The 121,749-nt window shown below is 45.0% G+C and overlaps 1 protein-coding gene across 1 annotated transcript; it reads right to left on the bottom strand.

Moving 5' to 3' along the window:
- Window positions 1-8,027: 8,027 nt before the first annotated feature.
- On the bottom strand, window positions 8,028-87,431 carry LOXHD1 (lipoxygenase homology PLAT domains 1). The gene is made up of 25 exons (XM_066569354.1): window positions 87,414-87,431; window positions 86,892-87,084; window positions 85,908-86,068; window positions 82,871-83,168; window positions 82,166-82,320; window positions 80,666-80,799; window positions 79,611-79,759; window positions 78,323-78,427; window positions 77,472-77,600; window positions 71,997-72,178; window positions 66,564-66,680; window positions 62,020-62,182; window positions 59,066-59,220; window positions 58,076-58,285; window positions 55,931-56,054; window positions 52,142-52,350; window positions 47,360-47,545; window positions 43,879-44,006; window positions 39,850-39,967; window positions 31,564-31,741; window positions 25,996-26,181; window positions 14,375-14,545; window positions 13,082-13,220; window positions 11,421-11,582; window positions 8,028-8,508 (listed from the first exon to the last, which is right to left on the bottom strand). The coding sequence occupies exons 1-25, from the start codon at window positions 87,429-87,431 to the stop codon at window positions 8,028-8,030; spliced, it is 4,251 nt and encodes a 1,416-aa protein (XP_066425451.1).
- Window positions 87,432-121,749: the final 34,318 nt, after the last annotated feature.

Genomic DNA, 121,749 nt, shown 5'->3' with positions numbered 1-121,749 from the left:
GAGCTGTAACTGGAAAACACCAGTCTCAGAGGACCACAGAGATTTCTTTTTTTCCCTCAGTGAGAGAGGAGAGAGAAGAAGGGAAGCCCCATGTGAGGGTGCAGGAGCCTCTCTCATTGTGTGCCAAAGCAGGTGGGAGGGAGTGGAAGGGGACAAATGGTGACACATAGAGAAGACATAAGGCAGAAGTTCTTGGCTGTGAGGGTGGGGAGGCCCTGGCACAGGTTGTCCAGAGAACCCTGGAAGTGCTAAAGGCCAGGCAGGATGGTATCTGGAGTGACCTGGCCAAGTGGAAGGTGTCCCTGCCCATGGTAGGGGGTTTGGAACAAGATGAGCTTTGAGGTCCCTCCCAACCCAAGCCATTCCATGACTTTATGGCACATTTGCCACCCAGCTCAAGTGACAGCTTCTTGAGGAATGTGGTGGTCCCAGCCCTGATGTCCATGGGTCAAGGAGTGGCCCATGGATACCTATGGGTCTTGCTCCACCGGCACTGAAGCAGCATTACAAATAATACTAATAACACTAATACCATGACAAGCAAAGCAAGGTTTTGGTGGTAAAATACTCTGCGCAGGTTTGGTCTGCCCAGGTGTGACCTGTGGGGGAGAAGCAGGGAGAGCAACAGGGGGATTGATACCCCCACTGGGTGGGGAGGGAATGAGGAACACTTCTGGACCCTGTGTTTTATTTTAAAGCCTATGAGAAAGTGTAACTATTTGCCTAATAAACAAGCACAGTTTTTAAAAAAAAAAAAAAAAATTGATCAAACTGAAAAAAAAAAACCAAAACCAACCAAACAAAAAAAACAAGCAAACCTTTGATGAAGAAAAGCACCAAACTCCCATGGTCTCGTGTGAGTGACTGATCCCAAGGTGTGTGCGAATTTACAATGTCTGGAGTTGTATCAGTGTGTCAGGTTCCTTTGCGTTTAAATAATTTGTACAAGTAGGTTGCGAGTTAGGATTGTGAGTTTAAAAACAAAACAAAACAAAACAAACGTCAACAATAACAAAAAAATCTAGAAACAAAACATCAATAGTTTACAGGGTTTTGTGAGTTTAAATGCCTTATATTTAACAATCATAATTTATGACTAACTTGTAGATATTGTGGGTTCTAATTTAATTATTTTTATAGTTGTTTTTTGCATTTTTAATTATAATTTATTTATTTAGAAATTACTACTAATTTTTTTTATTACTCCTATTACCTCATTTTTGCATTGTTTCTGGGAATGGAATGCTTTGCATGCATCGGTACTTAAAATAAAATTAAACGGGGGATGTGGGGGGTAATGCTTATCTTGTCAAAAACAGTAAAAAAAAAAAAAGAGAAAAAAATCAGGGTGTGTGATTACAAACTGTATTACTGTGGTGCTGTTACCTTGGATACATTCCATAAAAATGCAAACCTTTGATTCTGTATGCTGTGACATAGTGGAAAACTGCAATATAGTGACTGTGTTTAGCACATATATATGAATATTATTTGCACTCATAATCAAACTCTGGTGATCCTTTCACTTGTGTCCTTGCGCATTGAAGGCGGTTAATGACGCTCTGCATAAACCAAAACGTTTTGGTTGTTTCTTGGTACTGCCCTGTCCCTGATGCCTCTGGTGATGCTGCTGCTGCTGCTGCTGCTGCTGCTTGTGTGACCCTGCAATAACACCCAGCAGGCCCCCAGTGCAAGGGGCAATGCATGCCTTTAGTGCAAGATTGTGTCAAAAGCCCAGGAAGGAAACCCAGGTTTGGTGGCTCTGTAATTTTTGGCATCTATCAGTGCTTGGTTTGGCTCTTTTCACCCTCTGTGTGTGCACCCAGCTGGGGTGAAGGAGGCAATAGGGTGAGCCTGAGCTTGGAGGCAACAGAACTGAGGGATTCAATGCAGTTTTTAGGGGTTGACTTCTTTACTCAGAGGCTAGGAATGCACTGGCACAGGTTTCCCAGAGAAGTTGTGGCTGCCCCATACCTGGATGTGTCCATGCCCAGGTTGGATGGGACTTGGAGCAGCCTGGGATAGTGGAAGCTGTCCCTGCCCATGGCAGGGAGTGGAATGAGATGAGCTTCAGGGTCCCTTCCAGCCCAAACAATTCTGTGACCCTGTGACACCACGTCTAGCTGAGAGTGGTTGGGAAGGACACGGGATCCATTCGCCATCTCCTTGCAGTGCCTGCCATGGGCACTGGCTGTAACCCAGCTCTGACACATGCATGGGGCAGAAGCACTTAACTCTGATCTTGACCAGTTTGCTTCACCCCTCCTGTACAGGAGGGAGCCTCAATTTGGAGCTTTTTAATCCAGTGTAGAGCTGGGACCTGCCCCAGAGCCCTCCTGCCCCCAAGGAGAGGGTCAGCCCCAAAGTGACATGGCCAAGCATCCCCATCCTGCTGCGGCTGCGCTGCTCTTGCAATGCATTGCCCTTTCCCCAAAGGCTCCTGAAGTATCACGAGTTCCAGCTTTGCCAGAAGGTTAGAGAACCTCTGATAACATTTTAAGCTTTAAGCCATAACCATGCTCGGTTAGTGCAGACATTTAGCTGTGTACAGGCAGAAGTGGGGTTTGATGCATGTGCTCAGTCAGTAGCCATCCTCCCCACAAAAAGGCTTTGGATGAAATTCTCAGTTGGGTTAGAAAGGCACAAAATCACAGTACCTTAATTCTTTTCTCTCTGTCCCTTCAGGGTGCTGCGCTGCTTTGTTGACTTTGCCTTACCCCAGGTTTTAAACCTGTCTGTGTTTTTTACCTTGCTGCTCTGTAACACTCCTCCCCTGTAGCCTGGAGCTGTGATTTTGAGCTGTGTGGGGACTGGGGGGTTGTTTGTCCTCCCCCCCAAAGTCACTGTAAGAGGGATAAGCAAAACAAGGAGCGAGTAAACAAAACCCCCTCTCCTTTAATGACCCAGGCAGGTGAAAGGATCACCCACATTTTTGTATTCCTACTGCTGTTCTGTTGTGCTGTGCAACATTTTGCTACATAGACTATTTTATAGAAGAAAGCTAGAAAAATATTTATTATTAATATTAAAGCAATAGTGCATTGAAGAAATGGAAAGACATTAGAAATTGTGTAAATGCTTAGATTCACTTTTGGTGGACTTTTTGTACTTTATTTATAACTAATAAAACAAACCGCATTGCTAACTATACACCTGTGCCACACAGAAGCCACCTGCCAGGGCGGTCGCTTGGTCTTTACTTATTGCTCATTTCTGGTTTCTTTGGGTTGGAATCAATTCTCCATCCGCTGCTTGTGTCTTTGGTGTGCAGGAGAAGCACTGCTGGGGTACAGAATGCTCTGCCCGTCTGGTTTGCAGAGGCTGCTGGTGGCTGGGCCCCATGGCAGAGGTGAGGTGAGGCTCTCCGCACTGGGCACATCGCTGTGTGTGATGGCCTGTGGCACCAGTTTGGTCATCAGGTACCAAAAGGCTTTCTAGAATTTCAGGAAATTGCCTGTTAAAGAGAGATTTCTCCTCGAAACACATCACACAGTGCCTGTAAGGTATTTCTAGCAAGTCCTGCAGAGGTATCAACAGATTGTCCCACCCTCTCTCCTGTTGGAGGATTCCCTTCTGCCTGGGTCTCCAGTTTAATAACTAAGGAAGGAGAAACCGACTGGAAGGAAAAAAAACCCACCCAAACCCTTCAAACTAATACAGGTACATTTGAGGGTGTTTTCAATCCTTTTTGCTACCCATTGTAGAATCCAATGGGTCATACAGCCAATTTTGCATCCTGCAAAATCCGTTCTGTAGGTCCTCCCGTGCTCTTATTTCCTCCTGCAACAAATGGTGCCACTCTCTGCTCCTGCCCACTCTTGATTCAGCTGCTCCTCCTGAAAAGCTGAGGCCAGTGCCCAGCTTGGACTGTGTGATTAGACTTTAATAAGCCTTGGAGACAAGTGGCTGCTGATCACGGAGATTTGGTTCCCGTAGCTGAAGGGAATTGCCAGCTCCCCCAGCATCCATCAAAAGCTGCATAAGGGATGAAGCATGTTCACACCACACAAAGCTCTTGTTACAGGAAGCATTTAGAAGCTCAGAAAACAGAAAACAGGTTAAAAGTGACCCGCTGGTCCAGCTGGGGAAAATCTCAGTTTCTCACTGAGATCCTGCTGATGTCCTTCAGAAGGGTGACGCCGCTGAGAGAGGTGCTGCAGATGGCAATCGGGTTTGTTTTGGAGCTGGAGCAGCAAAGGAGCTGCCACAATCTGATAACAGCCCTGCTGAGCACAGAGCCTGCCTGGGGAGAGAGAGGGGCTCTGCCCACCACGGCACTGCAGCACGGACCAAAATGCAACATCTTTATTCACTGCCAGCATCTGCTCTCACTGCAGCTGCCCAGGGTTGAGAAACTGAGCTCTTATCCAGTGTTATCCAATGTTTTGTGGTGCCTAAATCTGCAGCTGGCCCACAGGCTGCAACTCAGAGCTGTACAACCCCATTAATAAATTTCTTTTTTTTCTTTTTTCTTTTTTTTTCATTTTAGCTCTTTTCTACTTTAGAATTGGCCTCTAGACATAAGGAAGGGGCAAGGAAGATTATAAGGTATTTTCTACACACAGAATATAAGATACTTCACATCTCTCAGTCATTGCCCCTTCATGAGCCTAGGGTTCATGCAGGGATAGGATGATACCAAAAATGCTTAGCAACAATTTCAAAGAGATTTGCAAATAATTTTCTGTGTCCTGCACCAAGAGGCAACTAGTCCTTCAGCATGAAACACTGCTAAGTACTCCTTGTTTATGCTTGTTTTCACTGGCAGCACCCCAGTGCTTTGGTAAGCCTAAATTTGGTAAACACAGAACTTCATCAGAGTCCCAAAATGGTGGAGAACACAAATACAATGGGACAGCCAGGTTTGGAAGACTCACACTGAGTGCTACCAATCTTGTCCTTTGCTCTTGCTTCTTATTTACCTTGTTGTTTTAGGATGAAGGAATGTGCATTAAAATGCTACCAGTTAGGAAATAAAGTGAGAAAAAAAGAAGGTAGAGGTTGTTGGTGAGAGCAGGAGCTTTTTATCTGCCCGACATACCAGCCTTGGGCTGCTTGGCCTCCAGGAAAAGATTGACTAAGCCCTGCAAAAGGCACAGGACTAGGAAAATTTTGGCTTTTCTCCTCCCTAGATCTCCACTTGTCCAAGAAAGTGTTGAATCTAGCAGTTTAACGCAAATCCAGCCTCTGGAAAAACTCCACTCTTGCCTTATTAGTTCTGCAGCAGCTGTTGTAGCAACGGAGGGATTCCCCAGAGCCAGGGTGGAGCTGAGCTTTGCACTAAGGAGGGGCTTGTTTGAAGTGGAAAAAAGCAGAGTTCTTTCATGCTTTGCCAAGGTTGCCTTCCTGGAGTCAGTGTGGGTGCTGACCCTCTATCAGCAAACTCTCCTTGGCCCTTTTCAGCTCCTGGCAGCTTTGCCTGGAGCTTTGGTGCTGAATAAGCCTGTCCAGGGATGGCAGGAGGCCTTGATGACCCCAGGTACCTACAAACCCATCTCCCACCTGCACAGTGGTTTGGTCACCCTGAAGATATTAATTCCTGCTTCAGCTGTGCCTCAGCCCATGTTTCTTGCCACTTGCCACCTGTGATTCCCCCCAGATGTGAGCACATTTCACACGCAAGGTAAGAATTTATCTTTCCTCCTTCCCCCAGGGAGGGATGGTGTGTGGGTCAGGAGCTGCCTCACTGCTCCTCAGGGCTGGAATCGTAGAAGAATCATGGAACCATAGAATCCTCATGGGCACGCTGAATGGTTTGGGCTGGAAGGGACTTCAAAGATTTTGTTCCCACTCCCTGCCATGGGCAGGGGCACCTTCCACTAGAACAGGGGTTGCTTCCAACCCTGTCCAACCTGGCCATGGAAGCAAGTACCAGCACAGTGGGCTTGCCCAGGGGATGGCAGGGGTTAAATTGATGCTCTAAAAGCATCTTTCCCCCCACCCTGTACCAAGTAGGGGGTGACTGGAGCCGGCTGGAAATGCTGGGACTGCAGCACTGGACAGGGACAAACTCCTATTTCACAGCAGCACACATTTGTCTGAAAAGGGGTCAAACTTCTTGACAGGAGAGGATTTTTTTTTTTCCGCAGTGCTGGTTAAACTTGGGTGGGAGGGAATGCAGGGAGATCAAAAGCCTGACCCTTATTTTGCTTCAAACACCTACTGGAGAACTGCAATGACACTGCGCAAGAACAGCAAACCCAGATGCACCAGACTCCACTCATGGGACCCCCTGGGTATCCAGGGAATCTGAACTCTATCCCAGCAGGGTCCTAGGGATGCAATCAGACCCTAGCAATCACCTGCAGCCCTCCTAAGGCCTGTTCTGCTCCTCCTGTGAGCTCCCAGCTCCTTGCTAAGGGCTGGGCACACCAGTCTGCCATGAGGAGAGAGAACACAGCCATCAAAGGCTGCTATTATTATTCCTCTCAGTGAGTAGCTGATCCCTGATGAGGTTGATTACTGGGCTCATTTAAGCAACTTGCTCTGCTCCAGAACCATCAGTTACCATAAAGGTTTCTAAAATGAATTAGTCTGGGCTATTATTTGTGAGCTTTCACAGACAGCCGTGATATAAGGTCATGTCTCTTTGGTGGTGCCTGCTGTGGGAAACAGAAATCCAGAACTTCTCTGGAAGGGCTTTAGTGGGTTAGGAGCTTTCAAATACCTCTGAGCAATAGACAGCATTTCTAAGATGCTTCTGACTCCTGTCTCAGCATCACCAGGCTTTGCTGGGCCTCCTTTGCCCATGAGCAGTGAGGGACTGAGCAGTGGGACAGTCCTGCCTTGTGGCCTGGCACATCCAGGCACGGTCCCAGCAGAAGTAGAAGCATCATCCTCAACCCAGGAACTGGTGGGATGGGTGGGCTTGGTGGGTTGAGCCCACTCTTGACCCCTTTGATCCCTATTCTTGCAAAGTTCTTGTTTAAAACCAGCTTATGGCAGAGGGAATGTCCTCTCCAGGCTGGGCCAGGAGGAAGGCCCTCATGGCTCAAACACCTCCCTTTTTCCTCCTAAGGACGTGTCCTGCTGCTTTGCACCCGAGAGAGAGAGACAGGGCTCCAGAAGCAATGATTTATGAACAGATTTTCTTGTTGGTACCTGTAGAGATGTGAATGCCTGGGAAGGGCTCATTGACAGGAGCACTGGCCATTACTGCCTCCGGGAAACCCCTTCTCAGCCACAGAAAAAGACAAAACAGCAATCCTTATTAAAGGGAAAAAAAAAATTGAAATGAATGGCAGTTGCTCTGAAACAGAGCTGATATTCAGGCCATGTAGGGTATGATTATCCTGAGTCAGCTTTATATAGTTAGCACAGCTTCCTTGCTGCGGAATTCATTATCTGGAAGGTCTTTTGCACTGGCAGCTGTAACCACAGATCTCGGCTCTTGGCAGAGTTGTAGGAATTCAACCAGGGAGCAAAGTCTGCCCTGGGGGGGAAAAAGCTCACATGGCAGAAAACATCACCCAGATCCCACTGCTTGAGACCTGGCTGGGTGAATGCAGATGCTCCCCAAACTCCCCAAGGAACATCCTACTGTGCCTGCTGTTTTTTGATGTGGTGCCCTCTGGAAATGTCCATATGTGTGTATGGACATGCAGAGCTTGCAGTTGCCAGAAGTGGGAAAAAACTGGGATCTCAAAGCTCAATTTTCTTAAATAAAAGTGTCTCAATTAGCTTAACCTCTATGCCTATCTAAAAGTGGAGCCTATCAGTGGAGTAGGTCAGTGGGTGTTCTCAGCACTGTCAAGGCATAGCACTGAAAGCAGAAACATCTGAGCTGGTAGAGGAAAGTTTATATCTCTGCTGGTTTTAATCATAAATAACCAATAAATGCATTCATTTAATTAACAGTTTTATGTGCACTTTAAAAAAAAAGCAACATTACTTTTACAAAATGTTAACCCAGGAAGAACATCTTGCTACTAAAAATATCTCAATACAAAAGGCAGTGTATTAAAAAGGCAATATAAAACAGTATAATGAGAAAAAAAAAATGCATACAGAAGGGACCAAAACCCTCCTCAGTACCTAGGAAAAAGATCCCTACAGATTAACCCATCCCCTCGGTTTTCATCCAGCCACTTCCCACAGGGAAATATGGTGGTGACGCCAGTGGCCGAGTTGGTGATCTCCACCCTCTCCACCAGCCAGCCCGGAGCCAGCCCGCTGTTGTCGTGCTCAATCTTCACCTTCTTCAGCTCCCCCATGTCCAGCGTTTCCAGGTAAAACCTGTTGGTTTTGCCTCGCTCAAAGAGGTTCCTGAACTTCTGCCTCAGCGCGCGCCGCCCCGAGTCGCCGTTCAGGCCGTAGATGGTGATGAACACATTGGCGTCGGTGCCCGCGCCCTTCTCGAAGCCCGTGACCACGATGGTCTCGTATTTCACTGGCACCAGGCTCCGGGCTTTGCTGGCAAAGCTCTCGGTGACCTTGGCACACTCGAAGACTTTGTAGTCTCGCCGCTTGTAGCGCAGAGGGATCTTCGCGTTGCACCTGAAGTAGTACCTGGTGTGGGGAATAAGAGGCAGGTTAGTGGCACGGACTGCCGCTCTGTGGGGCAAATGTGAGAGAATTGTGGGATTGTTTGTATTGGAAAAGCCTTCTAGGATCATCGAGTCAAAGTGCTACCCAACCCCGGCACTGCCCCGTGTTCCCAAAGTGCCACATCCACACGGCCTTTAAACCCCTCCAGGGATGGCGACTCCACCACTGCCCTGGGCAGCTGTGCCCGGGCTGGACAGCTCCTTGGATGAAGAAATTTTCCATAATAGCCAATCTATCCTTCCCCTAGCACGTTTTGAGGCCGTTCCCTCTTCTCCTGTCCCTGTTCCCTGGGAGCACAGCCCAACCTCCCTGCCTGTCCCCTCCAGTCAGGAGCTGTGCAGAGCCACAAGGGCCCCCCTGAGCCTCCTTTGCTCCAGGCTCAGCCCCTTCCCAGCTCCCTCAGCCTCTCCTGGGGCTCCAGCCCCTGCCCAGCTCCGTTCCCTGCCCTGGACACGCTCCAGCCCCTCAGGGTCTCTCTTGTCCTGAGGGCCCAGAGCTGTCCCCAGCACTGGAGGTGCCTCAGCAGGGCCAGCACAGGGGACAGGCCCTGTCCCCCTCTACCACGTTGTTGGTACAAACATGGAGCCAGCAAGTTAGGGAGTGTGAATTCTTCTAAACTGCCCCATATTAATGCTGTTTTCAGCATTTTCCCTTCCATGTACCAGAACTTGAATATTTCTCTAGAAAGAGAGCCACGATGGAACTTTGCAACTGGAAAAATCTGAGCTCTCCCCACACAGCTGCAGACACACTGCACGTGGGAAGGATCTCTGTGGCTCTTGTCACCTCTTCAGCCTGTGCAATGTCGTGACCAGTTCCAGACACACCAAGGCAGGACAAGCAGTCAGGCCCAGAGCTAAAGCAGGAAAAAGGCATAAAAAAAAAGGAACGGGAAAGATGGAAGAGGTTTAAATCTCCCCTGTCCTTTCTAGATCACCCGTCTCAACCTCAGCAGGGAACAAAAAAAATGGAAACAGTGGAATGAGAGGTACCAGATGCCAACAGCCCCTGTTCCTGCAGTGCTGTCTCTGGTGATGTGCAGGTAACACCAAGCACATCCATAAATTGCCTCTTAGCTGGCACTCAGCCAGGGGCTGGAGCACTCTACTTTTAATGATGTATTTAATTTCCAGTGATGCAGATCAGTTCCAAATGAGCTTCTGCCTCTTCCCCCACCTTCACTGAAATGCAGCAGGTCCTCCTGTATGGAGCGTGGCTGGATTGCAGTGCGCGTGTAAAATAAACACCTGCAGGAAGGATCACTGTGAATCCAGCTGTATGGTGTTTCTTAAACACTTCCTATACTCTTGGCATTTTCTGCAGACAAAGTGAAGTGCTTATTCCCTGGGAAGAAGCTTTGTAGATGAGAAATTCCAGGAGGAACAAAATTTTAGGCACAGGGGCAGAAAAACTGCATGAGAGTGTGATGGAGAGGATGCCCAATGCTGCAGACTGATTTCCTCAGCTGTGTAATATCTCATGGTCTGGAAGTAAAATGGTGCATGCCAATCTTCACAAGGGGCAAAAAGAAAAAAAATACCTTTAAAGCCCTGAAATATGCAAGGAAAATCTTTAAATACTATCTTTTTATGTACTAAGAAAGGAAAAATCCTGGTATAATTCAAAACTATTGCTGCAACAATCTGGCAATTCTTTAAATTTGGTCTTTGGCTTGTCTGGGTAGGTTTTTTGATATCTGGGATGGGTAATACCTGAAGTGAGTACTTGTTCTCATGGTGCAAGCTCTCCGGTTGCTTGTGTGCACTGCAAACGCCACTGCAAAGTGCTGCCTCTGCAGAGCTGGAGCCCTGCTCCAGTGCAAGGACCGACTGCGGGCTTTACCCACACCTTCTGGCTGCCCTCTTTAATTTAAAACAATCTCTAAAAATGAGATTTTACGAGAAAACCTTTGGCCCCCTCACAGCACACTGTCCCAGCAGTTTCAGCATGCTCCCAATGAGTTCAGTGCACGGATCTGATTGCACAGCTGGACTTAGAGGGTTGCAGGCTTTTCCCCACCAGGAGAAAAGACCATGTTTTAGTATGCAATTGACTGAGTTTTCATTCAGCAAATATTATTAAGGCTCTTCAGCTGGCTGATTAATTTGCTAGGAGAGACTCTTAGCTTCTAAAAAAAAAAACCCCACCACTTCAAGGATTTCTTCTTAAACACTCAATTGTCTCAGCTGGAACAAACTCTTCGTAGTTAAATTCTTTAGCAGCAGTGGAAATATCGTGGAGAAGAGAAGAAATCCACAATTAATGTCATGGACTGTTTTACTGAAGTGCAGTGTGTTCTGCAGATGGGTGATCTCCTCTGCTCCCGTGGAATCTGCTCCCCTTCCAAAGATGGTACTCAGATCCAAGTGTGCATGACCTGACCATGCTCAGGGCTCTTCAGGCATGGTTGAGCTGCATGACTGCAGCCTTTCCAGTGATGTGTGGCCTTCTGGACCAGACCAGGAGGATCTCTTATCCAAACTAGTTGGAATCAGAGGCTCAGCCTTTTTCTTACTCTCGTTTCCAGGAGATCTTTCACAAGACTTACTTAAAGACCAGTCTGTGCAGAGTACCCTACAATTAAATTTCAGCCACTCTGGTTTTCCATGATGTGAGTCTCACATCCTGGCTGTGAGACTCACCCCAGCCAACTTGTTTATAAAGTTACCTGCAAGCACCCTCTCTAACAGCTCAGAAATTGTGCAGGAAAGTCAGACAAGGACGTTCTACACCTGATACACCAAACTACATAACAGAAAACAAGACTTTCTGTTATTTCCTAAGCCTGAAATGCTTCAGGAGGATGTGTGCAGAGCTGCTCAGCTCCCCTGTGTCCTCCCAGGGCAGCTCCTTGCAGGTGAGAAGGCACTTACTTGTTGCAAAGCTCCATCTCTGTCACAGTGATCTCCTGGACATGCCAGAAGACATCAGCTTTTGCAGACGACTTCTTCCCATCCTTTGGGCAGTGACCAACACAGATGGCTGCAATATCACCAACGTTCTTTGAAGAAAACTGGAATGTGTCAGTTGCTCCCCTGCAGGAAACAGGGAGCAGTTTCAGCATCCTGGAGGCTGCCAGAGACTTGCCTCATATGGACATTAAGTAATTTGCACATGGCTATGGAAGATCGAAGATAAGCCTTCATTTACAGTCATTTGATTTAACCTACAATCATCCAACACAAAGTATAATTTCCATATTTAAATTTAGTATTTTCTCTGATTAGGGGTGACACTTAAAATTGTTGCCACTAGGACTTTCTAGGATAAACTCGAGCTGTTCCACATACAAAATCAATTTGCCTCATTATAGATAAAGCTAAAGAATGACTAATTTCCCCTCCAGCACTTATTCATTCATTCTTGACAGATACTGTATCTGTTACACATCTACCCACCATAGCTGTTTTAAATTTGCTAGTTGAGCCACCCTTCCTGAAACTTGAGTTGGAAATAGCTCAGAGAAACAATTAAATCACAGAATCTCAGAATGGTTTGGGTTGGAAAGGACCCCAAAGATCATCTAATTCCGAAGCCCTGCCATGGGCAGGCCTGCTAGGTTTCTGACAAAAAGTGTTGGCTGGATTCCTGTTGTGTTCCTTGAGTATCTGTTGGGTTTGTTTCCTTGGACTGGCCCTTGGTCCCTCCAAGGACAGACTGTGCCTAATGAAGAGGGATGTCTAACTCCCTCATAGGCACCATCAGCTCAAGAAGTTCCTCCTGATCTTTCATATTTCATGTGGTGTCTCAGTCACTCGTTTTGTGTTCCACATGTGCCAGAATTTCACCTTCCTTTACCAGAAAAAGTGATTTGGTCATCCATCACTTTTCCTCCCTGCAAATGAGCAGAACACCAGCAGTGCCCGTGACTTTGGTGAGAACCCCATCTCAGGAGGGTGTGCCCTGTCCTCAAACAAGCAGAGAACCCTGCTCAGACCTGGAGCACTTTGGTCCCACGTGGGAGAAGGAATATGCCCCCTGTTCCATGGATGTGCCTCCAGCAGGAGGCTGATCCCTGCCTTTCCTCACACCACAGTGATCTCACAGCCTTAGCCCCCGGATCCGTCTGCAAAGTCAAATCTGAGCGGTTCTGACAACATCTAGCCTCCAACTATTATTACTTTCTCTCTGATTCCCACTCCCAGTGAGATGCTGTAAAAGGAACTAAAACCACCTCCAGCTTCCTCCTGCTCCTCCCAGCTCAAAATCCACACGGCCTCCCTGGGGCCTGGCCAGGAGCCTCTTTGTATGTACAGACACAAAAGGACACACACACACACACACACACACACACAGAGGCAACATCTGCATTTCCTTTTGCCAAATGCCTTTTTCTTGCTGTTTTAAAATCTACTCTGTGGCTGCCCACCAGAAACTCATTTGATATCTTCCCTGTAATCCAAGTAGGAAGGCATCAAGCTTTTTGGAAGCAGCATGGTACAAACACAGCTCCCCTATGGCAAGAAGAGGTGGCATTTGGGGAGGACACACAATGGGTGGGGGAGTTCCTCTGGCCCACCATCCTGCTTACTACCTTTCAAACCTCCTTTTCTTGGAAGAGTTTTCCATGAGGAATTCCTTCGAGCGGCCCATCTTCCCTTCCAGGATGATCCAGATGTTTTCCTTTGTATCTGCATCCTCTCTGTCGCTGGTAACTGTGACAATCTCATAGGCTTTAAAGCATAATTAACACACATGTTAAACAGAAAAGGAAGAGCAGATGGCCTGCAAGATCTCTTCATTTGGCTGTCACTTTGCTTAAAAACCCCTTTCCTAATATTTATCACAGCCCACAAGAGCAAGCATTTGCAAAATAAGGGTGGAAACACACTGAAATCTGTGGGACTTTTGACTTTTAAGTGGTTTGGGATAGAATACATGAAAAATATGTGTCCTGTTCAATTGGGTAGCAAGAATAGATGGAGTTATTCTTAGAATCATAGAATATTCTGTGTTGGAGGGACCTACAAGGATGATTGAGGTCCCTCTTGAACAATCTGTGTCCAGATCCATGCTGTGCTAAGCACTTCATCTGAAACACAGCCTGAATCCTCCATATTTTCTCTTCTTTCTTTCCCCCCCTTAATTTGTGGTACTGTTCCTATCAGAGAGAGGGTGTCCTTGCACCCAACAGGATGTGCTCAGATGCTGTGGTGGCCTGTAAGTACCCAGAATGGTACTCACAAGGCTGATTTTTTTTTCAGGGGCAGAGCACAATCACAGAAGTAATGTGATTATTGTCTCCCCAGTGCTCCTGAAGAAGAGCACTGCTGCAGTAGTTCTTGAGATGGACTCTGCATGTCCTCAGTGTGGTTAAGTAACTCTTGTTGGCTGAGTCACCCACCACATCAGACAGTAGTGTAATTGCCTTGGCCCCAGTGGGATTACCCAGAGCAGATCCAGGGCCATGGGCTGTTAAGCTCAGCTGTGATATTCAGCTGGGACTCTTAAGCTCATAGCCCAGAACCGGTTAAGGAGGAAGCTGGAGCAATGTTACTTACCAAGCTTTAAGGACTGAACTTATTTTCCACCTCAAAGGCTCAAGCACATTACTTCTAATGAGATCATATCCATGTGTTCTCATGGCTCACTGATGGACTGAACCACTGCAGATGGGCCCCTCTTTGCTTTCAGCCCAGAATGAGAACTTCTTCTTCCTCACAAATCCTGTTTTGTTTCTTTCTTATACTGGAACTGCACTGCTGAACTGAAGTGTATACACAAAATACCCCTAAAGCCTGCATGGGAGCCTCCAGCTTGCAGGACATGGGATCCTACGACCTCTGAGGTCCCTCAGGAAGTGGCACAAGAGGCACTCCAAACTCACCAGTCCGTTCCTTCAGTTCCAGGATGTCATTATTGGCACAGGCCAGCTCCCTGATGAGCTGCCCATCATCTTCACCCTTAGCCAGCCAGCGATCGCACTGGAACCGAAACGTCTTGTCCATGGCAGAGTCCATCACATCAATATACTCCAAGTGCCAGCCTGGGGCAATTCCTGGTAAAACAACAGAAATAATAAAGGTCTGAATGTTTGCACATAGTAGGGGACGTACCTCTCCTTGGTAGTTGCTATAAATCATGGAATCAAGGAATGGAAGGGAGCGTTGAAGGTCAGCTCTCCTGCCATGGGCCGGGACACCTTCCACTATCCCAGGTTGCTCCAAGCCCTGTCCAGCCTGGCCTTGGGCACTGCCAGGCATGGGGCAGCCAGAGCTGCTCTGGGCAATCTGTGCCAAACCTCCCCACCCTCACTGTAAAAAATTTTTCCCCTTCTATATCTAATCTAAATCAACTCTCTTCTAGTTTTCAACCACCCCCACTGCCCTGTTGCAGCAGGCCCTGCTAAAACATTTGTCCCCATCCTTTTTATAAGCACTAAGGTTGGGGTTCTCTGCTCTTTGGATTTGAAGTCAGAATGTAAAGCACAACTTCCTCCTTCAGCCCTGCCAGCCAGCACATGGAAGGAAACTTCCCATCCTTGCCAAGGAACAAGGGCAAATTAATGAGTGCTGGGACTGGATGTGAAAACAGGATGGAGTTAAGTGATGGATGCTCCAGCATGGATGACCAAATTACTTTACATTTCCCCTGGGGCCTTCTGAGGAGCCACAACACCTTTTTAGCTTGCTACTTTGTTTGTTCAGTTTGTTTTTTCCCCATAGGAATAGAAAACAGCATTTGAGAATATTTTCCTGATTTCTTTGTTAAAATCACAGGAACGCTCGTTGACCTCAGTGGGGACGGGAGGTTCTGACAGTTCTACTTTCAAGTCCTGCTATTAGTCAGACAAAAAATGTTATGTTCATGATGAGACATATCTGCTCACTTATTATGTACATCCTGGAGAGATTGAACAGCTCTTGCTCTTCCAGGAATTCACTGCCGTGTGCCTCTTTCCTACATTTGCAAAAATTAATCCTCATTATCCCTGAATAGAAAATGATGGTACATTTTTTGAGTTATGTCAACAAGTTGCCCTTCTCCTGTGTACTGTGAGCCTCCACACCATGTGCTGGCAGTTCTTCACCAGCCTCACAGCCATTGCTGTTTCGTGCTTTGGCTTCCTGAACCTTCTTCAAGTTAGGAAATTTAACTGTGTGCTATGCGGCACAGACCTCAACCAACACCACCATTCACCCCTTAAATTTCAGGGGCACAGAGCTGCAAAGTCATTGTGCCTGGAAGGTTCATCTGTAGAATATCTTGCTTAGGGCAAACTCAGCTAATTCAGGTTCCTCAGGGCCAGGTGTGGCCAGGTTTTTAATATCTCCAAGGATGGATATTCCACAGCCTCTCTGGATGGCCTGTGCCAGAGTCTGATTACCCATGCAGAGAAAAAAAAGCTTTCTTTTCTTGTTTTAAATGGAATTTCCTGTGTTTCAGTTTAAGCCCATTCCTTCTTGTGCTGTCACTGGACACTGGTGAGAAGAGTTTGGTTCCATCTGCTTTAATTGTACAGGGTGCCCAGAGCAGCTGTGGCTGCCCCTGGATCCCTGGCAGTGTCCAAGGCAAGGTTGGACAGGGCTTGGAGCAGCCTGGGACAGTGGAAGGTGTCCCTGCCCATGGCAAGAGTTGGAACACAATTGTCTTTAAGGTCTCTTTCAACCGAAACCATTCCGTGATTCTACAATTCTGTGAAGTTTTCCAGGGCTCCCACTGTGATTTAACTGGAGCAACTTGCTCTTTGGGGCTGTTTTGGAAATTTATTCTACGCATGTTGGCAGTGTCAGCTGTTAATCTTTTGTTAGGATCTTTTCCATTTAAGTTCAGTGAACATCTCTTTAGGATATTCAGGGGGCTGCTCCTGCTTCCATCAAAACTTTACATTGTGACAACAGTACAGCATGAAAGAAAGAAAACATGCCATCCTTCTGCAGTGAGAGATGTCAGTGCCTGCAGACCAGGATGGAATAAATTGTTGATCTCAGCCTGGCTGCCAGCAGCAAACAGGATGGTGGGGTCAGGATCAGTGCTAAGCAGCAGTGCCAGAAAAGAGACTGGGTGAGATGCACCTGCTGTCCTCCCGCTTCTCCAGCCTGGTGCCAGCAGCCACACTCTCCAAGAAGCTGCAACAAATTCCTGCTCTTTTATCAGAGGCAGAGATGGGACACACCTGGCTTTCTTGCAGATGTTGGAGCTGAGGACAAAGCCAGCTCCTCCCCACAAAAATGCTTTTATCAGCTCTGGGCTATTTAAAGAGCAAGTGCTGAGCTCTGTCAGGGATCAGTACTGAAAAGCAAATGCCAACAGGGTGTCCCTTACAGCACAGGGGTACATAAATTAAGGAGCTGATTAGACAGTCCTAGAAAAATGGTACAACTTCCCCTAAACATCCTCCTGTCTCCTTTAAAGAAAAAAACATTTCTCTTCTCTCTCACTAAAATCTGCCTTCTCTCATTTTCATTCCTGATTGTTAGTGACTTAAATTAGATTATGAGACCTGTATTTGGATCCCTAAATACTTTTCATTTCTAGGAGAAATAGCTCACCCCAGGTGAAAGCTGTACTGGATACATCCATAGCAGCATATCTCCCCACCCTGTCCATGTGCCACTGTGCCAGAAGTGGTGTCACATCAAGGGTTTCATTGCCACAGCATTAAACACCATTTAAAAGCTGATGTGGAAATGGAAGTGTTGGTTCGTGTCTGAAAAATGCACCCTGCTCTACTAGAAAAAATTATTGTTTTTCTTTTATTTCAGACTGGGAAAGTATTTATAAAATTCCTCTTTGCATTGGTATGGAAAGAAAATGGAAAGGCCAGTGATGCACAGAGTTTAAATCTGAGACTTTCCCACTGCTGGGCTGGCTCTGTGTGCTGGGCATCACGTCAGCAGAAGTAGAACAAGTCATGTTTGCAGAACTACTTTCCAGGTCATGAAATCCTGGTTTCAGGCTATTATCTTGTTTACCCCTTGTGTTCCTATGACTTTTGCAATGGGCTCAGAGACTCTACAGCACCTAAGCAATGATAGGAGAGGAAACTCCTACCCCAGAGTCACCAAATCCACAGCCCAAGCTGGGTTATAGAGCAGTATAGGCAAAAGAGGAAGAGGAGACAGAAAGGTCATGTGGATATAGGAGTGTGAAAGGACTTTCCCAAATCCTGAGCACTGCCCACACAGCCTGGCTGCAAGGAGAAACTGAAGGATCTCTGCAGCAATGGCCCATCAGCCTTTCCCTGGACACTGTCCCTGATTCTGATCCACCGAGCCAGAGCTGCTCCATCACTCAGTTTTGGATGATTGCAGAAAAAACCAGAGCAGACCTGACTGTGTCCTGTTGGCACTTCAAGCAGCAGTACCAGGAAAACAAGTGCTCAGGAAAACATCAGCTGCACAAATTTCTGCTGTGAGCCCAGTACAAACCAGGACCACTACATTTGCCTCCATTAATGCTTTGGGGCAGAAGAACACATCTGAGTAGTTCCTGCCCCATTATTCATCCCTTGGTCTTTAAAATAATTTGGCGAGCACTGTGCCTTTGTGAAAGGTCCCCTACCACCAAAACAAGTGTTCAACATTTGTAACAAAAGGTGTTTCACCCCAGGCCTCATTTTGCTGCCATTGAAATCCCCAGCAACAAACCTGCCTTAATAAAACCCAAGGCAGTGCCACGTAGGCTCCTTAATGGTCTGCAGCTGGAAGTGACATTTTCAATAGCATGCAAAACATTTCAAATGTAATTAGAGGAAGAGAAGAGCTTTGGGGAAAAAAGAATCACTTTGCTTGCTTGACTCTGTATAATTTAGTGTGATCTAGGGAAATGTATTCTGTTCCCCAAATGTCCTTATCCACAAGAACAGTTATTTATCTCATTTATCCTCTTTCCTAAAAGGATCCAAGCTGGCCGCTGGGGGATTCTGGGCTGGGACCACCTGAAAGGCCCTGACAGGACCTTCTTTCCTTTTCCCCAGGTGATGCTGGAAGTCTGTGCTTTCCTGACATTGGACAGGTTGGATTGTAAGCTCCTTGTCACCCATTTCTGCAGTGATTAGCACAATTGAGGCTGACTATAGAAGCACAGATGAAACACAGATAATGACATTACTGCTTCATTTAGCTAAAACCCCAGCCTGCAGCACCAGAAGCTTCTTTTGCCTCTCTCAGGAACAGCCATGACTTGCCTGCACTCACCCCTAGAATATTAAAGCATTCTGACACCTGCAGAAACATGGGAGGATGGGAGAAAAAAAGGGGGTGAAACAAGTGTGGTGGGTTCACTGCTCAGCAGGCACCTGGTCCCTGAGCTTGCTTTAGCGAATATTAACTATTCCTGGCAAACAAAGACCTGGTGGGATCTGCTGTCAGAGCCACATCCATGCTTGGATACACACACATCCATGGAAGTCTCCACTTTTTCCAGCCATATTAATTGACTATCTTCTCTATCCCTTAGCTTTCTGTAGCAACATCTCTTCAGGTTTGGTTTTGGAAGCAGCTGATGTCTGATCAAGGATAATAGTAGTCATAACTGGTGCTTATGTTTCCACAGGAGTAAAAAATCCCTCCTGCTAGGGACATTGACTGCTCAAGGGCCAGTGAAGAATTGCTGCTGCCAAGCCATTCACAGCCACCAACCAGCACTCCTCAGCCCCTTAAATGCATTTTTTATTTATTTATTTTTAAAATTTTTCACGTTTTCTGACGCATGAAGTAACGACCATAGCACAGACAGCTCATCATTGCATCCTCTGACATTTTTTTGTCCCCTGCCTGGTGAGGTGAGCATTCATCCCTAAACCCCACCTCACGAGGCATCACCCACGAATGGTGGGAGTTTTGATAGCAGCTTCAAACCACTAGAAATGGAGCATTAATTGTGAGGTGTTAAAATCATAGCATCTAGATGTGCACCAGTACGTCTCAAAACACTCTAGGAAGGTGAATAATTTTTATTGCTAATTTACATAATTGAAAATGAGGTACAGGGATGCGATTTACACAAGGTCATTCAGCAAGCCAGTGGCAGAATAAAAATAGATCCATTTTGTATATCCTTCCTTTAGGCTCATGTTGGTTCACACCACAACATTTCTCATCAGGGCAGACAGGCAATGCAAAAAAACCTCTCACAGTCTTTGAGAAAGCAGAAGATTAACACTTGGGATAGTTTTAGAAAGTAGGTGCCCTGCGCCCCCTCTCCTCTGTTGTCTCTGCAACTTGTTCAGAGCTCAGGATTTGACTCAGGTCAAAACCACCCATAAATTACCCTCAGACACACTCCACTCCTCCAGCCCTCTCATCTTACAGATGAACTACTCCTGTGCAAAAACACTTAACAACTCAGACTGGAGATGGAACAATTTCTCAGATTATGTTCTTGTGATTGAAGGAAATTTTGTATTTTATAGAGGGATACTTGAAGCAAAAGCTTTTAAAAGGGATGCAGGATAATTTGTCCCCAAGAGGAGCAAAAGAGGCATGTAGAAAAGAGAAGCTTTTACGGAAATGATAATTCTAAGGCTACATCTGTCCTTTTGGGCTCCTTCTGAAAGGTTCTGCAATTCACGAGATTGGAAAGGAATGAATGCACAAGGTCAACACCAAAGTCTTTGTGTTCTCTGTGGGTCTGCAATTTGAATTCCTTACATGGTTTTTCTGCTTCATGTCATTTCTGGACTGTGACACCTTGACAATATCTCTTGGTTAAGCTGTTAACACCTGTAGCACAGCTTTCACAGAAATATGGCATGGTTTGGGATGGATGGGAGATTAAAACTCGTCCCATTCCACCCCTGCTATGGGCAGGGACACCTTCCACCATCTAAGGCTGCTCCAGGCCCAGCCTGGCTTTTGACATTTCCAGGGGTGAGGCAGCCACAGTTCCTCTGTGCCAGGGCCTCATAATCCTCACTGGGTGAAATCCTTATCTTTGTGACAACACCTTCGGGTGAAAAACCTGGCCTTGAAAAGAGAAGAAGGTGCAGGGGATATGAGGGGGGGCTCTGTGGGTCAGTGCTAGGATCTCCCAAGGTGCTGAGGCTAAATTTGGACAATTTGAAGGACTAATCAGCCATGGCACATGCTGCAAGTCTGCAGATTGCACGCCCACTTGAGCCCGGTCTGAGTTGTAGAGTTGTTCCATGCACGCAGAAAGATGTGCAGGAGTTGCCATTGTCCTCCTCTGTACTGAGCCACCAGCAAAACTGAGAGTGTGATGGACTCTCCTCTCCTTGGGCAGTTTTACACATCTATTTCTCGTCCTCTCACTTTTTGTTTAAAGTAGAAACTCTTCAACAAATCTGCCCTGAGGATCAGCAGAGTTTATGAGGCAACAGTCCAGAGCTGAGAGGGAGGGCTTAGAAAAGCCCTTCTCGGGCCTGACAGCTGAGTAAATCCTTACAAAGGGCTAAAAAAAGACAGTTCTTTAGGTTTTTAAAAAAAATAATTTATGACCTACAAGTGCCCCAAAGGCTTGGAATCATGTCCATGAATTGCAGAACCAGACCTCTGGAATGGCTGTGTGCTGTGAGTTCAAGGCCTGGGCAATTTAACATCTGAATCAAGACACTGCTCCTGGAAAAGGTAATTCCTTCAAAGAAAGGAAAGGAAAACCAAGGTTATATAAACTGTTTTGACTTGAGTCCAACTGAAAAAGGGAATAAGATACTTTCTCTTTTGGAAGAGCCACCCAAAAGGAGTCACTGGGGCAGCTGGGCTATTTAAAACTCTGCTGGACAATGTCAGGGCAGTTGGTGAATTGAGAGAAAGGCCCTGTTAAGGCAAAGAAGTTTGGCTCCATAACCTTGGTATTTATTGTTGTCTTTGCTCCCACAACACAGAAAAGTCTGGTTTATCCATAATTAGACTCTTCCTGGCTCTCCTTGGTTGATGGCAACAGAGATAATCAAGAATCTGAAATTAATTACTTTAGACAGACTGCTTATCACCTGGGTTCAAATCTACTCAGGCAGATGAGGGAGCTAAGTCCAGATTTCCCATACTTCCTTGTTCCATGGAGAAAAAGGCATCCAAAACAGTCAAAAACAAACAAACAAACAAACACACAAAAAAACCACATAAAAAAGGAGGGAAACCAGCCTTTTTCTAGGTAAATAGTTCTGTTACCGAGATACTGAGAAACTTTCAGTCATTCTTCCAGAGTGGTGATTTAGTCCATATAGCAGACTAAAAAAAAAATTGAAAAAAAATTGAGGCCTACATTTAGAAAGCCAGCATTTCTACAGACCTACAGATACCGATCTTGCATAAATGTAGAAGTAAATGAACTGAGATATGAGAAAATACATAGTGCCTATCTGAGATCAGGAGATGGGGAGCCTGGAAGTGATTAAATTTGCTCAGGGAGTCTAAATATATTAGATTGAACATCAGTATCTCAAGGTAAACAGTGGCAAGATAAAAAGACATGGAGCAAAATTAAAACTAAATTTCATTCATATCACTTTGTTGTTACCAGAATCTCACTGGTGAGCTCTAAATATCTAAAAAAATCAGGAGCAAGTTCCTTGAAATTGCAGTTGTGAAGTCTTTAAACTGCCTGTTTTCAAATGAGCAACAACTTCCTCCCTAATCATTTTTAGTGAAGTTAGAGAAATTAGATGGGGGCTTCATTCCTCCTTTATGTCTCATACAGAGATGTCACTCAGCAGTTTTTGTGGGGAAAATGGCATTTAAAAGCATTAAAGTGGGACCATAAAACAGGCGTGCTTTTCCAGAGGATGAAAACATGGTGTTTGCAATTTAAAGACCTCCTGATAGGCTTGCCATGGCAATTACTGTCTCTTCAACTCTGAACACCCCACTGCAGTCAAATTTCAGTGAAAGGATAAACAAAAGATGAGAACTGGGAGCAAAGCCACTGCAGCAAGGCTGCACCAAGGGAGAAGCTGAGCTGTGGTGCATGGCACAGTGAACACAATGGGCAAGGCATTTAAATGAATTTTATCCTGAAATACAGGCGGGCAGTTGGCATCTTGATATGGCAAGGAAAAGGAAGACTTTTGATGGTTAGCATTTCCCCTAACTCACCTTGATGGGGCACCTCATGTGGTGTTGTCATTGACCCCAAATATGAGCACAAGGAGCTGGAGCTGCTGCAGCCAGCGCAGAGGAGGCCACGGAGCTGCTGCCAGGGCTGGAGCCCGTCTGCTCTGGAGCCAGCCTGGCACAGCTGGGGCTGTTGAGCTGCACAAGAGAAGCTCCAGGGACACCTCAGAGCCCCTGCCAGGGCCTCCAGGGGCTCCAGCAGAGCTGCACAGGGACTGGGGACAAGGCCTGCAGGGACAGCACCCAGGCAATGGCTCCCACTGCCAGAGGGCAGGCACAGATTTTGGGCTCTTGGCAATTAGGAATTGCTGGCTGGGAGGGTGGGCAGGCCCTGGCCCAGGGTGCCCAGAGCAGCTGTGGCTGCCCCTGGATCCCTGGCAGTGTCCCAGGCCAGGCTGGATGGGGCTTGGAGCAGCCTGGGATAGTGGAAGGTGTCCCTGCCCATGGCAGGGGTGGAATGAGATGTTCTTTAAGGTCTCTTCCATCTCAAACCATTCTGTGATTCTGTGATTCTGTGATTCTGTGATTCTGTGATTCTGTGATTCTGTGATTGAGACTGATAATTTTGAAGATCAGGAAAAGAACACCAAGCATGCTCCACATATTCAGGACGCGAGGAGCAATGGGGTGGGCCAGTGTGAGGCCAAGCCTTCCACAGGCCATTGGTAGAGAGCCATTTAGTCCAAAAAAGCCAGAAAAGAGGTAAAGAAAGAACGATCAACATCTGAAGCCCCAGAGTAGCGGTAAATACAAACACATTTTTATTTAATACCCAAAGTCCCTCACACATCTGACAAAAAACATACTTGACCCCTGACCCTACTACTCATTTAAAAGAAATAGAGCCAGGAATTTCTAGGCAGTGCCACAGCCAATTTATATAAATTATATATAGGGAGCAGGCATATATTCAAAGGATAGCTATATCCTGGATCTCAGCAGTAATAAATACTCTACCCACCCAACAAACTGTCATGCTGAATTGTGTGAAGTTTTAGATAGGAGATGCTTTTCACATGACTAATGCAAGAACAATGTAGACAACATATGTTATGATTTAAACAACAGTTTTCCTTCTTTCTGTGGGGAAAAGCAAGAACATTTTTGCTGAACAAAACCTGAGCATGATGTTTATCCAAGGCTTAAATTAAACTTGCTGTCAGACAGGTCTGGTAAGGACTAGTATTTATAAGTGGAAACCAGTGTTATGAGGAAATAAGGAAAGAGAATATGAGGCTGCCATGTGTATTTATATACATATTTTAGGTTCTAGACACCCAGCTTAGTATTTTAGCTGACTTGTGGTGGTTATCTGGGTACAAGTTCTTAGCCCAGAGCAAATTTAAACTAATTGAGCCTATTTACTGCTTAGCCTAAGGCTAAACTCTGTTACCACCCTTTGCCACCAAGCAGCTGCACACAGCCAGCAATTACCAACTTGTGTCAGCAGCATGATCAGTGGCACTGAGAAGGTGAACTGTGATCACTTGTGCAAGAAGGAAAAGGCAACAAAACCCTCCTGGATTAACAGGATTTGCTCGTCATGCAGCAGGCAGCAGACTCATGGGACTCACTGCCCAGGCTGTGTGGGTGCCAGTGTCTCCTGGAGGGCCTGGGCAAGACCTTGAATGAGAAATTCACTGGAAATTATTTAATGGACAAGAATGATATCCACTTCAGGAAATGCCCTGAGCTATTCATCATGCAAAATGAAGACGATTGTGAAAGGATTACACGTTCAGCCTGTCCCCTTCCTCAGGCAGCCAGGGATGCTGCTGCTGGAAAGAGCTGCTCAGACCCTTGATCTGATCCAGCTCCCACCTTCCTGCATCCCAGTCAGTCCATGTGCCTGAGCCCTAAGGATCAGCTCTGCTTGGTGAGTTTATTTCATCCTGTTAGCACAGCCAGTCACCAGGGAGCCATGATGCCACTTGGGAAAATGTTCTTTTAGCACACATTTCAGCTGGTAATAGGTTTAAAAGCAAATCTGCAAGTCCATGTTGATGTCTTGGTGCTATCAGAGGACGTCTTGGAACAGCCAAAAAGCCTGTTTATTAAGCTAAAACTCTCATTCAATAGCCCTTTCCATATCTACATCTAAACTGCAGATCTAAGGAATTAGGGTTTTGGCAAAGTAATCAGGTGAAAGCAGCTCCCTTACTGCATTCAGCACCAGCTATATAACATGATATTATGGAGTTTAATCAACTAAATTGTGCTGTGTTATGGGAGTGATAAATATGAGCTCAGAGCTTGCAGTGTCTGGGAGTAAACAATCATGTCAGGTGGATGTATCTCCCATATTTCACTGCAGACAGAGGCTACCGTTAGATGTGTTTTTTCTCCCTCTCAAAGACTTTCCAATGGGAAAGTCTAATCCAGAGATAGCATCTTTTATTACTAGAGCATGACATGCAGCCTTCATTATCTGCCACAACTTGGAGTAGTTGAGAGGAAGATGGCCAGGTCACATCAATACTGGCATGAAACCCATCCCAGCCATAAACCAGCTGCCTCAGTACAACCAGGTAATGACCAAGTGGTCCCTTTGCCATTTCTCCCCAGACTGTGATAAATATTGCTGCCAAACAGCATTGTTAAGAGTGGCTCAGGTGTGAGCCTGTGTGAGCTATGGAGCTTCACCTTTGGGCTGCAGCAAGGGCTGGCCACCAGTGAGCAAGCCATTGCTAATGCAGTATAATCTCTTTTGCATGAAGCTGGGATGGGATGGGATGTCACCACAGCAGTGCTAGTGGTGCATTTGTTACAAGATGCCATTCGGTGCCTGAATGACAACTCAAATGACTATGACAGTCCTGCTGAGCTCTGCTCTGCAGTTTGTGACACCAGTCAGGGTGTCCAGCAGCAGGGAAGTGTCAGAACCTCTCTGAGCAGCACGCTGCATGCTCACTGGCTGATGCAATGATCTTAATAAAGCCAGATACAGATCTTCATTTCTTTCTTCTGAGGCTCGCTGTGTTATGCCAGGCTGCATTTCCCCGCGTGTCAGTGTCAGGCTGAGAACATTAAAGTGCTCTGGGAGCACCATGCTGGCCCTGTGTGAGAGGTGAGGGTGGACTCAGTGTGTTGGGACAGCAGGCTGGGTGGCTTTTCTCTGGGGGAGGCATCCTCAGTGCTGCAGAGGTGGCTGTAAGCTCAGAGTGAAGCTGGGGACCTGCTGCAGCAGCAGCCAGGGAGAGGGGCACCCTGAAGGGGTGTGTCCAGACAGGGGAGCTGGGACACCAGCTCCCTGGATCTGGGTAAAATCCTGGTAAAAATTAAAGTTAAAAATCAATATCTGGGTAAAATTACCCAGGTAATTTTCCCAGCCTGAAGCAGAGCTAGGGACTCTGCCTTCAGCCTGCCCTGTGTCTGCGTGTTCCCTCAAGTGACAACAGCCCGAGCTCTCCCACCGCCCCATCGCTGCCCTGACCTTTGTTGTCATGCCAGATCCTCACTTTGCAGAGGTCTCCCAGGCTCAGCATTTCAGAGAAGCTGAATTCATCCATCTGGTTCCTCTCGAACTTGTTGGACTTGTTGGACTCCTTCAGAGGCAGGGTGCCACTGTCCCCATACTCCCCAAAGAGGATCAAGGACACGTTGGCGTCGGTGCCTGCTCCTGGAAGGAGAGAGCAGAGAAAAATGCCATGGGTTTCCCCGCCACCCTGGGCTGACTCCCGGCCCCCAGCTGCATGGAGAGGCAGCAAAGGCAGGCTGGAAGAGGCTGCAGGGGTGCTCATGTTTCTCTGGGCACCGCCAAGACATTTCAGTGGATTTGTGCAGGATTTGTGCAGGGAGGACAATCAGCTCTTCCAGTCCATCCCACAAATACAGCTGGATGCTTTGCCCTGGCTATTGAGGTGCTGTGACTGTGGTGGTGGCAGTGCACTGGGAAGCAGAAATTTCTGTTCCTGATGGAGGAGTGCCCGTCACAGCACTCTGCAGGGGATGTCAGGGTAGTAACTCACATTATTCCAAAGCAGCTGGGGAAGTAAAGTGACTTATCCAGCACAATCCACCAATCTACTGAGGAGTGTTAAAGAACATACTTTATAACTTTTGTAGCCACAAAGTGGTGTCCTGGGCTTCCCACAGAAGCAGTATTCCTTTTCAGCATTCAGTCATTCCCTCCTGCAGTCCCACAACCTTCTCCAAGCAATTGTGGTACTCAGGATCCTTCAGCTGGGGTCTGTCTCCTCCTGCTCTTGCTGTGTTTGATGGTACAGGGATTTCAGAGCTATGTACAGATCATCAACCAAGCCACTGTGGCATCTCATGGCCCACTTCTCTCAACACCCAACAGATCTTCCTTCTATATTGCTCTTTCTCAAAGTATTGACCATGCAGCAATCAATGGAAAAAGTCCCAGTTTCTCATGCAACAGTTTGCCCTACCACTTTCCACCTTCTTCTTGTGTATATGCTAGGAAATTAAAAAATTTCCAAGATGATCTTTATTACTTGATATTGAGCGTCATTTGTCCTCTACTGTCCGTAGTTTGCCAAAGAAAACAGCCATGCTGTTTTCCTGACTTTGGGAAGTTCCAGACCAAACCACCTGCAGTAACCTTACATTTTAGCTGCAAGTGTTACATTTTCATCTGGCACTATTTATAGTTCCACCAAAACGATTGCATTTTAATTTTGACACTGTAATATAAAAGCAGATTCACAGAGAGAAATAGGATTACACATGGGCAGACAGCCATTGCTGTGTCAAAACCATCGTGGAAAACCAGATCATCAAGCTCAAATCTGCCTTACAAAGAAACTCAGCATCTGCTGCCCTCGTTTGGATAGCCCAGCTTTGAAAGTCTAACCTCCTGCCAGGCCCTTTCTTGCACAGGAGTATCACAAATCCACTTTGAGCCACATAGGCAGTATTTCCCACAGGTCCATTCAAACACAATGCAGAGACAGAGTTAGGGGGACTGTAAACTTCTGGAGAAAGGTCCCATTTCCACATGATTATTGAATACAGAAGTTAGGAAGAAATCATGACTGTTCTTATGGAAGGACTGGGGAAAAAAAAATTGCTAGAAGAAAAAGAGGAGGAAAAGAGTCCTATAGAGGAAAGGCAAAGCAGCATGTGTCCATGCGAGAAGCTGCCCATGTTAAATTGGGGCTAATTTTCAACAGTTCCCTGGGAAGGGTTTAAGTAGGAGGAGAAAGCATCAGGGATCCAGGCAGTTCATCTGGCAGTACTTTTTATGACCCCAAAGCTTGCTGAGGTGAGGAACAAAGCAAACTGAAGTCCCTTTCCTTGCAAGGAGCAGGCTCCTAATTAATGCCAGGTCTCAAAAGGCACAGAACAAACTGTTTCTTAGCAAAACCGTCCCTGCAGGAAGAAGCTTATGAAGGTCTCATGCTGCGACATTTCCCTCACAAGCAATTAGCAGGAGATGGGAAAGTAAAAAACAGAAACGTTAAATCAATGTACATTTCACTTATTTGGGTCACCGATATTTTTTTGTTGTTGTTGTTGCTGCCAGTTCCAGGAAACTGCCAGCCACATTTAGGAACTGTAAAAAACCTGACAAATGAAGAGATGGAGGTACTGTGGTTGCACCAGCCCTAACTGGTGATGAGTGCAATGGCTCATGGATTGATTCTGGGGTCTGCAGAACTGAGCTGGACTTCATCATCAACACCCTAAACAGTGGCAGAGTGTTTCCTCAGCGGGTTTCCAGCCAAGGGTGGATTTGTGTGAGCGAGTGACATGCTGAAGGTCAGAATTCCAGCCCAGATGGACCTTGAGAAACTTGAGGGCTGGGAAAGAAGAAATCCCACGGAATCCGGCAAGGAGAAATGCAAACTCCTCTGTGTGGGTTGGAATGAACCTTGCACATGCTGGGAAGCTGAAGATGTCCCAAAGTTTGCAGCAGTACCCTTCATGTTCTGATTGGATCCGAGCTAGCAGGAGGTTTCCAGAGCTCAGTGCAATTCAAAGCACTGAGTTTGAATTCCTGGGTTGTGTCAAGACACTGAGAAGAGCTTGGAGGGTGGATACTAAGAGGAACAAGAGCTGGGACACACCGATGAGAGGAGAAGCCCTGGGGGGAGCTGGGGCAGAGCACAAGGGCCCCATTGCAGGCACAGGAGTCATGGTGCCAGGGCCATGCACTGCGTCACATCATTCCCCAAAAAACCAAAGCCACTGAGGTTGCTGGGGAGGCTCAGGCTGGGAATGAGGGAGAAACAAGTTTCTTAGGAATATGGTGCAGGTCTGGGTGCAGATGCATGAGGAGGTGGTGGCATCATCACTGTTCCTGGAGTTGTCCAGTGTTTGGCTGGGCAGTCTTAGCTGGCAACACTCCTTTGAGGAGGAAAATGGGTGACATAACCTCTAGAGGACCCTCTAAACAGAAATCTCTACGATTATACGATTCCTTATGATTATATGAGCAGATGCTTCATTTTTAAACAAACTCTGGGCTTGAGTCACAGCCTTCTGAGGCCAAAGAATGTCTTTCTTTTTACATGAAAAAAACTTATATAAGGCACTATCAGCTGACACCAACTGTCCTAAATTATTTAATTTGTAGGTTGGAACTGAGTTGACAACATCCTAATTAATCTTATAACAGCAGAGATAAGAACCTTCTGTTGCATTAATGCTTGGAAAATGAGAAAGCAGTATTTATTCACTCTCCATCTTTATTGCATTAGCATATATACAATGCCTGCATAGAGAAAGTAAAAATTAACCAGCCAAAGGACATTTTTGTGCCTCAGAAAGAGCCATCAGGTGGTCTGCCCCTATTGCATCTATGTCTGTGGGTCCTGCCTTGAAGAAAATCAGATTGTGCTTTACATCTGAGATCAAGACCCTGGTTTTAACCAAAGATTACCCATCTGCCTTGGTAGGTGTATGCCCTAACAACCTCCTCTTATCGCTGTGCAGCCTGAGAGTCATCTGAGGTACTGCTGGTGGTGGAAAAAAGGTGATTTGAGCCTTTCAGGAGCAGAGCTGTTCCCTGCTGCAAACTCTGTAGGTTAAATTTTCACTGGAGCAGAGTGACTTTGTGAAAGACAAAATGTAACTTAAAGGTTTCCTTGAGGAAAATGTAAAACAATGCTGCTGTTAAGCATGTTTGTGTGGTGGAGAGGAAATAGCTTATGCTTTCTAGTTTGATCCAGAATCTTCTTTGTGGGATTAATTTTCCCTAACTTTAGCCATCTAACCTAATGTAATAATGAAATCTCTGCCTGAATCTGATGAAGAAAAACTCAAAAGTAAGAGACCCTCAGGAGAGTTACCCAGACCACTGATGATGACTTCTATGACTTCTCTCCCAGAAGAATTGACCTGAGACAGTCTAGACTAGGAGGAACTAAAACCAGAAATACAATTTTTCAGAGAGTGGCAAATAGGTGAAATTATTTTGCCTGTGGTTTTTTTTTTTTTTGTTTTTTTTTTTTTTTGTGTTTTTTTTTTTTTTTTTTGTTTTTTTTTTTTTTTCTGTTTCAGTGACTCTTATGAGCTGGAAAGTTGAAATCCACTGCAAAGAAAAACTTCATAGCTAGAAATAAGCACATTTGATTCCAGCCCTTGTGCAGAATTGCTGCTCCTCAACAGTGCCAGTGTGGCAGGAGATGATATAACATGTTTAAACATCACCAAGGATAAAATGTCTTTCTTCCTGAATTGGTCCAACCAGGAGTAATTGTGGAATACATAATGATCAAAAGGGGGAGATGGTTCATGACTTGCACCTGCTTTAGATAAGCTGGATGAAGTTCAGCATTGTGTCAGTGAGCTGTGTGATCTAATCACAAACAGACTCTCTCAAACCACTCTGTAATCTGCTCTTTCCTACTGGTTGTCGCTGTTCATAATGAAATAAAATGTTTCTTCATTAATACCTGTCATCCTTCATTCAATGGGAAGGGCAGATCTGTCTGCTGCTGCTGTCATTTTCTGTTCTCTCCTCACTTCTATTTCCATCACCTTTGTGAGTGAGGGCTGGTTTTCACAAAAAAGGTCACAGAAAGATCTACCATTATATTAGATGGATGCCCAGATACATAAACAAATCTTTCTCTCTCTCTCTCTCTCTCTTTTGTTTTTTGTATTTCACTACACGTTTTTCAGACAAGCAACCGGCAGAGAAGATAGATAAGAAGTGGTGAGGTGGCACGAAGATGCTCTGCCAGAGAAATTTTGATATTCTTGGATCAAACTTTAGAAGCTGCATAAATTACCGCTGATAAAACCAGGGGGAAGGAAAAAAATAATAAAAAAAAGAAGCAACAAAGGGATAAAGAAAAGATCTTTAGAGGTCAGCAGTTGGTTATGTGCACTGGTGTGACAGAATCTCACTTGAGGAAGACACCTTTGAAACAAGACAATGTCTGGCTTGCCCCATCTTGGCACTATTCAGTTTGTATGTGGCAGCAGATTTCATCCAGCAGCCTGACAAAATTTCCCATGAAAAGAGGCAGTGATCCCAGGAAATTACATTGAAACCCCATTTCTTGGCTCTGGAAGCTCTTTCTGTATATTCTGTTCCATCTCTTCTGTCTGGTGTGCATTTAGGAATGTTTTTTTTTTTTTTTCACAGCCTGAGATAAATGGTCTCAAAACACTTTGGAAAGGTGGGTGAATTATTGCTGCCTGCTTTAGGCAAGGCAGACAGTGCTGACTGAAAACCTGATGCACACCAGCTCTGACCCTACATTTATGGACCTGACCAAAAAAGAAAAATGTGGCTGCTGACCTCTGCAGCTTGGTCTGGTAATAGTTTCTGTTAGGGTGTCTTCAGAGGAATCAAAGAGCAGTCAGACCTGGGCCTTGTGTCTAAATATGTTATTCCCAGAGCTCAGATGAGAATGAGTCTCTTAGACACTGCCCCAGTGAACAGCCAGCCAAAATGGTTGTATTCCGGCTAAACTATGTTTTTTCAAATGTAATTTCAAATGAAGCAGATGGAGGTTTTTTTTCGTTGTTCAAAAACAAACTTCACAGTAGAAAATTAATAAAATATCCAGCAAGGACCAACCTCCAATGTCACTGGTTTTAACCTGAAGAGTGTATGTGGTGTCCTCCATCATCTGCTCGTCGTTTATGACAGCTGGCATCTCACACTCCAGGCTTCCTGTGGCATTTTTCAGCTTGGACAGCCAATCCCCATAGGTAAATGTGGCCACTTCTTGGTTAGTAAGGTTCTTCAGGGTGATCTGTGAAGAGTCAAAATGGGGGGGAAAAACGTATCATTTGAATGAGGGCAAATGTTAAACTCATAAAGTGCATGATGTGGTAGGACATGGGAAGAGCTTGGCCATAGCTCCAAAGCCCACACTTCTGGGATAAATGGAGCTCTCTCCTATGGACGACATTTGCTGTGTTGGTTTGTCCTGAGAAATGATCTTCACAGTATTGTAATGCTTTTTCAACCACGTGGCAAAGCAAAGGGAGAAATTTGGACCTCTGACCAAATGGACAAAGCCCATCTCTAAGAGGTCAGACCTCTCCTGTGAGCCAGCATGGAATTCACTCCAAAGAAGGAACAGAGTTATTAAAAACTTCACTATCTCTCCTTGAAACACTCAGCATCTTTCTTTTGCCTGTCTCCCTTGCGTGAACAAGCAGAATTCATTGTAGAGAGACGCAAGCCCAAACAAGTTAAAACAAGGCACAAGATAAAATTAGGCCAGCAAAAACTTAATATTTCACACACTTCTCCCTCTGGGAAAAGGTGACAGAACAAACAGTATGCAACAGATATTAGTCACACTATCTAACGTGTCGTGGAAGCAGCTCAGATGCTGTGGTGATAAGAACAGAATGGGAATGAATTCAGAGCAGCTCAACAAGTTATTCCAACAAATGCCTAATAAAATACCCACCTTTATGTCTCTTGTTGTGTGTGGGCTCAGTGGAGCATCAGTCAAGTGGGAGGAAAGCATTACACCTGCCTGGAGCAAAAACCTAGCAGTAAGCTCTGACTAAACTGGGGGAGCTGAAGAGAAGGCAGGGGACAGTTGTGTAAATTGCCATTTGTGTCACCGTCTAACAGCAACAGAGGCTGTACCTGTGTGTAGCAGAGCATCAGAAAACACTGCCTCTGCAAAGGCCATGGAAACGTGAACCCAGAAGTGCCAGGGAAGTGTGGCACAGCATTAGGGAGGAGTGAACCAGGAGTGGTGGGAGATGTCACATTAAAAAGGATGCCTGGAGGTGCACAGCTCCACCCCTGCTCCAAGCGTGGCTGCATGCCGCGCAAAGCCCTGTCCAGCTGAGCTGTGAAAATCTCCAAGGGTGCAGATTCCCCAGGCACTCTCAGTCCTCATCCAGGGTTCACCACTCTCATTGGGAAGATTTTATTCTTTGTATCTGGCCAGGGTTTTCCTCAGTGCAGCTCATGTCCATTGCCTCATGACTTTTTGCTGTCTACCTCTGAGGAGAGTGTGGATCAGTGGTTTCTGAAATCTCCTTTCAGGCAGCAGAAGACTGTGACTAGATTCCCCCTCAGCCTTTTCTCGTCATGGCTTAAAAACTCCATTTTCCTCAGCCTTTCCTAGTGTGCCACGTGCTTCCTGTAGCCCCGTGACCACCTCAGTGCCCTTCCACTGTGTCTCATATATCAGCCTAAGGAAAAAAACATCAGTAAAACTTATCTTGAGATAAAATGTGCTCAGATTCTGTCTTCAAACTCCAGGTGTCCCAGTCCATGGCCTTCTACTGACCCCAACCAAGCCTTGCTGGAGTCTTCAGCAATTCAAAAGAAGACTACTGCTCCAGGTTATAAAAAAGTTGTTTTAAAAAGGGCAGTAGCTACACTGAAGATGATCAGCAAGCCATGCTGTTTGTGCATTGAATGGTTCTGTGGGTAGGACACTCATCTGGGGTTTTCAGTCTGCCTGATGCTAAAGAGGGATCTGTAACACAGCACCTTCACCCCCTGTCCCAGGGGCACAGGACATTTTTGGCTGTAGAAGATGTCCCACTTTTCTAAAAAGCTGCTTATTCATAGCCAGTGACACTATTACTTCGTGGTCAAAAAAACTGTTCTGTGAGTCAAGAGAGATTGAATCAGACCCTTGCTTTGAACCAAGCAGAAACCAGGTCTCCCCCAGCCCAGCGGGTGGCCTTTCTGCTGGGGCACACAAGTGTCCTCTCTCAAGGATGTGTGAATGATGCCGGCATCCTCTTAGGAGTCCAACCCAGAAAGTTTTCTTTGAAAAATTGAACTGTGAGCAATGTCAGATTGACTGAAAATCTATTTTCCGTAGTTATGAAAATCTGTGGTCTATTTTCCCCCCACCACAGGGCATAAACTCCATGCTGGCAGAGGTTCAGCCAGCAATACCCCTGCCCTGCTTGGGAATGACAGTGACACTGTTATAGCAAAATGTCCTGAGCAGATCTTTCAGGGAATTGTCAGGGAAGCAGTGGGGATAGAAGCAGATTAGAGTTGTCAGCTGGAGAGCACTCAGAGACACAGAGGTCAGGCCTCTCACAGATACCCAGCCCATGCTGAGCACTCCAGATGCTGTCTGAGAAAAAAAGTCTGGCTACTAAAGCTGCTGGAGCAAAATGCCAGATTTTCCCATCCTCAGCCCCTCACCCAGGATGTGTGATTGCATCTGTGTGCATCTTACTGTGAGGACAGAAACAGAGACCTGCCCTGGTATCCTGTTCGGGGCTGCTGATACGGGAGGAGCGGACAGGGGAAAGAAATTAATTTTATAAGTGCTTTTTGCCCAAGGGATGTCAGCCCAGAAATCCAACTCTGTCCTGAGCTGATCCCCCAGCAGAGGAGGGGATCCTGCCCCTGTGTCCCTGGGCTCAGGTGAGAGCCCACCTGCAGAGCTGCCCCAGCCCTGGCTCCAGCAGCACAAGGAGCTGGAGCTGCTGCAGCCAGTGCAGAGGAGGCCACGGAGCTGCTGCCAGGGCTGGAGCCCCTCTGCTCTGGAGCCAGCCTGGCACAGCTGGGGCTGTTGAGCTGCACAAGAGAAGCTCCAGGGACACCTCAGAGCCCCTGCCAGGGCCTCCAGGGGCTCCAGCAGAGCTGCCCAGGGACTGGGGACAAGGCCTGCAGGGACAGCACCCAGGCAATGGCTCCCACTGCCAGAGGGCAGGCACAGATTTTGGGCTCTTGGCAATTAGGAATTGCTGGCTGGGAGGGTGGGCAGGCCCTGGCCCAGGGTGCCCAGAGCAGCTGTGGCTGCCCCTGGATCCCTGGCAGTGTCCCAGGCCAGGCTGGATGGGGCTTGGAGCAACCTGGGACAGTCTAAGGTGTCCCTGCCCATGGCAGGGGGTGGAATGAGAGGATTTTTAAATGTAGTTTCCAACCCAAACTCTGATTCTGTGGTCACAGCAAGGGACACAGAAGCAGCGGCAGGGGCAGGCTGACCTCTGTGTCACAATGTGGGGACGTTGCCTCTCACTTACCCAGCATGGACCCACTAAATGCTGGTGATCCAGCCCAAGCACATCGTGTGGTAGGATCTGGGTATCCCCAGGGAAGCCCCAGATCCCACCTAAACTGGGGGCAGGTAAGGAATTCTTGAGGCATTGCCCCCTCTCTCAGGTCTGCCTGTCTCGTGACTACACAGGGGCCCTGAGCAGTTTGTTGGAAGGGATGAAAGCTGAATGTAGCCTTTTTCAGTGACTAAAATAGCAGAAGATGAATCCCATCCTGCAGGGAGATGTTTGTGGGTGTTCCACACACAGAGGATGATGCAGGATTTTGGTTTCAATCATGAGGGTCAACCAAGTCATCTCAGTGAGCTGAGCTGAGACTATATTTGATTTCTGCCTGTTCCTCTCAGTAAAACTAGCTCCTGCTTGGCAATGAGACCACTACTTTGCACTGCACCCAAGCTATTTTTTAGGATACCTAGAACGTGCTGTGGGCATCCAGTGTGCTTTTCAGCTCAAACTTCCTTGCTCATTATGCAAGGAGCTTAACTGGGCTGTAGAACACCAATAAGCCATGGAAAGAAAGTGGCAGAAGCGTGTATGAATAACACATTGATAATTTGCTTTGTAGCTGAGCAAATACAGTAGTTGACAGGAACATTAAACCAACAATTTGAAATTAATTGCCCACTGTCTCTGGCAATGGAAAGGTTTGACATGTCCGATTATTTGATTTACTCCTACCCAGCTTTTTTCCAGATGCCATGTAAAACATGCTCCACAGAGTCTCCCACTCTGCTGACACCAAAATACACAGCTCCTGGAATTCACCTTCAAAGGCTCAAACACAGGATTTCATGCTTCTGTTGCATGTCATTATTCTTCACTTAAACCTAGGAACTTCTGACTGTAAAACAAAAAGACTTCTCTCTTTTGCAAAGAATAAAAGTCAGCTTCAGCTATATAATTCTCAATTCTCAATAATAACTCTCAAATTCTCCTAATCTCCTTTATACAAAGGAGAAAGGACTGAATAAAGACCGAGTCCCACATGCAGGATTATTTGTGACGTTTGAATGCAATGCAATTAGTGCTTCATTAAGGCAGCTTCTTATCTGTCTGGCTTTGACAGCACAAAGTAACATTAAAATTCTGAGGGAAGCAACTCTGCAGAATTCAACAGTCTCATAATTCCTGCTATTTCACTGAGCTTTCATCCTTACTCGTTTCTAGATTTTCAACTTCAAAGCTAAGACACTGGGCAGCAGGTGAAATCATCACAGGGACTGAGAAAGCAGCTATCCCAGGAAGAGTTTTCCAAAGTATGCATTTAGATAAGTTTCCTAATTAGATTGAAAATTTTTTAATGCTGATGGTGGGGAGGCCCTGGCCCAGGGTGCCCAGAGCAGCTGTGGCTGCCCCTGGATCCCTGCAGTGTTCCAGGCCAGGCTGGACAGGGCTTGGAGCAGCCTGGGACAGTGGAAGGTGTCCTGCCCATGGCAGGGGGTGGAATGGGATGAACTTTATTGTCCCCTCCAACCCAAACCATTCTGTGATTCTATGATTTTGTTCCCTGGTTTTTCAGAAACACAGAGCAGTGTCATGGCAGCTTGGTGTGGAAGAACATGCGATTCAGCATCACATCAGTGGAAAAAATCCCCACTCTGTGTCCCTCCAGCAGTGGTTTGATCAGGAAGCATTGCTCAGCTTTGGAGAACATTCACGATGCCTGTTTGGGCATAGTAATGATCAATAATGTTCATTTTGTTGCAAAACATCACTAATCAAATTTTGTTCCCTGTAGAGGTCTAGGTACTAGCATTTAAAACATATTGTTACTTGTAGCAAGTTTGAATTTGCAGCACCAGGTTCATTACTTTGCTGAGATTCTGAATGAAATTTTAGTGCATTTTATATAGGCAGAAAAAAAATTATGACTACTTGCCTGCTTGTAAATTGAATCTTTTGGCTGTGTACAGAATCATTGATAATTCATGCATTTTAATTGGTATTTATTCATTTCTATATCTGCTAAACTAAAAGCAGTATAAATTATAGCTAGCAACAGTTTACCAAAAGACCAAAGAGAATTAAAAAGATCATTTATTGTTAGTTTAATAGAACAAGAAAACTGAGAATATAGTGTAGATAAATGGAGCAACAAATGGTTAATTACGGGGTTGATGGCTTAATCTAGCTTCTCATTTCACTGTGCTAGTTAGCACTAACTGTGAACCATCTGTCTGAGAGTTTAGCACTACCCCCACAAGTATTTCATTATGCAGTCTTAATATGCACTTTTGACAGAAATGGAAATGGGCTCCGATCAGTTTTCATGTCACACCAGGCTACGTAAGTTTTTAAGGCTGGAATACAAATCAGAGAACAAAAATCCTTCCTCCCCTCTTCCAGAACGCTTCTGTAAGCCACCCTCTGCCTGGGAATGCAAATGCTGTGTTTACCTTTGCAGGGAAGGTGGGAAAGAAAACCAATAAATACCATTATCTACGTAACACTGGAGTTAAAAAATCCTCTGTGATGTGTTTATCTAAAAAAAAAAAAAAAAGGAACTATAGGCATCATTTCCATAAGCTTATAAAATCATATAATTATAAAAGATGGTTTGGGTTGGAAGCAACCTTAAGGATTTTCCAGTTCAACTCCTTGCCACGGGCAGGACACCTTCCACTGTCCCAGGTTGCTCCAAGCCCCATCCAGCCTGGCCTTGGGCACTGCCAGGGATCCAGGGGCAGCCACAGCTGCTCTGGGCACCCTGTGCCGGGGCCTCAATACCCCCACAGCCAAGAGTTTCTTTCTAATGTCTAACCTAAATCTCTCCTCTTTTAGTGTAAAGCCCTTGCCCCTTGTTCCGTCACTATCTGCCCATGTAAAAAATTGCTCTTCCTCATTTTTACAAGCCCTCTGTTAAGTCTGTCTCAAGACCTGTTCTTGTTGCATGGTCCACCTGTGGCTTCTGTAGAGCTGGAAGGTGGCTGTATGTCTACTGGATGCGTACAAATGAGAGTCCTCTGAGCCCAATTCCATGGGAAATCTTTGCTTTTGGTAGGAAAGTCCAGCAGGATGAGGGCTTGGAATGCCTGGACAGACAAGGCAACAGGAAGGTGGGGAGGCACACCTAAAGATGCATCCATGCCTTGCCTTTGTGCTGCTGCTGATTCATGACTGCAAGACCTGGAATGTCTCTGGATGAATAAGCTTGATCTAATTTCATTTTATATGTATAAGATTTATAAAACTCGGGGGAAAGCATGTGAGAAATTACTAAGGGAGTTTGACCAAGACATCTGAATCAAATCAGACAACAGATTGAGTTATTCCTTAGGCACAGAGAGAAAAACTCTGCATCTGTGGCATAAGTTCTAAAGATATATGCTGGAGGCCTAATCCGTGGAGGAGCTGCAGAAGCATCATCAGAAAATCATGGAATGTTAAGGGTTGGTAGGGACTCTAAAACTCATCCAGCCCCACCCTCTGCCATGGGCAGGGACATCCTCCACTATCCCAGGGTGCTCCAAGCTCTGTTCAACCTGGCCTTGGACAATTCTAGGGATAGGGCAGCCACAATCTCCCTGGGCAACCTGTGCCAGTATTTCGCCACCCTCACAGTAAATAATTTATTCCTAATGTCCAGCCTTAATTCCTCCTCTTTCAGTTCCTCTCCTTCCCCAACTGCTGAGAAAAAATTTAGAAGTGAAAATATTGAAATAAAAATGGCACTGCAGCATGGAAATTCTTCTGACAATGAAGTCCATCACTTCACTGAAAACTGGTGGCTATGTAGGGTCAGTGTTTAGAAACACATTATCTATGTGAAAAAGACTGGAGTAAATTAGTCAAAAATGGAAAAAAGGACCCAATTAAAAAATCATGCAGTGTTCCCTCTGACCATGGTTAAGCTACTAGGTCTTAAACTGTTCTCATGAAAAGGTCAAGATATAGAAACCCAGCAGGATGTTGACTCCAGGAAAAGCATGGTAAGGAAAATGGCAGAGATGTGTTTCTCCATTAATGACATCTGATGGTCTGCAATCAGCACATCATTCCCCCTCTGTCTCAGAAATACAATTATAGGGACCCACAACAAGCAAACTACTTCTGACTGCCCAGACAGAGGTGACCCTTACAAAGAGCTGATGGTTTGACAGCAAAGATAAAGGCAAGCACTGTACTTTTGTGCAAGGTAGAACATCAGGGAGAAAGTACCATCAGTTTGCATGCTGCATTCAAAATGCAAGATAAAAAAGACACCTCATTTGTATGGACAAGAAAAGAAATAAATGTATGTGCTAGAGGAGAAGGAAAGAAGAAAAATGGGATGATCCAGCAGAATGGATGGATTTGGAAATGTCCCACCCAGCCCAGGGTGTCTCTGTCTGGCAGACAAACATCCACACTCCAAAGGATTCAGATTCCCACATGGCAGAGATCTGCAGGGGCCAAGGGCACAATCCAGGGACCAGAAAATATTACAGGAGTACAAGAGTACAAACCAAGGCTCGTGCAGAGGAGAGTGAGCAGAATCTGTGGTGAAACTATAGAATAATTTATGTTGGAAAAGTGTCCAGTATGATCACATCCACCCATTAACCCAGCACCACAGTGATCATTGTAAAACCATAGCCCACAAACATGCTACACCCACAAGCCTTTTGAACACTTCCAGACATGATGATTCCACCACAAAAAAAGCTCCAAAGCACAGCTTTTCCCTCTGCTCTCTTCTTTTGTGACTCAATTCCTGCCGGGAAAAACCGGCAGAAAAACCGTGAGACACCAAAGAGAAAAAAAATGTAGAAAATTAATGAAAATGAGTCCCTCAGTGCCTTTCTCCTCTTTGCCAGGGGTTGAGAGGCTCCAGGACAGGCAGGCTGTGAGAGACCTGTGATGCCAAGAGCGTTACCCTTTCCATGAACCAGTGCGGGCGCGTCCCCTTCCCGTCCGTCCGGATCCTCATCTTCCTGAGGGGCGCGATGTCGGCGATCTCCATGATGAAACTGTCCTCCTGGCCCCGCTCAAACCTGCAGGGATTGCAAGACCAAGGAGGTTTTCCTGCTGCTTTACAGCCTCTCACAGCATCTCTATCCCATGCTGCAGCCCTGGCCGTGCCAACAACCTCAAATCAAAAGTTTATGAGTGTTCTTTATCGGACTTGAGCTTTCCTGTGCTGCAATCACCAGCTACTCTGCTGTTGGCAAGACACCTCAGTGCAGATTTGACAGGGATTCCTCCTTCCCTGGAAAACACAGCCCACCTGGAGCTGCTCCAGGCAGCCTGTAGCATACATTACTGTTCTGTTTGTGGCAGGAACAATAGCAGCTCACAGTCAGGCTTCTGAACATCGCCTCCCTCCTGGCAGCTGCCCACTTGCCTGTCCTTGGCCAGTTCCAGCTAGAAGGCAAAATAATTTTGCCTCATCCCCTTCCCCCTGAGGCTCAGCACAAAACTTTGTGTTTTGTGGAGAGAGGCAGTTGCTGCAGCTCAGCTGAATGTGGCACTGGGATTGGAGCCTGATGCCCAAGTTTAGTAAGCACAGGCAAATTGTGTTAGAGTGGAGACAAAGCCAACCTGATGGAATTGGGGGATTTGGATTTGCAAACTGTCTCTGCCTCTGGTAAGAACCAGGGTGGGTTTGTGTAAGCTTGCGTGAAAGACCGTCTCCAGTGCGTGGCTGCTGTGTACAGGCACAGGGACGTGCAGGAGCTGCTCATCCATAACAATCAGCAGGAAGCAGGAGAAGGCAAAAAACAGCTAACATGTGCTTCCCAAAGAAGATTACATTGGCTAGGACTGCACCTTCCCTCCCTCCTGGCATCACTGGTGTTGATGGAAAGCCTTGCTTCAGTGGATGTGCTGCCTCAGGCTCAATATTACTCTGTTCTAAACAAGTGTATCTTTCTGTTTGCTCCCTCAAATACCTGGGGACCTGCTGTGGTCTTGGAGTTGGAAATCAAATCCTTTCTAAGGAGAATGGCAGCCAAATCCAGGAGGTCTACCAAGCACGTGGTGACCACTCTGCTGTTGAGGTTTCTCCTTCATGCAAACTTCTCCTTGTGGGGGGATTTCCTGAGTGTGCTGAGGGGTTTGGGAAGAGCCCTGCAAACTGTGGGCACTGCCAAAACAGAAACAATCCATAATGATGATATCTCATTCCTGGCAATGCACACAGCCTCGCAGTGCAGTGCCAGAATGTGGAGAAAAAACCCCAATTTTCTTTACCAACCTCTGTTCAGATTACCCCCTGCAGGATGAATGTGATTATACTCACACCATTATCTGAGCATGCATAGCTGCAGATGTTAGCAATAGGGGTTGGCTCGAGCCTCTCAGTTTTCATCCAGGCATTGCTTCCTCTGCACTCCCAGAAGCATTTGGACAGGGCATTTTGGTCCCAGTCCATTTCTAGTTATTAAGGGTTATGTTTGCTCTTTGAAAAACTCCTTTTTCTTCTTATTTGTCTTTCTGTGGTACCGGATACTGAGGCAGCCTGTCTCACTGTGAGAAATAGAATGTACTTTTGTCCCTGGACTGGATTGATTTCCACATCTATTTAACAAAAAGGTGTGACCCTTCCAGTCTGAATTGTCCTGTGATCCTATGATCAGTTTTTATTACAATCACTATTATCTACAAAGCTTCATAGAAATCTCTCACTCTGAGGCTTTCCAGGATGAGCAGCTCTAAGCTAAAATGTCTGCTAGCAAAATAAAACATTCTTTATCTTCAGCAAATGCCTTGTTTGAAGTTTGTAACACTGATACTCATCTGCTTCTTCCAAGAGGGAAGTACTAGAAGGAAGTGATTGCCAAAGTGACAAAATGGGTGACCCAGAAGCTCTTTGCTATTCCTAATTTATATGAAGATGAACATAAACCTGAAAAAAAAAATTGAGAAGGGAAGAAGTAGCCAGACAAGCTGACTGCTGCTATTCCCTTTTCAGGACACTGAACCATTTATCTACAGGGTTTCATTAAGGTTTCCTAGCTATGCCTGCCCTTATAAATATTTCCATTGCCCAGGGGTCTTGGCAATAAGTGTAATGTAGCGAAAATTGCCTTAAATCTGTGGCAGGTTAGACAGACGGCTCCTGGTAAGACACTAAGCTGCTGTGAGTGAATTGGCACTGGATGGCCCCAATAAAGATGAAGAGCCTTTTACCATTGGGTTGCAGCAGCTCTCACCCATCCCCTGCTCTGCTGGTGCAAGGGCTGGAGAGATTTCCACGTGGAAAAGAGCCAGGAGAGCCTGTGCTGTTAACAGCTGGATGAAGACTGGTGGCAGTGGTGCGGAAGCAGGCAGGATGTGAATTTGGGGACATGAATGTCCTCTGCAGAGGGTGCTAATGAGATGACAAGAGCTCTGTACAGCTGGAGGTGTGATACAGAGCACCTCCAGCTAGCAGAGATGTGCCAGCAGAATAGCACAGCATCCTGGGGATATTAACATAATAAGAGTTGTGCCTTACACTTCCTTTTCTTTACACAGCCCCAGTGACTTTTCAACATCTTTCACAGCTCCTCTACTGTCAGATGATAACCCAGGCAACTAATAACACAGAGACTTTTCTATTCTCCTGCATTGTATTTTCATACTCTTATATCAGAGATTGCCCATCCCACCCGTGTAGGCAAATGGGATGTGTTTTTAGAGGCCACAAAGTTTAGGGTATGGCTTGCCCCAGATGCAGCAAACCTACAGCCATGCTCCTGAGGGGCTGGAGATGCCTTGATCCCCTTTAGAGATTTTTTGGTTGACACACCCAGATGTGAAATCTGCTTCATTTCTGACTCCAAACATCAGTGGTCCATTTTCCTGCCTACCAGGACTGAGTGTTAGGATTAAATGAGTGGAAGACAGGCCAGTTTGGGCTTGCTCAGGGTCTGGTAAGAGGGGTGCCACTGAAGGCCACACTTGCTGGTAAGCCAGGGGCATTGCCCCACATGTTGGATGTTCCTCTGTGATGGGGAGCAGCAAGCCCCAAGAGCTGTGGTTTTCTGCATGACTCAGCTGTGTTTCTCACAGATATTTTAGTTAACAGCACCTTTGCTGCATTTTTTTCACAACAGACAAGGCTCGTGCTTGTTACTAACTAGACACAGGAAGCTCTCAATCTTAGCTATGTTTGTCCAGACACCCACTCTGCTACAACGGCTTCAAGTGAAACATTCCCTGAGCAAACACCTCTGTGCAAGGTGCACCTTATCCTCTCAGTTATCCAGCATTCCCTCAGCGAGCTGAGCTCAAACCGTGTGGCCAAAAGCTCCCACCCTTTGATGCTCTGTAGATGCCTTGCTGAATAAGATCAGAGCTAGTCAATTAATTAAATTTAAGCATGATGCCACTAAAAGATGGTTCATTCTTGAGCATGCCAAAGCTTTCTGTACTAGGGAAGGTGCTAGGAGGGAACAAAAAAACATTGGGAAGTGGATGAGTGGCGGCATGTGTGGGTTTTTTGGCTTATGGAAGTGCTGGCATCAGGCTAGGGTTATAGTGTTTGTTAGCTGTTTCTGATGAAGAAAACATGAGGTTTGTCATTTTTAGTAAAATTAGGGCATTCAGTGCAGCATTTTCTGCCACCACCCATCCATTTCCCAGTGCAATCCTGGGCAATGTTCGCAGTTCTTCCTGGGGACAATGCAGGACTTCATACTTTTGTTCAAGATGCTTATCTCTAAAGCCACTGAGGAACAGGTTAAACAAACTTGCACAAATAACAAAGGGTGTTTTCCCTGGCTATACAGTGCTCTCTTTTCCTTTGCCTTGTAAAAATCTGACAGAAATACTTACAAGGGGCCCAGGTCTGAATCTATAATGTCAATGGGAGTAAATGTGTTTCAGCGGCAGCATGATCAAAGCTCTGAGTGCTTCTTGACTCGACACTAAAATCTGCCATCACTCCACTTCTAACCCACAAAAATGACAGCTACTGTACCTGTCCCCGTTTTTTTCCAGCAGCAGCTCCTCAGTGTTCCCATTGGATCCGAAGACAGTCATGAAAATATTGGCATCGGTGCCGCCGCCTTCGATGTCTCCGGTCACAACCGTGACTTCGTAGAGGATCTGGTGAGGGTTGGAAGCAATCAGAAATTTAAACAGCTGTCCTTAACCCAAGCTAAACAGGGCTGATGCCTCAGGTTTTAGTTTTCATATTTTTCAGATTCTGTGCTGCTTTAGTGTGTGGGTCTGAGCTTTGTATTAGGGGATGGTGAGCTCTCTGCACAGAGCAGGGAGACAAAACAATTCCTGCCCCAGCTGGGGACCAAGGACAAATGACCCAAATCTCAGGCCCAAGAGCACAAACAGTGGTGGATTGAAGAGATAAAAACAAGAAGGATGGGACTTCATAGCCTAAAGCTGTAATTGGACAATTAACTCCAATGTGCAAATGGACCAGGACTTACAAAAGTGAGAGTCCCTATGACTGGTCGTGCATTTTGTGACAATTTTGGTTCATCTTGGGTGTAGCTCTTGTACTCCCCAAAGTGTATCCATTGAGGCCTCCCAATAAATCCCTACTTTACTCTTAAGCTCTGTCCAGTCTGTGTTCTAGGTCAGCCTTCAGAGGGTATCAGGCTTTCCTGGAGATCTACCTCATTGACAGTAAATGTTCCAACACAGCTTCTTGGTTCTACTCCACACCATTGTTTTCAAAGGCAAAGTTAGGCATCAAAACTTACTACAGGACTTTCAATCTATGACCTTTTCTACAGATTTTCTCAGCCTCTAAAGAGACACATTTATTGTGACAACATCTGAATTACAGAATCACTGGATGGATTGGGTTGAAAGGGAGATTTTAAAGCTCATCCTGTTCTATCCCTGCTATGGGCAGGGACACCTTCCACTATCCCAGGCTGATCCAAGCCCTGCCCAGCCTGGGCTGGGACACTTTCAGGGATCCAGGGGCAGCCACAGCTTCTCTGGGCACCTGGGCCAGGGCCTCATCGCCCTCAGTGTAAAAAATTTTTTCCTTTTATCTAATCCAAGTGAACCTTCCCTCAGTTTAAACCTGTTATCCCTTGTCCTGTTGCAACACAGTGATGAGGATCTCTTAAGCTGCTTCTTCAGAGGAGTCACAACCATCACATAAATAGCTAGGTCTCCAACCCTCTGCTACCAGTGTCTCTGCCTGGTCACCTCCAGCACTCCAGCTGTGCTCTGCACCAAATTCTTGCTAATTTTAAAAAAGAGTCTCCCAGAAGAACAACTGTTTCTTTTTTTTGGCTGCAAAATGTTTCCCCCAAGTTCAGTGTTTATCTGGGAAACGTTTATTCCAATATCACTAATAGTTTGGAGGTTTATACATCAGAACACTCTTTGTGGTACAAAAATTCAGCTGTCCTGCTCGCCAGGGGGACACTCACTACTGCATCAGCTGCAGAGTCCTCCCAGATCTTGTGTGCACTGAAGGCATGCCAGTTTGTGAAAAGATGTTTTTTATAGTTTTCACCTTACTAGCCTAATTTTGTTCTTTTCTCCTGACAGGGGAACAATAAGACTCTGAACAAATATGTCAAAAAATGTGCAAATCCCAGTGGCCATCAGGGGTTTTAAGACTTCTAGACCACTTAGATGCTTCCAAGATCATAGCTATGGTACCAAGGCTTCTTTAAGAGGTGGAGGAATATCAAGAAACAGCTCACAGAAACATATTTTAAATAGTGCCCTGCTAGCCTAGTTTTATTCACCTGAATTTTTGCTGCCACATAAATAAACAGTGCATAGGAATAACATGATATAAAAAATATTTTTCACATTTGTTTGAACCTGAGTAACCTGTTGATCACATATTCATCCACACGTATTTTAAATCTTAGCAATGCATCCTATTTTTTTACAGGAAGGAGAAAACCTCTTTTACCACTGCATTGAAGGCTTCTAATGGCTGTGGTGGACATTGAGTAATTTCTCCAACTATGGGAAAGCAAATATTCAATTTAAAGCAGAAAGAGGGAATATCAAGCCAAGGAGAAAATTAAGTTGAAATGGGTACGTACAGCTGTACAAAAGCCAAGCAGGAAAAAAAATAGAAAAGTAATAATCTTCCCAATGATGCTAAACATATCAGTTGTCTTTGAACACTAAAATGCCTGTAAGACTCAGTTTCTAACTACAGCTATTAATGAGGGAACAGTCCCAAATTCCCTCAGCTAGGAGACTGATCAGAAAGTCAAATGCTCACTTCTGTTTTCATGTCCCAAGCATCTCCCCAGATTTCCTTCAAGTCTCCCATCAAGTTTCTGGCCCAACATCACAGGGAAAAAATTGTTGCTAGATGTGTCTATTTTTGGTGTGTTTGTGAAAATAAATATTCAGGATTGTGCTGTTAAAGGAAGACTGAACATAAGTCTTCATTAAGATCCACTTCAATCTATGGGAAAGCCGTCAGCTTAGCAATAGGGGCTTGGAAACCTCATCCAGGAGGTTAAACAACAGATGGGGCATTTTTATGAGATTGGTTTTAACCTTTGTATTAAGTCTGAGGAAGGTTTTAACACCCTCTTAGGTCAATTCCACCACAGAAATCTGCATTGATTTGGTGAATCCTTCACAAATGCTAAAAAAGTTATCAATTTTTTGCATGTCTGGGGAACAAGAAAGATTTCAGGAGAATATCTTTAGCTTGGGGATCAAGAGCAGCATAAAGAAAAAATAATGTAGTATGAAAGTGTAACCTGACTGTAAATAGAAGCACATCTGTGGAGATTTTAAATTGCCACACAGGTATTTAAACACAGTGTTATAGTCACATTCATCCAGAGTGTTATTTCTGCTACAAATCGTACATCCAAAATCAGCATAGCTCAGCTTTCCAATTTGTACTTGTCTGAAATATGGCATAGCAGATATTACTTCAAAATTCATATATTTGAATGAAAAAAGAGAGTTTTGTTCATCATTGATTCAACTTTAGTTAGTTATTCTCACCAAAAATCAGGCATACAAATGTTTTCATGTTTCAACAACTTCCAGTAATTATTAATTTCCCTATCTCCTGTTAGAAAATTTGGTATGTAGCCACATCATGGAGGGATCAAAACATTAGGATATTTCCACTGCTCTAATCTGATGAGTTACAAGTAATCCTTCACCTTGCAGCTGCTCCCACTCTGGGGGTACCAGGTGACCCAGTGGGTGACAAGATGAGGACAGGCTGCTGAACTGGGCCCCACCTGCTCTGCCCTCCCACTATGCCATGGCTGCCTCCAGCCAGCCTCACTAAACAGGGCCCTAAACAGTCGTGATCCTAAGCCAAGCCTAAAGATTTTGCTGATAAAATAACATAGGGAAGGAAAGTGAAGGGAAGGCTCAAGCCACTTGAAGAAGTCAAAGCTTGAGAGCTGCTGACACATGAGCTATGCCAGCAGAGCTCCCTGCAGCAGCTAAAGGCACAAAGGGAGCCTGGTGCCTACCTTGATGCCAATGTTAACACATTCTGCATCCAGGATGTTGAGGATCCGTGAAGTGAGCCCGTCCCCTTTGTCTCTGGCTAGCCAGCACTTGCAGACAAAGTTGTACATGACGCCTTTGGTGGGCACGACGATGGTGAGCTCTTCCATCATCCAGCAGCTCTCAGGGGTAGCGCCATCGTGCCCCACCTGCAAGGGCCAGAGAGAAAACACTTCCTGGGGAAAGGGGGTTTCTCTGGGAGAGGGTGATTCACCTGGCAAGGAGGGACTCAGACTGTGTACTCCATCACAACAAGCCATTCCTCACGGGAATGGAGGGAAATGGTGCCATTGCCATGGGCAAGGGAGCTCAGGTCATCAACTGCTGTGCATGAGGGAAGGCCAGTCTCAACAAAAGACAAGCTAGACTGGACTGACCTACATGGAAACATGTCCAGCCTCTTGTCGCTCTTGCACCATTGACCTCTATATGCTCATTTTCACTTGGCAGCAGACACACTTCTCCACCTTTACAAGCCTTTCCACTTCTGTCACTACACTTAGAAGTGATTATTCAAAGCTTTATAGCCAAGAGGAAAGACGCTCAGCAAACACCCACATGCATTATTACAAGCACTTCCCTCACAAATCCACATATAAGTGAACTGAATGTATGAGGCTGTTTCTCTGCTTCCTATCCCCTTAGACTGCAAAAGCTCTGTCTTTGTACAGGAGACAACAGATGGAGCTTACATCTGTAGCTGGTTGATTTTCAAGGACCACCTCCTCCAGCCTCAGGAATGATCTGTCCTGGAGACCAGGAAGTCACATAAGGGTGGCCACAAGCCTGCATGGATTAACAAGGAGCTCCTGAAAAAAATTTAAGTGGAAAGAGGAAGAATACTAGAGGTGGCAGGAGGGGCAGAGATCCTGCAGAAATACAGAGACAGTGCAGGAATGAGTTAATTATGAAAGCCAGAGCCCACCTGAAACCGAATCTGCCAAAAACCAGGGTTCCTGCAGGTGTATCAGCAGTAAAACAATATTGACAATGTAAATTTCTCCAAGAACCTACATGTGTCCCTCTTAAAGAAGGTGGGGAATTCAACCTGGGGCAGGCTTGGAAGAAAAATTATGTATCCAAGTTAATGTATCAACCTTGGTCAGTTGTTCCAATGAGCTACCTGCACTTAATTATTTTCAGAGAAAATGTTGTTTTTGTCATTTCCAGGAAAATGAGGTCCTTAGTCCAAATACCTCAGTGGTTTTTGTTTTTAAATTATTAGGATATTTAGGGAGGCTCAGAAAGCAATTTTTAATAACAGATTCATCTAGGGTGATATATTTGTGGTATCTATTTTTTTCCCAAAAACAAGTGATCTTTTCTGTCTGACGGTCTCAGCCATCACTGCTATTAGGAGTATTATTGCTGTACTAATGTCTGTGCAGCTGCGGAAAATTAGAGCTAACCACTAGGGAAATTCAACTCTACAATGGATACATTAATCCTCAGATTCTTGGGGTGTGAGGTGAATGGGAATATAACATTTGCCTTCCCATTCCCTCCCTGCCAGCTTGGCCGAGCATCTCCAAGACCAAAGTCAGAGTCTTAGTGCAGCTCTGCTGCAGGATGGCATGGATGAGGTAGTGGGGAAAGTTCAGGGCCATGGTTGTGCAGTGACAAAGCAGCTGGAGGGAAAATCCTAATGAGCCTAACAAAATTTGTTGGTTTTTTGGGTTCATTGCACACCCCCACCTGGTCACATCATAGAATCATTGAGGACTTTAAAGCCCATCTCATTCTAACCCTGCTGCCATGAGCAGGGACACCTTCCACTACCCCAGGTTGCTCCAAGCTCCATCCAGCCTAGCCTTGGACACTTCCATGGATGGGATATCCACAGCTTCCCTGTGCAAAGTTTCTTTCCAAGACATTGCTAGCTGCCTCATTTTCACAGCAAACTTTAACTTCTTTGAAATTAGTGACAGCCAGAAGGAAACAACGTGTGCATCCAGCTGCCTTGGAGAACCTGTGCACTAACAGCTTTCCAAGGACCTCAAGAACAATGTAAATTCTGAGACTAATTCCATCTGTGTCAGCCAAGACTTCCCTGTGGCTGGACTTCAGGAGCAGAGCACCAGGATTTGACTTTCAATTCCAGGCAAATCTTTAGACAGACGATGCCAATGGAGTGAATAATGCCAAGCCACAGCCACGCCAGCAGCGTAGCCTGGATGTGCATATCAATATCACAGCAAGTGGTTTGGGCTGAGATGTTTGTGCTAAATTAGAATGACAGAATTTCAAAGGCAGGTGGATCCTTACTTGGGCTGCTTGAAAACCTTTATAACTTGTTCCTCCTGTCCTTGAGGGACTGCACTTCTCTGAGACTGAGATTCACAATTTATACTGGGCAGCTCAGGATCACATAGAAACTGAGCACAGTGGCAGAGGGAATATCTGAGAGAATATTTGTGGAAAGAAGGTTCAGGGAATACTAGAGAAACCTGAGGGTCAGGTCCCTAGTCACTGAGGGACTGGACTTGCATTTGCAACATTTGGGTGTTCTTGATCTTCCTCTGTGCTCATGGTGGAGAGAGGCTCTGAACCAGAAGAGGTTTATGACAAAAAAACCAATTCAGGACTCTCCTAGACATACCTGTGTCTCTCTGCAGCAACAACAGTCTAGGAACAGAGATACTTTCATTCATTAGGAGAAGAAATATTCAAAATTACTTGAAAACACAGTATAAAGTGTCTACACCGAATAACTTGTGTTATTTGTTTTCATGTCAGAGTGTCTATTGAAGTCCACCAGTAGTAAATATTATATCTGTAGGCTTACAAGAGAGGAATAAATGGGCCGCTTTCAAACTACTTCATGTTCCACTGTTTCTGCTCTCAGTGGAGTGCATTTGTAGCAGGTGCATAATACCAAACTAGGAGTAGAATCACACAGTAAATCTCACCACCCTGCTAAATGTACAGTCTGCTGCCTGGGTTATGCAGAGGGCTCCTGGAAACTTAATCCTCATACTACGCTGTTTTCACATGGTAACTCACACTCAGAACTTTTCACCTTCTACACAAACAGACAAATGCCAAAACCCAAGAATGAACTGTTCCTCACTTTCCCCCCAAGTAGATAACTAGCAATTTTCTGCAATGTCCCCGAACACTGCAATTTTCTAGAAGGAAAACGCGTACTGGTGCCATGGCAACCACGGCAGACTAGCACATCAATGTCATCCCTGGGACATGGATCCAAAAGAAGGGACCTTCCGAGCTGGGGGCACTGCATGAGGGAAGGCAGAAGGCCAGGAGCAGGTGGCTCCTTCAGCTGCGAGCTGGGGAGTCACAAACCAGAAGGGAACAGGGAGCCAGGGGTGAGGCAGCAGGCTGGTGAGATCACTGAGTACAGGGGTGAAAGAGTCAGAGGAACATCACCAGCCTGAAAGATATATGTTACTTCTTTTTCTAGCTCTCTACATTTTATTTGCAACCTTTTATCTTCTTTCCCATTTGTATTCCCCTTCAAATTAATTTTTGCTTTGCTTCTGCCTATTTCAAAGTGTCTTCTCCTACTTCTATTTTCTACCCATTCCCTACCCTATTCACTGTATCTTTTCCAGCATCCCTTTATATTTCTTTCTTCAGACTGTTCTTTCTGTCTCTCTGACCCTGAGGGGTGACACTGTTATTTTCCTCCCTCTCTGTCCCACTCCATGGCTGTTTCCCTGTGTGCACAATGTAGAAGAGAAGGATTGATGCACTTGCTTCACTATAAAAAGTTTGACCTCAAGATGGGCCAGACAGAAAGTGCCACTGATACACATAATAACTGGCAGTGCGTTAAGAAAATGGCTTGATAACAAACTCAAATCTGATACAGAAATTTCTCAAGATGTCAGAATTCATTGCTTGAGTGAAAGTCAGTGTGAGTGACAGTCCCTCAGCTGCAACAGCAGGACATACAGACGCAAAGATTTTCTTATTAGTTAGGATTTCTCTTTTTTTCTTGTCTCCTTCCCATTATACAGGCACACACATCAACAGATAGGATTACTTCCACAAGTAATTACTTCCACATGTGGTAAAAACAAAATTAAATAGGCTCCTAGAGTCCTACTTGAGGGGCTGAAGCAAGCTTTAAGGAGGTGGAACTGCCATATGAAACAAGAATGATGTACACAAATGCTCTGGAATATTCATGCCAAGTTTAAGCCCAGTGATGGAAACTCTATGCAAATTGTGTCTCCCTGAGCCATAACAGAAAAAATGGTTCCTGTACCGAAATCTATTTGAGCACATTACTTACAAATTATGATTAATTTTCTTCTCTAAGTCTGTGTCCTCCAAGCTGTGAAAACAATTTTCCTGTTTATCTGGGAAATTATACAAGATGTGTTTCTCACAATTTATGAAACCCTATTGGAAGTAGTGAAAAAAATCAACTAGGAATAAGACCAATGAAGAACTGCATCCTGGGAAGCTTCACTGCATCTGGCAATAGCAGGGATTGAGTAAGAAAAAGCAGTGCCAGGGATGGGACAAAACTGGGACGTGTTATAACTTCTTTACAATTCACAATTATCTTCCGCTTCAGGAGGATCCTGGTTTTATGCAAAGTAAAGCATACTTATTTACAGGTTCAGAGGCATGCAAAATCTCATCAGCAAAGTCTTGTTTACATTCCTTTTAGACCCAAGAGCCTTTCCTCCACTGCTAAGAGTAACAGAACCACGTGCTTTATTTGGCCACGTATTTCATACGCCTCCAGTGCTCGCGCTACGTTCACAACATACCTCCACTTTTTTGATCTCCCCAACGTCTAGGCCCCAAACTGAAAATTTCTCCACAGAGCCATCTGCAAATTCGTCCTTTCCTTCTGGGAGATCCAGCCACAGCCTCTCAGTCTGCACCTTCTGCGGGCCCATGATGATGATGAACACACGGCTGTCGGTGCTGGAGTCGTACTCCGTGCCCGTCGTGACGGTGATGTGGTACGGGATCACTGCCACACAGAGAGAGGTTTGCTCATCACAAAACCCACACACATATGCACTTGTACCAGACTTGAGAAAACCAGGGTCTCATCCCATCAGGGGGAGCAGCTGTGCATGCCAAATAGGTTCACATCCCATTGAATTCATTTGGAGAAGTGATAACATCATGCTTTGTTGGGCTACAAGTGTGCTTTGGAGACTACTTTCCCACGGCACTCTTGGGACTGAATTCTGCAAGGGTTAATTTCCCCAGACAACCCTACTGGCTTCAAGGAAGTTATAAGTCCAGATTTCTCCCTAATGCATGACGGAATAGCAGAAGGCCTGAATCCTTATTGACACCAAGAGACCTTCCTGAAGATGAGTCTGAGCACCTAAATCTTAAACAGGCTATTAGGCCAAAGTGATCTTACACTCTCTGTTCAATAAAGACAAATAAATCTGTGCTGACTCCAAGGTAAGCCATCACTGACTGAATGTCCCAGAACAACCACAAATGCTCTCGTTTGTGCCTCATTCAAGGATTACTGTGATCTATGGGGCAGCTCAGGCTTTCAGCATCCCTGTACAAACCCAGACAGAAGAGAACAATCCTTGTATTAAAGGTAGGTCACTCAATAATTTTGTGTGTTGCATAATCATTTTGGTTGGGGGAAAAGCCTTCAGGGCAAGGCTTGGTAAAAGAGGAGGTGGTTTTTCTGTGGTTTTCAGAAATTTCAGTTCAGCTGTTAAAAGGGAGGAAGTGCCAGACTGCTTTTCAAGGGCTTTCCAAAAGCTCATTTGGGTAAGCCGAGCAGGCGGTGCAGAATTGGTCGCTGAATACTCGTTTGATTTCTCAGAACATTTGTGCAGGGCTGTTCAAACAGTTCTGACAAGACTCAGAGCTCTGAAACTTGCTTCGTCACAGACTTGAAGCAGTCTGGCTTCATCATCACTTTTCTGATTAAAAATAAAAAAGTTTGTAAGTTGACAAAAAAAAATTGGCTGGTTTTCAAATTACCCAAGATTGACATCTAATTTTGCTTTATGATGACTAACAACATTTTTGAGGTGGAGTTTGTACTAGAAAATATGTACTGTTCACATCAGACTCAGAATACTTTTGCAACATCAGAGAAGGCATAAATTCATGCTGAACAAATTTGTCCTTACCTCTGGACAGAGCAGAACCCAAAAAGATTCGTTCAGCCCCAATTTGAGGATTTTATGTACCAACACAAAAGGACATGATGATTAGGCAAGATTTATTCTCCCATTTATGGTATAATTTACATTCTAGTGGGTATATCAGCACAATGATGCATTTAGCAGGAAAGGGGTTCAGTTGTAGTCAAGGTAGATTTTATAAGAATATATTGAGGGGTCATGTTTAGGACATCTCCAGACTTTTAAATAAAGTATATTTTGAATAGGGACATTTTCTTCCATACAGGTGTTGTCCTGTTCTGCTGTGACAAACTAGGTTCAGAGAACTACCAGCATTTCTAGATAATCCTTAAGCCAAGGATCTTGAAACACCTATAAAAAAGAAATGAGAACTTTGAGTAGCTATAATTTCCCACTTTAAATAATGGATACAGAGTTCCAGAGTAGCTTACTATCAGAGGGCAGGAAACATCCTTTGCTGTTCTTTCCTCTGAAAACTGGAAAAATGGATTCTTAAATTAGTTTATCTTCCCTCCCTGTTCTTTCCCTCTCTATCTGGGACTCATATTTTCCCTTTTTCAAACACAGGAGAAAGTAAAACCTGCAGCAAGTGGCCACAGCAGGACACGACAGGTCCTCCAGCCCACCTCCCCTTGTCCTTGAGAGCCAGCACAGGGTTCAGGCTGCTCAGGGCCACGTGTTCCCCTCTCAGGAGTGTGGGTTTCCTCAGGGATCCATCCATGCCATCTCCAGGCTGCCCTCCAGCATGGGACAAGGTTCCCAGTTCAGATTCCAGCAGCATCCTAGCCAAGAGGACCTTTTCCCTGAGCTCCATCCTCACATCCTGCACCTCCTGCCCCTCGAAGGCATTTGCCAGTTTGATCTCAGCACAGTCAGGACTGGGCTGAGTGACAAAAGTCACTCCCTTTCCCAGCCTACTCCCAGTTCCTGAGTGAACCAGCTGAGCTGGCTTTTTATCCCACTGGGAAGGTGGCTGCCTGGCTCACCCAGTCCATCTTATCTGACATTCCTTCAGGAAATCTGACATTCCTTCAGGAAGCAGCTTCCTTAACGAGGCCATGTCACTGAGCAGAGATAGTGGTGATACCAAAATGCAGGACTCAGGGAAAAAAGACCACCCTGGCACAATGGGGACAATGGGAACTGCTCTCCTAGCTCTGCTGGAGAGGAGCTCTCCAGGGAAATGATGATATTTCACCCATTATTTGTGAAACTACACGGAATGCCAACGTGGCAGATGTTATCCATTGTCGCAGCACACAAGTAATATCAGAAGGAACATGGAAATCACTTTTTTTTTTTTTTAATTTGAACACAATGTGGGATTACAAAAGAAGGGCTGCCCCAAGACACATGGGTTGCAGGCCAGGTTTAGCAATGTGCAGCATTAAGTCAGCCTCCAAGTGAAAGGTGTGGGATGGGCAACCCAGATATCACACCTCAGGCTACTGGGCATCAGAGGAGCTGCAAACTACCTTGTGACCACCTCTGGGCTCTGTGTGAGTCCCCCTGGAGAGCTATCTTTAACTCCTAAGGAAAATGACATAATTTTCACTTCATTTACCATGGAAGCTTAAAGATAAATTTAATCATTTTGCGCTTGCAAAAAAAATTAAAAGCACATAGACAGACAGTAAATGTGATGCAGCTGCTGCTCAGTCAATAAAACACAGTATTGTAATCACACGTCTAAAATCTTAATCTAAAGCTAAAGGGCTTCATGTAGAATATCAAAGAACTGTAGTTTCAATTTAGCTCATAAGTCATTGTCCTGGAACACCGAGGTAGTCATAAAAAGGGTATATAAATCATGGAATCATAGAAAAACAAGGTTGGAAGGGTCCTTAAAGTTCATCTCTTTCCAACCCCCCTGCCATGGGCAGGGACACCCTCCACTAGACCCACAGGACAGCTGTTGTGATGCACACTATGTGTGGTAAGGAAAAAGAAACCTAAAAAGTTCTAAAAATAAATCACACCTAAATTCAAATTAAATAACATTTCATCCTGAAATGCCATCTCAATTAAGTCAAACAAACAGTTTGGAAACACTAGATTTTCTGTGAATTTCATGACTTATCCCACTTTTGAGGTCAGAGAGCTGCAGGAAAAGCAGCAAACACAGAAACACAAGTCCTGATCCAGCCTTTCCCAAAGCAGTCATAGCACAAGGAAAGGAGTAATAATTTGTTGTTCTGCCTCTCCTGGCTCTTCAACAGGATGAACACAACCTCTTAAGCACTGCAAACACAGAAACACAAGCCCTGATCCAGCCTTTCCCAAAGCAGTCACAGCACAAGGAAAGAGAAATAATTGTTCTGCCTCTCCTGACTCTTCAGCAGGATAAACACAACCTCTTAAGCACTGAAAGCCAGAAGCACATGGATGTATGCAACCAAACATTCAGGCACGGCCACTCACGTGAGCCTTCCTCTGCTGCCTTGACCAGGCTGGATTTTTTGGGCTCCTTCTGGTTGGCATTGCTGTCCTGGCTGGACACACTGAGAGAGGAGCCGTCCAGGCTGTTCCGCTCGCCGTTGTAGCTCTGTGTGGGAGATGTTTGGGAAAGTAATGAGGCTGAGTGCTCGTGGCGTCCCCTGTTCAGATGTGCCTCCAAGAACATGAGAAGAAATGCCTCTAGTCCTCCAGGTACATTTTTGGTCAGTGTAGCTCGAATAAATGTGACTTGTATTGTACTGGTGAATTTTCATTTACTTCATTGGTAACCCTGGCAGGCCATTTTGGATGTGTGTTACATTAAAAGAAAATATAATAGACATGAGGGTCTTGTGAGTTGTGACCTTTTCTGTGCTACCTGTCTGAAATTGTCTGAGGTTGTCTGAAATTCAGATCAATGGAGCAGTGCCAGAGCTCAGAGAATCATAGAAGGGACCTTAAAGGCCATCTTGTTCCAAGCCCCCATGGGCAGGGACACCTCCCACTGTCCCAGGCTGCTCCAAGCCCCATCCAATCTGACCTTGGACACTGCCAGGGATCCAGGGGCAGCCACAGCTGCTCTGGGCATCCTCAGGACCTCCCCACCCTCAGAGGGAAGAATTTTTTCCTAATATGAAATCTAAACCTATTCTCTTTCAATCTGAACCCATACCCCTCATGTCCCATCACTCCAGGCCCTTTTAAATTGTCTCTCTCCATTTTTCTTGTCAGCTCTCTTCAGGTACTGGAAAGCCACAATTGGGTCACCCCAAAGCTGCCTCTTCTGCAGGCTGAACAGTCCCAATTCTCTCAGCAGAGCTGCTCCATCCCTCTGATCACATTGCTGCCTCCTCTGGATTCCCTCCAGCAGCTCCAGCTCCTTGTGCTGCTGGAGCCAGGGCTGGGGCAGCTCTGCAGGTGGGCTCTCACCTGAGCCCAGGGGCACAGGGGCAGGATCCCCCCTGCCCTGCTGCCCACGCTGGGGCTCAGCCCAGGGCCTGCTCTCACCCACAGCACCCCCAGCTCCTTCTCCCAGGGCTGCTCATTAGGTACAGGTCAAATATCACAAGAGGCAGAGTACTGCAAACCTGAGTGATGTGAAACACTGGCTGTGTTTGAAGAGTTGCTGGCAATGCATTTGGTGTCATTCTCCAATAAATGTGAAGCTTTTGTAAAAAAACAGATGTGAGGCTAATGTCAAATAATTATTTGACAGTATGAGGCACACTGTCAAATAATAAAAAAAAAAAGAGCGATTAGTTTTTCCTCATTATGAATTGATATAAGCAACAGGGCAAGGCTGTCCACGAGCACTGATAGGGTTGTGTGCTGCAGTTTTATGAGGCAGCATAAGGCAACACTCATCCATGGTGTAACTCCTCTTACATCCACTCTGCTGCTTTCAGAACGAGTCCAGGACAATTCCACTGATGATCACTTTAGTGGTAACTGTCACTTACAGCGTACTTTGCAAAGTGGACTCCTTAAATAAAATGAACTTATAATCAGCTGCTTTATTATGTCTCACTGTATAGAAGTAAGAGAAGTCTATTAATCTTGTTTGCTAATTTTAATTAGAGCATGTACCTCAAATTCCAATTAGCTGCACTAGGCTGATAAGCAATAGAGAGCATGCAAGTAGAAAGGACACTTCACTAAAAAATGTTTGGTGCTTTGAGTGGTAGCAAAGGGACCTGGCTTTTATGTCAGGCAATGGTGAAACAGGGATCTGAAAAACACAAACACCCAGTCCAAGTGAGGATGAAGTCAAAGGACCCAATACTCTGGTTGGAGGACTTTGAATAGTGGGACCCACTAATCACCTGCTTTGGGGGCATGGCAAGGACAGCAGCAGGGAAATGCTGTATATCAGCAAGGTAGTGAACTCTCATCTGAAGTGTTCCACTTACACTCCTTGATTTTTCTGCTGAAATTGCAAATTACAGAGCTAGTGACAATGGGCTGAGAGTGGCCTTACTTTCAGACTTTCTCGTCTGAAAATCAGAAATTCATTTTGGATAAGCCAAAAGCCTTCTGAGTCCCTAATGAGCTGCCTTGGACTTCCACCAGATATTCAAGAATTTTATTGGTATGAGTAGCAGTGGAATCTGCTGTGAGCCATAACTGTACCTGTTCATAAAGTGTCCGCTCTATCTTTTTGTCCTCTTTCTTTTTAGAGAGCCAGCGCTCGCATAGGAAAACGAATGATTCCTCTGTGGTTTCATCCAGAATCTCCACTTTTTCCAAAAACCAGTCAGGGCTGAACATGCTATTGTCGTGGCGAATCTTGATCTTGTATATAATGCCAAGGTCCACAGCCTGTATTGTGAACGTGTCCTCCTGCAGGGTGTTCAAGAGCAGTGGATTCTGTTAACAAACTCTCAACAGATCATCTACCGGAAAACGGCAAAAAAAGGGAGGCTACAGAACACATATGTTTAAATTCCATATTGCTGGATGGCATTTGGCTAAAAGCTTTGCAGAAGTCTACTGAGGCATATCTGTAAGCTAAAACTGTTCTTCAGGGAAATGTTTTAAAGCCTGCTTCTGCTAGAAGGGGAGCTGCAAGAAACACCACTTTTTCAACCAGTTAGAATATTGAAATCCCAGGAGATTTTTAAGTATACTTCCCTTTCTAATCCAGTTAGATTTGCATGAACAATCCAGATAAGTCAATCCTTGCCACCATTTTATCCAAGTGACCCATGGGATGGCCACAGAACATCACTTTTGGTGTTGCTTTCCCAGATACAGCTGAAGTTTAGGTCCCATCAATTTACCAAGTTTTGTGGTGAATTCCAGCATGTACTGTGTACATGCAAGTCAGTTGCACAGGGACTGTGGGAATCTGCAGCTCACAGCTCAAGCCAGTTTCCATGACCAAGCTCATAATTTGTCCATCAGTGACTTCATAGGAACATCTGCCTGTTTGTTGCAGTGCCTGTCAGCTGTAATACCCAGCTGACAATCCATACAAAGCATTTTAAGAGGTAATGAATGTGGTAAATGGAATCAATCAATTCATCCCTCATAGGAAAACTCAGCCTATAAAGGCAGTCATTGACTTGACAGATTGAAGACTGAGAAACAGAAAGTGTCATTAACCCTTCACATTTGTACCTGTCCTCTTTCAAACTTGTTGAAGTTTGTTTCGGATTTGCTGAGTTTTCTCTCTCCCATGTCCCCCATGTCTCCATAGATATTTAGGAAGACATTGGCATCAGTCCCAGCACCGTAGATATCCCCAGTGAACACACTGATCTTGTAGGTGTGAACTGCAGAAAGAAACAAGAGATGATTTCTGGTCAGATGAAATATTAAGATCCTTGTTAGGCACTGAATTTACCTAAGAAAATGTGCCCCAGGTTTTCTGCTTGTCACTTGTAGAGGTATTAAACCCCATATGGTTTCTCTTTGAGGTTTCCAATCCACAGACTGGAGAATCCCTGGGCTGACATTTGCTGGTTTTCCTTTTCTCCATCTAATCAATGCCTGTACGTTGCTTTGATCACACAGCTCACGGTTAAAAATGCAAAGAATCATTATGGCCATTACGGGATGGGAAGTCGATAGAGGTGAGGGAGCTCAGCACCTTCTCATACAGAGACTCCAGGGACACAGATCTGAGAACAAGCCATTCAGAGCTGTGAATCCTTAATACTCCATCTTCCATAAACAAAGACTGGGAATTCAGATGTGCAATTACTACAGGAGTTAATGGCATGTATCTCTACAAATTCCCCATACAGACAGAGAACAGGTTTCTGGGTCCTTTTGCTGAGAGAGTATTTAATTAAGGAAGGGCTGGAGCTGTGCTGTTTAAGTACCCTTTCTCTTTAGCTTGCTCAATGATGAGACAATAAAACCTCATCAAGCCTTTAGTAATGTGCTTTACTAAACCTGTTAAATACTCCTATTTTTATTTTGCTACTCTTCTCCCAATTATATGGGGAAAACAAACAGTTACTGAAAGCATCCTCTCCAGGAAAACAGTGAGGGTCTGTACAAGTCTCTGATTACCCTGGTGGCATATGAGCCATGGAGAATGCCTCCCTGCAAATCCCAGGGCAATGTAAACGAGCAAGAGGCACAAAGTCTTAGTTAGGATTCTGTGTACGTTAACAGTGTTGAAGAAAATTGCTATATTGTCTTTTTCTTCTTTCACAGTAAAACAGACCCTATTCTGCTTTGTGATCCATGAAAGATTTCCATTGATTTCTCTGAGAAATGGATCAGAGTCACCACCTGAGAACATCCACCAGGACTATGTGCAGTGCTGGATTTTCTGGTTTGCCTCCTCACATATGTCCTACAGAGCTACAGCTCCATATTTGAGAGGCAGCTGTTACTTTAATAATGAAGGAAGCAATGCATATTGTCTCATTAGTCAATGCATCCCTCCTTGGCCTTTGCTTGCTAGTTCTAGAGACCTTGAGGACTAAAACACAGCGTATTATTAAAAAAAGATGATCCTCAGAATACCACGAACTGATTTTCCATCAGCTGATTTTCCATTTACACCATGTTGCTGCCCAAGATGTATGAGGACTCACAGACATGCAGAAGATTTAATCCTTGTCCCAGATATTTCATATCTAAAGCAGAAGTTCCCAAACTTAGGCTTAGCTCCATGCCAGAAGAAACTTTCAACAATCCAAAACATTCTATTCCGTAGATTGTAAAATTTGTTTCAAGGCTTTGCCTTCAGAGGGAAAAGTGAGTCACGTAGGTTAATTAACAAATGGTAACTGATCCAAGGTAAAGCAACAGAAATTAACAAGTTAAGGAAAATGTCATGCAGGCATCTAGATATCATAGAATTGTTGAATCATCAATTTGTTTGGGTTGGAAGAGACCTTTAAAGGCCGCCTTGTCCAACCCACTTGCCATGGTTAGTGACACCCTCCACAGGGGATCAACCTGCTTTATCAGAGCCTCCTCCAACCTGAGCTCAAATGTTTCCAGGAATGGGTCATTCACCACTACTCTGAGCCACCCTTGCCAGTGTTTTCCCACTTAGTTATTGATTTTAAAATTGTCTTTAAAATCAATTAAAGACAACTGATTTTAAAGACAATTTTAAAATCAATGACTAAGCGGGAAAACTTAGTCTTTCCCACTTAGTTTGTAGGGAAAATGCAGGAAAAGAAATCTCCCATAAGCTACCAGGAAGGAGGACACCAGTCTTCCTTCCAGCGAGGCACCTCTTCCCTTGGCAATGGAAAACAATCCACATTAATTCCACCCTGACAACGTTCTACAGTAAATGCAAGTCAGACTCTGAAAGAAAAGAAGCAGTGACAGAACTTATTTTCTCAGTTGAATCATCTTGTTTCCAGATGCAAGAACCAAGAATGAAAATGGCAGCTGAATTCCTTTTGCTCTGCTCAGGATGAGGAAGTTCATGACCTCTCTCAAGGACATAATGAGCTCTGGGTGAGAAAAGGAGATTGTTTTTCTAGAGGAAAAAGAGGTACAAGCAGCTGGCCATATGGTGACTTAGGGGTGAAATTTCAGTTCTTTTTCATTTACTTCAGCTCCCAGTAATGCCACACACTGAATGTCACCACTTTGTAAGAAAAACTCAGAGCTGAACAAGAATTTTTTCTCCTCTTGAGAGGCACTTTAATGAGGTGAAGGTGGCTGCAATGACCCAGGTTTTAAAGGTTATGCATGTGTACCTGAAGGGTAGCAGGCAAAACAACTTTGGGAGGAAAGAGGAGCATTAATTAGACTCATAGGATGGGAAAGGAAGAGGCAGAGTGCACAGGACAGGCGAAGTTGGGCAAAGGAGTGAAGAGGTCAACGCTGCCTGGAAGACAAGAATTTTGTTAGGCATCAGAGGAGATATGGAAACTATGGGTATGGAAGGGTGTCTGTGACAGGTTCTTAAAAGCCCCAGAGGAATATAATGACATTATTGCACAGAAGTGCCCCAGGTGTGAGAGAGGCAGAGAACAGGAAGGGAAAGAGAAGTGAACAGTGGTACCAGCCTGGCACTGAACCACACATCCAAATGTTTTCCTTCAAAAAACCAGACAAATCATCCCTACGTACTCCTAGGATTATATTACCTTCTAAAGGTTCTTCAACTTCTTCCTCTATCTGCTTGAGTGTCCCATCCTTCATGAGCTTTTCAGTAAAAATATCAGATGGCACCAGTTCTCTGACAGTCTCACCATCATCTTCAGACTTTGCAAGCCATCTTTCACATGGAAATGTGACAGTTTCCGAGCCCTGGAGTCAACATGACAGAGGAAATCTCTTCAAAACAACATGAACACACATTAGCATTTCCCTTTGAAAACACTCTGACATGCATAGTACACAGAAATGTATTTCCTCCAGAGAGAGGACATCTGAGGGCTCTCAGAAGAAGCACTGAGCATGCAGCAGAAAACAGGATTCCCAGTGGGTGTGTGAGAGTGGCTGCATGATCCAGCAGATCTCTGCCCTTCCCAGTATTAAAACTTGTAAATTCCTAACCAGGACTGCACCATTCCTGCTGAAGCTGTGCTTTACTGAGACTTTGCAATTCCTCTTCAACCCTTATTCAGGCAGCATTTTCTTTGAAGCCAGTAGGGTTTGGTTTTTTTTTGTTTTTTTTTTCCCCTGAGCTCAATACTTCATGATTTCGCCTGTAATTCGGTGACTCAAGCTGGGTTCCAGGCAATTCCCATACATGCAATAAGAGGAGAAAAATAATAACTTAATTTTTGATCTTTTCTTTTGACTTCACTTTGGTGGAAACAAATATGATTTATATCATCAAACAGACGAAAACAATAGAACATGTGTTTTCCACTTGGTAAACAAAATTAATCCCAGACTATTCATTAAGAACAGACTCCCATAAGGCCTCCAAGATGGTAAGATGCAGGCAGCTTTTCTGCTGGGCACCCCAGGCTATGACTCCATGAAGAGAGGAGCATGAGCCACCATGCAAGACACAGAGGCCACAAGTCTGAACAAAAAAAAAAAAAAAAAAAAAAGAAGTTAGTTTTAATCTGACAGTAAATAAATACAGAAAAAGGCCCTTTTCTTTACTGACAAGCTCATAATTTATCTCTTACCCTTCACAGGGACTTTCTGCTCTTTCCAGCATACTGTGTGGCATCACTTTCATATATAACATACCAGTGGAGGTTAACAGAATCCCAGAGGGGGTTTTTTGGGCTGGAAGGGACCTTAAAGATCATCTGGTTCCAAGGCCCCTGCCATGGGCAGGGACACCTTCCACTATCCCAGGGTGCTCCAAGCCCTGTCCAGCCTGTCCTTGGACATTCCCAGGGATCCAGGGGCAGCCACAGCTGCTCTGAGAGACCTGGGCATCCCCACCCCCACAGTCAAGAATTTCCATCTAATATCTGATACCCTGCCCTCTGTCAATCTGAAGCCATTTTCCCTTATCCTGTCCCTCCATCTCTTGTCCAAAATCCCTCGCCAGCTCTCTTGTAGACACTCTTTATGAATAATTTCCACCTTAATTACCCTGCTGTGATTACTTACGAAACCAATACAGGGCCCTTTTTCACTACTTTTTCTATTTAAATATTAAATATTGATACACGGCAAGGGAAGGGAATAGATCTCACTGTAGCACTCCTGAGCATTGTTGTGACTGTGTGTTACAGCCTGGAACTGCAGATCCTGCCCTCCCTGACACCATCACTGGGGACGAACAGCTTGTGCACCCAGGAGCAGATGAGCACTCTGATCACAGCCAGCCTGGAATGAACAGGTCACAGTGTCACCACCCAGAGATCCCAGGGAAGCTGGGAAGCAGAGCCCCTCCAAGGGGCTTGTGTGACTGCAGCAGAGTCACACTTTGAGTACACACAGCCCAAATCTTCTGCTGCTAATGAAAGACCATTTCTCCTCCCCTCTGCTGCTCCCTGCAGCGCTGCAGTTTAACCCCAGACAGAGATGTTTAACTCCAGGAGGAGGTTTGGAGCATGGCATACAAAATGGTGTCAAAGAAAACCGGCAGCACTTCAGGTGATTTCACATCTTTTACTTTCAAGTGTTATTTGTGCTACACAAGCAGAATACAGCACCTAATAATTCCTGCCTCCTCATTTCTGCACTGGCTGTCTGACCACTTAACCTGTATTATCTGACTGTACGCCAAGCTGATGAACAGTGCTTATCTCCACACCTGCAGGCTGGGAAGAGAGGGCTTTCCAGAACGATGCTTCAGTGCTGAAACTCTCTCCTCCTGATAGAGATCCCACTTCAGTCACATTTCTCACTGAAGCTTTCAACAGCTCCTGAGCATTCATACTGCTGGCTGTATGGGCCATTGATGCAAATACTGTTTATTTGGTAACAAGATATCTAGGGACTGGAGTGACAGCACAGTGGGGCATAATGTGCACTTACTGCAAGAGTTAATTGTCTCATTATTGATAATCACCATGCCATTGCCACGGTTTTTATTGGGGTTTCCCTGTTAGTGATTGTATTAATATTTAAGCCAGGTAAAGTGCCCTGGTTTATGTTACCAGCAGTAAAATCCTCTTGCAGCCCTGAACAGAATTTGTTAGAGTCTGAGTCTGGACCTAAGCTAGAAGCAGGGTTTGATACTGTACTAAAAGTCAGTGCTTTTCCCCTTCTCCAAGTTGTAACAAATGAAATATAATTATCAAATATAATTGGCATGCCAAGACGGTTCTTTCAGTACGCAACAATCCTAGTTTCCTACCCAAGTGCTTTCAATTTAATCTGAAAAGTTACTGACCTCATTTTTTCTTTTGCAGCTCTACAGATACATCTAGACACATCTTAGCAGTCTAATCAGGTAGCAGATCTTTTAGAAGCACTGGCAGCATATTGCTATCCTGTGGCAGGTCATAATATCCTGCGGCTGATCAGCGGCATCATGCAGCGCTCTGCTTTCTTCTTTTTTTTCCCATGCCATAATCAAAAGATCAGCAGAATTGTAAATCTCTCCATTCCCAAGTCGTTCAGGGCTTTCCTCCCTTCCTCCCTCCTCAGGTTCCTCCCCACCTTCAGAGCTGCTGCAGTGACTGAGGAGGGGCTGCAGCCCCGGGACCCTCTCTTGGCAAGTTGAGGAGCACCCAAGACGGAGCTCTCAGGCACTTCCCAAAGTGCTCAGTTTAAGGCCAGTGTAGAAAGAGGCAGCCCAGGAATCTCTTTTCCCTTGGCTTCCACACATTTGGTTGCCTCCCTCTTCATCTTCTCCAGCTTGTGACCAACAACAACATCTCTGAAAACACTGTATACCTGTTCGTTAACCTAAGCAAGGGATAGGCAATACACTGAGGGTCTGATAATGTCAGATCATCAAAAAGGTGATAAAGAGGAGCAATCCGAGGGTATTGGCTTGTGAAGGGTGCTTGATCAGGAGGATGGAAATGGGAGAAGAAGAGAGATCTTCTCACTCTGCACAACTCCCTGACAGGAGGTTGGAGCCAGGTGGAGATCGGGCTCTGCTCCTGGGGAACAAGGGACTGGAGGAGTGGAAACAGCCTCAAGGTGCACCAGGGAAGATTTACACTGGATATTGGGAAAAATTTCTTCCCAGAAAGGGCTGTCCAGCCCTGGCAGAGATGGCCAGGGCAGTAGAGAAGTCCCCATTCCTGTAGATTTAAAAGCCATGTGGATGTGGCACTTGGGGACATGGGTCAGTGGTGTCCTTGGCAGTGCTGGGGGAATGGTTGGACTCGATGGTCTTGGAGTTCTTTTTCAACCTAAACAATCCCAGAAACTATTCTATGGTGAGGAGGGTTCAAGGAAGAAGACCTGTGAGTTGATTGTGTAGCAAAGAGAATAAAACATATCCTGTAAATTTTGAAGGAGGAAACAAGATGAGAAGTGGGTTCACCATGACTGAACAAACTGTTTCAGATCTTGGCATTAGAAGTCACCTGAGGAGTGGGCAGACCTGAGGGGAGATAAAAGCTGACATCCCTTTGGAATAAGGGGAAAGAGTCCAGGTCTTCCACAATGCAGCTACTGCTCCAATTCTGAGCTGGCCCTGAAGAGGAGGTTTTCTTTTGAACTTCCCCAGTGCCAGATTCATCCCTGTTGCTATAGCCAGCATTTGAAAGCAGGGCTGAGGGACACTTTCTTACGTGGACAGGACCAAGGTGACCAATCTGACTGTACTGTGTTAGTCTTGTTCACATGAACAGCGGAAAATCCTATCATCTAACTTGATTTTTTAGCATGATTCAGGGACTTGCACTGAGAGGCATTTCGCTTGCCTTAATTCTACTGGCTCCTAGTATTTTTTTCTTCCAGGATTAAGGGACTGACAAAATTGTTTCTTGTCGGTGTTTGGCAACGATATTTTTTTTATTTTAAAACAGTACACCCACTTTCCACTCCCTTCCCTGTGATCAAAACAGAAGTACACATGAAAACACGAAGCCTCAGAAAAAGTAATTATTTCAGGGCCTTATCATCAACATTTGAAGAACAAAACATGATAACACACGTTTGTTGTCCCCAGATCCCCAGGCTCCAGCAAGTTTAGCGCGCACTGCTCTTCAGGGAGCCGTTTTTCACTGTTAATCACACTTTGTACACCAGAGATGCAATCTGGGAGATGGAAGTGGCAGCTCCCGGGGATGTGCAGGATTTCAGAGCCTACCTTCCCGTTTGGCAGCAGCCTCCGGATCGTCACACGGTCCAAGTGCCACCCCGAGTTCAGCCCTCCGCCCTTGTGTCCTATGCGAATCTTTTCTATAATGTCACCAACGTCCTCCAGCTGCAGAGAAACAAACAGACAAACAAACAAACAACCACCAAAACTTTCTGAACCCAGAGCAGTCAGAGGACATTTCCTCTGACTGCTCAAGACCCTGGTAGGGGGCTCAGAGACCTTGGCATGGAGTCACAAACACCTGTGGCCTTCGATCTCAGCCCATGGAAGAAGTCACCAACTTTGTGTGACGATTTACAAGCCACAAGGGTTTGAGTAGAATGATAGTGAATTTATCACAGGGTGAGAAAGTAGAATTTTGGGTTTTTTAGAATGAGGGTCCAAGAGTCAAGATGGAGGAATCTGGGTGTGTCCTGTCCTTCTTCTTCTTGTCCTCCATCTTCTGCTGTGATGGTGGCACTTCTGGATTGGTTTAGAGTAGAGACAGACTGTCTTACATAGGTGATAGGTATTGGAAAATTATTGTAAATAAAGTACACATAGCTTTTAGTATAAAAAGCTAACACCACCCCAAGAGTTCCTCAACCCAACCTGCTGGACAGACCTCAGCTGGTCAGAAAGAAAATGTGTTAGATAAGAGAAAATAAATAACCTTGAGAACCACAGCCGAGGAATTCTGACTTCTTATTTGGTCATGGGGCTGGGAAAAAAGACTCTTTAATACCTCGGCAGCCATTTCAGCAACACAATGAACCTGAGACAAAACCAAACAAGCAGAACCCCAAAAAATTTTTAAAAAGGGAAATATTGCAGTGTGAACAACTGGTGGCTTTTCAGACACCACTTCTCTACCTTATTTCATATTTTTCCAGGCTGTTTGAAGTCCCAGGGGAGAAAATGTTAGTGCTGATACATTGTAGGATTATAAAATAAAATCCTAGAATAGGTTTGGTTCAAAGGGACTATAAAGATCAGCCAGTTCCACCCTCCTGCCATGGGCAGGGACATCTTCCATTAGACCAGGGGGTTCCAAACCTTATCCTTGAACTCTTCCAGGGATGCAGCAACCACAGCTTCTCTGCAAAACCTGTGCCAGGGCTCCATCACCTTCACAGGGCAGAATTCCTCCCCAATATCCCATCTAACCCTGCCCTCTGTCAGCTTAATACCATTGACCCTTGTTCTATCTGCCTATATAAAAAACCCCTCACCCTCTTTTATTAAATCCCTTTCAGGCCCTGGCAGGGGCTCTGAGGTGTCCCTGGAGCCTTCTCTTGTGCAGCTCAACAGCCCCAGCTGTGCCAGGCTGGCTCCAGAGCAGAGGGGCTCCAGCCCTGGCAGCATCTCTGTGGCCTCCTCTGGAGTTATGCTCTAATTTGCATTTTGGCTAAAAGTTTTCCCTGGACTTCTGCTCCAAAATGGAGAGAACCTTGCTCTGCACAAATTACCCACCATATGAGAAAGGTCTAGCTGCACAGCAGCAATCCTTCATCTCAGGCTTCTCTGCATGAGTGGGAATGAAAGCTTGGAAATTGTCCCTGTACTTGGCACTGGTGAGGCAGCACCTCCAGTGCTGTGTCCAGTTCTGGATCCCTCAATTCAACAAGGACACTGAGGGGCTGGAGTGTGTCCAGGGCAGGGAACGGAGCTGGGAAGGGGCTGGAGCCCCAGGAGAGGCTGAGGGAGCTGGGCAGGGGCTGAACCTGGAGTAAAGGAGGCTCAGGGGGGCCCTTGTGGCTCTGCACAGCTCCTGACAGGAGGGGACAGCCGGGGGGATCGGGCTGTGCTCCCAGGGAACAGGGACAGGAGGAGGATGCAGTCCGAGGCTGTGGGGAGGTTTAGTTTGGACATTAGGAAGAAATTAATCACAGAAAGGATGATTAGACATTGAAATGGGCTGCCCAGGGAGGTGGTATAGCCCCTGTCCCTGAAGGTATTAAAGGAATGATGGGATGTGGCCCTCAGTGCTCTGGTCTAGTGACAAGGTGGGGACTGGTCACAGGCCAGACTCAATGATCTCAGAAGTCTTTTGCAGCCTAATTGATTCTGTGATTCTATGAAACTGGAATGCAGCTGCATCTTAAATTGCTCTTTTTAAATCACTTTCTTTTTTAAACACTTGTGTGAACTCTCCTAATACTGGAAAAATAACTTTGAAGTTAAAGTACTATACAAAGAGCCTGGCATTTTATATTATCTCTCCTCTTCTGCCACAGAATCCCAATGTCATTCTGAGAAAGCCAACAGGATGATTAGCTTATGAAGTTGCTACTGGATTTTTATGCCTCACCTTATTAATTGAGTAATTTGTTACTAGTCTGCTACTTTTAATTCACTTCCCTTTCAAAGGCTTGAACAGGAAAAATTGAAATTTGCTCCTAAGTATTAGTTTTTGGTTATTCCAGAGCAAACTTTTGTGTAGCTGGCCTTCAAACCTTTGCATGTAGAACACTGAGCTGTCCTTCTGTCCTTGGGGCCTCAGAGTCTGATTTTCTTGGATAGAAAATGGAGCATATCCATTTGCTTCACTGGAGACTGCTCCCTTCTCTCCCCAGCCATACCGAAGCAAAGGCAGCAGCAGTTTTAGAAGGCTCCATAGGTCAGTAGGTCTGCACTACCCAAGGAATCCACACTCTGAACAAACTGGGTTTGACTCCAGCAGCCCTGCTCTGACTTCAGACAGCATAAGATTCACCACAAAATAATTAAACGATCCAAACTCATTTCTAAAACTCACACACATGCACACAAGTATGCATTAGGGGAAAATTATTTTCCCTCTTTTGTCCTGTCCAAATACTCATCTTTCACTGAGACTTTTAATCAATACATAGCAATAAAATGATGCTTGAGCAGTCAAGATCCATGTTAAAGAAGAAGATCCATGTTAAGGAAGACTGCTCTAGGCATCTCCAGCAAATCATCACTTGGAAGCATAGCTAAGAGCAGTCTCTAATCTTTCGTGCCTCTTTTGCAAAATACAAAATGATAGAGGGAGGTAAAGCCACAAAGCAAACAGACAATTCCCAGTTTGTGTTTTCTGAAACCCCCCAAATTGTTTTCAAGGTCTGTTGAACTCCAAATTATGGCCCTACACAAGCAGGTGAAAGAAAAATATATTTTGCTTTGTTCCCATCTCCTGCAGAAAGAGGAACTGGTGAAGTGAGAATGAAGTTTGGGGACAGGTTAATATGATGTTATAAATAGGTAGAACACACTGCATTTTCTCTCACTTAATCTAAGAAAAGTACTGATGTTTCAGATTCCACCAAAATTGAAATAAATTTTATGTAATAAAGACCTTAGCAGAGCACTTGGTTTAAGATTTATACCTGTGGATTAACGCAACCTCTACTATGAAAAATTGTGTGGAAACTCCACTGAAATAAGTCTTATTCTTTGTTTTAAAGGAATCACACTGGGGATTTATTTTATGATTCATGACATACAACAACAATGTGGGCTGCAAGTATTTTAAGAATTGGTTTAAAATTTCCCTTCAATTACAAAAACAAACTAGACTCAAAACAGAGAGAAGATGTAAGAGCCTCTATGAAGTCAGTGTTGGTGCTGTAGCAAGGAAGAAGGGAAGGGAAGGGCATGGAGCAGCATCAACAGGATAAACCAGAGCAGGTCTGCCTGTATTTTTTGCCTCTTACAAATTCTCAGCAATAGGAATATACTGTGAATAGGAATTGCTTAATACTGTGGATGTAAATGAGCTCACTCTTTGATGTGCACGGGTTTACTATTTGCATACAGTTGTGCAAACACTTCAGGAAATACTTGGTAAGATCTTTCAAAAAGTTAGCCTGGGTATTCAAAAATCACATTGTCTACAGGAAAGAAATGGTTTCTCTGCATGAGGACACAGAGGAAAAAGAGTTATGCTTTTAAGTATTGCAAACTGCAAGAGAATCACAGAATCACAGAACTCTCTGAGGTGGAAGGCACCCATAGGGATCAGAGTCCAGCTCCTGCCCTGCACAGACCCCCAGCAATCCCACCCTGAGCATCTCTGGCAGTGCTGTCCAAAGGCTCCTGGAGCTCTGGCAGCCTCAGGGCCGTGCCCATTCCCTGGGGAGCCTGGGCAGTGCCAGCACCCTATGGGGGAGAGCCTTTCCCTGATATCCAACATAAACCTCCCCTTCATGCTGTTTCCTCAAGTCCTGTCTGCCCATGAGAGTGCAGGGATCAGTGCCTGCCCCTCCTCTTCCCCTCATGAGGAAACTGGAATCATGGTGCAGTCTCCCCTCAGTCTCCTCTTCTCCAGCTGAGCAGACCCAGTGCCCTCAGCTGCTCCTCACTCAGCTTCCCCTCAAGGCCCATCACCTCCCTGTGGCTTTCTTTGGTTGCTCTCTAACAGTTCAATGTCTTTTTTTATGCTGTGGCACCCAAAAGTGCCCTCAGCACTTGAGGTGAGGCTGCCCCACCCCAGAGCAGAGCAGCAGAGACCGAGCTGGGTGAGACCAGTGAGGAGCAGAGCAGTGGTGACACATCCTGGTCAGGATTTCCACTCTCACTGTCATTTTGGAAATGACCTCTGGCCCTTCCCCAGCCTGGAAACTCATCCTTGATGCCAATGGAGGTGAGGAGGAGGGAGGAGCAGGGGCTGACATGGCCTTCCTCTTTCAGTAAAGGGCCAGCTACATTTTGTGACCTCCTATTGGAATAAGATCCCAATATTACCGGATGGAATGTGCCTGGGCTCGTCCAGCCCTTGCTGCTTGACCAAAGGCGGCAGCTGTGGTGTTTCACCCCACAGGCCCCTTTGGCTGGCTGGATGCTGCAGCTGGCACTTGGAACAAGTCCAGGCAAGCAGGGAGTTCAGGTTTACCTCTGGTGGAAAGGCTTTAGGCGAGGTGAAGAGGAAAAGGAGACGGATCCTGCCGTAGGGTTTAATCCAGAGTTTTATTCCAGGGTCACAGATCTCTGAGTCTTGTAACAGCTCCAACAGAATGCTGACCGCATGCTCCCGCGTCATTTTAAGCCCGCGGAAAGAGGGAGGGGACGGGGTAAGTGTGCCACCAACAAGGTGGGAGGGGGGCAGTCTCAAGGGACAATGACACCTAGACTGGCCAATGACCCCAAGGCTGAGGGGCATCTTTTGAACTGCACCAACCAGACGAGGCCCTTGCTGGAATGATAAGATTGACGGACAGCACTTAGCAAGGGGGCAAGGTGGAGGGAGGGGAAGGGAGAGGTTGGCACACCTGAGGGACTGGGAAAGGTGAAACAGGATATTGCTTCACACCGCAACAACCTCCTCTACCTTTTCAAGACTCATCTCAGGTATTATTAAAGCACTTTCTGTTGATGAAATAAATTTGGTGGTTTCACAGGTACAAGAATAGAGAGGACTGAGGGTGTCTACTCCTGACCACTGCATGCTCCCCAATGCTCCCCATGCTTCAATCTTACCTCCACGATGAACTGATTCACTGAGTTCCTTTCAAAATACATCCTTTGCTCTCTCTTGTTGAGGCACAGGGATTTTTGCTGAGTGCAAACCCCATCACTTCCATAAAGAACAATGAAGACATCTGCATCCGTGCCAGCTCCAAAAATATCACTGGTGTACACTGTGATCTCGTAAGGAACAACTGGTTTAGGAAATGATAGAAAACAGAAACAAGCCAAAAGGAGTTAGGAGCCAGCATAGCAATGCCCCTAAGGAAAAAAAACCAAAAACTAGCGATACAAAAAATGAGTTCTGAATCTCAACAGTGAAAGAGAAGAAGGTAGCAATCACTTGTGGTCAGTTAAAATATCAAGCTGGTCAGTCCTATGAGAATACAAAGGAATTTCCTTTCTTATGGAAACTCCTTTTCTTAATAAAGCAAATTGACCTTGATATGAGTTGATGTAATGGGTTTTTAGGTTAATCATATGACACTCAATATACTTGCCATCCAAAGTTACTGAAACAAGATTTATTTCAACAGCTCAAGAGTTAAAGCAAAACATGAATTTGAAAATTTTTGAGCATTTAAGAAGATGGATGAAGTTAAGACAACTGGAGGCAGTGAAAAATATTCAAGATAGTCTTACTGATAAAAAAGTCCTAATATTTCCATTACTAAACACAAGACAAAAATCCATCACAAGGAAGTTAATAATTCCTCTGTTCCATTTTTCACTTGGTACCACCTCCCCTGAAACACTGAGGCAAACAGGTTAAATTGCAACCCAAACTCATGGTGAATGCAGAACAGTAATGTTCAAGACCATAAATACTCCCCTATTCTTTTCCTGTGGTTTCTCCAGAATGTCCCATGACCCCAGAATGTGCTGCCTCCTTTTGTTCTATTCTGTCTTCACAGCTTCTCAGTCCTGAGTCCTGCTGGAGTATGACTCAGACTTGCTCAGGAATAAGGCTGACCCAGGAATATGGGAACTGGGGCTCTGTTCCTGGCTCTGCTATGGGCTTGCTGAATATACCCTCAGTTTTCAAGGTGAGATGGTGTTTCAGCTCACAGAGTAAGAAACATAGGTTTAGATGCCTGCTCATCAGACAAGTGTGTGCATCTCCAGATGTCAGCAATAAAATCAATAAAGTGAAGAAACACTTAATCAACGAATGAAGGCACTTTCCCTGGGATTAGCTGAATCATTCCCCATATCCATGACCAAATAACCATCATGGCAATTCAGACACCCCGCTGCCATGAGCCCATGTGATGTCAGGTATGCCAAACTGTATCCTGTCCCAAACTGTGTCCTGTCCCAAACTCCTTTAAATCCTTTCTGAAATCAAAACACCAGGTAAGGCTTGAGCATCACTGAACAGCTCTGCAGGGACCTCTCCTGCCTCAGGAAGAGGCTTTCCCTCAGTCCCACTACCCATAAGCACAGCCTTCAACACCAGGATTCTGCCAGGGCCACAATATTCTCCTGGCCATCCCTCTCTCATTCATCCCTAAAAACTTCATCCTTTCCCATCCCTCACTACAATCTTGTCAGGTGCTTGTCATTCTCACCCTCCTACTCTACCACATCTTCAGTAGTTTTTGATCTTTACATTACAGCAGCTTGCACTGTGTTTCAGACTCAGCATCTCTGTTAGGGTAGGGAGAAGTGTCTCAGCACTACCTCTATTACTGTTGGAGTAACTCTGATTATCCATGTAAGACACTAATCATCCATTAAAAGCTCAGGCGCTCTAAATACAGCTCTCAGGTGGCCACAGACGAAGAAGTGTTCTTCTACAGAGAGTCAGCCTGGAGATACTCAATATTCTTCCTGCCCAACCCAGTGAAATCTGCTCTGCTGTGCTGCAAGTAAACTGGAATAGTTTCTCCAGAATGTAAGAAGAGAGGGAAAAAAAAATCCTGCATACCAAAAATCACACACTATGCATTATGAATTAAAAATTATCCTCTCTGCTGAAGGCTGTAGCACTTGCTCTTGTTGCTTGAATATTAACATCAGCTTAGAAGTGAATCAGCAAAGCAGCGCCCTAACAAGGTCACCAACAGCACAACTTTCAGCTGTCAGATGCCCAATTCATTTACATGGCACTTTTAAAGCTGTATCCCCACAGGGATGATTTTAATTGGACTGTGGATGACATGTTTTCATCGTGAAACAATTCTGGCACGAGTCATCATAAAACAAATCAAGCCAGTTTAGTTACCTCTGGCAAACTGAAACCCACAGGTTAATTGCTAGGAAACCAGAATGTAGTAAACAGCACAGTGGGGATGGTTCAAATGGTGAAAAAGCCTAAGCTGACAGTAGGCCTGGTGCAAAATGTTTGCCAGAGAGACCTGACTGCTTCCAAAGGCTGGATGTGGACTGCTGACAAAAATCAGGATAACACGAACTATGTGCTCAAAGGCACAGCATGCCAGAAGCTCCTACATCATTAAAATATTCAGTATTAATAAATTATATAGCCAATATCTGCATCAAAATATATATTGATTGGGATAACGTGGAAAAAAACAGAAGAGAAGCATGTATTGAGTCTCTGGGTTATAGGCACTCCTATAAAAGGTATCACTGCATCTATTAATCAATTTATTTTTTCAGACACAAAGACATGGAATACTGCATCCAGCTCTGGGGTGCCCAGCTTAAAGAGGACATGGAGCTGCTGGAGGGAGTCCAGAGGAGACCACGGAGATGCTCCAAGAGCTTGAGCTCTGGAGCCAGCCTGGCACAGCTGGGGCTGTTGAGCTGCACAAGAGAAGCTCCAGGGACACCTCAGAGCCCCTGCCAGGGCCTCCAGGGGCTCCAGCAGAGCTGCACAGGGACTGGGGACAAGGCCTGCAGGGACAGCACCCAGGCAATGGCTCCCACTGCCAGAGGGCAGGCACAGATTTTGGGCTCTTGGCAATTAGGAATTGCTGGCTGGGAGGGTGGGCAGACCCTGGCCCAGGGTGCCCAGAGCAGCTGTGGCTGCCCCTGGATCCCTGGCAGTGTCCCAGGCCAGGCTGGATGGGGCTTGGAGCAGCCTGGGACAGTGGAAGGTGTCCCTGCCCATGGCAGGGGGTGGCACTGGATGAGCTTTAAGATCCCTTTCAATTCTGTGAATTTACTTTTTCTTCCATTGGACTGACAAAAGTGCAGATGGGAGCAAAGGGAATCCTTTCTTCTGCTCCAGAGAGTTTGGATGAAGAAGGTTAGACATGAGAAATAAAAATACCTTGATCAAAGAATAGGTGAAGCACAAAGACATGACAATGGCAGATCCTCAGAGAAGAAATTATTTCAGCTTACAGGCTGCAGGGTACAGGGATCTGAACATGGGAGGACCTTCAACATAAACCTTTGTCTTCATAATAAAAAAGAAGGAGGCAAAACAGCTGATGGCCTTCCTTGTGGTTATTCCTACAACTACTTGTTAAAAAGGAAACTGAGGCAGAGAAAAGGAGTTTGGGCAGCTCAAAATTTTGATATCTAAATAAAGAACTGCAGGCAATAAAGCTTTTGATACCTTCAGTGCATGCACTGGGGATTAGTGGAGAAACAGCCTTGGTGTGAAATATTTTAGCTCTTCTTATGAATGACCAGGGAAAAACCTGTCAGGAAATCAACTCCCAGGTGTCAGACCTCATCCCTCATCATTGTGGCATCCAACCCAATGTAAGGAAAAGGCAGTTCTGACAGTACCCCGACGGAGAGCAAAATTCATCACCCACTTGAAATGAAGCAGATCAGAGAGGGACAAGTCAAATACAGTCCCAGGGCTGAACTCTGCACACTGTCAAAGATGCTTAAGAAAGGGGAGAAATGAGAAGGGAGAGGGCTAAAAAGTAAGGAAAATATTTCATTTATTTCAAGAAAACCATGGTGTCTGATGTTCAGTGTTCTGCAAGCAGGAAAAGAAGTTTCAAGAACTAAAGAGTTTGAGTTGCCATAGCAGACTTGAGCTCATACTCAGAAGGAGCTGAGTAGGGGAAATGTTTACCCAAAACATTAATTTGGAGGGGAGTGAAGAGTAAGGAAAAATTGGAGAACACTAAAAAAGGCAGACTGGTGCAACACTTCTAGAAAAGCACCACACTAAAGAAACTCTGGAAGAGGGTCTTTCAGCAAGAGATGAGTGTGCAATGCCAAAGGCACTGGAAGAACTAAGACTTGGAAGCAAAACCAGAGTGTCTGCTTTGGCACCAGAAATGGCAATATTAGAATGGAGCAAGATCAAAGGGAAACTGGAGACAAGAAAGACAGCTTGGAATGAGCAGAGGACTTGGAGGGGATGGGGAAATAGGAAGAAAAAGACAATCATCCACATCCACATGACTTCTAATGATTCTCTGATTTGGCAAATGCAGTAAATGTTAATCTAGAGCACCCAGTGGAACCTTCTTGTAGTAATTTGAATAGCTGGCATGAGATCTACTTTTAAATTTCCCAAAGCCAGTTCAAGTGAGAGGTGAAACCTATAAAACTGCATGAGATAGTGAGATTTTTATCTTCTGTAATGATGAGTGTATCCTGGGGAAATGGCATTCTGCTCACATGGGATGTACTCTATTGTCTGCAGTTCTGCAGGGAAGATAATTCTCTCAATGGCTCCATCATCCTCGGATTTATCCAGCCAGCGGCCACAGGGAAACTTGAGGCACTGTCCCAGGGATGGGGCATCAATCTCCACCCATTCCAGAAACCAGCCAGTTGAATTACCTGTGGTGCAAAGATAACAGTGAATAACCCATGAAGCCTTTGCAGACAACAGCAAATGAATCACTGCACGCCAGACCTCAGAGAAATAAATCTTTCTGTCTTTTGCCAAAGGGAATGTAGAATATATGGAGTAAAGATCATTGGATGCAATTGCCCAGGATTGAGGTAAAATGATTCACATTTCTATAAGTGTCAGGGTAAAGATGTACACGTGGAAATGCTAATTACTGCATCACTTTTATCAATTGGCCTCTGTAATAATAAAGAGCAGCTATCAATAAACCTGTCATTTAATGACCCATAGGGGAAAAGATCCATGCATAGCTCCACTGCCTCCCTTGTTTGTAGCAGATACACAGAATTCTGTCTAAAAAGCAGCCAAGACTTGATGATCAAAATACCACCAAAAACTTAATAAAGAAGTGAAACAAGCCTATGGGTCCCATGCAATAAAAAAAAAAAAAAAGGGGTATGGTGGGTATGGTGGTACCTGTGAAATCTCTCTAAAGATGTGGCTGTAGAAATATAAAGACTCTTGCAGAGGGAGAGGATGCAAAGCTATCTGCAAGTTGGCACCACTGAGCTCCTAATGTCACACGGGAATGGAATCAGCAGCAAAGATAGTAGCAGCAGCAGCCAAAGTGACAGCAAGGATCTGTCACCAAAAGGTAAATTACATTTGGGGTCTTGAAGGCAGGTTATTTTATACAGCAACACACCCTGTGCACTAGAAACACTGCATTACAGAGCAGATTATCTTACCTTTATTGTCATGGCCTATCTTGATTTTTTTCAGGTCTCCAATGTCCACAGACTCCACTGTAAACTCATCTACCTTCCCACGCTCAAATTTGTTCTTGTTAAACTTTGACGCCTTTAGGCTGACTATCCCTGTTGTGGCGATGCAAAAGGACATTGTTCAGCATGTGAAACAAATCCTCTGGGAATGTCAACAGTGGGACGAGAGAAGGGGCTAAAATGCAAAAATTGGCTTTTCATCTCAAGATCTGAGCTTTGTCCCTCCCTCTGAGCCCAAGTCTGTATCAACACCCAAAATATACAGAATTCCTCCCTTGAATGATCCTCTGGCAGTGCAACAGGGATGATGTTGTCGTGCTGTGCTCACAGCTAAAGAAATCAGTGCTACCCATCAGCTCCCTGTCACTCTCACAGGCATCCAAGCCACTGCACACACAGCTCAGCTGCTTCCAAGAGGATTAACTCATCAGCTGATTAAATACTTCTGGGCCACTCAAAGAGGCAGAGGAGGGTTGGGTTTCAGGAGCATGCTGATTCATTGCTGAGGAAAGCAAATCATCCAGTGCATTCACTGCTCAATAATGTAGTCCCAGTCAACTGTGCTGTTTCTATAATTGAAATTAAAACCTTTAGACCAGCAGCTGGTGCAAATCAGCATCGCAAAGCTTGGCAGTGATTTACAGCAGCTGGTGCTGTGCTCCAAGTTACCACGACGTGTGCAGCGACTGCGAGAACACAAAGTCGCACTAAAAGGAGTGAGAAAGGGGTATTGGGGAAATGAAAAGAAACCATGACCTGTCTTTTTAGGTGTCAGACACGGAGCTGCTTTCCTTTTCCATCATTTGAAGCCATACCTGTATCGTCTTTACTTCCATAGAGTATGATGAAAACGTTGGCATCTGTCCCGGCATTTTTCTTGTCCCCCGTTTTCACTTTCACTGAGTATGTCGTGGATTTAGCTGCCAGATAAAACATCTTAATTTAAGAGTGTAATGTCCAACCAGGAGTTAACTCTACTCTTCCTTGCTTAAATGTGTGCTTGGTTTGAGTTTTGTTTTGGCTGATCACAGCCATGCTGTAATCTCTAATTCCTGTTCTATGCTCTGGTAGCCCTTGAGCTGGGTTGTCTGGTTCCAGAATCTTCTACTGCTCCAGTCACTCAGCACATTGCCTGCATATCTACAGATAAGAAATGTGCTCAAGCCTTCCCATTTGCTTCCTGGGAACCTCTAACCCTCCTCAAAACTGTCTCTGATTGCAATATTTCTTTAAAAAAATCCACCTACCCCCCCTTTATTTCATTGGCATCAGATAATACATGTGCATATAACACATACCAGAAAGTGTGTGCACTGACATATACAGTTTCATATTCACAAACACACCTTTCAGAACAGCATCAGTAGGGATGTTTCTACTACACCATCATCTAGAAAGTGCAGTAAACTCATAAAAAATCTCATGGAAAAGTCTAATATAATCTTCACTCAGGTGATGTAACCTCAGGATTTCCAAAATTGAATACTTCCTCCCTAGCTGGACATATCTTTCCAAAAGAAATAAGTTAAAATGTTGGGCACTCAGCACCTTGCTGAGTGTGTCCCAGTGATCCAGGAGTGTGTCACTGCTCTGTGGTTACCGCGCAAATTTATATACAAATGAGGCAAAGTTGTTTTGGAGGACAAGAGACACAAGCAACAAGATGGAAAGTGAGACAAATTCAGGTCCCTTCTCTTTCTCTGGGTGTGTTTTCTCTCTGCTCAGTTTCATGTTGGAACATTTAACCATTACAGTCCATGATATGAAATTAATGAGATTTATTCATTAGATACTAGCAACCAATATGCATTTCAGTTCAAAAACAAGGACTGAACCTATTACCCATCTTTTTAGCCTTGTCACTTAGGGTCCAATCTTGCAAGATGATTAAATCAACTAAAAATGAGGAGGGTCCACTCCTCACAGTCTGACACACACTTGACACTTCCTTCATGCCTGAAAATTTCATTTTGGGGCAAAATTACTCCCAGCACAGTGAGTAACTGCTACTGCTCATTGCTAATGCCCTCAGCAGCACTAACAACCTGATTCCTATCCAACCCCACATTGGAAGAAATTCAAGGCCAACATATAACATTCCACCTTTCTGTTCCAGGCCCAAAGTTGCAGGAGACTGGCCCTCATTTTCTGAATCTTTCTTCACAAATGCTTCATCCACTGGGACCAGCTCCCTGGCAATCTGACCGTCATCTTCCTCCACTGCCAACCACCGCTGGCATGGAAAGTAATACCTACAAAATGACAGCAGCATGCGGTGCTTACACAGGACTTCACAGGCTTTAATAACATAAACAAGCACAGATCAGAGGCTACTTGAAGGAAAAAACAAAAAAACCCAACAAGATTACTCAAGGCTGAGCAATACATCTGTTTTCATCCTTGAGATCTGGTGTTGTGGGAGCTAAATCCATAAATAGGTTAGGGAGCACATACTGCTAAGTGCTGTTTCTGGGCTGCCAGCCCCACATAGATGATTCATTTTAATTTCACTCCCAGAAAGAGTTCAGTAACTTGAAGGACCTCCAGACTCCTGGGCATTTTATGTTTATGAAGACTGAACCCATCTTGTCCTTAAGAGTGGTCCCACCCATCAGAGCATTGTGCAACTTTTAAGTGTGTGATTTCCAGCAAGTTCCAGCTCGAAGGCAAGCCTAGATTTCAGCTTTTGAACAGCCCATTCTTTGCTCATCCAGCTGTCTGTGGAAATCATGAGAGTGTGCTTAGACCAGAATTTGCTTTTGGCCCAGATCTTTGCATTAAGTAGAAAGGGCAAATAAAACTCAGACTTCCAAAGTGAGGCCTAGAAGGGAAAAGCTTGAGTGCAGCCTCTGCTCCAGGAGGGAGAGATTAGCCCATCCCATGAGGAGAAACAGAAAAAAGCTGGGGCTGCCTTCCAAACACTGCTGGTTCCAAAATTACAGAGGTGCTGGGACAGCAAACCTCCCCATGGGTACCCCAGAATGGCCCCACGCTCTGTGTCATGGCACAGGGACCACAAGGCTCTCAAATGATGGCCATTCTCTGAGGAGCTCCAACAATGCCCTCCTGCATCTCCTCTGCCTCCCCACGGCTCTGCAGGTCCCTGAGAACACAACCCCTTTCCTGACCCCATGAAAAGGGCACAACAGGCTCCTCACGTGGTGCTCTCTTTGAGGTCAATAATCTCCACCCTCTCCAAGAACCAGCTGGGCCTGGAACCAGAGTTATCGTGGCGGATCCGCAGCTTCTTCAGTTCGCCCAGGTCAATGGCTTTGATGGTGAATACATCTACCTGCACAGGAGGCAAGAGGCAAATGGCTGTGTTTCCAAGACAGAAGGAAAGAAATAGCCAAGGGTAATCATCTTTTTTGCCATTAAAACATAGCTATTTGTAAGTTCTTTTTGTACTCTTTGTGTGGGTGTACAAAAATAACTACAGAGCACTGAGGTCTCCCATTAACACTGATGTTTGGCTCCTACAAGGCAGTAACAGCCCTGGAGCTGCTCCCCCCTTCACTCCTCTCTTTGCCTCATCCCAGTTCCAGCTTCCTGTAAGTTTAACTCCTCTCTGCTAAATATCGTTCCTTTCAGGCTTAGTATTTTCCCACAGATTGAATCTGGAACCGGACAAAAACTATGTTGACTCCGTGGAAATTCTCCTGCTTACCTCTGTGTAGAGTCCTCCAATATTCACAGTTGGAAGGGATCCACAAGGATCACTGAGTCCAACTCCTGGCTCTGCATGGGACAGCCCCAAAATACAGCCCATATGCTTTATTTCAAATATTTCAGAATTTCTTCGTTTTGTCATTTACCACAACCAAGAGGATCATTTATTAACTGTGTTAGTGTGACAGGATGGCCCTTGTTATCATAACAGTTTAAACATCTTAATGTGATTAATATGTTGGTAGACTTCGTGTTTGTACTCCCCAGAGTAAAGAGCATTACATTTGCAGGTTGGAGCTCTTCCCACTGAATGAAGAACCATGTGCAGGTTGCAGTTTCACCAGTGCCAAGCTCATAAATCACAGCTAACATCTTATTTAACAACCTTAGGGCTCTTTTTTTTTTTGTGGTTGCAAGTTTTCCACAGCTGCTTTTTGTTTCTGTAATTTTTTGTTCTTCAGAATTATTCCTTAAAAAACTCCTGGCTATAACAGTAGATTTTTGTTAATTGTTTATAAACTTTTTATAACAAATACTCAACATACAAGAGATGATCTTTAATTGGATTGGATTATAATGTAATTACAGCACACTGTGTAATATTGCTTTTATTCCCTGGCTGGTTGGGTAGAACATTTAGAATAGCTTTCGCATCTAAATATCTACATGTTTGAACTTCCCCAAAAATACTCTCCAACATTAATTTAAAGTTTGTAAGTTTTAAGTATTCCTGAGAGGAAGCATTATTACCAGAATGCTTACAGGAAGCAGATGCAGAAAGTGGCTCCAATATAGAATTGGTGTTCGGCTTATTATTCAAATGAATCTCCCCTGAAAACGTTTTGAGGCATTTTGCTTTATATAATATATTTCAGAAATAAAAAAATTTTGAAAGAAGTGAGAAGAAAGTGTATTGAGCGGCCAGCACATCAACCGAGAGAGCCCTGCCAGGCTCATTCTCGCTTGAGTGAGTGGAGTTCATGCATTACCTGTCCTTTCTCAAACTTGTTGAGGTTATTTGACCTTTTCAGCTGGCGCTCACCCGTGTCTCCTCTTTCCATGCCATAGATGCTCAGGAAGACATTAGCATCTGTTCCAGCCCCCCACACAGTCCCAGTGAGGACGTGGACTTCATACGTATTTTCTGCAAGTAAAATAGCAAAGGCAGGTCAGAAGGACCCCTGAAGTGGCCATATTTCATCAAATCTGTGGCTCACCACAGAAGTGTGTAACCCCTGAAATGCCAGCACAGAAAGAGTTTGCCTGGAGTTTGTTGGCATCTATATTAAAACATGAGCAGCTCTGCCTTCCTCCAGCCCCTCTCTTTGGCCATAACAACAGTTACATCTTGCTAAACTCTCAGCTGCAGTGGGACCCTCTGGGACTCTTGATCCAAGTGCCCCAGATGACCTTTGATGAATCCTATGGAAGTCCTTTAGGATATCCCAATTTCAGGCTGTCTCCTCCGTGCTCTCCCTTAGTTTACCCTCTTCCTTAGTTCATCCTCTTCCTCCCTAGCTTGACCCACCACAGATCCAGTGCATGCCTGGGGCAACGGGGTGGTTTTGGAGGATAAATGGTCCTTCCAAGTGTGGTTATCATCCTTCATGCAGAGGCTGGATACACACATCCACACCCACACTCACACACACACCCCCACAGCCACACCCACACACATTCCCTGTGGTATTTACCCTCCAGGTCAGATTCTCCATCAGGCACCAGCTCCACCACAAGCTCCTTATCCCCTTCGTCCTTAGCCAGCCAGCGGTGTGCCACAAACGTATAGACATCCATTCCTTCTTCCTCCTTGTTCTCCTCCTCTTCCTTCTCATCAGACTTCTTCTTCTTCTTCATGCTTTCATCCGACCCCTTTGTTTTGGTGGCCAGGCGCTTCAGCGTGACGCTCTCCAGGAACCAGCCATCCCCAATGCCTGTCCCGTCGTGGCCTATCCGGATCTTGTAAATCTTGCCAACATCTGCAGCCTCTCTCTGCCACCCAGGGAAAGTCAGCACCCAGAGGGATAGAAGACAGTCTTAATTTCATAAAGCGCATTCTTAAAAAGGAGAAGCACAGCCTCTGTCACACAAAATATCTAAGCAAGGAGAAGAACAATATCCTAATGCAAGTTTACATTTTCCTTCCTGCTTTACTATTTCATACTTCCCATCACCAAATCTCATCTGAATGGATTAAGCTGAAGACATTCAGAGCAGCCATGGTGAGGAGAGGAGCTAAATCCATATTTATTGGGCTCCCTACTTCCTCATTGCTCTCCTCACCTGTATTGTCTCTGTGTTGTTGCTAAAGATGAATATATGATAATACCACACCAGGTTTTTACAGATTCTCAGCACATGAGGCATTTTGAAAATTAATAATAAGGTGCCTTTCATACTCAGCACAGGATATGAACCCAGCAAGAAGCAATAATGGTGTAGTGAAAAGGCAGTTAACTTATAACACAATCTCTGACACAGACTGTGGGTTTGGAGTGCCCTTCTCCCTCCTTCTCATCTGCAAAATTAGAGAAGTATTTTCTCACTTTTCTGGTGAGCAGAGAAGATACAATCACTGGTGGTTACAGTGCTTCAGTGGCAGAAGGCTGATCAGTAAGAAGATTTACATCCCTCTAGTCAGCACAGCAGACACAAAACCTTCTTGGTTTAGATTATCTGTCTGGATTACTACCTAATGAAGTTGGATAGAAGATTTTACTCCACACAATCCTTCAACAACCCATGACTTGTTTCTGATGATCACTTATGCTGTTATGCAGTGTTTATGTTATAAAACTTGCAAACATTTGCTTCAGGCTGAAATCTGGCACTTGGCATGTAAGGTTTTAGTCTAGAAGCGTTTTGTAGATTAAAACAAAATCAATTGCACACAAGATGCGTATCAGAAAACTGAAATTGATCCCGCTGTCCTGACATAAAGAATGTATCTTTCCTTACACGGATTTACTCTTAGATTTACTGTAATCATCCTGCATGCCTTGTCCATGACTGATGGCATTTCCTATTATCACGTAGCTCACAGAATCTTATTTTTGCCTGTGTCTTTTTGTAAACATTCATATAGTGAAAGAGATAGACAATCTTTTATCAATGCTCTGGAGCTTCTTCCTTGTGTGCTTATAAAAAAAATCACAGAAATGGGCATAATTTTCAAATCTGGCAATAAATATCAGAGAGAGGATATAAGCAAAGCTATGTAAACAGAACACTGAGCATATGGCTTTATTATAAATCTTATATTCGCTAATAGCTCTTACTCATAAATTTTAGAAAGCTTATTTCCTTTAAAATCAGAGAAACCTAATCTTAAAACTATAGAGAATTTTTAAAAAGCAAACATTTATAAGGTACTAGTCATTTCAAATCCCCAAAAACTCATTAAAAATAGATAAACATCAGTAACTCCATTCGGTAAAGCAAGAAAATGAAGCAGGAGGAGGTGAACTGATCTCAAAAATACACAGTACAAAACTGGTGAAGCTGTGGATAAAGGCACCTCCATTTGGCCACTGACAGCAGGAAGGATATCCCAGTCTTGATGATTCAGGGGAGCTTCAGCAATTAGCTGCAAGCTTAACTGTGCTGAGATGGATCCAGCCTCTGTGGGGCTGCAAATTCTCAGGAATACCTAGGCACTGCTGTGCCAAGTCTTGTGCTGTGAGCACATGTGCCAGATGTGCCTTAAATCCTGCTCCCACCTGCACTCTCTGCTTCACTGTCCAGATGTTGGTCTCTCCTTCCCTACAGAAGGATGTGGCTCTGACAGAGCATCCTGTCTTTGCTCTGATCCCACATCAGGGCAGGTGCTAGGACCATTCGTGTCCTGCAAACCGTGGTTCCTCTGGGCAGAAACCCCAAGCTAACAAGGCAGAAGAGAACATTGGTCCCAAAGGAGAGGGTCCTGACCATGTTGTGATCCACACTTGCGGGCAGCCTCATCAACCCAGGATTATCTTGCTGGATTATCCAACACCTGGCTCACTCCCTAGAGTTTTGTTGGAGGTTCCTCACCCCTCTAAACACTCCCTTTGCTGCAGGGCTGCTCGGAAAGAGGTGTGGGCTTTGCAGTATAAACCTGAATTTTTAAAAAGCTCTGAATTCTGACCATCCTGATACCTGGAGGACTGAGCTGTGCACATTGAATGTCGGGGCTGTGCAGTGCCTGCCTGCCTGCCTGTACAGTGTTACAAGCACTGTAAAATCCATTAGGCATTCACACATTCTCAGGAATTACAGCTGCAAACCTCTGCAGGGCTGACATCTGTACCCATAGTTAATGGTGTGTGTGACCACAGGCAAACCTGGGATTCCTTCTATTCTCATACAAAGAGTGTTTTCTTTTTCCCCCAGCTGCACAATGAGAATTGGCAATGACACGTGGCCTGGCACAAAGTTTGAAGACTTTTGAGATCTTTTTGAAAGTAAATATAAACAAATGTTGCTATTAGATCATAAATTTCAATGACCTTTGCTAGCAGCCCCTCAGAAGATGTAAGTCCCTTGACAAAACACAAAACCCCATAAAGAAATGCCTTCCAAAAAAGCCTTCCAAAACTATAGATAGAGGACAGTAGATACTGCCAGACCTGCAATTTTCTTGAAAAGTCTTTTTTCTTTTTTTATATTTGGGCAGTTACTCTATTGATGTCTCAACTTTGGCTGATAATTTCTTTCCCCTTTTAGAAGTGGCAGTGACAGCCTCCATCATACCTTGAAGATATCTGTGGCTCCCCTTTCAAAGTTGTTGGATCTGTTTTCCAGGATGATCAATTCCGTTTTGCCAGTCTCACCATAAATCTGCATGAAGACTTTGGCGTTGGTGCCTGCGGCTCGCACGTCTCCAGTGACTACAGACACCTCATAGTTTATCACTGGTCCAAAAATAAAGCAATTAAATCAGCAGAGAAACTCAGATAACAACATTCCTGGGGGCTCAGGTTCGAAATTAAATTACCTTGTCTTAACAAATGTGCACGTAGCCGACCATTTGCTCTTATCCAAACTAAATGTGAGATAACAGAACTCTTCACTGAGGACTAACCTAATAGTTTTCCTTTTACAAGTGTTAGCCAGTGTCAGGGGGGTGCAAAACAGAGCCTTAAAAGGGAATTTTGTTTCAGGACTAACTATAGAGTGGTTGAATGGTCTCCTTAATACAGTGCAAGGGAGGGAGTTACAGAGAGCAGGGGAAAACCACAGCATTCTTTCTTAGGACCAACAGCAAATTTTAACTGTAGTCTTAAAAGAAAATGGGTCTACTGATAAAGTCAAGTGGCCAGCAGGGATTTGGCACTTAGTTATCAAACAGCTTCTCCTTTCCAGGAAACAGGGTAATAAAGGCAGGATGGGATATGTGCTGGTGCATAAAGAGTAAAAAGGACTGGGGCAGATAAATGTAGAAAAAAGAAGAACCCACTGATATTGCAGTGAAGAAGCACATTGTCTTGTGCTGTGTTGTGCTGCCCAGGGTGTAAATTTTTCATATGGTCTCAGGAAATGGAGATGAAAATCTCTGTAATGTTTTTCCAACTCTTTCAGAAAACACAAGGAGAAAATTTTACTTTTCTCACAAATATAAGCCCATAGGAATGGTGATGTTTTGGTTTTAATGTCTAAGACAGTGGTGACCTTGCCCTGAAGGATGGGAGCAATGCACATTTAGCCCTAGCTTCCAAGCAGCACGTGTTCTCTTACATTTCTCAATAGGCAAAATCTCACTTGGGTAGACCTCCACCTCCACCCTGCCATCGGCCTCATCCTTGTCAAGCCACCGGTTGCAGGGGAACATGTACTGCCTTCCCTGGACTGGAACTGTGATCTGGACACTGGCCAGGAACCAGCCGGACCGCAGACCCACGTTGTCGTGCCCAATCAGAATTCGGTTGATCTTTGGAAAAAGCAAACAAAAACCCAGAGGGCAGGGAAAAACCCAACACAACGGAATTTGCTTAATGTTAAACAGTCTCCTTACCCTGGCACGGTGCTCTTCCACCGTGTTTGTGTAAATAGTTTATACATGTATTTAACTGCAGACTTAAAACACTCCCCGCATGCCAGCATACACAATACACTGGTGTAAAATCTATGTAAAATGTGTCTCTTAATATCCAGTGTGAATGTCAAAGGCTCTTTCTTCACCTTCAATATGGAGTGTTATTTTGCTCCTGAATTCAGGCACTTGCACAAAGTATAGAGCCACCTGCAATTGATTCTTACCTTTCCAATATCCATCATATCTAGAGTAAACTCATCCACTCGACCACGTTCAAAATAATTGCCTAGATCATTATCAGAGACTAAGAGAAACTCTTTGCTGGAGTCTGCTTTTTCACCGTAGAGTTTGATGAAAACCCTGGAATCTGAGCTGGCACCAGGGATATCTCCTGTCTTCACACTGATGTGATAACTGACATCTGGAGAGAAAGATTGATGCACAAAACACAGACAGGTGAGTGGCACTGCCAGTGCCCAGCCAGGCAATTGGCTTCTAACAGCTGACAGGAGAGGAAGGCTCCAGATACAGACACAGAAAGGACCTTGCCCTCCATTCATGCATCCAGAATCTTAGGGCCACGCTGGAGAAGCTGTCACACCTTGGAGTTACTCACCAAAAAAAGAAGAGATCCAGTAGGTACACTGATAAGCATAAAACATTCTGTATGCCTCCCTCTCACTGTTTGATGATTACCCAAGGCATAGAAATGCACTTAGGCAAATGGGATTATTTCACCATTTTTATACTTAACAATTTAATTCAATAACTTTGACCTTCTTTTTATTTATTTTTTTAAAACACAACAACCTGCACTGTGCAAGCACCATTTTCTAAGGGAAATTGTAGGATTGGAGCCCTGGTTCTCCAGAAAAGGGCAATATAATATGTTTGATGATTTTCTTCAGAGAATGCCGTTATTTGATGGCATTTACGCTACTAAAACAGTGGCAATTCAAGATCCTTCAAAGAAAGATATACAAGAAAGCAGTTCTTAAACAAATCACTACTTTGAAAACCTTTTCTTTCTACCTATATAATGTGGCAATTATGTTCTTTTCCCATTCATAAACTAGAATTTAAGAGTCAGAGGCATTTCTCTCAGCATGACGACCTACTGCAGCTTCTTGCATAAGAATGGCAAAAAAGGCCCAGTAGATTTACTGGGAACTGACAAGAATTTTTAAGAAGAATAAAGCAAATAGACACATCCATATACAACTCAAACCCAGACCTTTTTTCCAAGCTAAACTCACTTTTTAGCAGTGGTGACTCCCCAGCAGGCACTAATTCTCGGACAATCTGACCATCGTCCTCATTTTTATCAAGCCATCTGGTTTACAAACAGAAGTAAGTTATCTTTGAATAATTAGCACCTGTTAGACCTTTCAAAATCCACGCTGGCTCCACGCATAGCCCATATCCACACTACAGTCAAAAAGATATTTTTAGAGGGCTCTGTATTTCTGTTATCTTTGCAGGGACTTGACCAGACCATACGGCAGCCACATTTTAAATCTCCATTTTCCCAAGAAGAGGGACCATGAGAGCTCTGCTCGCAGTAGATAAGCATCTGCTGTGATGTCCATCTGTCTGAAAAGCACAAACTCCACAACCACAAGTTATCCCTGTGAACAGGCAGTCTTAGTGTCCTGAAAGATTTGACCTTCATTGACCAGAAAGACTTGCAGCCTCTACTGCTGAAGGGAGGGGATGAATTGTGTTATTCCCATTTTCAGGGCTGGGTATGTGTAGGCAGCTGGCACCAGCAAAAAGGAAGGATTTGCAAAGTTTCTTAACTCTAAAGATACAACTAGACTAATTGAGAAGAGGAGCTGGGCACAAAGCAAACTGTAGCATGACCTCAAAGGGAAAAAAATCTGAAAGGAAAATCATAGAATCATAGAATGGTTTGGGTTGGAAGGGACCCTGAAGACCACCCAGTTCCAACTGCCTGCCATGGGCAGGGACCTTCCCCTATCCCAGGTGGCTCCAAGCCCCATCCAACCTGAGCTTGAACACTTCAGGGATGGGGCAGCCACAGCTTCTCTGGGCAACCTGTGCCAGGGCCTCACCACCCTGATAGTAAAGAATTTCTTCTTAATATCTAATCTCTCTGCCCTCCTTCAGCTTAAAATAATTTCTGCCTTATCCTACCACGACACGCCCTTTCCAAAAGCTTCCTCTTCAGTCCCCCTCTAAAAGTCCCCTCCCAAAACAGAGGGGAACTAGCTGCTAGCCTGGCAACCTTCAGAGCTGCTCCTTCAGCCTCAGGGTAAAGGATTCACAGCCTCAACCCCATCATGTGCCCTACAGCAACCACTGCATGGCAGCAATCAGGGCCCTGGCAGAGGTTTGTTGCTTTCCTGGCCCCGCTCAGGCTGCTGCAGCACTCGGTATATTCCTGTAAGCATCTGTTTGGGGTCAGGTTTCCCACAGTGGTGCTGTGAGAGCAGGAGCAGTTCCCAGAATGCTCATTGTTCCCAGGTGCACATCTATCTGCAGCAGCTAAAAATACTGCTTCAAAGCAGCAGGGGCGAGAAAAGGACAAATGAGCACTCTCTGCCGGGTCATGCAGAGTATTTAAATGGCTCCTGAAGCAGAAGGAGTAAAAACAAATCCCCAGAAACTGTTTCTTTTTAAAGGTGACCACGCTGCACAAACACATGGAGCCCATGTGCCCTGTGAGCTTCCCATGGTGTTGCTGTGACACAAACATTGTCCTTGGCTGACCCATGTGCCAAAAAGGAGGGGAGCTCACCTCCATGGAAGTTTTCCTCTTTGACTTTGACAGTGAGTCAGTGTGTATGGAAACCCGAAAACGACCCTCAGAACCAGGACTTGGGGACATGAACAAAGAGAGCTGCTGAAAGCTGGATCAAACCTAAGGCACCTCGCTGGTAAAAAACCAGCACAGCTTAAAGTCATCACCAGCTGGACCGGATATTTTGGAAGACCCAGGGTGGTATGTCTCCACTTCATCCATCTGAAGGAATATTACATTTTCAATCTTCTCCCCTCTCCTACCACCCAGAGGAAAACAATAAGCACAAAGAAACCGTGCAAAAAAACCCAAAAAACAACCCAGCACCAGGAAAGAAATCCAAACATAAGCTAGAGCCAGCCTGGAAGCACAAGCAGCAGTGTTCTCATGCAAAAAGGGTGCACAGGAGTCCCACCACACAGACACACATCTCCAGCCCCAGCTTCCCTCTAAGTTTTGGGAGGTTGTTGGGTATGCACTCCGCCCAAATTCTTCCCTTTCTCTCAGTAAAGTAGGTGGCCTTGTGCAGTGCCCTTGTGCAGGGCTAAAAGCTCGGGTGGTCAGCATGAAGATGAAGAACACATGGACATGTGATGATCACACGAGCACCACGTGAGGGCATCTGATGTGGTGTTGGGCCTCAGAGGAGGCGGAGGGGTGTAGTGGGTAGAGGAGCAGAAAAAATCCGTGGGGAAGACCATGAAACTGATGACAAGAATTGAGCAAGGGTAGACTGCAATAAGAGCATGCTAAGACATCACGTTGCCTTAAGAAAGGAAGCCTTTACTGATAGTTTGGGGCTGGGGTGGGATGGGGTTATTTTACCTGTTAAAACTGGTCCTTAATACCTTTGTCTTATGTAGCTCTTGATGCTGGCTGAGGATTCAAATCCTTGGACAGGTATCCAGTGGCTAGGGGATCACGTCATCCCAAAAGTCAAGATGCTTCTGTGTACATGGATGTTAACTGGGAGGACCCACAAAATTCAAGCCACCACCCCAGGACCACTGAACTCAGCATGGCCTTCAGGAAGGCAGAAGCTCACGAGGTAGACACACTTTTCCTCCACTTTTCCTACTCTTTTCCTTCTCTTTTTTTGTGCCCCGCAAGCTGCTGTTTCTGTTGCCAGTGGACATGCTGCTGTTTTCTGTGACCTTTGCCATTGCTGACATTTTAGGGGTATCTGGGATAAATCTGAGTGAATCTCTCCTGCACTGAGGTGGCAGGATAAAAATACCTCCCACAAGAAACAGATCTCTGTGTGCAGCACAGCAAATGCTAACTGCTTCAGCAGTGAGGACAGAGGAGAAAAGCAAATCAGAAATGCAGAACACACCCTGAGATAAAGAAATTCCCTCTGCCAGTGTTGGTAGATAGTGATGGCAAGGGAAGGAGCATATCTTGGACTGGAAGAGGAAGAGGGAGGTTGCTGGAGGAGGGAGAGGGAGATTTATCAGCAGAAATGGCTTTAAAGCTCCTTGTGCTGTTTCAGCCAAGAGAACAGCCAGGAGTGGCAGCAGCACTATTTTCTGGAGAAGATTAGTGACAGAGGGAATATTTGGATGAGCAATGCCCTGCATCCCTTCCTTTCATTACATATGCATCAATATCCTAATTTCACTTCAGTGTAATTCCAACAGCATATCACTGAGCAGCAGATTGAAACCAGGGGTTTATAGTCTTACCCCAAATGCAAATGGATTGACACATCTGGCTGCAGAAAATAGAATATTTCAGTGCAGTGCCATCATATCCCTGGTACAAAAGGCATGTCAAAATCTTTTATTTTATCAGAACTCTATATGAGTTCAGTGAATGTAATTGACATGCCATTGTGGATTTTACAAGGGTGTAGCCATGTCCTGTGTCACATCCTTGGTTTAAAGAGATGCTTTATGACCAATATAACTCAAAGAGGACAGAAATATGACATGAAAGCCGCTTCAGAATTTCTAGAGGATCAGAGATGCAGGTGACCACTGGAAAAAATACAATATGACATCATTTATAGCATTTGAAACCCAGCTTGAGTGCAATTAGAATGATTGGCACATCCATTAGATTCAGAGGCACACATGTATTTGTGTGTGCCTTTAAATATAACCTATATACAAAAATGTGTAAAAAAAGATAGACATCTCAGTTTATTTTTAGGCAAGAAAAGGAGGTTTCTCTGGCTCCTTTGTATGATGAACATTTTTGGCATTTGATTGAATAAATGTTCTTTTGCAGGAGTCTCCTAGTGCATCATCCCATTTGTGGTCTGTTGTTCTTCAGAGGATTAACAAAGTTCCCTTTTGCTTATGCTGGAGACAAATTAGGATGGTGGGGGCCGTATGCTTAGAAAAAAAAATTAATGATGTATCACAGAAGATTTCAGTGGAGTTGTAATGATTTATAGCATGTAAAATTCTATCCTATCACGAACTCACGACTTTTTCTGATTGAAAATTCATTTCTGTCTGGGATATAAATATTATAAAAAATAGGCTGGTTTAGAGCCTGTCAGGTACTCCATTCCTGGACTTCCAGAGAGCTTTGAGGAGAAAGTGACACCAGAAAAACTCAGTTCTGATCTTCAAAAAAGTTTGGCTCCATTTCTGGGGCAAAAGTTGAACTCCCTTAATTTTGAGCTTTGCAGCAGTATTCATCATCACTGTACCTAAACCACACCAGGTACTACAAGGTATAAACTGTTTAGTGATGCTACTGAATAATTCAGTATTCAGCTCCTAAAAGCATGGATATTATAATGCCTTGTGGTCATAAGGGAGGAGTAGTACTGCATCCAAGTGATGTACTAGTAATTCTGCAAATAATGCCTGGGGAAGTAACCTGCATTTACTTCTTGCAAGCATGGATCAAATGACCACTTTAAAAATCACTGACTCTAAGCCAACTGTTTAAACAGTTGAAAGCACAGGCCTGGGAGTCGTTATTTCTCGATGCTCTTCCTGAATCTGACATAAACTCACAATTAATCCGCTTAGCTTCTCTTTATCTCTGCTGGCTCCCTTGTACAACAAAGATAGTTCTTTTCACGTAGCTCTTGTGATTGCTAAATGATAGATGATCCTATGGAGTCACAGAAAAGATTTCAAATTAAAAGGCAAAACATAGTCATGAATATAAATATGTAAATAACAACAACAGAGAGACTTCAACAAGTTCTATGCAATGAAGATCTATAAGGCTATGTTAAAGATACCAGTTAGAGAGGAAGCTGGTTAGGCAGCTTTTTGATAGAGTGTCTGCTCCTCACATGTGTTGCAGCCTGGTTTGCATAGGGGCAAGGAGCCTGTGGAGCTTTTTGCACAGGTGAGATGTGTTTCTGATGGAAGGCATTTTGTCCCCTAGCTGTCTCTCAGGAGCAGCTGAGTGTCACAAGGTCAATGGAGTAGTTTTCAGTATGAACCCAGCAGCAAAAGGTGTTTTCTCCAGACCATACAATTGTGCTGTGTGGAAGAGTGGAAGTTAATCAAGTCTTGGGGATAAAAGCAGTGAGAACAACATGTCTCAACAAGCAACAAACAACAACAAGCAGAAAGAGATTCTTCCCTGGTGCACCCCTTGGATGGAGTCTCCAACTAACCTCACTTGCACTTCCTTTTCTTGGACAACCCTTTTTCCAACCTCCTGTCCCTGTGGAGGCGGGTGGAGCAGGACTCCCTGAGCTCCTACCAAAGCAGCGAGGACATAAAGCTGTCCTTGGCCTACAGGAGTGGAGAGCAACCCCCAAACGCTGCAGGCCATGGAAGTGCCTATCCCTCCCCCTGGAGGATGCAGTGGGTGAGCACCTTTGCCCTCAGATCTCTGCAGAGTCCATGACGACACCCGTACACTGCGATGGTGCCGCAGTCTCCCGGGAGACACGGGCACCAAAGGGAGAGAGAGGGAGCAGCTGTCCCTGTGCTTGGTGGCGATCAGTCATGTCACCTTCTCAATCTGAGAGGAAAGAGATAATGCTGGCACAAGGACAGCAAACAGAGCCACTGGTGAGCAACACTGGTGTCACTTGGGAAAGGAGACATTTAGAAAGATAAGAAGAGTGGAATTCCGTCGCTTGGTGACCTGAAGCCTGAAGGTACACCATGAATGTTTTTGGGGATAAGATCTTGGGTTTTTCTCTCTGTCCTTTTGCCAACCCTGGCCTGAGGGGAATGCCCACTGGCGTTCCTGCTCAAGAGGTACAAACTGAAGGGGAAGGGAGTCACTCCGAGCTGATGGAAGACACCCAGTTCAGCAGTCACATAAGGACACAATTCAAAAAGGAAATCTCGAAAATGAGCCAGCTGCTGTGTGCAGTTAGACACAGAAATATCTCTGAGGAGCCTGAGCAAAACAGCCCTTCACATGGACACTTCATGTCCAAGGAAAAACCTGTCTATCCTGCCTGCTTAACTCAGTAAAACATATGGTTGTTAAATATGATCAAAAGGCAGCAATGAGTATGTGGCTGTTTGTTCCCTGAGAAGGGAGAGAGTGGCTTGCTTTTCACAACCAAGATGACATTGTGTCTGCTGCTCCGTGCTGTCTCCACAGTGACTTTGCTCTCTGATGTGATGGGGCTTTAGCAATGCCAAGAGGCTGGGGCTGGCTCCTGCTTTGTATTTGGCTCCCCTCATTATAGAGGAGCGCTTTCAAAGAGACAAGTAACCAGCTTAGGGGCTTTACCTTTGTCTTCAATGTAAAAATAATTGAAGTGTTTGAGCTTTACAATTCCACTTGTCCCTGGGAGATAATTTTTTTAGAACAGGTACATGGTGTTGTTAAATGGAGCTCACTGGATGTCCATCCTAAAGGGTGGACATCCTGAGAGGGTAAGTGGGACTGGACTGGAGTTAATCTTTAATGTTTTCACCCAATTCTCTCTAGTTTGTGCTGCAGTGTTGAGGCAGACCCCAGTTAGTGCCAGGACAGATCATGCACCTTGTTCCCCACAGGCAGCCTCAGTACAGCACATTTCTTTTGGCCACTGGATTGTCTAGGGAAGAGAAGACTACACTTATAACTCACCCACAGGGGTAAGCCACAGCCCTCTGCCCTAACACTGTCTCTGTCTGCAAGATGTGCATCTCCCCTCATGCAAGGAGCTCTCGAGATGGCAGCATAATAATTTTGCATGCTCCCAACACAAAAATAGCATCCCATTGCTCTGAGAAAGATGGGATGTGCATGTGAGGGATCAGAACCTCGTTACATGCAGTAACACCGACAGATTGCAGAGTGTGTTTCTGCAGCAGGCAATTGCAGTGAGACTGGGTGTGGTACTGGAAGGTTGCATTTTGTCTTTTGGAAATTCTCTGCATTACTGAGCTAATTGCTGAGACATTCACAATCCAGATTGCTGGTCATTTGGTAAGGGGAGTTAACTGTATCTTAAACCTCCCAAAACACACTCTTTGCTTTCAGGCTTAGCAAAAAATAAATGAACATATGAATAAATAAAAAGGATTAAGCTGTGCTCAGAAAATTCCAGTCATGGACCAACAACTAGGCTCTTCAAAGTCTGGCAAATGCAGAGACAGAGACTTAATTTGCAAGCATTGTTTCCAGTACCTGTAGCAGGGGAATTCCACAGCCTCGCTTTCTGGCTGTCCTTCTTCCCTCACTATCACTTTGGCAAGGTACCAGCCACTGCTTCCTCCTTTGCCATCATGCCCTATCCTCACCCTCCTCACCTGCTTCAGCGTTACTGCTTCAATGAAGAATTCATCAGCCTTTGAGGAGGAGAATAAAAAAGGTAAGGCAATATTTCTCCCTAAAAGCACACAAACAACTCAAATTTATTATTGCAATCAAACCAACATCATCAGCATGCTGCAAGAAAGTTCTTGACAAGATGGAGAAAGTACGAATTTACCAAAGAATAAAAAGCCTGAATATTTGTGCTAGATGTGTAAAGTTAGATTTGTAAATATGTGATCCACCAGCATTTTAAATCTGCCATGTCATTGCATGCCCTCCACAGCTGTAAAAAAAGAGAATTTGATTATTAAGAATTCATACAGAGAGGCAGGAAATCCAAGTTCAAACCCCTGCTCAGATATGAGCTTTCTGAGAAGTAAGAAGCAGGTCACTTCAGACCAAATCTATGGAGGTGTTTGGAGGTACAGCTCAAAGTCATTACAGTGTGTTAAAGTCAGGCAGCATTGACTACCCAGCACAGTTTAAACCCTTTCAATTTCCTGGCATGCCAGTATGGGCAGGGCTGCATAGGGATGTTTCCAGCTGCTCCATGAGTTGTGTTTGGAGGATGGTGTGAACCAAACCCAGTAGACAAATACCCTCAATACTCCAAAATAGACATGGATTTAATGTCTTTTTTTCTTTTTTGTTTTCCCCCTGGAAATAGGTTCAAATAACCAACCTACAGATTAGCTTGAGGAGTGGCCCCTCAAGAACAGAGCTCTGTTACCCAAGAACTGACTGGCACCAACAATCCCTGATGGACAAGGGAAGAGAAATGCATTAAGAGAGCAAGTTACTCCTCTGGGAACCAGGCCAGGCAAAAGTGGCCCATGTACAGATGCACAGACATGGCACTAGCGTGGTAAATCCTGGGTGTAAACACACGGCGTGTCTGCAGTGTGTAGCCTAACAAGGAGGCATGACTGCTGTGGTGGCCATCTGGATGAGATGCCTTGCTTAGGTAAGAGATAGAAAACCACTGTCTTTTGGTTGTTCTTCATGTCCCAAAAGCACTCGTGGTGGTAGCATAGATCTAGCTAGCTCCCAGGAAGCATGGTGGCAAGGCAGTATTTATGCAAATACTGAAAATTATTAAATAATATAATTTATTAAATAACATAATAATTATGTCATCATTCAGGACTCCAAAGTCACCTTTAGAATGAAGACAGCTAAGCATTTTGCCACTGCTTAAAGTGTTAGTGATGGGTTTACCTATGTCAATGCTACTTACACACTCAAAACTGCTGAATTGGGGATTTAAGGCATCAAAACCTCACTGACTCTGTTCAAGTCAATATAATTTAATTCATTAGTCCTGATGCTCACCTTATTTATTAATGGCTGATATAAATTAATGAGTAAGTAACTAACTGGAACCACAACAGGGCAAACACTTAATTTAGAGGCATCTTTAAATCTTACTTTCTACAGAGGCTGTTAGTTTGCATCTGCAGGCAAACTTTTTGGGCCAAATTGGTAATCAACGTTCTATTGGTTTAAGTGGCTTTAGATTAGAGACCATACTGACTTAGCAACATTTCTTTTTAACAGGGTATCTGAGTTAATCAGTGTAGATATACTCATTCAGCCTCTTGAATATATGAGCTCTAAGTTTGTCAGGATCAATTCTTAAACAACTTCCCATTCATTCACCAGCTTTCAGCTCCTCGTGCCAGGAGAGCAGTTTTCCTCTAAAAGGCTCCAGTTTGGTTTATGTCATCTGCATACTATTAATCACACCATTTGATTGCTAAAATTATTTTTCCCTTTTTATCCTCCTTCATGCAAGTTAGCCTACAACTTATTTTTGTGACTAAATGTCATGGAATCATCACAGAACCCTAGAATGGTTTAGGTTGGAAGGGACCTTAAAGGGACCTGACATGGGCAGGGACACCTTCCACGAGACCAAGTGGATCCAAGTCTCATCCAGCCTGGACTTGGACAAGGATGGAACACCCCATAAAATAGCCATTATCTGTGTTTAAAATATTTGTATTCTCTGCAAACCAAGCATCTTTCTTTGGAACGGCACTGAAACAGTCTTCAGCACCAAAACATGACTCACTTTGCTACCATTTTGGCAAACACAGGCTTCATCAAATGACAAAATGCCATCCTTTACAGCTTGGATCTACCTTTTAAAACTAAAATATCTATAATGTCAATGCATAGGCAAAGAAAGAAGATGTTTGCAAAGTCCATTTATGCAAACATATATGATTAGAAGCAGAATGGACTCTCACACTATATAATTACCACGTTTCCACAGACAGATCTTAAAAGCACAAGAGATACTTGATGAAAGTTCTTTTAAAGTCCAGAAGAACTCAGTGATTTCAGTGAAGAATTGGAAATTCTGGACACTCAAAGGCAAATTCAAAGTGCTAATGCATATTTCAGAAGCCTAAATTCAATGGTCTATTTTGAAAACGTGACCTCCTTTTATCTTCATTTTCTTTCCACTCTGAACCTTCAATCAAATAATGACACAAGAGATGGGAAACCTGCAGAGTTCTGTGATCAGATTCTCAAAATCTCCTTCTGGAGATATTGATTACAATTTACCAGTCTAAGTTGGACCCTAGAGATCCAAAATTGGATACATATTAAGTAGCTTGACCCTACAGATCAGATCGGCAAACTATTTGCTTGCTGATACTGCCAATGCTGCAAGGGCTTTAACTACTGTTCGACTTCTTCATTATCTCCAGCTTTCCAGGGAATAAGCTCTGTCTTCATTTCAGTCCATTTCCACCCCCCTGCATTCTGGATACAGACAGACAAAAATGTGTTGAAAATAAGTTTGAAAATAAGACATAAAATTGAGTGCAGCATGGTTGAGAGAGACTGGAGGAATTACAAAGGAAACATGTTAGGCTTTGGGTTCTGACTTTCACATTACTTTTTTCTTCTTTTGCCCTGGGGAGCCAAATTTTTGCTATATTAGATGGAAGAGAAAAGCCTCTCTTTTATTCTTGGAAGATTTCCTGGAAGCCTTCCCCAGTCTGAAGATACAATTTCAGCAGTCAGAAGTTAGCTGGAGGAGCAAACCAAGAGACTCTTTCATGAGCTCACATCAAGCAAGGGCACACTGGCCCCGACCCAAGCCTCCCTCCAGCTGCAACCTGTTACAATGCTCTGTTGACAAGATTCATTTCTCCCCACTTCCCTAGCCCGAGCTGGCAAGGAAATCACCTGAGTTTACACACACACATTCAAAAAAAAAAAAAAAAAATCTAATTTACAAAACCGTGTTGAGGCTCCGCTGCAACAACTTACGTTGCCCTTTTCAAACTTATTGACGGTGTTGATGCAGTTGTAGAGGACGCGCTCACCCGTGTCCCCCTGGTCACCGATGAGGCACACGAAGACGTTGGCGTCCGTGCCGCTGCCGCTCACCGTGCCCGTGCACACCGTCACGCGGTACTTGATCACTGCGGAGACAGAAACCACAGAAATGACCCCAGAACGATGAGGCAGACAAAGTATTTGATCACTGGGGAGACAGAAAGTACAGAAATGACCCCAGAATGATGGGGCACACGAAGATGTTGGTGTCCGTGCTGCTGCCGCTCACTGTGCCCATGCACACCATCACGTGGTACTTGATCACGGGGGAGAAAGAAAACACAGAAATGACCCCAGAATAATGAGGCAGATGATGAGGCAGATGAAGATGTTGGTGTCCGTGCTGCTGACCATGCCTGTGCACACCGTCACGTGGTATTTGATGATCACTGGGGAGAAAGAAAACACAGAAATGACCCCAGAATGATGAGGCAGACGAAGATGTTGGTGTCCGTGCTGCTGACCGTGCCCATGTACACTGTCACGCGGTATTTGGTCACTGGGGAGACAGAAACCACAGAAATGACCCCAGAATGATGAGGCAGACTAAGTATTTGATCACTGGGGAGACAAAATCACAGAAATGACCCCAGAATCATGAGGCACATGAAGACGTTGGTGTCTGTGCCACTCACCGTGCCCATGCACACCGTCACGCGGTATTTGATCACTGGGGAGACAGATACCACAGAAATGACCCCAGAAACACCATTTTTTTAAAAATTTACTGCTTTCCTGACAGGCTTGTAGTTAACTTTAGGTGTTTGTACTTTTTCCAGTTGGTGCTTCTGCTGGTGTATTGACTTGGATGCTTTCCACATTACCCCTAGGAAAAGGAGGGGAGGAAAAGAGCTAAAATAGAAAGGCCTGAGGCATTGGGAGAACCCATGAAAGCCAAGAACATAAATATCCTGGCCCTTTCAAGAAAAACGTCATGCAGTGGAGTGTCCCTGTCCTGCTACCTCCACTCCCAAGATGGTCCTGGGGGTGGGGAACTTTGCACTGTGTGTGGGAAAAACAACATTTTCGGCATCCAGGGCCATGGCAGGCAGATAAGAAGAGCTAGAAAGATACAAGTGCTCAGATACCCGAGGAATGGGCTGTTCATGTTTGATTTATGGGACAAGACAGCCCCAGCTGGCCCCATCCCCTTGGGACACTATAATCACAGAATCATAAAATCATCACATCATAAAGGTTGGAAAAGACCCTCAAGATCATCCCTATGAGAGTCTAAACTTTATTCAGAAGGCTGGGTTTTCTTGCCTGCTTTTCACCTTCAAGGTCATCGTATGGTTTTTCTGGGTGGATTTTGATCTGACACCTTCCTCCCCTGACCATGCCCTCCTCTCTGTCCTGCCATCCCAGTGGGTGAAGGATTTCCAGAGAGAAATATCACAACAAGGAGCCAGCCCATAGATCAACTTTTGAGAGAGAACCCCTTTTCTCCAGCTTGGGGAAGGGACAAGAAGCAGTGCTCTCCACCCTCCCTCCAAAATCCTCCTGCAAGCCCAGCATGGAGATGCTGCATCTCACTTCTGATCAGCACAAATTCTCCACACAGGAAAGTGCCTGAGTGAGGATTCGAGCTGCCCTCTCCACAGCTGATTAAAAATACATTTCAAAACCAAGTTTATTTACATTTTAATAACATCTGCAATTACAATTACTCTTCCTCTTCTGAGAAACTGCTCTACTGCATGCAGATCACCTATGTCAGAACCAGAAATTTCAGAAAATGGGGGACTCAAGGTCTGCAGACTGTGGGTGCTTTGGTGGAAAGATGAAAAATCCCACCGGCTACCTTGAGATGTTCTGCTCTTCTAAATTCTCCCTCTAAGTAGATTTAATTCTTGTGACACAAGGTCAAGGCAGAAATGGCCACTCTGGGAAGCCAGGGCAAAGTTCTGCAGCTTTCCTTAATTAAATCTCCAGTTCAATTAAAAGAATAAACAGTTTGGATTGCTCATACATACTGAAAGAGGCATATGCACTAACCACTGTGCTGTGCAACTTACTATATATTTATACATACAGCTGCATGAATTTGCATATAACTAAATAAAACTTTAAAGCCCAAAATATGATTGTCAAATTTTAGACTGCATTTCAGCTAAGCTTGCTTTCCATGAATATTCCTCAAACCTTGCATTTCACATTTTGAGGGAGACTGGAAAAAAAATCACAAGTTTAAAAAAACCCAAGCCCTGGAAATGATTGTGCTGTGGCCAGATATCTCCCACTTCCCACCACAGAGAAATCTGCTCCCCAAAAGAAAAAAAAATTAATAAAAGGATAGGATTTCTCAAGCTCCATGCAGCTAATGATGCACACAGAAAATACTGCAGAGAGAAAGTGCCAGAAAGAGAAGTTAATTGAATTGCATCAGTCTGCCTGTGCATCTTTCACACAAAGAGGGTTTCTTTCTATTCAGGTCCCAAGCAAGCCTCTGCACAGAGCCCGTGGCTCTCACCTGGCATGACTTCAGTCACCAGAGATCCCTCGGCGGGGAGCTCCCGCACGATCTCATTGTCCTCTTCATTTATATCTAGCCAGCGGCCGCAGTTGAATGAGTATTTTTCTTTTGTCAGCGTTTTCAGCAGAGTTACCTTCATTAAACCAAAACACCGCGTGAGTTCCGAGGCTCAGAGGCAAAAAAGCAACAAGATCCTGACAGGTTTTTTGCCAGGGAGGCAAGATTAGGTAGCAGCAGAGAAATAAAACACATTAATAACGAGACCATCCAGGCTGTGCACTGTAGTGATGCATGGACCAAAGTCTGTCACACTGATGGCTTTTCATTCCTCCTTTCTCCAATCATTCCATGGCATTGAGGAACTTTTGAACATTGAGGAACTGGGGCTCTGCAAATGGCTCACCATGTGCCACTCTACAACCCCAAGGAGCAAATCGGGGATGGGGCTTGTGCTGTGGGTTCTTGCTGATGAGAATCAATGCATTGAGGGGGAAAAAAACCAAAAATAAAATTGCAGGAAGTCTGAAAAAAGATCTGCAGTAACTCCCAAGGAATAATGAGCAAATAAGGTGGTGCTCTGCAGTTGTCTGTTGAAGTGTGTAAAGCAAGGGTATGATGAAGGTCCATAAAATCACAGGTGACAATGGAGAAGGCAGAGAGGGATCAGATGTTCTCTCTTCTGCCTCAAGAAATACAGGGCATCAAATGACACCTGTGGAACAAAGTTCTAAGCAAAAAAAAAAAAAAAAAAAAGAGGGACAAAATGACAAAAACAGCCTGTGAAGTCCTTGCCAAAAGCTACTAAGGTTCAAGGGGAGGCTGGAAACTTCAAACCAATAACTGAAAAAATAAACCTACTAAATGCTTTCTGCTTCGTAGATCAGTTTAGGAAGTAAGCGTCCAACTGGAAATAGTCAAAACCTGAAAGAATGTCAGGAGGAAGTATCATAAATGCTTGTCTTTTTTCTTACACTTCTAAAACCATGACCTTATGTGACACAAGAGAGAGGATGTTATGCTCGAGGGACTTTTGGCCTGACCAGTGTGTTTGCTCTAGGTTCTCGTGATAGAGAATGGAAGCCTGACCCAGCAGGAAGCAAAGCAGGCATGAAATGGGGGAGGACTGGAACAAAGCATCATTCAGGTTTAATCTAATTTCCTAGATGCTATAATGGGTGCACAAGTGATGGGATTCCTGTGCCATGAGCCTGATCCATCCAGAAAACATCAGAATGGGTGTGTATGAACAGACTTATTTTCCCAAAGTCATAGAATCATAGGATCATGTCTTTTGAAAAAGGCCTAAAATGAGTCCAGCCATAAGAACATCAATTCATTTCATGCATCTTAACCAGGTTTACTTAGACAGTTTGGCCAAAAGGGAATCCTAGACACACTCTAAGTTACCTCTTGTCCTCCCCAAACAAATTTTTTTTGCAGGAAAATAAGATACCACAGGCAAATATACAGCTGTGGAAGATGAAAACATTTTTGCTCATTATCTGTGAACAAACTAATAGGGATGATTGCAGTGGCCCAAAGTCTGACCAGGAATTTCTCCCTCCATGTGGTGACAAGAGCAGCACTTGATGCCCTCCTACCCCTGGAGATGGGTGTTGCCAGTGGATGGTTTCACAGCTCCATGACAATGCAGGAGAGCAGGATCTGTCAAAGCACATTAGAGGAGCCCCAGAAAAAGCTCCAAGTGGTAAACTGTGATTTATCAACACACTTATTTACAGATCCAGAGCAAGGTGTGTGTTTTGCTAAGAGCAGAGAGTGCCATCCAAGCTGCTCAGGAGGAGCAGGGGTGAAGCTTAGAGGTGAACTTTCTGTCCAGACAATCCAGGTGAGGGGTGATAGCACTGTAATCAATGCTGGTAGAGCAAAGTACATCAAGCAGGTCACCCTTGTCATCTCCCACACAGAACAGGGCTGCTCTCCTCTGCACAGTCTCTGTGACCTCCTCCAGCCTGCAGGAGTTCAGCCCCCATCACAGGGCTGTCAGCACTTCAGGGCAGGGGATGCTACACTCTGCAATCTCTGCTGGAATCAGGTTTTTTTCTTATGGGGATTGTAAATAAGCCACAGGAGGAGTGGGTTTGCCTTTCTGTACAGTAGCGGTGTCTAAGAGTAGGAAGTTTTCTGAAGAGCAAGGAAGAAACCCCTGGTAGCAGTGAGAGGAGTACATCAGTTGTCTGACATGGGAAGGGTGGGAAAGTGGGATTTTCACCACCAGTCTGAGCTGTTGGGAGCTGCCTCTCCCCATTGCTCTCATTTACCACACACAAAATCACACAATCATATGGGTTAGAAAAGCCCTCCAGGATCATCAAGTCCAACAATTTCCCCAGCACCACCCAGCCCAACACTGACCCACGTCCCCAGGTGCCACATCCACATGGCTTTTAAATCCCTCCAGGGATGGGGGCTCCACCACTGCCCTGGGCAGCTCTGCCAGGGCTGGACAACCTTTTCCACGAAGGAATTTTCCCTAATGTTCAATCTGATCCTTCTCAGGTGCAACTTAACACCATTTTATGTTGCCTTCTGACAAGGCAGGCACCTCAGAGCTCTGCACATGAAGCTCAGCTGCCATCTGGGGAACACTGTGACCCAGGACTGGCACTGCAGAGCTCTGTGACCAGTCTGACTTTCCAGCTCTACCTTCCCTTGCTGTCCCCTCACCTTATTCAGATGCCAGCCAGCAAAGGGATTTCTTTTCTCGTGCCATATCCGAAGCTTATAAAAGTTGCCGAGATCAGGAAGCTCTATCTGTAAGTGGGTAAAAATGGTGCAACATCCATTTTTGTAAGTCAGAAAAGCACACACACAAAGGGCATCTCTGAACATCTTTTAAGAGCTAAATCAGAGAGAAGTCAAAAATATCAGCCTGTTCCCTGTTTTGGGAAGACAAGCCACATCCATATGCAAGTAAATCATTTGCATCACCACCAAATGGATTGACTTGATCTCAACTTTAGAAGGATCTAATGTAGTAAAAATCTCATACTGATGATTATCTGCCCAGGATTGAAGCTAAACCCCTGGAAAACAATATCAAGCCAAATCTTCCACTTGCACAATGTTCATACCATGAATTTGTCAGTCTGTCCAGTTTCAAAGTTGTCTGAATTGTTGTCTAGCTTCATCTCATCTGACTTCCCTTTGTCTCCATAAATCTGGAAGAAGATGGTGGCATCTGTTCCTGCATTTTTAATGTCACTTGTCCAGATCCACAGAGACCAGGGATTTTCTAGAAGGAAAGGTTAAAGATACTTGTTTAAAAAAGTAATTTTTATAGGGCAACCTGGTGAAAAACATGAAACATGATTATCATTGTTTCCCCTGGTGGGTAGAGAGGGTAGAATGAAGAAACACAAAGACCTTTCATCCTTTTCTGCACAAACATAATCAGCTGCTGCAAAACGTGCAGGAATGAGACTGGAAACATAATTCTGCAATTTCATTTAAAAGAAAATGAGAAAAATATAAACAGCCTCTTTTCAGGTGAACCATATTCTCTTGTTACACTCTACTAACAGGGTAATGCAGGGGTGTGACCCAACGCTGTAGTTTCAGCTCACTTCTCAAATACCTGCAACTTCCAACTTCAAAGACCATAAATTCAGGGAAATATTCTTCTGTCCTTTTGTCAGTATCCAGTTACTTGTGCACAGTGCAATGCAGCTCCAGGTAGCTCCTAAAAAACTTGTCTGATCTGTGTCTGGAACAGGACACAGACATGCTATCACCTCATCCTGAGATAAAAAGCCTTCCAAGACTGGACTAATTATCCCAAAAATGCTTCTTGCAGAACAGGCTGTCTCAAAGCCCACTCAGGCATCCATCCCTAGTGAGACTGCACCATGTGGGACAAACACACTCAGAACTACAATATCTTTAGTCAGTGTAAAGATATTTTCCAAAAGGTTTTGAATTATTTAAATGCCTAAATTTGACATGACTTCAGCCAACACTTTCTTGAATACTACATTACATACCCTAAGATTGTGGCCTACAGGAGAAGGAACAGCCTTCTTTCCTCACTCAGACACCAGCTGAATTATTAACAAATCCTAATGAGAGAATTGCTAACCCTTTCGGTACACCCGAGCCCACACTAGCACAGCTTGACCTTCAGAGCCCAGAATGGAATATAAAAATATGATGGCATGCATATAAATTAGGTTTTTACTGGTCTTCTCAGTGTTTGACTGTATAAAAAAGAGACAAGAGCTACTGAAAAAAAAAAAAAGAGGGGAAGAGGGATTGCTCAGAAAAAGTTTTGCCCCTGTTTTAATAATATACAAAATATTCATGATCACTCCTCTCTAAAAAGCACCAGCTTTTAGATGAGCAGAAATGAAGCAAAATCTGTGGATGGCATGTGATGGAGAACCTTGGTTCTCCCTGGGGAAAGCTGCAAGTGCAATTCAGACACCAAAGGCTGCTCTCATCTGTCTGTTTTGGCCTTCCTGACCCCTTGCTGAGGGAAAGGAGGAGTGAAGCATGCACGGAGGGGGAAACGGGACCTTGTACCAGGCTTAAATGCTGATAGAGGGCTGTCAGGGAGAAACCACACAGGGGAGATGTGTCTGAGCTAGGGCTGAGGCTGCTGGAGAAGGCCAGGCATCTCCCCAGATTCCCATCATCACCCTCCCAGGGCTTGCTGGGCACATCCCATCCTTTCACACTGAGGTATCCAGGCACTTTGGAAATTCTCAAAAGCCCAGGGCACAAACACCAGGGAGGACAAGGCCTGGCACAACAGTTTCCAGGATAACATTCAAGATAAGGAGAGGAGGGAATAAAAAAACCACAGAATAAATACAAGCTACATATGGAGCTGCAATCTGCTGCGGGAGCAGCTTCTGGATGCTGTGCTGGGAGACGTTTCACCATGGATACCCCAAGTGAGGCTGAAGCCAGCTTTGATCATCTCTGCAGAAAGGGACAGTCCTGTGTGCACAGGGAGATAGGCGGGATGACATAATAGGTCTTTTCTAACTCCGAGTCTTGCACTTCTATAATCTGGCAGCTAAAGGTCACAGATTTCTCAAGGCTATCGCTCTCTGTCTATCTCCTGCAATGCAGTGGTGAGGGAATTAGCCTGTCAATAACAATCAGAGCTGATAATAGGGGGTTAAAGGTTGCAGATGCTTTAGCTAAATGGACCGAGTCAGGAGGTGCAATGTGGTTACAACGCTGACTAACATTTAGATAAAGCTTATTCAAATGAACTGCTGATTAAGCAGGAGCCCACCCGAAGCACTCTCGGATTAAACCGTGTCTATTATCCGAATTAAAATATTCTGTTTACACATGGGCACACCGGCACGGGCCGGGCAGCAGCGATATTTTTTGGCTCGGTGCAGAAGCAGGCTGGAGCTGGAGAATTTGGGGATGGATGAACATGCCCACACGGCACGGCACGGCACGGAGCAGCTCCTCCCAGCAAACGTGTGCCATTGCCTCCCTCTAGAGAAAAGGCTCTGCATCCAGCACGCACCTGCCACATGGACAGGGCTGGGACCTGTCATTTCTCTAGGGCCAGGAATAAAAAGTGCTGAAGTCAACAAGGAAGAGTTTTGGTTTATTTCCAGTTCTCACTCCCTTCCCCCACCAAGGTTTGTCTCCTTGTTGTATTTTTTGGTCCCGTCTCTAATAAGAAAGCTTTCCTTCTGTAGTGATAAGCAACATGGCCTGGCTTGTTTGCAAAGGTAACATGATGTCTGAGGGAGCCTAAGCACAGCCTAAGCACAGTGGACCTTAAGGAAATGAGTATAATTCTTCAAAATATTTAGGAGTTTAATTTTATACTCCCCTAAAGCAGTATTTTCAAAGCTGAAACCCATGCCCCGCCATCAGAAGGAGCTGGAGCTGCTGCAGCCAGTGCAGAGGAGGCCACGGAGCTGCTGCCAGAGCTGGAGCCCCTCTGCTCTGGAGCCAGCCTGGCACAGCTGGGGCTGTTGAGCTGCACAAGAGAAGCTCCAGGGACACCTCAGAGCCCCTGCCAGGGCCTCCAGGGGCTCCAGCAGAGCTGCACAGGGACTGGGGACAAGGCCTGCAGGGACAGCACCCAGGCAATGGCTCCCACTGCCAGAGGGCAGGCACAGATTTTGGGCTCTTGGCAATTAGGAATTGCTGGCTGGGAGGGTGGGCAGGCCCTGGCCCAGGGTGCCCAGAGCAGCTGTGGCTGCGCCTGGATCCCTGGGAATATTCAAGGCCAGGCTGGAGGAGGCTTGGAGAAATCTGGGATAGTGGAAGGTGTCCCTGCACATGGCAGGGCATTGAAATTAGACAACCTTTAAATGTCCCTTCCAAACCCAAACCATTCTGAGCTCCAGTAACTGAATCCACCTGAACCTCTCCTTGGCCCTGGCTATACCCACGTCACTGAGGGGACACTCAGGGGGATGTGGCCTGTGGGAGGTGGGGTGGTGGCCACAGGAGGCTCCTGGACACTTGCACCTACTTTTCAGCCTTTTTTGGCGAAGGGAGACCATTTCGTAGAGCTCCCGCTCGATGAGGCCGTCCCCTTCATCTTCATCCAGCCACTTCCCACACGGGAAGGTTTGCTCAATCCCAGTGAACGGGCAGTAAACCACCACCTGGGAAAAGAGATTGGGACAGTGAGCTTGAGTATTCTGCCACTGGCAGCCCACAGGACCTGGGCACTGAAAACTTAAACAGAGCAAAGACAGAGCTGGAGATCTTGGTCCTGCTCTCAAAATCAGCATTTCTGGACCAATACGAACCAGACTGGTTGCACAAATCCCAAGTTTGCGTACAGCTACAACTCATCTGTTCATTATTCCCATTTTTGCAGCAGTACATCACAATGGGTCAAGCAGGAAGAGGTGAAACACTGGGAGGGGAAGGGAATGGGAGCAGGCAGGGTGTTTGCAGCAGTCAGCTTGCAGCACAGGCCCTGCACCATGCCAGGGCTCTGCAGAAAACACAGGATACAAAAAGCCTTCAAACATATCCAGCCTAAGCTGATTTTGCTTGCCAGGAAAACTGAATTTCCTCATAGCTTGAGGGTAGGCATCTGCCTTCCTCTCCACACTCCTGGTGACCTTGTACATGATCTAGTGTTGCCACCAAAAGCTGGGAAATAAACTCTCCAACCAATTTGCTGGGTTGGAAAGACAAAATTACTTCTTAAAGATGCTGGTTTCATGGGAATTTCACCTCAAAGCATGAGCAGCAACCAAACAGAGCAAACATTACACTAATACATATTTGTCACATTCTATCACATATTCATTACACTTCCTGTATGCATGAATATATGCTTGTTATTTCCATGAAGTTACTTGGATATGAGTAGGGGTCTTTTGGGGATTTTTGGTGGTCATTTGGGAACATCCCATTCCCCAAAATTTCCTTATGGTCCTGGATCTTTTGGTTAATCTTCTTTCCTGGAGAGTATCTCAAATATGTGTCCACGTTGTGATGTACTTTTCTTTATCATTCTTTGCTCTGGTACTCCATCTCTGTTCTCAAAACTAAGATATCTACCAGTACATATTAATCACTGGTGGAAGCAAACAAGGAAGCGTTAGCTGGCACAAGACTTATTAGTCACAGATGCAGGGAGTTAACACAAGGCCACATTAATCTCTGGCATGTGTACTAAGCACTGGATGGTACAAAACCAAACATTACCCACGGATATAGACATCACACACCATGTGCTAAACTTAGAAGAATTTTCCAACATCTTCCCCCACTGCTGTGTAGAATTTTTCTCAAAGAAATATAAGTTGGGTAACAACTTTGCATATTTCTCCACTGCCTCCCAGTAGCAGCTGTGGTCAGCCACTTTCTATAGGGTTTTTTTGTTGTTGTTAGGTTTTTGTTTGGTTTTTCCCCCTTTTTTTTAAAATTATATTATTATTATTTCTGAGCCTCCAGAACAGCATCTAGAAACTTCAGGGCAGTCTGAGCATAGATGATAACTTTGAAACACTCAGCACAATCCAAGGCTGCATTTCTGTCCGGCCCCTTGGGCAAACATCTGAAGGTGCTTTTGGAGCTGAGCAAACAATAATCTCTGTCTTTGTGACTGCAGAGGGGCAATCAACCCAATTAGCGAGTGATTGACTTATGCATCTAACGTGCCTTTGAGGCAATCAGCTGCTCTCGTGTGTGATGTATAATATTGACTTGTTAAACCGGGGATATTGCCTTCCAAACAAAAGCAGACTTATTTATTTAGTTTTGAGCTGGTCTGGGCTGTCGGGGTCAGGTTATGAATGGGGAGCAGCTGCCTGCAGACAGAACTCTTGGCAGTGTTGGCCCAGTGGTAGTACTCCATGAGCTCATTCCAAACGGAATGATCCTGTGAGTTTATGGTAATTAAGCCTCACCTTCTCACAAAACCAGCCAGAGCTGACACCACAGTTATCATGGCCAATGGTGACTCTGCTGAGAGGGCTGAGGAGGGCAGCTATCTCCACGTTGAAGAGATCAGTCCTGGCACGCTCAAATTCACCTCCTTCCAAGAAAATCTTCCCACTGTTCTTCAGGCCTTTGGAGCCGTGGAGGATTACGTGGATCTTGGAGTTGGTGCCGGCTCCTCTGATATCTCCGGTCACTACAGCCACGTTGTACACAATGCCTGGAGGAGTCAGAAACTTGGTTAGGGGGGAAAAAGAAGGGAGGAAAAGAGTCTGAGAGTTGTGGCTTTGATTGGATTTATGTTGGAGATTCTATTGATTTCCCACTGGTCTGTTTTGGCTTCTCTCTTACACACAGTGCAATGCTCCATTTGTTTTTGTCCCACACATAATTCTGAGAAATGCACATCTACCTTCAGACTGCACAAGAGAAACGGGCATAAGGTAACAAACTCCCTATTCCATGGCCCAATGGGGGAAAAAAATTCTTTTTTATTCACTCTGTGATGCTGATTAGGTGAAGAAAGGTAAAAAAAAAATTACTTGGCATGTATATAACTTGATTTTGAGAAATACCAAGTACCAAATAGGTCAGAGAATGCTGAGAGGATGGAGAAGTGTTTCTTTAAACAGTGGTGGCAAAATCTGCAATATCACAAAACTCTGAAAACTTTAGGTTTATTTGTTTCTTAGCCTATAATGCTGCTGAAGCCATCAGAACCTCCACAGTCACAGTGAGAACCCACAGATCTCAGCAAAACAAGGTTTGGTTTTCCAGCCCAGCTGGAAAAAAGAAAAGTATCTCTGAAAAGAAACCTATTTACATAAAAGCGTCCTTGGGGTTTTTTTTTCTGTCTCCAACTGTTGGTCTAAGAATGAAAACACTTCTTCCCACAAGCCTTACCTCTCAGAAAAGCAGATCTTAAACTCGTCTCATGGCATCAAAAACACCTAAACACTATAGGAGCACGTAGAAAATAGTTGAGACCTAAGCCAAGTTTTTTGATTAAATCAGACAGAAATTTCAATAGGGACCTGGGATGAAGCAAAAACGTCAGAACTCACTCTCTTACAAATAATTCTCCCTTTGAAATTTACATTAAAAAGTACTCAAGCATGCTTTATTGTTGATGTATCTTCAATAAAATCCCAGAGAGGAGGAAAACAAAATACACAGTCATGAGTGGTAAAAGAAAAAGGAAGCTTTTTGGGATTGAATTACATATATTTCTGGTTTCTTCCCTTGATTTTCCCTAACAAGCATCCTGCAGTGAGGGATCTGCACCCAGACCACTTTCCTCATGCACGTGCAGATGCTGAAGTCCATACAAGGAAGTAAAGAACAGTTGTTAATGCATCATCACAGTGTTTGCCTTCATGCTATTAAATAAATACGGGCAGGACACTATCCAAATAATCTTCTGCTTTGTGACAAGTTCTTTTATGGACTTTACATCCAGGTTTCTTTTAACAGAGACATAAACTTTGGTTGTCTTTTCTTTAACTGTGTTGTATAATAAAAAAGACTGATTTAGGTTCAGCACTGTGCTTCTTGTTTTGTAAAAGGATGTTTAGCTCCCCAGACAGGAAACTGAAGTACAACATTCACTACTTTGTGCTTTCGGAAACAACAAACACTTTGTTTGAGTGCTGGTGAGCAATTTGCTGAAGGTACAAGCTGTATCTCTGATTCCCTGCCCACCAGCCCCTTATCCAGGTGCACCAGGTGATAAACCAGCACGTAGGTCCTGCACAGCTTCACAGGTGAGGCACAAAGGTGGGAAATGTGCTGGCAGCTCAGGAACCCTCACACAGAACAGCCTACCACCAGCAGATCCTTCACTGCAGGCCTCCCTGAGCATAAGGCATTCAATCTTCTAAAGAAAACATGCCTAATAGCCTTAATTTCCCATTTCCCGCCACGGATTCGGGCCATGATTTTACCTGTGGCTTCAGTGCCCCCAACAAGAATGTCCCTCTGGATTTTCCCATCATCTTCGTCTAAAGCGAACCAGCGTCCAACTGGGAATTGGTACACACATTTATTGCCAATGTCCTCAATGATCACCTGAGAGAAAAGAGACACCACGTTGGAAGACAGCATGGGAAAAGCAAAGGTTTTACACAATGGGGTGGTAGAAGAGAAGAAGCCTAATGTACACACTCTTGCTTGGTATTTAACGTACTCAATGCTCCAGAAGATCCCACTCCACTCCCTAATTAGAGCTGATAGAATTTCAGACAATCAGTGAGTAAAACCCAGCTTTTTTATTTTCTTTCTTTTTTATCCAGTGAGCCCACTCTGCATCTCTTGCAGTGTATGAGACCAGATGTCTCTGCTATCAAGACCAGCTGGCCTGGCCTGTCCTCCTCCTCTCCAGAGCCTGTGTGCTGGCTACTCTTACTCTTCTCCATCAGCTGAACGACAGCTCTTTGTTCTGCTTTGGGAACAGGCTGTGTTCTCTCTCTCTGCTTTAGAGCCTTGTTATAAAATAATGCCTAGGAATTTCAGGGCAAATCCAGACCATCAGATGAGTCTGTGTGACACAGTACTATCACTAGATCCCAGACATTTACTCCAGGGTGGGACCATTGCAAAGGCACCGCCATTAAAACCCTGTGGCAGGAAACAGTTTCTAATTTGGAAGGATTTGGACCACAGTGAGGTGGAGCTGTGCAAATATGATGAGGTTTAACAAAGCCAAGTGCAGGGTCCAGCACCTGGGCTGGGGCAATCCAAAAACAGGCTGGACAGAGAATGGATCCAGACCAGCCCTGGGAGAAGGAGCTGGGGGTGCTGTGGGTGAGAGCTGGACCTGCCCCAGCCTGAACCCCCCTGCCCTGGGCTGAGCCCCAGCGTGGGCAGCAGGGCAGGGGGGATCCTGCCCCTGTGCCCCTGGGCTCAGGTGAGAGCCCACCTGCAGAGCTGCCCCAGCCCTGGCTCCAGCAGCACAAGGAGCTGGAGCTGCTGCAGCCAGTGCAGAGGAGGCCACGGAGCTGCTGCCAGGGCTGGAGCCCCTCTGCTCTGGAGCCAGCCTGGCACAGCTGGGGCTGTTGAGCTGCACAAGAGAAGCTCCAGGGACACCTCAGAGCCCCTGCCAGGGCCTCCAGGGGCTCCAGCAGAGCTGCCCAGGGACTGGGGACAAGGCCTGCAGGGACAGCACCCAGGCAATGGCTCCCACTGCCAGAGGGCAGGCACAGATTTTGGGCTCTTGGCAATTAGGAATTGCTGGCTGGGAGGGTGGGCAGGCCCTGGCCCAGGGTGCCCAGAGCAGCTGTGGCTGTCCCTGGATCCCTGGGAATGTCCAAGGTCAGGCTGGATGGGGCTTGGAGCAACCTGGGACAGTGGAAGGTGTCCCTGCCCATGGCAGGGGATGAGACTGGAGAGTCTTTAAGGTCCCTGTCAAACCAGATTGTTTTAGAATTCTGTGATACTTTGCTGAAACAAGCTGGGGAACAATATTCCCCTTTAATATTAGACTAGTGTTTGGCATCTCCTGCTGAAATGTTTCTTACCAACATCTTCTGCTGGACTCCTGAATCCTGCCATAGAGTTACTGTAGTATTTTAAACCAGCAGAGAAGAGTATTAAAGGATTTCGGTCAGAAGAGAAGAAATCAAAATCTCTACTCCTTTGCGTGGGTTATGTCTCAGAGGGGGAAAAAAAATCACTATTATGGATAGAAAGCCCTTGACACTTTTCTCAACAATGAGGGAGAATCTGAAATCTGTCCTTTCTGATAAATTTATGAAACCATTCTTTGGGAAACAGAGCTTCCCCTCCTGTCATTCATCCCACACCGTGCTGTTGCCTGTAGCACTCCTGAGTCCTGTTGTACCTCCGCAGACACAGACAGCAGAGTCTGCCAGGGCTGGGACTGTCAGCATGAGAGAGCTGGAGTGCTAGAGACTAAAATAGACAAGGTTTGGGAGAAATATCAGCACTCCAATGCCTCTCTGCCAGCTGATCCTCTTTGGGTTCCTTTCAGTGGGTTTATTATTACATTTAGAGGTGGAAAACCATCTCTGAGTATTAAGCCACTCTGAAAACACAGGAAACATGAGAACAGGTTCATCCTGGAGGGACAACACTAGAGTGTCCAAGTATTGAAACAAATTACAGAAAAACACACCTAAAACCAGTAGACAACAACAGAGCTATTTTAGCTCAGTTCTCCAACCTTCCATCTGAATTTGCAAGGCCAAAGCTGCATTTTATTTAGTTACTTAAATATCCTGGAGGCTTGTGGCAGAGTACAGGGTTGGTGTGATGGCTGTAAGTAGACACTACACCAGGTTTTGGGACTTGAGCAACCTCACCAACCTTGTCAAAAATTATGTTGTTACACACCTGATGTGAGAATGAGGTTCTGTGTTTTTTGCCCCCCACTATTTATGACATTGAGCACAACCTCTCTGTTTTTTATTTCTACATTTTTCATGGGCTGCCAGCATTGTAACTTTTCCTGCATTGTGTGGAGGGGGAGAAGCATGTGCTAATATTTGCATTTGTATTACACTGAACTATCCTGTTATTGAGGATTTACAAATATGGGGTCAGGTCTTCTGTGGATTAAAGCCAGCTGTGTTAAACTACATCAGCAGAGGAAAGAAAATGAGACCAGAGAAGAGTCACAGATTTCCCCTTTTAAAATATTCCTTCAACTATTATACTAAAAACTGTAATACCTTCCTACCCTGTAGCAGGAGATTAAAATGAAAATGGAAGAATAGGGTCTTTGTGGCAAGCATATCTCTTTTGCTGAGCCAACGACAAATCACTTAAATTTGGGCAAGCTATGAGTCTGCAAATTTTCACTGTGAACAGATCCAACAGATAACTCTTGGATTCTGGTATTTTTATGGTCATGGTAATGAGTTAAGCCAAGAGAATGAAATGATTTGTGTCCTTCTCAGTAACCTGTATCAACAGCAATTATCCTTAAATCTCTTGCTACCAGACCATTGAGAGGGTGAGATATTTTGAGCCCATGAGATGCTTATGTTGAATGTCTCAGGAGTAACTAACCTTTGCAAGGAACCAGCCAGCAGAGCCTCCTTTGTTATTATGCCCAATATTAATTTTTCTTAATTTTCCCAGATTCGGGGCATCAAGCGTGAACTTGTCTTCTGCTCCTTTTTCAAAGTTGTCTTTGTCGTTGTCCAGTTTCCTCACACCTGAATGGGCAAAGAAAAAGTAAAAATAAAAGCAAAACAAACAAGTCCCACAACAAAACAAACAAACAAACAAAAAAAATTTCCCCAAACAAATAAGTAATAAATAATAACTCCAAGGAGGAATGGGTTACTGGCACATGCATGTTTGTAAGTGAAGGAATATTTAGGAATGTCAGAAAGTCACCACTGACTGAATCAAATATTCCCTAGATATCAGCTCTCTGCACCCAGGATTCAAGGCAAATGCAGAGGACTTTCTATTCTAATAAAAAAGGTACCTTTTCTCAAGCCCACAAAAGACCAGGATTTCCATTCTAATGTCACAGTTACTTGCAGGTCTCAGAGCTTTCAAAAATATATATCCAGATGGCTCTTAAATATTTTTTTTTCATATCACCACATTTCCCTTTTATTTTTACTGTCTTTGAAAATCTCCAAACTGTTCAAGAAAGGCTTTGGTCACAAGCTGCATATTCTGACATTTCAGGACACAGAATTCTTTGCTGTATCCGAGAGGAAGGATTTATTTTCAAATTAGGACCCAGCCAGGGCTGTTGGCTTTTTCCTGATCCCACAGGGGTTTGCCTTTATGAAAAGTATTAAAGCTGTGCCCCCGTTTGCAGCCTGTGTGATGCTGTGAGTGGGATGAAACCCACCCAAGGCTCCAGTGCAGAGAAAGAGGTCAGTGGGCAACTCATCCCTCTTACCTTAGAGAGGATGAATCATCCTCTAGGGGTGTTATTTCCCTGTGTGGATATGACAGAATGCCTGAACACCCAGCTAAGATTCAGACTCCCACTTTGGGATGTCTTCAGGGAGATCAGATGAATCCCCCTGTGAAACTCTGGAGGATTAATCAAGGGTGAGCCCTATCCACCAGGTTTTATAATCTGTTCAAGAACACTTGGCAGACATCATATCATTATTTCTTGAATTTGACAGGATAGATGCAGTGTAGAAGCAAGAGAATATTTGTTCCCTGATTACAGGAATCTCCAGGAATCTCCACCCACTTCTCTTCATGGCCCAGAGAGCTTGGTTTGGGCACATCTTTTAATATTATTCAATTAATTTTTAAAAAATTAAATTAAAGTTTCCAGACCACTGTTGCAGTACAATCTACATTTAAAAGTAATTACAATATTTCTAAAAAAAGCTATTCAAACCCAACTAATATAAACCTTGTTTAAATTATTTTTACAAGTGGCCAAGCAGGCTCAGCCCTCACCTCTGCCATAGAGAAGGGATGTCATTATCCTTCCAGGTACCTGGAAAATGAGACACACAGCTCCCACTGCATTCCCTGTAAATGCACGTTGGTGTTGGACCCTTCAGTGGGTTGGCACTTTCTCCACTGCTTTCTGCTGGCGGTTTACGCTGCGTTTTCCCAGAGTCTGCTTTTTTTAACATCAGGTAACTCGAGTCATGCCCACACCCAGCCACAGCTGCTGCATTGCAGATGCACCTTCCAGGGGCAGTGGATGTGAGGGCCCCCACACCGTTTGTTGTGCCTTTCACTCAGCCAAATCATTCTGCATTTGCCAGATTGCCTGTGTGTGTGTGTGTGTGTTGTTCAGATCACAGGCCTGCGGAGCAGGAGGAAATATTTTAGGAAATGATTTGCATTTGAATACCTGTGTCTCCTTTCTCACCGAAGATATTAATGAAGACATCTGCATCCGTTCCACTGCCGCTGACTTCACCAGTAAAAACCCGGACCACGTATTTGTTGACTGCAATGAGGGAGGCAAAAATCCCAATACGTTAATAACTCAATGGTTTGATGCAAAACCCAACAATACAGACCAATCCAGGCTATGCTGGTGCTATCTTGAAAGCGTGGTCTGAACTATGGCCCTTGGTACAATGACCCCCTTCTCCACAAGAGGAATAAAATCCATAGGCAGGATTCTGACATTGCATATTCACTGCCCAGGGCAGGAGGACAGATCACTTGGTTCCTGGCCTTGACACTGAAGAGTGAAATAGAAGAGAAAGTGAAAATTTTGATGCGGATACAAAGGACCTGTGGACCAGCTCTGCTTTTTCCAAATGTCGATGTGTTACGGAGTCTGCCCATGCTCAGGCCTAACCCCAGTTCTGTCCTAAAGCTATTTTGAAAGTTTAGTTTATACCAAGCAAGTATTTTTGGGAAATGGTATCATAGTGATAGAACAAGGAACAATGGATTTAAACTGAGAAAGGAGAAATTTAGACTGAATATGTACGGAAGAAATTCTTTCCTGGGGGGATGGTGAGGGACTGGCACAGGTTGCTCAGAGTTGTTGACACCCTAGCCCTGGGCATGCCCAAGGCCAGGTTGGATGGAACTTTGAGGAACCTGGTCCAGTGGAAAGTGTTTCTGCCCATGGCAGGGAGCAGAACTGGATGGAGCCAAAGCATTCTATGAGTCTTTGAAATGCAAGCCACACTGCATGAAACAAAAATGTGAAGATGGCCACTCTTTCCTTTAAAAAACCCCAAAAAAACAAGAACAAAAAATAATAAAATACAGTCATCCAGTCTTTTTTATTTAATGAGAAAACAGTAGTAGACCCAGGAGCTGTTACACTGTGGAGATACATAATCTATGGCAGCAAACCCCTCTGGGTGAGGCACATCATGGACATTATACACATCATGTCAGTGAATTTGAGAAGCAAGTTCTTCAGACAGATCAGGGTGGGACCCACTTGGGTCCCAAGGACAGCAAAAGTGACCTCAGTTTCCTCTGGAACCAATGAACAAGCTCCCGTGATTTTCAGTGTGACTTTATTTGAGCCAAATATGAGCAAAATTTGAGCCAAATGTGAGCAACTTTCAAAATCTACCACTAAAGTCAGCTGACCACCTCCAAGCAAACAGCCATGACAGACACCTCGTGCTGTATCTCCCATGAAAAATGAGTGTTGGAGGCAGGCAGGAAGACACTAAACAGATGAAGATGAATGCAAAGTCTGCTACTGAGCAGTACGTGATGTCACACAAGCCCTGAACAGGGTTCCTGTTACTGAACCCTGGGTAGCTGGTACTGAGGGCTCCGTGCAATGTCACTTCTGTGTTTCTGAGTCCTGGGCATGTTGCTTCTGTGAAAGGGTCAAATGCAAAAGTCTCCTCACACACAGATCCTTGGCAAAAATAGAACTTCTTGCACCACAGAATCATGAAATCATTAAGGCTGAAAAAGACCTCTAAGATCACCAAGTCCAACCATTAACTGTGATTCTTGGTTTGAAACTTTTTTTCCCTTTGGCAAGTGCCAAGTTAGAGGATAATCTTTCCTGCGCTTCCCAGCCAGCTACAGAAATGGATTCTCTCAGGAACTATGGGACATCACCAACACTGGGCTACCACTCCCAGAACAGATCCCCCACCTCCTCCCCCATAATCAGTGCATATTAAAAGTTATTCCAGAAGACAGCAGAGACCTGGTGCACATGCTCCCGCAGAGGCAGAGGACGTGAGAGCAAACGTTTGAGGAGCGGCTGTTGGACCATCCCCTGAATTACAACGATGCTCTCGACTCCCAGGGTGAGGAGTGCAAGGGCAGAGCCCAAACAGAAGGGAAAATCACCTGTCACAGTTTAATGAATGTGCTGGGAAAAGGCTAAAAATCGAGCTGACATCCCTGGCGCCTCATCGCAAAACATGCCATGGCAAATAAAATAATAATGATAAAACTGCAACAAATACTAAATAACAAGAAAGAGAAGAACAAAGCTGGGCTCAGACAGGGGAGAAAATGCCTTAATGATTCTCTTTAACTCTTTAGTTTCAGTTCACAGAGCTCTAACAACCTGCTAGAGATACACCGACACCAAAAGTGTTCATTTGCATTAGCGAAGTGTGGGGATGGTGCAATTTACATCTCCTACTTGGCCACTAAGCTGCTCTAACTAAAACTGACCCATTGTACCTTGCAGTCTTTAATTACAGACCACATTTTCCAAGCAGCTTTGCTCCTTGCACCTCCTCTAGAATATTTAATCTGATGTCAGTGATTAATTTTCCACTCCACTTTTCGGGAGCCAGAAGAACCTGACAGGATAACAGGATCCTCAAAAGGACAAGCTACAGTGGCTTAGCTTACATTCCCCTTGCAGGAAAAGGCTTTATGCCTCTGAGATATAGAGACTCTGAGACCAGAGGGATGTCTCAATGCATGCAGAGCATCAAGGAAGATATGCAGAGACCAAGTCCATGAAAAGCAAGTGAGCAAACACAGTGCAGGAAGGGCACCTTGCATGGCTACTGCTAGGGCACATCTGGCCAGCAAGGAAAATGCTGGTGAAATTACTTGCCAGACCAAAAACCTTTAAAGATTTCTCAGCATGGCTGTATTTCCAATCTAAGGTCCAGAATGACACATTTTGACCTCCTGCTTGGAACCCCAAGGGGTCCCAAGGGCTCTGTGCACACTCAGTGCTGCTCTCAGTGTCAGCATGAGGAGCCCTGTGGCAGAGCTGGCTCCTGAGCCCAGGGATGGGCCATCACTTTGGACTGGTGGCAGTCACAGGGCACTGTGCTGTGAGGGTTTTATGCTGTCCCCTCTAATATAAGCATGGCTGTGGTGTGTGGCATGCCCTGGCATGGCTCTTTTCCATGTTGATGTGTTTCTGTAGGCAAAACTACTTCAAGAGCTTTAGAGGTCCTTGGCTTAGGTTAGAGCACATTCCTGCTTCACAAACAATGCCTAGCCTGTGCTCATAAGGTCCTTTTTTTTGGTTTTTTCCCTTCTCAATGACTCTGAAACTGGATGCTCAAACCTGTCCCCACACCTGACCCTTAGGTCTGCTTTCAGAAAAAATTTCAGCTCCTCCATCTTCAGAAAGCAAACCCTGAGCCATGCTGAATTTTTGCCAGCACTTTCTCCCTCTCTAAGCAATTTGACATTCAGCTGCAGCAAGGAGAGGAGCTCTTCATGCTGCTCAGGGGTCCTTCTGTGCTTCGTACATCAGCACATCTTACAGAGTGACATGGTGGATGAGCAATTTAAATGGAAAGGGATGCTGCCTCTTAAAAAGACAGCAAGGATTCAGCTGCTAAAAGCATGCAAGAAAAAGCTCTCACTGCAGCCAGGAAGAGATCTGCCATAAGTCAAGTACTCTTCATTTTGATCATGGGTGGATGTTTTTCCCTATTTTTTAATTTTTTTAAGCCTGTGGCAGAAGCATCTTTTCAAAAATACCCACTTGGCTTTTTTTTTTTTTTTTAATCCCAGTACATGGCTCTGACTTCATCTGTAAAACACAGATCAAGATGTTGCCTGGATTTTTTTTTTTTTTTTTCCTCCTGAATGCTTCTCCTAGCACTGAGAACATGCAAAATGTTAATATAAAAGCTGTGCCTCCATCGAGCAGTGCACAGGCTCACTGCAGCACAGGCACGGGGAGGGGAGCTTTCCTAGGAGCAAAATTAGCAGCTTCTGAGGCACGTACTGCAAGATGCCAAGAGCAGAACAGCCAACAAAAAATCAGTAGGAAGAGCAGTAGCTATTTTCTCTTGTCTTTCCACTTTCACATTGCAATTCACAAGTGTAAATGCCCTGTGTGGTAACAGCACCTTCCTTTTCTTCACAGTTGTGTGTCTGCATTTGAAGGCATTGCCAGGATGCCATGTCTGGGAGACAGTGGGGTGGCACTGATGTGACCCTACTGCATTAATTTAGCAGAGGAGTGGCAGTCAATCAGCCTGTCTGCTACTGATTAACTCAGCCTCAGCTTTCAACAGACAAGAGGAAAGGTTAATTTTGCACTGTGGGCTGGAGTCAGGTTCTCTCCACTGAGAGCCAAGAGGTTTTTGTCTGTGAATGCGATGCACTCCCGACTCATCCTGGGGGATGAAGGGCACGGGGCTGCTGCTCTGCTAGCCCCCAGCATTCCCCATCCAGGCTGTCCCCACTGTCATCTCCATCCTGGGTGCAGCATTAGCCCCATACACTGGCCAGAATATTTCCATCCAGACCCAGCACCCCTGGGTGCTCTTGTGCAGCCTCTGTCCTGCCTCCAGACGTGGAAAATGCATGGGCATATCCCAGACAAATCCTGCCACCTGCAACCTGCAGCTGACTGTCCAGCCGTGTGATATTCATCTGTTAATGTCATTTATTTAGCAATATGATATCATGGTCACTTGAAGCACCCTAGGATGGAAATGCCTAAAGAAATTTTGTATCTACAATTATTTGGGGCATTAGATAGTGTGTTTATGCACAATCTGCTGAGTTTCCTGCAGCAGAAGCCTGAGATTTGGGCAGGAAAACCAATTTGACTGTGTTTCATTACCTGGGGTTATCACCTCCTGCGGGGCACAGTGAATTCCCAGCTGTGCTTGCCTCCCATGTGTCTGACCTGCTGTGGAGCAGGGCAGCAGCATCCAATATCTGGGAAATGTCACAGCCCTCACAGGCAAAGCACATGGGGTTAAAAGCAAGGAACCAAGCTGTAGGCAGGGATGGATCCTTCTCATAAGGCAACTCTTGGCAATTATCCCTCTGTTTTCACACTGCTCCTGAGAGCTGCAGTGCTGGAGATCCATCCTGTGCTGCTCAGCACTGAGCAGGCAGATTTGGGAAGGGGCTGGGGGAAAGGGGCTAGGGGGATTGGGGAGAGGTACTGCTACCATCTCTGAATTGCTGCTGGAAAAGGAATACTTTAGTGGTTGGTATGAAAAGAATTGTTGCTGGGGGG

The sequence above is a fragment of the Molothrus aeneus genome, chromosome Z (genome assembly GCF_037042795.1).
Source record: "Molothrus aeneus isolate 106 chromosome Z, BPBGC_Maene_1.0, whole genome shotgun sequence".
NCBI classification, from domain to species: domain Eukaryota; kingdom Metazoa; phylum Chordata; class Aves; order Passeriformes; family Icteridae; genus Molothrus; species Molothrus aeneus.
This window is presented reverse-complemented; position numbering and strand designations above follow the sequence as displayed.

Excerpts from the sequence above, each read along its gene's own strand:
- LOXHD1 (XM_066569354.1), bottom strand. Across the intron at positions 14,546-25,995 it reads GATCTGGCATGACAACAAAG|GAATTGCCCCAGGCTGGCAC; the intron begins GTCAGGGCAGCG and ends TTGTTTTACCAG. Across the intron at positions 8,509-11,420 it reads GAGATGGAGCTTTGCAACAA|GTACTACTTCAGGTGCAACG; the intron begins GTAAGTGCCTTC and ends TCCCCACACCAG.